This window comes from Sceloporus occidentalis, unplaced genomic scaffold (assembly GCF_023333645.1).
Source record: "Sceloporus occidentalis isolate IW3139 unplaced genomic scaffold, rSceOcc1.0.p SCAF_3, whole genome shotgun sequence".
Taxonomy (NCBI): domain Eukaryota; kingdom Metazoa; phylum Chordata; class Lepidosauria; order Squamata; family Phrynosomatidae; genus Sceloporus; species Sceloporus occidentalis.
Genome location: NW_028316983.1, coordinates 25,894,958 through 26,027,285, shown reverse-complemented (window position 1 = coordinate 26,027,285; position 132,328 = coordinate 25,894,958). Strand labels below are relative to the sequence as shown.

General features: G+C 43.0%; 1 protein-coding gene across 1 annotated transcript; it reads right to left on the bottom strand.

The window, feature by feature from the left end:
• Positions 1–11,114: 11,114 nt before the first annotated feature.
• LOC149315665 (opsin-5-like) lies at positions 11,115–114,324 on the bottom strand. Its single transcript, XM_089518504.1, has 6 exons — positions 114,283–114,324; positions 51,640–51,727; positions 42,951–43,113; positions 40,692–40,819; positions 22,824–23,152; positions 11,115–11,797 (listed from the first exon to the last, which is right to left on the bottom strand). The coding sequence occupies exons 2-6, from the start codon at positions 51,725–51,727 to the stop codon at positions 11,210–11,212; spliced, it is 1,296 nt and encodes a 431-aa protein (XP_089374630.1). The 5' UTR covers positions 114,283–114,324; the 3' UTR covers positions 11,115–11,209.
• Positions 114,325–132,328: the final 18,004 nt, after the last annotated feature.

Below are 132,328 nucleotides of genomic sequence, written 5' to 3'. Positions count from 1 at the left end.
GGAATAGGACTCCAGGAGACCACGGTTCATATTCCTTCTCAGTTGTGGAAACCCATTTGGGTGACCTTAGACAAGTTGCACACTCTGAGCCTCAGAGGAAGGCAATGGCCAACCTCCTCTGATTAAAACTTGCTGAGAAGACCTTATGATAGGTGGGGTCAAGTCAGAATTGGCTTGAAGGCACACAACAGCAACAACGGCTGTGTGTTTAGGCAACTGTTAAAGCCAAAGTGGGCAAACCATGACCCTGAGGTTGCATGTAGTCACCAAAATTATTGTTCTAGTTCACCCACTATCCCATTTTTCAGGGAAAAGAATGTGAATGTTCTCTCCTAGAAGCCTCCAGGAAGAAGTGAGCTTTAAACAGGTTACAGGGCACCATCCTACAGGCACTATACATGCTTTTTTTAAATGTAAAAACTGGCCAACATTATGCATCATGGAACTACAACCTTAAACTTCAGCATAGAGAACTATGCTATGTCTCCTATCATCCCTTTTCCTATCCACCTTTTCGCTGCAGGAAGCCCCTCTCTATGTCCATTCAGCGACCACTGGAAAGCTGGAGATATTGGAAGTTCTGATGGATGGTGTCTTTGTTCTGTTTCTGGCTACCAGGATACAGCCAAGTGCTTCTCCCATATCGCCTACTCTCCACTGGTCACTAAATAGCCATGGAGAAAGGAGTTCTTGCAACTAAAAGATGGGTTTGGAGGAGATTTTGGTACTAAGTGCAGTCAGTAGAATTTTCCAGTTTCTGTCATGACAAAAAAAAATAAAAAAATTGAATTACACAGAATTGGACTTACACAATCATAAGTCACTAACAGGATGCCAGCCATTGCTTTTCAAAATCAGAAGAGGACTTCTGGTTTTGTTTTTGGCATATTTATAATCCATGTGAACCAAGCAGGGTCCTATGGGAAGAAAATTAATGATCAGACTCACTGAAGTTGCCCAGCCCTGTGTTTAAAAAAGAGAGGTGGGGAAACACAGGGCTCTTTCATACTATACAGTTATAGCACTTCGATGCCATTCTAATAGTGCCTGCTAAAACGTAAAATGGAGTCATACATTGTGTAGAATGTAGTGTGAAAGAGAACTCTGAAAAGATGTTTTGGGCTAGACCCAACCAGCATGACACACAATAAAGAATGTTTGAAAGTAGTTGTCCAAAATATCTGGTGAGACAAGTGTCCCTCATCCTTGTGTTAGGAGACACTGGGCCCTCTCACACTACACAATTATAGCACTTCTGATACCACCCAACAACCATAGCTCCATCTACAGAATCTACTATTTATATTTTGGCAACATGGTGTAATAGTTTAAGTATTGGGTTATGATGCGTATGACTCTGGAGATCAGGGTTCAAATCGCTACTTAGTCATGAAAACCCACTGAGTGACTTTGGGCAAGTCACACTCTCTGAGTCTCAGAGGAGGACAAAGGCAATGGAAAACCTCCTCTGAACACATTTTGTCAAGAAAACCCCATGATAAGTTTTCTGTAGGGTCACCATTAAGTTGAAAATAACTTGAACACACACAACTACCACAAGGCGCTAGAGCTCTCTGACTGAGATGTAGAAATACCTCATGGAACTACATATTCCAGGATTTGATAGGATGCAGCCATGGCAGTTAAAATGGTATCCAAGTACTATTTAAAAAAATGGTATCCAAGTACGTACTATAATTGTGTAGTGTAAACAAGACTTGTAGCTACAACGAACAAATACATAGTTCCATGAGCAACTTCTCAACAGCTGTAGACTCAGGAGATTCCACTCGTTGGCCATCAGTATGCAGCTAGCCAGACATGGCTAGAAATTATTCCCAGCTTAGTTGCAATGGGAATTGGGCCCTATTGGAGATGGAGGAAGTAATTTATGAAGATGACAAATTCATCTCCAAGCTTTAAAGTACAGTCCTGGGTACAGCACCACTGACAGATTAGCTGTCCTCCCCTCATCTTGATGTGACTTCATTAACTGTGGAGACTGAAACCTTTCCATATCTCTCTGCCCCTAGTGGATTGACATTAGCAGTTTTATTAGTTTGGCAGAAGGTGGAGCGCAGTGAACAGATTCACACTTAATTGAGATAGTGCTTAATAGGAGTATTGCACGAGCAAATTTATTTGAAAAAATGTACAATTTCTGCACAATTGAGTTCTTAAGCAAAGGAATAGAGGGCTTGGATGTTTCTCTTTTATGTGGCACGGATGGGTGTTACCATGGAATTCACAGCTGTAGTAGCCCTTGGTATTTCAGTGGTGGCCACTGGGTAGTCTGGAGTGAGATATTCAGGTTTTGGGTTAGGATTTCCAGTTTTTCAAGGGTGTAAAACATATGTCTGCAAACAGTTGAAATTTGGTCTTGTTTGCTAGCTACCCTGATGTTAAAGTTTTATCTTTGCATAGCACCAATAAGATATGAAGCCCAGAACCACTTGTCTAACTCAGCTGCTATTTTGTGGAACTGAAGCTGGTTGGTTAGACACCTAAGGTTCCAGTTGTGCAAAGATTTGCGTGTGCGTTTATAGTTGTTCACATGGACCCAGGACTGGGTTAAGGAAGAAAGAGGTCCTGAGTTAAACCATAATCTGGAGTCCCCTACTTTTCCTCTCCTTTGGCCACTGGTTTCCTGTCATGACATTAGAAAAACAACCCATCCTGACTGAATTCTTCAGAAACTTATAAAAAGTACTGGGGGCAAGGGGGGAGATGTTAGATAAACAGGGCTTGGAAATGTAACTTTTGGGGATCACAATACCCAGAATCCCTCATGCTGGCTGAAAAATTCTGGGAGCTGTGTTCTCAAAAAGTAATTTTTCCAAGTTCTGGCCCTGAGAGAAACAACACAGAGAATATCTGTGTAAAAGACATCCCAATCCCTAGGAATGAGGTGGTCCTAGGATGGCAGATCACTCTTGTTCCAACACTGGGAGAGTCTCTACCAACTGCTGGTGATCTGGAGAGTACTGTTCATAGTCCACTACTCCCAAAATGGCTGCCACCACCATCCTCTGTCTCACTTCGAAAGGAAGAGGAAAGCAAGTCTGAGTGTAAGAGAGAGCTCTCTGGACAGCAACAGCAGCTGCAGAAAGCAACCAGCACTGCACTTCTCAGACCCAGCCAGGCCTCAAACTCCTGGCTGTCTGAAGAAGGCCCCCTCAGAGCCAAGCATTCATGGACTAGTCAGATCCATGGAAAATGCACACTGCTGCTCTCTGCAGAGCCTAGGGATTCTCTCTTGCTTAGAAAACAAGAAAAGGGTGAACAGAGTGACAGTCCAGTGAGGTGACAGCTATGGTGGTGATAGGAACTGTGAGTCAGTGGCAACACTTTTCCTTCCACTTAGGTGGCAGAAAATCTTGAACCACTGCTGCCTTTGTTATGGTTAAATCTATCTCTGAATCAGATCATCCCACAGTGAGAGCATCTTACATCCAGCCCCTCCTCCTCCACCCCACTCCTTTTCTTTCCACTAATTTACCCTATTTGCTGTGCCATACATCTGGTGTCCAGATGCAAGAGAGATGGACAGAAAGGTGGGAGAGATGTGCAGGGACGTGGGAAGGAAAATGGCTACAACAGCAAATTTCCAAATCCCCCAGCCAGCTTTGCCAGTGACCACTGCAAGAACTGTAAACCGGTGGGAATTATTTTAACTGCCAGGTCTTCCGAATCAGCCACATGGGAAAAATGGTTTTAACCTGACCAATCCTAACCATCCTACATAGAGCTGCTACCCTCTTTGCTGGCCCTGGCCCAGCCTGATATATTGACATTTAACACTCACAGCTATTCCCTTCTCTTAATTTCAGGTGGAAGCTCTAACACTGAAGTATAACATCATTGGGCTGGATTAATCTTCATGCCAGGAGTCCAGGACTCTGTTCTATAGCGTTCTTAGGCTAATGGCTCATAAAGCCCTGTTTTGCTTATTCTAGGGACCCCAGTAAGACACATTATGGTAGTAAAGTTGGCAATGTGCATTCAACTTTGCAGAATCTGGGCTTGTTTGCTTATTTGCATATGCTCATGCATGCTATGCACATGATGTTGCAGAATCTGGGTGCACCTGTTTGCATTGTAATTCTGGAAATCTGGGACAAGTCAGAAGTCCCATCCCATTCTTGTTCATTGACCCACTCACACCATAGACAGTTACATGAGCAGTTTCACTGAGACCACCAGTGGACCAATGCATCTGCCACATTTTGCATGGCGCATGCTTTGCCATGCTAGCTAGAGCTACGACCAGTATTTTCTTGGCTTAAGGATAATGCTTATACATATAAGAAAGCTCCTTCCATCCGAATGGATCCCAAAGTGCTTTACAAGCCTCTGAGCAACTGGCTGTTAAAAAGAACAGCAAAACAGCAGTCGCTTTCCAAACACTGCAGAAGCGTGACCACTTCTGGAGGAAAGTGCAGCAAGTGCCCAACATCTCAGAGCAACGCTACATGCTAGTTTTAAGGACAGCAAGCAAGGAGGAACACTACCCAATGGGAACTGCACAAGGGAATTTCAGGTACAAAGCATCTAAATGGCAGCTTGGGAGTTGATGAAGACACCAGCACAAGTACATGAAGTGTCTGCATTATTGGTCTTCCTCTTTCAGCCTAAATGAGACTAAAGCACGTGAGAAATACCATGTGAAGGACAGCTCAGAAGGGGGAGATATTAAGCAACCATAGCTAGGTAAAAGGTTTGCGCTTTGATTCACCACTTTCCTGGGTGGCTCAGCCATGATGGGTTTGATGGGCCAGACTGGACCTCATAGCCAGGTCTTAACTTGAACAGGATCACCCACAGTGTTGCCAACTGACCTATAAAACAGCCTGGTTGTCTGCTCCTGTGTCTCTAATAGCAAGCTATTCATGACATATATTAGCAAAAACTCTCATGGATGTTCCACAAGGAGGTATTCAGTACATCCTTGTGCAATGAACTTCCAATGTGTAACCTCATGATGGCACCAAGGTGCACCCTCTCAGCCAATCAGTGCCTGGGTGTGGGATGTTTCCAGACATCATGTAGCTATTGATGCACAGCCAGGAGAAAGGGACAACTAACACCCCCCTGGGCCTCTACTGGGTTCACTGAAGATCTGAGCATATTGTAGTTGTTCCTTTCCCTCAGCCGCACAATTGTAGCTGAATGGTGCCTGGGAGCACCCAAACTCCCTGTCCACTCATTGGCCATGGGAGTGTGCCATGGCACTATCAATCTATGTTGCACAGCTGATGACAGCAGAACCCCAGCAGAAATATGCTAGTGGAAATTTATGCATAGCCAGTGGTACCACTGAACCTTGGCCTGATTCTGCTGAAATCTGTAGATGAAACTGTCCACAGCATGGGAGAGAACCATAATGCTTTTGCCAATTTGTCTGTGGTTCAAGTTGCAGTTAAAGGCATCAAGATCATTTGGTGGCTATTTGAGAAGTTGACAAACCCAGTAGGTTCTAGGTGACCCTTTAGATTGCAACCATACTTGCATGTAGCGCAGCCTCAAAGGGAAAACTCCACAAATGATCTCTAGACTGCAATCAGAAGTCTCAGATCACAATGACACAGAGCAATGACACACAGGTACCAATTGTTTCAAAGTGAGAATTTCACACACTGCTGCAATTTGTGGTTTAAGCGGGCAAAACACAAAGAAAAGATACTCGTCGTCATTCCTGCTGTCAGAGTGTTATTGTGTCAGTCCAGCTGTATCATCTCCCTACTACTGTTATCAACCTCAATATTTCAGTGTGGGTTCTTTTAAGAAGATCAAAGGTGTACCCACACTATAGAATTATAGTACTTTGATCCCATGCAATTCTGGAATTCTTTGCCAGATCTCTCTAGTGCTGCAGTTAAGCGAAGTGCCCTAGGAAAACTCCCTCCCCAAACTGCAAATCCCAGGATTCCTTAAGACTTAGCCAAGGTAGTTAAAGTGGCACCACACTATTATAGCAGTGGGGATGGACCCCAAAACCCTAATGGGGGGGGGGGTTCCTGGCTAGTCAAGCCCATCGTGGCTGATGCCTCACCCATGTTATCTTACATTTTTCTTTCTTTCTGTTGTGCGCTTGCCTGAATACTACTTTTGCAAAGGGAATGCAGTAGCACATTCTCCTAGCTAAGAACAGAAATGGCTAGCAGATGCCCAATAAAATATTGCACAAGTGGCTGGCACTCAGTTAGCCTGGCTTTGAAGCATGGCCACTGTTGAGGTTGAAAGAACCACAGATGCATTGTTGATCTAAGATATGTCTCTTTCCTTTAAAGGGCATGGGATGAGGCCACTGCACCTCATTCCCTTAGTTTTTCACATCTTGCTTTGCCTTGTTGACATGTTCCCAGTCAAAAAAGCCATAGTGGTGTTTTCTGTGTGTGCATATTACATGTGTGTATTTTTCCCCTTCTGTATCCCTTCATTTTGTCTTTCTTGGATGTCGCTGTTCCTCTGACAATATCTCCCCTGTGTAGAGAGATGCTTCAGTGAAGCTGAGGAGATTGCTTGCCAACAGTGACGTGCTTACAGATTTCTTGTTCTGTGCCCCAGTTAAACAAGAGGAAAGCACTTCAGATATTGCCTGGGTTTTGGTTTCTTTTTTCCCCCTGGACTGATTCCCACTGAGAAAGTTTGCTTTGTTTTTCTTTTTCTTTTAAGCAATGTTTCCTCTTCTTAGCCTTACTTGTCACTGTATCAACCCGATGAATGTAATCGAGTGGAAGCAAAGGCAGGTTGTTTTGAAGGGCTGTTGCTTGTGGGAGATCAGCACATGCTTTGCATGCAGAAAGTCCCAGGTCCAATCCCTGGTGTTTCTGGTTATAAAAAGGTCCTTCGATGGCAGGGCTAGAAAAGATCTCAGAGAACCACTGCCAGTCCAAGTGGACAATGCTGAGTTTAACGGCCCAATGGCCTGAGGACGGAGAGGCTGATGTGTATGTTCCCTATGGCATCCCAAGTCAGCAGGTCATTAGGCTTCTCTGTTCTGCCATCCTTCTTGATACAAGACTTTTATTCAAGATGCATCTCTGATGTCCAGTTTTGATTTTTCCCCCCCTCAAGTCATGTATAAGGTCATGTTTGGGAAATATATTTTCTTAGACAACAACTTTTTTTATTACAATTCTCTGGAAGTTCCTGTCTGAAATGGTAACATTTCCAAATACTCAGGTAGCATTTTTCCCCACTGTGCCTGTTACAGAGGGCATTCTTGGAGGGCAAAGCAGTGGGATTCTAACTTAAGTTGCCCTGGCCACCCTGCAAATTTTATTTGAGGATTCTGCAGAAAGGTACAGTACTGACATTTTGTTTCAGCAGGAATTCACACTGAGAATAGCAATGTCCGTATCTAGGGAGAATGAATCCATGAGAAGGAGGTGAGAATCAGATTATAGAATTCAGGAAGACAGGTAATTTATCCTACACTGTGGAGAGAATACAGAGCAAAGTGGTACAGCAGCAACCTCCTTCTTATGGCATGTTGCATAAAAAACTATTTTACCATTACTTTGTTAAAGATTTGAAGGTGGTTGTTGTCCATGTTGCTTTTCACAAAATTTTGGATGTCCTGCAGACATGGAGCAGCACAACTTTTAATGATACTAGCCAACCAAAAAAGTATAATATAGCTATAGTTTTTTGTGGGTTTTTCGGGCTATGTGGCCATGTTCTAGCAGAATTTCTTTCTGACGTTTCGCCAGCATCTGTGGCTGGCATCTTCAGAGGGTGCTTTGCCTGGAAAAATTGGGTGTATATATACTGTGCGAGCCTGGGAATGCAGGAGTGATTTTTATGTGTATTGCAATTAGCAGACATTAATCCTTGTTTGCATTAGCCTCCCAGGCTGAGGCCAGACATCAACACAGAACAACACACCTGCAAATCACTCCTGCATTCCCAGGCTCACACAGTATTTATACACCCAATTTTTCTGAAGATGCCAGCCACAGATGCTGGCGAAACGTCAGAAAGAAATTCTGCTAGAACATGGCCAAATATCCTGAAAAACCCACAAAAAACTATGGATGCCGGCCATGAAAGCCTGCAACTTTATATTATAGCTGTGGGCCAGAGCTTGGAAGCATTACTTTTTGGATGACAACTCCCAAAATCCCAGTGGCCATACTGGCTGGGGGATTCTGGGACATGAAGCCACCAAAGTAATTTTTCCACTCTGTACTGTGAACATGTCATTCACCATCATGAGGTGGTGGTGGGGAGCAAAGACAGGTTGATGGCCACTGCAAGGCTATAGCCGATTTTCCCGATCTCTTTCTCAGACATCTTTGCTGGGAACTACTAAATGTTCTCCTAAGTCTGTTCACTTTGCCTTGCCAAAACAGGCAAGATAATGAGCCCACACACCTTGCAGCAAATATGTCAGAACATGTGATGGATGGCTGACTGCAAAGCCACCCTGAGATGGTTCTGCTGATGAAATGAGATGTGCAAAGCTGCCAAGGAATATGGCTCTGAGAGTGAAGTGGGTTGGAGAAAACAGAAGTAGCTTAAAAACAGCAATAAGGAAAAGCATTGTGGGTTGGAGTTTGCATGGTAACCTGGCTATGTGGACTGGTCTTAAGCTTGTATCACTGTGCTCTTTGCTGTTTTAGAGTTGGCGCTTGCCTTTCCCACTCATGCACCGACAGCATATTGTTTATTATATGGGGAAGGGGATCATAGATGGAGTTGGACTGTCTGACAAAGGTCCTAGGTTCAGTGCCTGGCACCTCTGTTTAGTAGGACTGGATACCAGGTGACAGGAGATATCTTTGCTAGGAATGAGAGAGCCACTGTTAATTAAGAAGACTAACCATCCCCAAACTGTGCCTTCTAGCTCTTTCAGAAGTGGACTGAAGCCCTGATCACCCCTGTGCTGGCTGGGGATGATGTAAATTGCAATGCAGCATTAGCCATATGCTGTTCTGTTCTCTCCCTCACCCTGTGCAGGACATTGAGTTTAACATATTTTGGGGTCTCCCTTCCTACCTTTGTTCTTGTTTGGATTAGACAATGACAATGCTTGATTGAATGACCAAACATATTGCATTTTTATATTTTCCTTTTGATTTGTTGTTAAAAATAAAGCAATTCTGGGGGTCCTCATGTTCTTCCTTCTATCCTCAAAATCTCTGTTCTTCATCTGTTCCAATGAACATAAGGATTCTGAAAGATTCTGAAAGATTACCAAAAAAAAGCGCTCCTCACTCTCTTCAAACATACTTAAAAAAAAAAAAATTGTCCATCTCCTTTTTAAAAAATGGCCTCACAGTATTTCTGTGTTGGTTTTCTTGTACCTTTTTGAGCAAGGGGTGAGCAACTTGAATGATTTTGAATTCCTGGCAGCTACCATGGGCTATATTTCCATTGGAAATTATTTCCCCCCCAAATTGGTAATGATCAGAAGTGCATAGGTTATTAGCCACTACTGGCAAAAAAGAGACAAAGGCATGCTGCTGTCTCAAAAATGGAATGGCCACATAGCTGTATCATGTCGTCGTTGTCGTCATCATAATCATCATCATCATCATCATCATCATCATCATCATCATCATCTTGTTGTAGTTGCTGAAATTACTTGTGTTCATTTTTGCCATACTAAAAGTGACAGGATCCCCACTGACATCAGAGGCACTTCTTCGATTGTAGCCCTGCCATTCTAGGGAACATCTTGCCTTCTTATCGTTAAAAGGATGACAAAAAGTTCATTATCAAACCCAGACTTTGTGACTAGAGTCCAACCAGAACGAATGCTGTGTCCTTGGAGTCCAGTATCTTCTATGCCTTTTCCTGGCATTTAGTAATTTGTTTACCCGGGAATTCTTCCCTATAGAACAGGCCTTTAAATCTTGGCCTGAGTGGTTGTTGCTCTCTCAGATCGTGATGGACATAAAATCAGCTGCAGTAATACTGTTGTATTAAAAGCATTTGTAGATGTTAGGATGCTCCATCTACACAAGCCTCTCTTGTGAGGTAGGTAGGTGTGTCATTATCCCCCACATATCCCCGAGGAAATGATACACTTTCACCAGATGGTCCCATAACTTGTCTTGAGGCTGTAGAAATCAGGGTTGGAGTAGCACCTTAAATTTCATAGCTTTCAACCCTGGAAGCTTTTTGGAAGAACTATGCTCTTCCAGCATTAAATAAAAGAGAAATGAAGACAGTGTGTGTGTGTGTGTGTGTGTAAAACAAATCATTGAAAATTAAATAAATATGATGCAAAGTTTGCAAAAGTTACTTTTTGGATGACAAATCCCTGAATCCTCCAGCCAGAATGGCCCCACTGGCCATACTGGCTGAGGCATTCTGATAGTTGACATCCAAAAAAGTAATGTTTCCAACTTCTGGTTTAGGCTGTGTCTGTTTCTGGGCCCAAGACAGACATTAAAAAAAGACTTACAGAACCGAATCTAATGCAGATGTTGATACTGTGACTGCAGTGGTCTCTCAACCAACCTGCTGGGCTGGCTGAGCATTGGACATGCAGTCAATCTTCATTGCGGTGTATTTCTGCTGCATTATTTTGGGTGAGCAACCACTCCTTTGTATCTGAGTGATTGTCAACACAATTTGATTGAATTAAAATGTTGCCCTTTTGTTATGTGAGAAATTAATTTGTACCTGCCTCTGATGTCAACTGCATGCTGGACATGAGCTGGATAACCTAACCACAGCACAATGCCGGGTGCACAGGTACGACCAATCCTCACATTCGCCATTCAACAATTGTGGCACTGGAGTGTTATAAATGTCCAAAAGGAACTATGAGACAGATTTGTAGTGGTGATGATAGGAAGGAATTGGGCATTATCAATTTGCTTTTCTTCTTTTTTTAACCTTCCAGGTGCAAAATTGTTGACACAAAATTGCAACTGTAAAAATACATAAGTCGTGAAAACGTTTGAGGGGAAAAATGCTGGTGTAGGATTTGCAGTATCTTCTGACCTGCAAAGCACACTTTGGGAACCACTGAACAAAAGATGGATTTTTAGATCTCAGAACTTAGGAAAGTTTGGACTACAATTCCTAGAATCTCCAGCCAGCACACCTAGCATGGGGAACTCTGGGAGATGTAGTACTCCAAAATAAATCTCCTATGGTCTGGTTCAGATTGCTGCCAAATATGCCTGTCTGGTCTAGGCAGAAAGGGGCTAACCCCTGCCTTGCCCCCACCTCATTCCTTTTGCCATGCTTACATTAGGTCTCTTGCAATATTTGAAGGCAGAACATCCCCTGCCACATTCATAGTCCCCATTCCAGTCTTTTTCCTTGTAACAAGCACCATGACCTGCACGGTTCTCTTCAGACTTGGCCGGCAAGTAGATCCATCTGCCAGGATTGCCAGGGGATTGGTCTTGGAGGTTGCATCAGACTTCTGGGGGAGCCTGTAGCACCGAGGATAGTTACGGAAACATTCAAAAGTGTCGGCGCAGTTCCTGCAGGATCCGCGATGGTCAGTGAAAGCAGTGGAAAATCTCATGGAAGCTCTGCCATCTCGTGTGTGGAAGGATTGGAGGGCAATGACTCTGGGCCGGCTGCAGCAGAATACGGTGCAGAGAGCCTGCAATAGTGAGAGATCTTTGGAAAGGTATTTCTGGAAGTTTGGTTTGAAGAGCAGATAAACCAGAGGATTGTAGGTTGCTGATGACTTGGCAAATACAGCACAGAGGGCAAAAGCCAAGACTGGCACCTGGCTGGCATCACCAAAGGCTGACCACATGGCAACGATAGCATAGGGGGTCCAAGCAGCCAGAAACCCAATGCACACGGAAACACTGAGCTGGAAGGGACAGAGAGAGAATAACCAATATGAAAATGCCAGAGAACACAATGAATTTGTAAAAGTATATATGCAAGGTGTTACATTTAGACAGGAAAAACCAATGCACAAATATGGGATGGAGGATGTCTGGCTTGAAGGCCATACATATTAATGGAATCTAAGGGTTTTAGTTGATCACAGGCTAAACTAAGTCAAATGTGTGATGTGGCAGCCAAAACAACAACAAAAAGCCAATGTAATTCTAGGCTGCATCAACAGAACAGTGCCCTGCTCAAGATAATTTATTGTACTACTCTATTTTCTTTTATTAGAACTCATCTGGAATATGAGAGCCATTAGGGCTGAAGGGCAGGATATAAATACCTAAATAAATAAATAAATAAATGATGTCCAGCTTTGGGCATCACAGCTTTAGAAGGATCTGAACAAGCTAGAATATGTATCATGGATAAAAATGGTAACGGGTCTAGAAGTAAAGTCATATGAGGAATGGTTGGGGGAGTTTTATTCATCCTTATCTCTTCCATATTCACTTAGTCACAATTGTGAAACTATTGCCATGATCATAACCACCCCCCCCCTTTACTGAACATTATTCGCATGAGGAGAAGAAGGTCGATTTTGTCAGCAATTAGAGCACAGGTGAATGATATTTCAGGTTTGAAGGAGGTCAGCCAAGGAGGGGTTATCTAAGGCTTGATACAGACGGCATGGAAGTGCCATATTGGACCAAAACTAGGGCTGGGGAGCATGCAGCAACCGCATGCTCCCCAGCCCTAGTTCGTATGGACGGCACCATTTTGGAAGCGTGCTGTCCATTTACAGTGTGGGACAATGGCATCACACACACGCTGCCTCCACATGGACTGGCATATGCATGACGTCACCGCGACGCTTCAGGGTGCTTGGGGGGCCCTTTCAGCATCACGGGAAGGAGCTCCGAATCGGAGCTCCTTTTGCACACATGCATTGCTGGTGCAGCTTCTACATTGCCGCACCAGCAATGCAAAGGAGAAAGGGGCCAGATGGCCCCTTTCTCCTCTTCATCGCGCTTGTCGGGGTGTCCGGGGGCATGAAGCCCCATGGACACCACTTTCCAGGCCACAAACAAGCGGCATTTTGTCGCTTCTCCGTGGCCTGGAAAAGCACTGGATTGGGGCCTCTGGGCTGCCCTGCCCCCAACCTTGCAAGAAAAGAAGCAGCTGCGGACTGCCTCTTTTCCGCGTTCTGTACTGGGCCTAAGTAAACTTATCTAAGTATACTTACCTAAGTACAGCTACTTACCTATAGAATACTGGCTTGAGATCTTTTATATATTTCTTTCATGTGCATCTGGTTTGGTACTACAGTACTGTGTGTGGACAAACTATTTCAGTGGTCTCCTTTCCAGAGCAGTCCTAACCAACAGGGATGACCTAGTTAATGGAGTGCAAGTGGTAGGATCCTTAGGTGGGAGTGATTATGCACTCCTGGAGTTTGTTATACAGTGGAAAGGAGAAGCCAGGCATAGTCAGACACGCATTCTAGACTTTAGGAAAGCCGATTTTAGTAAACTTAAAGAAATACTACGGGTGATCCCATGGTCAACAATACTAAAAGAGAAGGGAGTTCAAGATGGATGGGAGTTTCTCAAAAGGGAGATACTGAAGGCACAATTTCAAACATTTCCAATGAGGAAGAAAAATGGAAGATGTCTCAAGAAACCAGGATAGATAACTAACTGAATTAAGTTTTAAACGGGACATGTAAAAGAAATGGAAAAATGGGGAAATCACCAAAGAGGAATTCAAACAAATAGTGTGCACTTGTAGGGATAAAGTCAGAAAAGCTAAAGCACAGAATGAACTCAGGCTTGCTAGAGAGTTAAGAACAACAAAAGGGGCTTTTTTGGATATGTCCGCAGCAAAAGGAAGAAGAAGGAAACAGTAGGGCCACTGAGTGCAGAAGATGGCAAAATGCAAACAGGGGACAGAGAAAAGGCAAAATTACTCAACACTTTCTTTGCCTCAGTCTTCTCAGAAAAGGCAAAGGGGGCTCAACCTGAGGATAATGGAGCAGAGGACAGAAAGGGGGAATTTCAGCACAGAATAAGTAAATAGATAATACAGGAATACCTGTTTAACCTAAACGAATATAAGTCTCCAGGACCAGATGAACTACATCCAAGCGTATTAAAAGAACTAGCAAATGTAATATTGGAACCATTGCCAATAATCTTTGAGAACTCCTGGAGAACAGGAGACGTGCCAGCAGACTGGAGGAGAGCAAACGTTGTTCCCATCTTCAAAAAGGGGAAAAAAGAGGATCTCAACAATTATCGTCCAGTTAGTCTGACATCAATACCAGGAAAGATTCTGGAGCAGATCATTAAAAAGAGAGTCTGTGAACATCTAGAAAGCAATTCCATAATCACAAAAAGTCAACACGGGTTTCAGAGAAAGAAGTCATGCCAGAAAAACCTGATCTCTTTCTTTGATAAAATTACCAGCTTGTTACATGAAGGGAATTCTGTGGATATAGTATATCTTGATTTCAGTAAGGCCTTTGACAAAGTTCCCCATGATATTCTTGCAAACAAGCTTGTAGAAAGTGGACTAGACAAGGCAACTGTTACATGGATTTGTAATGGGTTGACCGGCCAAACCCAAAGGGTGCTCAACAATGGCTCCTTTTCATCCTGGAGAGAAGTGACCAGTGGGGTCCCACAGGGGTCTGTCTTGGGGCCAGTGCTATTCAACATCTTTATCAATGACTTGGATGAAAGAATTGGGAGCACACTTATCAAATTTGCAGATGACACCAAATTAGGAGGAGTAGCAAATACCCCAGAGGACAGGATCAAGATTCAAAATGACCTGAATAGACTAGAAAACTGGACCAAAGATAACAAAATTAAATTCAACATGGAGAAATGTAAGGTACTGCACTTAGGGCGGAAAAATGAAATGCACAGATATAGGATGGAGGACACCTGGTTGAACGAGACTATGTCTGAAAGGGATCTAGGAGTCCAAGTAGACATAAGATGAACATGAGTCAACAGTGCAATATGGCAGCCAACAAGGCCAATGCGATATTAGGCTGCATCAATAGAAGTATAGTGTGTAGATCAAGGGAAGTAATAGTGCCACTGTATTCTGCTCTGGTCAGGCCCCACCTGGAATACTGTGTCCAGTTCTGGGCACCACAATTCAAAAAGGACATTGAGAAACTGGAGTGTGTCCAAAGGAGGGCAACAAAATGGTGAAGGGTCTGGAAACCATGCCCTATGAGGAATGACTTAGGGAGCTGGGGATGTTTAGCCTGGAGAAGAGAAGGTTAAGAGGTGATATGATAGCCCTGTTTAAATATTTGAAGGGATGTCATGTTGAAGAGGGAGCCAGCTTGTTTTCTGCTGCTCCAGAGACTAGGACCCGGAGCAATGGATGCAAGCTCCAGGAAAAGAGATTCCACCTCAACATTAGGAGGAACTTCCTGACAGTAAGGGCTGTTTGATAGTGGAACAAACTCCCTCAGAGAGTAGTGGAGTCTCCTTCCTTAGAAGTGTTCAAACAGAGGCTGGATGGCCATCTGTCAGGGATGCTTTGATTGAGATTTCCTGCATGGCAGGGAGTTGGACTGGATGGCCCTTGCAGTCTCTTCCAACTCTATGATTCTATGATTCTAATATGGAAAAATTAGCTCTTCCAAAAGAGCATTTGCCTGGATGGTATGTGTGAAAAACTGGTTAACTCTTAATGTTGTTGTTGTGTGCCGTCAAGTCATTTCCAACTCATGGTGACCCTAAGGTGAACTTATCATGGGATTTTCTTGACAAGTTTTGTTCAGAGGAGGTTTGCCATTGCCTTCCCTGAGGCTGAGAGCATGTGACATGCCCAAGCTCACCCAGTGGGTTTCATGGCTAACCGGGGAATCGAACCCTGGTTGAGCACAATCCAGCACTCAAACCACTACACCATGCTGGCTCTTATTCTTAATAGTGTTACCCTTAAAAAACCAGTATAAACTGAAAAGTCCCTGGTATGTTAAATGGCCCCACTCTCACTCAGCATGGCATACAGAGGTGAGGGAGCCTAGCTCTCCAAATAAATAAATTAATTAATTCCTCACTTCTATATATCACAGTTCAGAATTATATTCCATGAGCATCTGCATGAATTGCATTAGTCTGTAATTAATGAGTTGATTAACTGAAGCAGTGAATTGGTGAGTGCACCTAGCTAGATTATGAAAACACCCTGAAATACTACTCCTTTTTTAGATAAGGAGACCCTGACCTCTCAGTGACAAAATGTTGCGAATCCAGAGAGTCAGGCACATGTACAGTTAAATTAAGTTGTCAAGTCATGACAGACAGCCGTGCAACGTGAGTGAGCAAATCATCTTGGTGTAATAGAACTCGCTTACATTTTACCTTTCCCTGCTGCAACACATCTATCATATTTTTACCCTCACTCTCACTCAGCATGGCATACTGGGAATCTGTGTGGGAAAAAACAATTTCTAACAAATCCTCTGTGCTGAAGATTCTTCATACTTGGTTCCCCCGGGGTCCCAATGAAACAAATCATAATTGCCAGGAAGGATCAATGAGAGCATCCATACTTGCCGCTCCATAAATCAGGCACACTATGACAACTAAAACAGCTACTTCCACCTATAGTTTTTTGTGGGTTTTTCAGGCTATGTGGCCATGTTCTGGCAGAGTTTCTTTCTGACGTTTTGCCAGCATCTGTGGCTGGCATCTTTCTCTCTGAAGATACCAGCCATAGATGCTGGCAAAAAGTCAGAAAGAAACTCTGCCAGAACATGGCCACATAGCCTGAAAATCCCACAGAAAACTATGGATGCCGGCCATGAAAGCCTTCAACTTTACTTCCACCTAACAAGCAGATTGTGATCATCATTTATTGCCCATTCACATGAACACATGGAAGTCTATGTTCATATTTATGTTCTAAATGTTGATTATGGATAACTTTCTGCAACTCCTGAAGTTTTCTTGACCAAAATCAAATTCTTTTTTAAAAAACATACTTATGAAAACATTTGTTACTTTTTTGTTATCCTTGATGTTGTCTCATCACTGTTAGAAAAAGAAGAGCATAGAGCATGGGTCAGCCTGGTGTTCCATGGAAGGGAATTCCACAGACTTTGAAAAAAGATTTCTCGTTAAAGATGTGCTGATTTTCAGACTAGGGACCTTCTCAAAGCAAGGTCAATTTGAAATAACGGGACAGCCAAGAGAAACCAGTACTGTGAGATTAATCTGCATTTATGGCTGTGTATGAATCTGAACTTGGATCTCTTTGTTAAACTTTGACATTCTACAACACCTTTGCCCCAGTTTAGAAAAAAAAATCAATCCTGAAATCTCACAGCAAAAATGGCCAACAGATGCATTGGCTTGGAGATTCTGAAAACTGTTGTCCAAAATTTAACATTTCCATCTACTACTTTCTCTTGCACTAAAGGGTATTCAGGTTATGTGTGTGTTTTACAAAAGGAATACCTCAGATTGTTTAGTTATACATATTCTGGAAAATATATCAAGGCTCAGATTAGCAAGAAAACTTTTAAATTTAGTGCCAAAAAAGACAGGCAAAAAAAAAGTTGCTTTGGCTCACTTTGGATGTATGCTGTTTAAATGATGCATGCATCCTAAAAATCCGGAAGCCACGCCAAAGCCATACTCCAGTCCTAAGGATTGGAGCGCTGCTTTGGTGCAGCTTCTGGCCTCTTAACATGCACGTGTCATTTAAACAGCATAGCTCCAAAGTGAGCCAAAGCAGCTTTATTTTTGCCTGTCTGTTTGGGCCCTTAGTCAGTGACAGGATGATTCCTGGCCTTAAAGCTTGGTAGACACTTCTTTTGGGGCATTCAAGGCCTCATTTGTACTTACAAATAAATAGCTTTGTGATCCGCATCAATGGATCAGTTCAGCAGCAGAGAGTGGCTCACAGTAAATTTGCCCTGATGCCATTTTTTTATGTAAAATAAAATTAAATAACCCACTTGTGGTTTACATTAATGAATGAATCAATTCAATTAAACCATTTCCTGTGGGAGTCTCTCAAAATAACCCACTTGTAGTTCACATTAGCAAATAAATTGGTTCAATTTGAAACATTTACAGTGGGATTTTTTTTATTTGTCCATCGATGCAATCACATTTACATACTTCCATATGAGAGTCGAAGGGTGGGTGGACACAGGTTGTTAATTTCCACTTCCCCACCCGACGACCCCTTATCACGTCATAGTATATCAATTCCGATCTACATCTCGTTCACACTGACACTAAATTGATTCGTGAATTCGATTCTTCTAATTGATTCTTGAAATCAATTCCGATCCACATCTGGTTCACACTTGCATAGAATCGATTTATCCCAAAAGACATGGAAAAAATCAGCATCAAAAAGACACGGGTTAAATGGGTCTAGCGCATGGCCCCTCTCTCTGAATCGCTTCAGCAATTTGGTTCAAGTGCGAACCAGGGTCATTTAAACCACTTCAAACTGATTTGCAAACCAGTTTAAAATGTAGTGGGAATGAGGCCCTAGTCATCTAACCATTTCATGATGGTAGCCAGTAAGAAATAGTTTTTGCTAGTAAATTAGGACACTGTTCATGTTTGTAGCAAGGTTTTTTTTAAAAAAACAAATAAACAAACAAAACCAGCAACAACAATTCTTATGTAGGAATGAAAATAATATTTGAAAATTTCAAAAAAGTGGTTGAAGATTGTATCAAAAACAGTGGTTGAAAAACAAGTTTTTTTTAAGTGATCAAAATTTTGTTATTCAAATGTTAAGAAACCCTGATGCTAACAATCCTGGACTGATAAGAATTTTGCATTGGAACTTGTCTGTGTGTATGTGCATGCCTTCAAGTTGCCTGTCAACTTATGGTGACCCAATGAATTTCATAGGGTTTTCTTTGACAAAGGGGTTGTTCCCACTTAAGATTTGAAACGATTTAAAATACAACGTTTTTAATAAAATCGATTCAAAATAACACTGTTCTTATCCCGCTATCCAAATCGCTTTGTTCATCGTTCCCATCTGGTTGTTTAAATCGAAGTTTTTACCTGCAAGCGTTCCTACTTGGCATGAAATCGGTGTTTAAATAAAGCGATTCTTCTCCTCCATACCTTATTTGGAGCTGTCAATCAATAGTACGTCAGAATGACGTAACGTTAATCCGGAATATTTGGAAGCGATTTATCTTTTGGCATCGTTTCCATTTCATTGACAGCCAGGGAGAATCCCTTCAGAGAGCACAGAGATCAATGGGAGAGGCTTCTGGCAAAGCGAAGCTCTTTCCAGAGGAACTATGGGATAGGTTTTGGAGGGCAGCATCCTGTCTCCCAAGACAGCCAGGGAGAATCCCTTCAGAGAGCCCAGAGATCAATGAAGGAGGCTGCTGGAAAAGCAGGGAGGGAGCACTCTTCCCAAAGATTCTCTTTCCAGGGTTGGAGGAGAAGGCAGATTCCATTTGAGAAAGGGAGAGAGAAAGGCTCTATCCCCCCCCATTGATTAGAGCCCTTCCCTGCCTGGGCGAGATCAGATGTCTCCTCGCGAGGAGCCATCCCTTCCCTGCCTCTCCTCCGTTAGAAATGGGCTCTCCCCACACAGAGGGGAGGTTGCAATCCACCGGGGGAAGCCTTGAGCAGCCGGGACTTCAGGTGTTTAAAGCGCTGAAGAGATTAAGCGCCTGTAAACCATTAAAATAAAAAATAAAAATAATCCTTATCTCTTATTGAAAGACCACAGCGGACAAAGGGGTGAGGGAAGCAAAAATGGCGACAGCCAGACGGATGGGGACAGAAAGGGCAACTCCCCTAAGGACAGCCCCATCGCACTCCGCTCCTCCCATTCATCTAACGCAATTTCAAAGGCTGTCGTTCCTATTTAAATGCTCCGGTTCCTAAATCGAATCAATGGAAAAACGTAGGTCGGACCCTAGTGTTTTTTTAACACGCGTTAAATGAGGAAAACTAGATTCAAAATTTTATTCCGCTCTACAATTCGATTTGTAGTGGGGACGATTGCGGGTTGCTCTAGAACCGTTCTAGGTTTAAATCAGATCCTAATAGGAACGCCACTCCTTGGATTCGATTCAGAACGCGGGGTTTCACCTAGTGAGAACAACCCCAAAGAATACTCCCAAGTGGTTTTGCCAGTTTCTTCCTCTGACATATAGCCTACAGCACCTGGTATACATTGGCAGTCTCTCATCCAAGTACTAACCATGGCACCCTGTTTAGCTTCAAGATCAGATGGGATCTAGTGCCTTTAGGATATTATTGTTGTGTACCTTGAAGTCATTTCTGATTTATGGTGACCCGGAGGTGAACCTATCATATGGTTTTCTTGGCAAGATTTGTTCAGAGGGGGTTTTGCCTTTGCCTTTCTCTGAGACTGAGAGAGTATGACTTGCCCAAGGCCACCCAATGGGATTAATTTCTGGCCATGTCTGACTAGCATATTGATGGACAATGAATGGAATCTCCTAGGTCTACAGATGTCAACTCTGCAACTTGCTCTTTGTAGCTACGCAATTATAGCATTTTAATGCCACTTTAACTGCCATGGCTGCACCCAATGTAATCCTGAGATATGTAACTCCATTAGCTGTTTGTACTTCTCAGCCAGAGAGCACTAGTACCTTGTTGCAGTTGTGTGCCTTTAAAAATATTTTTGATTTATGGTGACCTATACTGGGGTTTTCTATGCAAGATTTTTTCAGAGGGGTTTTTGCCTTTGCCTTCCTGTGAGGCTGAGTGTGACATGCTCAAGCCCATCCACTGGGTGTCTATGGCTAAGCAGAAATTCAACCCATTGTCTCCAGAGTCTTAGTCCAATGCTCAAAGCACTATAGCACACTAGCTCCCATTTAGGGTATTACTCTGTACAAAATAGTATTTTCTGTCCAGAAAATGCTGTTTCCTACACAGAAAAATGCTATTTTCTGTGCAAAACCATCACATGTGAATTTTGTACAGAATATGTCCCAAATTGCAAATGGTACTTCAAAAATGGTGCGGTTTCTCTCAATGGGAAGAAAATTGCTAAAATTTCTCATTGTTTCCTTCAAGAAGAAAATTAGTGAAGAATTATATCCCTGCTCTTGATCCTTATTTAGTGGGAAGTTTAAATACTATAGAGAAAAGGTTCAAAAGCAGAAATTGGAAAAAATTACATTTTGTATTACATCTTTGTGGGTGGGGAGTTTATTCCCTGGGACATCCTGGCACCACACGTGAGCTCCCTTGGGTTTTGATTACCAGGGGTTAAGGACACTCCGTAGCTGGTTGAAATGCTTTAAACTTTACTTGAACAGAACTCAATAAACTTTCACAACATACACACCAGTGGTTTCTGGCATGGTTACTTCATCGTGGTCCTCCACCCCACAATCCTTCGCACTCACGCTTCCAGGTTCGTCGTCTCCACGTTTCCGCCTCCCTGGCACTTCTCTGAGGGTTTAGTGTCGGCCTTCTCCTTCAGCTCTGGCCCCGGCCTCTGCTCCCACTGCTCTCCCTTGGGGTCCCACCACTCACCCAACAGGGGTCCTGTTGTCTGTCTTTGCCAGTCTCCCTCCTGGGGGTACCTAAAGTCTCCCTCCACCTTGGGGTCTAGCAGTACTACTTCCGTCTGGGGCCTGACCCTAAGCAGATCGTGTCGCCCTTGCAAGGTCACCAGGCAGCCTACCCATCCTGGGCTCCTCACCAGTCCTCCTCTCCCTTCCGTGACGGCCTCTGCGCATCCCGGTCTTCCGCGTTCCCGGCCCCTCGTCTCATCCACCTGTCCCTCACCTTTTAATCCCTTCCCCCTGGGCAGGGTCTCTCTTTGCCAAATCTCTCCTGGGTCCTCCATTCCCCCTGCTTCCTGCCTTGCCCTATCAACCCTCACCATCTCTTCATCCACCTTGCTACAATCTTATAGAAACAACTAGCCATTTTGCCTAGGGCATTCTAGGAGTTCTGGTCCAAAAACCCCATGACACTGGCTTAGAATTTCAGGGATTTGTAGTTGAAGCAACACACAAGGCTCATATTTCCAAGCTTGCTTACTCTGTCCTTCTCTCAATCCTTCTCTCCTTTTTAAAAAAATGAGTACTGCGCATACTCAAGTATAAGTCTAGAAACCATAGGCAGGATACAGACCGCCCCAAAGGCCTGCACCCACCCCTTTTCCCGACGGATCGAGGCCTCAGCTGCCACAGCGGCTGCTTCCCCGCTGCCTGGAAAGGGGTGTCCTTGGGGCTTCATGCCCCAAGGACACCCCGACAGCAGCGGGGAAAGGGAGAAAAGGGCCGCTCAGCCCCTTTCTCTCTGTATTGCTGGCACGGCTGTTTAAATGCCGTGCCAGTGATACACGCGGTGGAGCTCCTTCTGAAGCTCCTTCTGGCGCCACTGAAAGGGCACCACAAGCGCCTTGCAGTGGCGCCAGGATGTCACATCCGTGCTGTGCTGTTTGGCTGCGGCGCAGCTGTGATGTCATAATGGCGGTGCCCATGTAGACAGGGCACCACCATTACAATGCTGCGGTTACATGCTAGGGTTGCGGAGCGTCTGGAAAGGACCCCCCGAGGCACCCCTAGCTTTGCGCCAGCATGGATACCACCTTAGTTAAAAATGGACTCCAAAAAACCTGAGTTAACTTATCCATGGGTCAATGTAAGTACTGTACTTTAACTCTTACATACGAAAGGAACTATCTCCTGATGAAAGACAAGAATGTAATCTGTCCTGGAAGTCCCCACTTCCCCCCACTATAGTGTCTCATCCATCTATCCAGCCTTTAGTGTAAGCACAAACAGTTATGCCTGCTGGAGTTTTGTAAGTTCTTTGGCATTGTTTTCCTTTGCTCCATCCTTTAGATCCTTTGTTGCATGCCCCTAAGTTTTACCCTTGATTTATCCACAGGCCATATCAAAACCCATAATTATGGCCCCAAAACCTGTCCTCAGCTCATACATGAGGTCGACTTATAGTATCCAATAGGTTTTTTACCTTGACAATCAAACTGTGAACACTGTTGGCTCTGCTTCGTGGAGACATGTGTTGTTTCACTGCTCTTCTGGAGACTTTCACAGTCCAAAGGATCAGGGAGTAAGAGAAGAGGATCAGGAGGCATGGGATGATGTAGCAGAAGATGAAGAGGGCCACAATGTAGTATTTTGCTTCTCTGGTTGATGCTTTCCACTTGATGCAGCAGGCTGTCCCATAAGGTTCTGGTCCATAGCTGCCCCAGTCAGCCAGAGGAGCCACAGCAAAGATGAGAGCATAAATCCAGACACAGGCTAGCAGCACACTGGCATATGTGGGAGAGAACTTATTGCCTAGACAGGGAGGAAAGGAAACAGAAACAGAGATGATTCCTGATTTTAAGAGGTTTTTCTGATAAGGGGATATGGATGGAAAGAATATTCATAATTCTTAATTCCTAGGTCAAAAAATGACAAATGCCACTGGGAAGAATACAGATTCCCAATTGGGTTTCAGTTGGTTGCTATTGTTTTTCTAAGATGATGCATTCAGTGTTTTGTTTTCTGCATGTAGGCAAAAGTAATAGCAACTTCCCTGCCAGTTATGAGCCTCCCCATCTTAAAAAAAGAGTTCAGTGAGAATTTTACACTATTTTCTCCTGATATATGAATGTCCTGAAGAGTTATGGAGGAATTATTTTGCGGTGAAAAACAGATTGGACTGGAAAGGGGTGGGAGACACCCATGGAATGCCATGACACAGAGAAATGTTCCAGCCTTTTCTACCTCTGTCTGGCAGTCCTGATCCAGATCACGTACCCATATGCTTACTTTGGAATAAGAAAAAAAAAAAGGCTTAGCTGCTTGCTATGTTTTTAATATAACATACCATTTAGCATATACTTTAGTCCTATGATGATAGAATTTAAAGAAAAGGGTGGTATAACTGGAATTAATAAACTAAAAGTATGAAAGGGCTTTTGTACACTTAGCAGATGTAAGTCTTAGCAGTCCAGTTTTTCCAGCCTCACTAACACTGATATTGCAAATGATGACATTTTCTCTACTTAATGTATAGGGATCCCATCTTAGAATTATAGGAAAGCAAACCATTGATCCATCTACCTCAGTACTGTCTGCATTGTCTGCAGGATCTCTCCAGAGTCTGAGGAGTTTATCACATGGGAAGGAAGTGCCAAATCCCATGGATAAGTGGGGTTTAAACCTGGGAATATCCTGCAAGAGCGGGATTGTTTTCAGATGACGTCCCATGTGTTGGGCATTAACGCAACATTAACCCATGCAGAAAGCTGCAAAATCCTGCCACTTTTTAACTTTGGGAAAATCCTAAAGTTAAAAAGCAGTGCAATTTTGCAGCTTTCTGCATGGGTTAATTTATCAGGTTAATGTCAAAATCACCTGACATGTCTGAAAACATTCCCGCTCTTGTGGGATATTTAAACCCCATTTATCCATGGGATTTGGGTGCTTTGCCTTCCATGTGATAATCTCATCAGTTAGCCTCACCTAAAGATGCCAAACTAAACTTGTGTCCCTTCGCACGCATCACAGTTGCTCTATGACTGAGATATCATCCCCGTCAACCTCACAAATTGTGAAGATCTGACCATCCTTTATCTTTTTTTAATTTTTAATTTTTATTTCTAAAATTATGAAACAACATACATGAATATAAAAAACATACAAATAAACAACATACAAAAATATAACAAAAAGGACCCATTACTAACATAACAAGTGTCATAAATTTTCTATTAATGCACTTCCTTATCATCTTAACAACATCCTTATACACAAACCTTAGTAATTCCCTAGATTCGTTATTCTATAATTATATAGTAGAATTCAATATAATTATAATCATTTTATTATTGTAATTTTAAATAATAAATTTCAACAATATTACAATAATGGATTTCCCAGACTTAATCTGACAAAGGGAAATCAAATTTGTGTTCCTTACAACTATATTATTATTCATTTTACAAACTGATTTTTCTTTTTATCACTCATTAAACTCACAACCCTCTTTTTCCCCATATTCTTTAACACAATCCCAGTCTTTTATAATCTCTTTTGTAGGTTTATTTTTCAATAAATTTGTAAGTAAATCCATATCCATGTTTTCCCTAATCTTCAATATCCATTCTTCTTTAGTAGGTATTTGAGAATTTTTCCAATATTTTGCATACAAAATTCTAGCTGATGTAACCATATAAATTATAAGTCTAGCTAGTCTTCTATTATTTGTAAAGATCTTGTCATCTATCATATTAAGTAAAAAAAAGTTCAGGATCTAAAGGTAAGTTAATATTTAATATCTGAACCATCATTTCATGTACCATTTTCCGATATTGGCTTTCTGACATTTCCACCAACAGTGGAGGAAATTCCCCTCTTGTATCCTTTATCTTAAAAATAAAAATATAAATCCCACTTTAGAGCTTCAGAGAAAACCAGTACAAGAAGGGCACCCTATAGAAGCTTGCTTTTATTGATTGAATGTTACAAAGGAAGACTTTGCTTTCATTCATAGAAACAAAGGAGAGAAGACTTTTAAGGGACACATAGAACAATACATTAAGGTCCAATGCTTGCATTACTGTTGTCAGAAATGGTGAAATTTTGATGAGAAGATGTATGTATTACACTCAAGAAGTGAGATTTGTTAGCTATTGCAGCTATTTGGAGGTGTGCACATATCATGGGGGAATAAGATCCATGAGGGTTAAACATTACACAACACAAGAGAAGTGGCAAAAGCAGAAAACTGAATCATTCAGAGTTAACTTTCTCCTGTTTATTTATTACTGAAGCATAAAAGAACATTTGTCATTATATCACAAGTGGAATCCTGAATTGATTCATATTGTTCTTGTTCAATTTTTGTTTCATAATTGGTTGTGAATGTACCAAAATTTTAAAAAATCAATCAAATATTACTTTAAAAAACTATTTATTTCCTTTCCCTGCTTCTTTGTGTAGTTGGAACAAGCTCTTAAACCTCATCCTATACACCTATACAGCTTGGTTCAATGCATACCTGCTGGCTTCAAAAAGACAGTAGCCCTATTATTCCATGAATATGCAGTGCTTGGCTCTTGTGACACAGCTCCCAGGATCTCCCTGATACCATAACCATTTTAGTGCAGAAAGTAATATTTCCAAGCTCTGAGACTAATTAAAGCAAAGGGGTCAGTGACATGGAGTTGTGCCAGTATTAATGGGGCAGTTGATTTGCTCCTGGTTTTAGTCTAACAGCACCACCAAAAGTGTGGAGTTTCTGTTGTTACCCAATGACACATCCATTACGGTTTACACATTGGACACGAATGGGAGAAGCATGAAGAATGAGAAGCAAAAAATGGGAAAATGGAAACAGCTCCTGAAAGGATAAGTCTGACAAAAAACCAAACCACACCAAAACAAACCCCAAACCTTCCAATAAACAAACAAACAAAGGCTGCTGTTCTGTTTGTGACATGTGCCAGTGTAAGTTGTGTTATGCACATGGAGCAAAATACTCATCAGAGTTGAAGAAATTTTGTTGACAACAGTGGAAATGGAATTATGCATTTGGCAATTTTGCGCATTGCGCTTGAACATTGCAGTTGTGCATTTTGCATTGCTATTTTGCATTCTGCATGGCACATTGCACAATGTTAATAGCATGATTGGGGTGTATGTGATAATTCCCCCTCCCAATCATGCTATTAGCATGATTTAATCACATTTTAATGATGCTTGCCTCCCATGTGAAAAAAGCCCCATGCCACTGACTACAGAGTCAGCAGCCACATCTGAGAGGCACACAAGTCTTTGTGAAAGGCACTGGCTTACAAGAGGCTCACTATGGGCCACATTTTTGCAGCCAAAATATTGTGTTGGGAAATACTGGATGCCCTTTATATGTAAAGACTGGGTGGAGAAACAGGGACATCACTGAGGGTGCAAGAAGTGCAGATTGCACTAGGTGATACATCAGAGAGGGTGAACACCCGTTGGGGCAGTCACTCATCTTCTGTTCCAAGTCACCTCACAGCTGGCCCCTCAGTCAGCCAGGACACCTCTGTCCCCCACCTGTTGTGACAATTGGTTGGGGTGGAGTGTTACTGCTGCCACCCTACATCCCCTTCAAGGTCTTGCAGGACTACTGGCTGGGGCAAAAAAGAAAGTTGCCACTGGTGGCTGCAGTGGTGACCACAGACTTCTCCCCTTCCTCTGCTGCCATTACCTCCCTTTCCTGTCCTATCCAACTTGCTACCATCTTGGCTGACCTCTCACCCCATAGGTACACAACACAGGCAACACTACACAGTTTGGCTGCAATCCAACATCCCCTCAGTGTAGCTCACAGATCAGCATGTGAAGATACACTACACCAGCACTACAAAAATACCATGTGGAATAGCAACAATGCACAACATGTGTCAATGAGTGTTTGCCATTGTGCAATGTGCCATACAGAATGCAAAAGGCCTTTCCTGAATAAAAGCACTCGGCCATAAAATGACTACTCCCTCGCACCATGTATCATCCTACTATTCTGCCCATTGTTTAATTGATATTAATAGTTATTTTAAAGTTAATTTTAATTGTAACTTGTTTGATTTTTTTAAGGTGGGGGACATTGTAATATTAAGTATTATATATTGGATGTTTTTAACTATGTAAGCCACTTTGATTGTTTTAAAAAGCCGGGTATAAATAAAAGGTTTTTTTATTATTTATTTTATTATTTATTATTTATTAAAATAGCAATGCAGAATGCACAATCACAATGTGCAAAATTTCTGAATTTACAATTCCATTTCCACTGCTGTCTGCAGAATCTCTTCAGTTCTGATGAGCATTTTGCTCCACATGCATAACACAACTTACACTGGCACATGTCACATGTCACAAACAGAACAGCAGGCTTTGTTTGTTTGTTTAGTAGAAGGTATGGTTTTTTTTTTTTTTTTTTTGCCAGACTTATCCTTTTAGGAGCTGTTTCCATTTTCCCATTCTTTGTCATTGACGTGATTTGGAATAATGCATTATTTTCAGCTTTTGTTCTTCAGAGAATTGATCTCAGGAAAGGATAGCTAAAAGTCTACCAAAGGGAATTATTTACATTTTAAGTCTTGAGATTTATACCGTCCCTGAATGACCTTTTTCAAAGAGCTGTGGGATAAGAGGAGTTGGGGGCAACGGTGGGGTGGGAGGAAGCAGCATTTGCAGGCATACTTTCCTTCCTTGCCTATAACAGAAAGCTGTAGCAAACACTCTGACAAATAGCCGTTTGAGCACGAAATCACATATTTACACATACACACTGGGCCTATACTGGCAAATATTTTCAGAAGCCTTTTCAATGCATTACCTTTAATGTCAAGCCTGATAGAAAGCTTCAGAGGTAAGGGGATGTATTTTCTTCTCAGTTTGCAAGAGTAACTTCTATTTGCTTCAAGATGAGTGATCATTTGGATGCCTGAGTGCCCACTTTACAAAGCAACATGGACCATATTGATGGTGCTCCTCTAATGAAGAAAATGTTGTTTTCCTTCCCTCTGATATGCCTTTAATTGAACTATGATAAGCAGTGGTAAATGACTCACTTGGAACTCCACTGGTGTGTGGATTCATCAGCAACCTGATCAACAAATTCACTTATGCTTTCCTGTTGATAGTAAATGGGAACAGCTGCGTTCTGAGAAGCTTTCCCCCAACTGCTATGGGTATATCTATTAATTAATCGCCTTTGCCCTCCAATCCTACCCAAAATATTCATCAAAGGCATAGCCTTGTTAGTCTGGAAAATCAGTATGCAAAGGGTCCTTGACTTGCAGTGTCTTTGAGACTAACAGAAAGAAAGAAGCTGGTAGCATGAGCTTTTGTAGACTCCAGTAATCGAAAGCTCATGCTACAACCTTCTTTCTTTCAGTTAATATCAAAGGGGCTACAAGATCCCTTTGCAAATCAAAATAGTCTTGTAACTGGAGTTTTGAGAGAAATTTTTGTAGGCAGTGCACAGGACAAATGCCCAAGAGAGGGACCATTGGCAAGATGCTATCATTTTAAAGGAAGCTATCCCCTCTGCTGCAAGGCACATAATGTTAACCCAAACCTATACTGTGCTGGGAATCATAGAGTTGGAAGAGACCCAAGTGTTGTCCAGTCCAACTCCATGCCATGCAGGAATACACAACCAAAGCAGCCCCAACAGATGGCCATCCAGCCTCTGTTCAAAGACCTCCAAAGGAGGAGACATCACCACACTCATAATCCAATATCAAACAGGTTACCGGCAGGAAGTTTTTCCTAATGTTTAGGTGGAATCTGTGAAATACTTTCACAGCAGCCTCTAAACCAATGATGTGTATGCTCTGGGGGCTTTTCTGGAGGCTCCAAAGTGCTCCATTTCAGCCTGTCCTGGAGGTCCAGAGTGCTGCAATGACCACTGCAACTGCCATTTTCACCAGCCAGAAGGAAGATTATATCATTCCTAATGACTCCTTGTGACTCTGAGGGTAGTGTGGGGATGTATCTTTGGGTTGTTTTTATTTTACATCTTTGGGTTATCACACACACACCCCAGCATTATTTGATACTGCATTCTTGCCCTACTTTTGTGCTTCTTGGAGTGTGTCTATACTGTATAAATAATTCAGTTTAACACCACTTTAAGTACTATAACCTCAACCTATGGAATCCCGGGGTTTTTTGTTTTTGTTTTTAGTTTTACAAGGTCTTTAGCCTTCTCTGCCAAAGAGTGCTGGTGCCTGACAAAACTAGGAATCCCAGGATTCTGTAGGGCAGAGCCATGGCAGTTAAAGTGGTGTTAAACTGAATTATTTTTACAGCCCAAGAGTCAGTGTGGTGTAGTGGTTTGAGTATTTGACTAGGACATGGGGACATCCCTGCTCAGCCATGGAAACCCACTGGATCACCTTGGATAACAGTAATGGAAAGCAATGGAAATGTAACAAGTAGTATCATGAGTAACATAGCAAGTTATTTGCTTTTATCACTGACATTACTAATGGTAAGTGTTACCTTTTAAAAATTATACTGATCAATGGTACAAATAACTTTTTAAAAGTAGCTTTCTAGTTTTTGAGAGAGGATGCCTTCTTGTCCATTCATCAGACAGTATAGTGACCTGCATTGGCCTTACTGGACTAGACAGGCTTTTATCTCATCAGTCACAGCTCTTCTTATGTTCTAACTAGAGGCAGGTTACTGCCAGGGATTGTGAGCAGTGTATTGTGTATTGGCTAGTCCCAACTACAGTAGATCCATTTCATCAATAGCTGAATAGTGAATCAACAATAATTCAGTGGGTCTGCTCATGTTTGAGGCTAAGATTATGTTTCAGGCTCCAGTAAGCACAGTGTTTTCATATACAGAAGGCACACCCTGGATCCTTTCTTTTTCATCTGTACTTAAAATAACTCAGGGCCCGAACAGACAGGCCAAAATAAAGCTACTTCAGGTCACTTTGGAGGTATGCCGTTTAAATGATGCATGTGTCCTAAGAGGCCAGAAGCCATGCCAAAGCCACGCTCCAGTCCTAAGGACTGGAGGGCAGCTTTGGTGCAGCTTTTGGCCTCTTAAGATGAGTGTGTCATTTAAACATCATTCCTCCAAAGTGACCAGAAGCAGCTTTATTTTGGTATGTCTGGTTGGGCCCTCCATTTCTTTTTCTCCTCCCACTTCCCCTCTTTGTCCTTTACTTGTGCAAACTAAGTTCAAAGTGCAAAAGTAGTTTGCACTCAACTCAGAAGTGGGGGAGAAAAGAGGAGATGTGGAATTTTGCTCTTCCTTGTAGACTCAGACAAAAAGAAACTGCTGCAGCCTCACCTAATTTGTGTATTCTTCCTCATAGATAACTTTTGCCATCATTCATTCATTCATTCATTCATTCATTCATTCATTCTCATACTCTGATGGTGATTGGCTATATGTGTCCCAGTTTTCACATGTGAAATGTTGGAAGGTTTGTGGATTCAGACTTTTCTCCCTCACCCCCAATCTGCTTTAAAATAACATTTAGTCTTTCTTCATGCTCCTATCTTGTTTCAAGGTTACATCAGTAGATTTGGTAAAAACACTTTGTAGGTAAGGAAGGAAGAAGAAGGCTTCTGTACACAGAGATGTAAAACAGCAGAAGAGTGGCACTTTAATGTAAAACCAAATCAAACATTTTTTTATCACAATTTCTGTTATAAAAGTCAGTTTGTACTAGACAAGCTGGAATTTCTTTGCCTTGCTTTCCTCCGTTGCTTAAATCCTAAATTCTCTGATCTTCTAAAGGCTTAATTAAAAAAAATCCAACCTAAGTCTTCAGACATATGTAGGGATAATATTTCTTTGAAACGAAGCAATTAAAGATATGCAGAGATTAGTTGTTGCCTGGTGGGGAAATGCAAAAGTGCATTAGAGAAAAGATAAGCTGGTGAGGCCACGGAAACTGTATTCTACTGTCATCAGAAAACAGTAACTGAATTTGCAGTGGGAAGACAGGTGGCTTGTTGGCTGCTGTTTAATAGCTGGCATTAGCCTTTATCTTTCCTTCCACCTTCTTCAGTAATTTGTGCAGCTATCAAAAGTTGTCCCTTAAGCTTCACATTGGCTGCATAGCCCGGCCCAATGTATGCTTAAAAATCTAAAAATGGCAATTGGCTGTATAAGGCTACATATAGGCCTGCCTGTTTCCTCTGTAAATGAGTTTGTTCCTATAAGTACTTAGCATCTGTTTTTAATCTGAATAGGAAGGGGTCTCTTAAAAACAACAACACTTTGTTTTGTCTGGGACTGCATGGGAACAGGAGAATAAGGAGATGGATTGTCTGCCTATAATAACTGGAAGGCCGTGAGTATTCAGAAGCAGTGTCCAAAGTTTATTAAAACCTTTATCTAGTTTGACTTTACAACAGCAAAGAGTCAAGATCCTACATAACTTCAGTGTAGTATAAATATGCACCAGTGCAGTTAATTTATGCAACCCCTACAACATACTGAATACCAATTCAGCACAAAATATGTGGCTCAGTGGTCAATGGGAATAGCTGACAACCCAGTGTGCCACTATAGCATGCAAAGAAACAGAGGCAATGTGCATTCCCATGCTATTCTGTCTACTTTAATGCACTAATATATGCATAATGGTTCCACATGCGCAACACCATTTATGTGCTGTCAGCTGCATAGGACCATTGCTCATTGTTCAAAAAATAATTTTACATTCCTGGTGTAACTTCAGTGCTAGAGAAGAGATCAAGCTTCATTGCCTTCCTTCAGTACTAGGGAAGTACTAAACTACAAACCCCATGATTCTAAAGAATTTTGCCATGACAGCTAAAGTGAAATCATGGCACTATAAGTGTTTAGTCTCTCCATTTATGCCCCCCTGTCATGGGGGAGAGGCTTGCGTACCCTAATGAAGTTATGAGCTATGCTGGCGGTGGTATAATAGCCACCGGTAGGGCCTCCCATGCCAGACAGGTCACAACCGAAGGGTCTGACCAAGAGCGCCAAAGGGCAGGATGGGCTCTCTAGCCTTATGGAAACCATCCTAGGAGAAGGAAAACTCTAATCCCAAACCCGGGCAGATGGTGCTCGTCTAACCCTGTAAGGTCAACCATCTAAGAGAAGGAAACTCTATTCAAACCTATGACCCGAGGACCTCACTGCTACCGTCCATGCTTGTCAAGGCCTCAGCAGTCGAACCTCTGGTTTAAAGGGTGATGCCAGTTCTGTGCACGCTGCGCCCCACCAGAATAATCCATTGCACAGTCTTGAAGGATACACCCAATCTCTGAAAAAGCCCTGTAGTAATAGGTGAGGGACGAAACGGCAGGTGTAAAGATGCACTGGAAGCCGCAGACCCAACCCTGCATGCAGAGGGTTCAGGACTTTGGTCGCTTGAGACTGACTGGGGATGACAGTCTTGTTCGGCAGCATCCTGAATGACCAAGCAGCCTTTTTTAAGGAGAGCACTGCTTGCTCCATATGGAGAGGGGGCTAGAAAAGGTGACCTAAAGAAAGCTCATCCCCAACAACCCGGTTGGCTAGCCATGGCCAATGGGCATCTTCTGATGCGGTCAAACAAAGACAAAGACAAGGGCACACACCAGCCTCCAAAGGTGCAAATAGACTAATGCTTGCATGCTGGAACATCAGAACCATGCAAGATTCTGCAGACAGTGGACGTCCTGAGCGCTGTTCTGCTCTGATAGCCCATGAACTGTCACGACTTAACATCGACATCGCTGCTCTTAGTGAAGTTTGTCTCCACGAGGAAGGCAGCCTTAAAGAGCACGGTGCCGGCTACACACTCTACTGGTCTGGCAAACCCAAAACTGAAAAACATCTTTCAGGTGTAGGCTTTATGATCAAAAACTCCATTGCCTCCAAACTCGAAACCTTGCCAACAGAACACTCTGATTGCATTATCTCCTTACACCTCCCACATGTTGTTCTCTTCAGTATATATGCCCCAACTATGCAAGCCGACCCTGCGGAGAAAGACAAATTCTACTCAGACCTATGCCACCTTATACAGAAAGTTCCTGCAGAAGACAAAATCATTATCCTTGGTGACTTCAATGCCAGAGTAGGAAATAACATGGAAGCCTGGAAAGGTGTTTTAGGCAAGCATGGTGTTGGAAACTGTAATGATAACGGACACCTCCTGCTAGAGTTTTGTGCAGAACGGCAGCTGACTATTACAAACACCATCTTTCAGCAGAAAGATAGCCTGAAGACAACCTGGATGCATCCCCAATCCAAACACTGGCACCTCATTGACTATATCCTAGTGTGCCAGAGAAATATTTGCGATGTCCGTCATACCCGAGTGATGCCCAGTGCAGAATGTCAAACAGATCATCACCTCGTAAGATGCAAACTAAATCTTCATTTTCAGTTCAAACCTAAGAGGGATGGCATCCTAAAGAGGAGACTCCAAGTCAACAATCTTCAACAAGCTGCCATAAGAGACAACTTCCAGGCAAATTTGCAAACAAAACTTGAAGACCATCCTGTAGACTCTTCTCCTACAGTGCTTTGGCAACATATCAAAAACAGCATCCTGCAATCTGCAGAAGAATCCTTAGGGTTCTCCCTCAAGAAAAACCAAGACTGGTTTGATGAAAACAACCAAGAGATCCAGGAGCTGTTGGCAAAGAAGAGAACTGCTCACCAGGCACACCTCGCCCAGCCATCCTGCCATGTCAGAAAAGCAGCCTTTCGCCTTGCATGTAGTCAACTCCAACAAAAACTTCGAGACATTCAGAACAAGTGGTGGATCAATTTAGCAGAAAAGACACAATGTTGTGCGGATCTGGGTGATTCCAGAGGATTTTATGAAGCTCTTAAAGCAGTGTTTGGACCTACATATCAGATCCAAAGCTCCCTATACAGCACAGATGGTCAAACACTAATCACAGATAAAGCTTCCATTCTGAACCGATGGGCTGAACATTTCCAAAGCCTCTTTAGTGCCAACCGAGTAGTCCAAGACTCAGCTATTCAACATATGACACAACAACCGATGAAGAAGGAATTGGACATAGCTCCCACTTTGGAAGAAACCGTTAAGGCCATACAGCAGATGAAAAATGGCAAGGCTGCCGGGATTGATGGAATTTCACCTGAAGCTTGGAAACATGGAGGTCATGTACTCCATGCTAAACTCCACGAGCTCCTTGTGAGTTGCTGGGGAAAAGGCGAACTGCCATCAGATCTCCAAGATGCAGTCATCATCACCCTGTATAAGAAAAAAGGAGCAAAATCGGATTGCTCAAACTATTGAGGTATAACACTGCTCTCCATTGCTGGAAAAATCCTCGCAAGGATACTGCAGAACAGATTAGTCCCTGCTATTGCAGAAGAACTTCTCCCCGAAAGCCAATGCGGCTTTAGAGCTAATAGGAGCACTACAGACATGGTATTTGCCCTTAGACAACTGCAAGAGAAATGTAGAGAGCAGAACAAAGGACTCTATGTAACATTTGTCGACCTCACCAAAGACTTCAACACTGTGAGTAGAAAAGGTCTGTGGCAGATCCTGGAACGACTAGGATGCCCCCCCCCCCAAAAAAAAAAAAAATTCCTCAAAATGATCATCCTGCTACATGAAGGCCAGCAAGGTCAAGTCAGGTATGGCGATGCTCTCTCAGAGCCCTTGTGTTGTGTTCTCGCTCCAACTCTATTCACAATCTTCTTCAGCATGATGCTCCAAAGGGCTACAGCAGATCTCAAAGAAGAAGACGGCATTTATATACGCTACCGTACTGATGGTAGCCTGTTTAACTTAAGCCGCCTGAGGGCCCGCACTAAGACTCTAAACTATCTAGTCTGTGAGCTGCTTTTTGCTGATGATGCTACCCTCGTTGCCCATACGGAAGCAGCTCTGCAGCGCCTAACATCTTGTTTTGCAACAGCTGCAGAGCTCTTTGAACTGGAAGTCAGTCTGAAGAAAACGGAAGTTCTCTACCAGCCACACCTCAGGAAGAACACTACCATCCCCACATCACCGTAGTAGGCACATCTGTGCTTAAGTCCGTCCAGCAGTTCACCTACCTGGGAAGTATCATCTCCTCAGACACCAAGATTGATAAAGAGATCGATCACAGACTGGCAAAGGCATATAGCACATTCGGAAGGCTTCACAAAAGAGTCTGGAGTAACAAACACTTGAGGCGAAGCACAAAAATCAGTGTGTATAGAGCCATTGTACTGTCTATTCTCCTCTATGGGTCTGAAACATGGATCACCTATCGCCAACACCTACGACTCCTTGAACGCTTTCATCAGCACTGTTTACGCACAATTCTAAATATACACTGGATTGACTATGTGACAAATATTGCTGTCCTTGAGCAAGCAGGGATCACCAGCATTGAGGCCATGCTATTGAGGACACAGCTGCGCTGGGCAGGACACGTTTCTAGGATGAAGGACCATCACCTCCCATAAATAGTATTCTATGGTGAACTTGCCACGGGTCAGCGTAAGAGGGGCACCCCAAAGAAGAGCTACAAGGACTCCCTGAAACAACATCTCAGGCTTGGCCAAACTGATCACCAACAATGGTCCTCCCTGGCCTCGCATTGGGAGGCATGGAGACGCACTATCCAAGATGCTGCAGCCTTTTTCAAAAGCTCATGGCGAACGAGTCTCGAAGAGAAATGACAACGCAGAAAGAACCACAACCCGGAAACATCGCCCAAGGAGACTTTCCGCTGTGCTTTCTGCAACCGGACCTGTTTGTCCCGGATTGGCCTTTTTAGTCACCAACGCGCTTGTACAAAGCGCGGATGAGTCCTTCCTGAATCTTCGTTCGTGAAGCAAAGCCAGAGAGAGAGAGAGAGAGAGAGAGAGAGAGAGAGAGAAGTGTGTAGTTTGAAAGGGCCACTGGAAATGTACAATACTCGTCAGCATGGCTCAGTTGTAGCTGGTGGCTCCCACATTCATGAAGCAGTGAGTCTGCTCTGGGCTTTATTTTGGTTTTTAAGAGGGACTGCCTAAGGTCCTGAACCCATTTTAGGGGGCATAGTTCAATACTTTGTTGACTTTAAAGTATCGGCTAGGAGAGATTCATCACTCAGCTGATATCAGAGCCATATGCTTCTAGTTGCTAGGAGGCAGTAGCATTTACTGGCTAAAATCTTGTTGGTTACAGATGCATAAGTTCCCTTACAGAAGTGATTGGACATTTCGCCTGATAAGCAACAGCTTGTTATTCAGTTCAAAAGTGCAGGTGTAGTGTTGAGCATGCAGTAACATTTTGTATGTTCCTTCTTGGCCAGTGTGTCTGCCTCTGCTGGAATTGGTAGCAGTATGCCTTCACCTAGGCAGTTAATTCACATCTAGTTGTGCATTCAGTCACACATTCTCTTGCACATTCACTTGCAATAGCAATAGCAATAACATTTACATTTCTATAGTGTTTCTTGATGAACTAAGCACTCTCTAAGCCAGTGGTTCCCAACCTGTGGGTCGGGACCCCTTTGGGGGTCGAATGACCCTTTCATGGGGGTCACCTAAGACCATTGGAAAACATCTATTTAATTATAGTTATGAAGTAGCAACAAAAATAATTTCATAGGTTTGGGTCACCACAACATGAGGAACTGTATTAAAGGGTTGCGGCATTAGGAAGGTTGGGAACCACTGCTCTAAGCCAATTGCTTCTAACAAGCTAGATACTCATTTTACTGACCCACAAAAGGATGGAAGGCTACAGTACTGGCATTTAACTACTACGCCACCAGGGCTCCTTAACTAGCACAATGGTGCAGTTCAACACTAGGACTATGTAGCACAATCAATGCACAGCTCTACAGATTCATGCTATGCAAATCCAGATGTAGGATCACTATTTGATTCTACTGAACTGCATGCATCCAGCAAATTTGATGGTACTAAGATTCCCGGGTAAGGACTATCTCAGACCTTGAGATTTTAGGGCCAACCTCTGAGAATAAGAAACATGATGTCACAGAGGGTGGGCCAGTAAGCATGATACACTGTGCTTGTGTCATATGCTGGTGCACTATATGTGGCGTTAACCTTACATGGAAGGTTGAGCTACCAGAAGTATAATGGTGCATGTGCCCATGGTGCTTGTGCCACACTGCATGCAGGAACATTCCCCCATTAAAACGAATGGGATTTGAGCATACAAGTTTTCCCCCATATGTGGGGGGAGGGGAGAACGGATCCCCTGCATATGGGGAGGGCCCACTGTATATGAAGCATCAACCAGAGTTGCTCAGAGTATGCCTTTCAAATAATTAAAAATGAGGTATAACAAATGAGGAAAATAAGCACAAACGCACACACACACACACACACACTTGGCAAGGCAGTTGAAAACTCACCCTCAGTTTTTTTTTTCCCTTGCCTGTGGATTGGCAAAGAGAGTCCATAACCTGGGAGCTGGGAGCTGGCAACCCTAGAAGACACCAATGTTTGTTTGTTTCCATCTAGGAGCAATGCTGGAGCAGTCATTTAACGTTTCCTAAGTTTTGTGATGATTCATATGAAGGCACATCATCTCTTCAATTTAAACAACAGAATGTGCAACCTCTTACAATCTGCCCAGACTTCCCATTTCTGTTACAATGTATCTGAAATACATTGCTAAACATTACTGGAGATACACAAGCTGTGTGTCATACTTAGCACACAAGATAGATGTCAACACACCAAAATCCATATACTTAGGATTGATGCTATTCATTGTAGCTTGATGCTGAAGAAATTTATTAGAGAACTAGTGGAATCTGACTGCAAATCAAGTCAGTCTCCTTTATTTGTATTATATTTCTATTACAATTGATTCATGCCAAAGAAGATGCATGCTACTTAGTTTGCCTGTTTCAGTAAAGGAGGGGGAAGATGAATCCTGCAGAAGGATGGTAGGACTGCAGGTACCTTTGGAGCCTTCTCTTTTCGAGGGTGCTGTTTCTACCTCCAACATGTCTTCCAGAAGGCCAGACTAGTAAATATGTGAAATGTGTAATTGCATTTCATGCACTTCTGTGTATGTGTAAATGAAAAATGATAATGCACATGACCCCTTTATCTGGATTCGACCTGTGAAGCCTACTGTAAAGGCACCAGTATATTATATAATTCTATAATAAAGTATTTCCTTTTGATCTAAGATGGTGATTTCCATTAATGACCAATATCAGCTTTCAGACATATCCAACACAACACCCATATTTTGTTGTTGTTATTAACTGCAGTCAAGTCGACTTTGACCCACAGTGACCTCATGAATGAGTCATCTTATGATCATCCACTCAATGTTTTTCAGCTGTTGTCTATCTTACCAAAGATTGTATTTTTAGTGAGTCAGATCTTCTCATGATATGGCCAAGGTACAACCATCTCAGCCTAAGCATCTTAGAGACAGCTCAGACTTGATTTAAATTGTTTAAATTTGCTCCCAGAAAATAAACAGTAAGCTGAATGTCTAATAACTACAACAGAGGGGATATGATAGACCTGTTTAAATATTTGAAAGGATGTCATATTGAGGAGGCAGCAAGCTTGTTTTCTGCTGCTCCAGAGAACAGGACCCAGAACAATGGATGCAAGCTGCAGGAAAGGAGATTCCACCTCAACATTAGGAAGAACTTCCTGACAGTAAGGGCTGTTCGACAGTGGAACACACTCCCTCGGAGTGTAGTGGAGTCTCCTTCCTTAGAAGTCTTTAAACAGAGGCTGGATGGCCATCTGTTGGGGATGCTTTGATTGGATTTCCTGCATGGCAGGGGGTTGGACTGGATGGCCCGTGCGGTCTCTTCCAACTCTATGGTTCTATGATTCTATGATTCTACCTCCAGCAAAGGTAACAATTGTTTATTGGGATTGCATTTAGCCAGTTTTACCTATACAGCACCTAATAGTTTTTCTAGATGCAAGAGTGCATAGAATTCTTGAGAAGTTCCATGTTCTCTGCATAAGAGAGGGATGGGTAGCCTCACTCAGTACAGAAACAACCTGGATCTCAAAGGAAGTTACTTTTTCTGTTGTTAATGGAGTTGAAATTTGATTGCCTGAATTTTACAATTCTTTGTCTCCCAGAGCCCACAAGGCCAAAGAGAGGAGTGACCTCTGCCTACATTGATAACTCTTCAAACTATCCTAAATGACAACAACAAAAACAACATTTTGACAAGATGTAAGTCTCTAACATCATCATTTTTTCTTCTCTTGTATAATTTTTAACAACTTTACCTGATGAAGAAGCCAGTGGAGCTTTGGGCATTTTCAGTTGGCCCAATAATGGTATCACTGTTTTGTGGATTTGTGATGTTATTGCATTTTGCTGTATGGCCAACAAAGCTATGCCTGGATATCTTGTCTTTTACGGTGATGCTACTGAAAACTAACTAAAATAGTTTTTAATGGAATACTACTGGTCTGTGGCACAAACCAAACTCACTTCTGTCCACTTTGCCATCACCGCAATAGTCACAACAGCACATGAAGCAAAATGAGGCACTTGAACCATGACCAATTTCTATTCCAGCATTTACTGAGGCTACACTCCTGAAATTAGAAAAATAACTAAAATGTTAGAATTATGCTATAAAAGAAGTGCTGTTATTCCTCATTGAATTCCATTTATAATTAACTCTAAAAAAAACTTTGATACTGGGGAAAGTGCCAACATAAATAACCCATTATTTGTAACTTATTGCTTTCAAACTTTGGTTGGTATCACTCAAATGCTACCCTGCACTTAATACTGGCAACTGTGTGGCCAGAGAGGTTCCTTCAAGGACCAGTTTTGGCCCTAATGATTTTGTGTTCTTTATCAACAGCTTCCATTCAAAGAGGATTCAACTAGATGACTTTCAGAGGAAGGTTCCTGAAGGTCCCAGATTCACCAGTTCTGCCATCAAAAAATTCATTTGTGTGAACAATTTGATTTCATATTTTCATTATCTCATTTATGTCCTTTCTGGTGCTGTGATAAAAGCTTCCACATTATTTGAATACTAGAAAGAGATGCACACAAATACAAAAATACATTTTAGGACTTAGAGATTGGATACAAAACACCACACAGGCTGATGATTAATCTACATATGCAAATGAAAAAGGAAAATGGGTAGCTGCAATTTTTTTGGTGCTAATTACTGCAATTTCAGACATTTGATGAATAGGTTCCCTAATGGAAGGACCTCCTAAGAGAGATGTTGCTAAGAGATTCATGACTTTTCTAACCCTGTGAAAGAGTTGCCAGACCCTTGGGGTGACAAGGGTGGAGAAAGAAAGGGACAAAATGAAACAGAATAGAAACATTTAGGATGAGAAAGAGGAAGAGAATGTTTTAAAAGCATTAAGCCACAGGACCTACCATATGTTGGATAACAGACCTTCATGCAGCAAACTGCACTCAGTGCTGTTAGGCTGGTGAGACTGCACAGGCCAAAGAGAACTCCACAGAAGGCATAGAAAGTGCACATGGCATGGTTGAACAGCCACCTGGAAAGGAGAGATAACCAGAGAAAATGAATGATCTTCCCAAGAAGGCATTCTGTCCCAGCATAGCACAGACAGAAATGCTTCAGCATCATCAGTTCTAACTATCATTTCCACAGCCATTGGTACAAAAGCATCTCCATCACGGTCTGTGTGCTCCCTGTAAGAGAGAGAAGGCAAAGCCCAAGCTCTTGCTATTAGTCTTCTACCCCCCGCCCTCCTGGTCCAAATCACCATCCTTTATCCAGATTTTTTCAGTGCTTCTCCTATACATAAGGTCAAAGTAGACTAATAATATGGTAAGCATTGGTTTTTGTTGTTGTTGTTTTAAAAAGAGGTACTCCCTGAAGTATAGAACCAGTGAAATATAAAACCAGTGTAGTGTAGTGGTTTGAGCACTGGTTTTTGACTCTGGAGACCAGGGTTTAAATCCCTGCTCGGCCTTGAAAACCCACTGGATGACTCTGGTCAAGTCATATTCTCTCAGGCTCAGAAGAAGGCAAAGGCAAACCTCTAAATGAACCTGGCCAAGAAAACATCAAACAGTATTAAAGCTGTTTTTCTCCCACCATAGGATTCTCCTCAGAGATGCATGCCTCAACAATCAAGTCACTTCTCAGTCTTCTCTTCTCCAAGGTAAATTTACAGAGGAGCTCCAGGTGTGGAGTTCAAGAGGAACTAGTCAGACCTGGACCTTCTCTTTATGACATATGGTTCAGATGAGCTCCTTCCTACTGGTAATCATTGGATCTAGGCAGAGTTATGAAAAGTTACTTTTGGATTCTAACACCCAAAATTACCAAACCAGCCTGGCTACTGCCTTCAGTTCAAGAAATAGTAGTCCTGAGAAGTGCCCATTCAAAGCCCTGGGGTGAAAAAAAACTCAGTTGTGGGGAGCACATGTTCTTATAAGTCAATACTAAGGCTGAGCCATGCTATATGCAGTCCATGTAGAAATGCACCCACATGTGTTTTTTATCTTTATATTCACATATATAGGAAGGTCTGGAAGGATACAGTTTGAATTTGGGCTATGATGCGGAGAAGACAAGAGTTTAATGTTCATCTGTGCCCTATAACCTCAATGCAAATCTCTTCCCACCACTACCACACACAGCTATTAACTGCAGAGGGGAAGAGCTTAAATCCTTAAATTTTCCCCAGCATAGGTATTAGTATGTTGGAAGGGGAAATTAAGTTGAGAAGAGGAAGATAATCCCTGGTTTTTTTGCCCTACAGCACCAACTCGATCCCTCCCCCCAGCACTGTTGTGTTTAAAGAATTGAAACAAAGTTGGAAATATCAGACTTGGAAGACTCTTACAAAGCCCAGTTTGAACTGATGATGATACAGAGAAGAGGGGTCTGATTGTTGCCTGGATGGGAAATGAAGAGAAGTTCCATCTTAAGTCACAGTATATTAGAGTTTGAAAGGGCTGCAAGGGCAATCTAGTCCAACCTCCTGATCTTTTGAAAACGGGGATCTACAATAAATTAAAATGAGTGCATGAATGAATGAAGATAGTACTACATGAGCCCCATTCTCACCGAAATCATGTTAGAAATGGAAACATATCTGTTTTAGAGCAGCCATTATTGCACCTCTCTGTAATCCCCTACTGAGATCTCTCTTCCAAATTTTTCCTTAGCCCACCTACCTGCCCTATGTTCCACCCATCATGCCTTTCAGATTTTTAAATGTTCATCTAAAGTTTGTTTTTAGTGCAGTTCTAGAACTAAGTTAATACAATTTAAGTTAAAAGGGAAAAAAAGAAAAAAAATAAGAAAACCAGGCTGCTTTGAAATAGTGAGGTGAAGGGGGGCCGGGGGAGAGGAGAAGACATTGACACCACATGTCTGTTAACATTGGAACTGCCATAGCAGCAACATTTCACACCTGAAGACAAATGGAACTGCAGCATGATTAGAAAGTTATTGATAGGTTTCCCCAACCAGTGACAAGGGACATCCTAACCATGCTTTGGAAACACAGCAACTAAGGGTCAAAGGGGACATCATGCAATAAATATCACCAAAGGTACTATTTTCCAACTTTAATGGCAGTTTAAAAGCCAATTTTAGTAATCTCTAAAGTCAATGAGTGAGTGAATGAATTAATGAATGAATCCAGTTACCTGTGTGCAAAGAAGGATGGTGTGGCCAGTGGAAAGAGAATCACAGTCATGCCAACATCGCTGATGGCGAGATTCACAATAAAGAATTCAGCAGGTTTCAGGATGGTTCTCTTCCGGTAGGCTACCAGCAGGAGGAGAGAGTTTCCAAAGAGAGACACTACACCTGGGGATAAAAACAGAATCCACATTGAAAACCACGGTCTGTCAGTGCATGACTCAGAAATATGTGTACAAAGGGTGTCATATTTGCACACTCTTCAAAAACATAAAGGTATGAAGTAGTACAATGCATTGATCTGGTTGCAGTCCATAACATTGTTATTTTTCAGGTTGATGGGAATGACAATGTTTATTTAGACGTTAGTGGGCAATGAGTCACCCTTCTGATGTTGTTGGAGTGGAACTTACATCACCTCTAGCCAGCTTAGTCAATGGCTAAATATGATGGAAGTTGCAGTTCAACAACATGTGAAAGGCCCTGTATCCTGCATTCCTGTGGTAGGGCATGATCCTGCCCAGAGGCATTACTAGGGGGTATGGGGGGTGCAGGCCACATGAGGTGATACCCTAATGGGGGTGATACCACTGCTCCCCAAACAACTACCTTTTGGAAGATATGGGCTGCAATGTTCATCTGCATCCATTTAAAATGCTGAAGAGATGGTGTAAGAGAGACAAGGTTCAGTAAGAAGAGACAGGAGAGGCCCCACGTTTTTTAAAATTGATTTTAAATGTTAAAAATAATTTTTAATTTAAAAAATATTTTAAAAAACATCTTATTAATAATAATAATAATAATAACAATAACAATTTATCTAAATCCCACCTTTTCTTGAAGGAATCAAGGTGGGTTACAAAATAAAGAAAACAATAAAATACAATAGCATAAAATATACAATTAAAAATAATCCCATACTCTAACCCCCATCCCAGTCGTAAAAAACCATAAATATAAAATAGATTGCAGTATACAATAAAAATTATAAAAGAAAATTAGTTAAAATGAAAGGGAAAAAAATTGAGGCAAGGACATCTATCTACACGGGGTAAACGGGTAAAATCTTGGTAAAGATTTTGGTAAAATCTTACCAAATTTTCATTCTAACCACATTAAACAATGTACATGTAAATACATTTAGGCTGTGCATATGATAATTGTAATTTAAAGGTATAATTTTAATTTTGTTAGTTGTTTATATCACAACTATTACCATTATATTCAGTGATATCCGGGAATTACAATTTATGAGTAACATTAGTAACATTAATACAAAAAACATTACTAAGGGAAAAATTATAGAATGGGGAACAACATTCTTATTAGATGAACAATGCCATTATTTTGCCCCCATTCCCAGGTAAAAAACAAAACAGCAAAAAAGATTTCTAAGAGCATAGTCGTAATATACTGTAGTCTTTGAGCATTCACTATGTGTGTATGCGCCTCCATGTCACCTATTGACTAATGATAACCCCACAAATTTCATGCGGTTTTTTTTGGCAAGGAATACTCAAAGATGGTTTGCCCAATCCTTCTTCTGAAATACAGGCTAGAACACCTGGTATTCATTGGTGGTCACCCATCCAAGTGCTAACCAGGGCTAACCAAACATCAGACAGCATCTGGTGTCATTAGGGTATTTTGGTATTTCAAAGGGAATAGTGTTAATTTAGTCTTTGATCATTCACTGACTGTTTTTTCAATTAATGTTAGTGATGGTTCTAATCAGAACAACCCTGACTGTGAATGATTTGGGCCACAAAATCCAATCTTCATGTGAGAGAATAGATTTTTAATGGAGACCCATTTTACCACTTTGAGACCAGTGATGCTCAGTCCCCCCCCCCCCCCCCCCCCCCCCCCCCCCCCCCCCGGCAATCTTCCTCCTATAGATCTGTTTTATACAATAATATATTATGTGTGCTAAACAAACAGGACAAAGAACATTGTGGAGATTATGCAAAATCCAGCAGAAGCTGCAGGGACAAGCTGTTCTTTTGTTTGAACATAGTTGTGACAACAGTGGTAATTAAAATTTAATGCCCAGGATTTTCCTTTTCTATTAAGTCATGCTAATTTCATTTAAAAAGAGTTTCCCTATATAACCACAAAGGAGGTCCTGATTAATCCAAGGTCAGGTTGGGGCGATTGGAATGACTTCCTGATAGATTAGCTTGCAAATTAAATATTATGATAACAGTAACAGGCTAGAGATGTGGAATGGCTGCTTTAGCAATATTATCCTCTGACAAATCTTCAGCAGCACCAGCCCATCATTCTCAAACAACATGCATGTCAGAGCTGAGTATAAATCACTTCAGGTGAAAGAGCTAGATCTATATGCTCTCTCTTACTTTCCTCTCCACAACTTCTAGTGCAAAGCAATATCTTTATATTCCTTTACTTGGAGTTTAATTTGTTATTGTTGTTGTTGTGGGTTCAAGTTGTTTCCAACTCATGGCAACCCTAAGGTGAACCCATCACAAGGTTTTCCATGGCTAAGTGGGGAATTGAACCATGCTCTCCAGAGTCATAGTCCAATGTTCAAACCATGCCATGCTGGCTCTATCCATTAGGCTTATTATTAGGATGCAGAAAGACTCTTTGGGATCTCATGCGATCTACAGGCTTGTTGCATTGTATGAGGGCTTCTGAAGGTAAAATTAGATCTGTGTGCTGTTTAGCTGTTTAGTTAAGTATACCTAACTATGGCCCAGTACATACAGGCCTTTTAGGTGCCCTCGTCATGTGCTAGGGGTTGGCTGAGGGCGGAGCGCCCACATGCCCCGCAACCCTTGCATGTGACGAGGGCATAACAATGGTGACGCCCTGTATACATGGGCGCCACCATTGTTACGTAAGTGCTGCATGACATCCGCATGGCGCCGCACGGCACTTATGTAACGAGTGCACCAGTGGCTTTTTGCTGGTTCTTTTTCTGCCAGTGGGAAGCCTCGCGGTTTGGTGGTTGAGGCTTCTCTCCAGCGGAAAAGTAACCTCTCCTGGCCCAATACCCGCAATCTTGACAGTAATGTAATTCACCCATGCTCAAATTGTGCTTTCTCCTCATGCAGCTGATGCCTGGTAAAGTGGGAAGAGGGTTTACAATCATGGGAATAACATCAAAATTGTGACTAAGTAGCAATGGTGAATACGAAACAATTACCTAGATTTACTCATCCATGACTGTTTCATGATTGCTACTGTCATAGTTTTGACACTATTACCATGATTTTACCTCTCTCCCCAACCTATTTTACTGGGCATCTGCTGCAAAGGGAGAAAGTGGTATATTGTATTGGTGATAGGAGCACAGATGAATGATGTTTCCATCAAGTTGATACTAAGTAGTTAACAGAGAATGCTGGTCAATGATGTTAAGAGGAATACATATTCCCTACAACTAAACCATTTCCCCTTACACAACAGAATTTCCACAGAGATATGTGCGTCAGCAACTAGACTTGCAATTTAAGCCCATGTTTACCTTCCTATGACCAACCTCAAAACAAAACATGCCAAATGCAAGATATGTAGGGAAGGAAAACTATGTGCTATGACAAATTGCTAACTTTTACTACTTGGAGAAGCACCTCTGGGGAAAAAACATACTAACTATATTGCTTATTTGGAACCTGCTTGTATTGGTAAATAAAGTAAACATTACAAAACACCCCCAATCTCCTCTGTTATCCAAAATACAAGCTTCAAAATATAGCTTTCTTAATATGTATCAGTCAAGAGGATTATCATTTTCCGAATGGCTAATGAAATTCAGCATGTGCATTATCAAACTTCTGCCTTTGAGATCTATGACATGAGTGGGCAGAACGAAGTAGGATTTCTGATACTTATCAAAATGCTTGTCACACAATTAATGGGCTGAGGATTAGTTGCCCAGCCCACAAGATGTGAACCGCAGGCAGCATTTAGCATTAAATCCTGTGCCATCGAACTTCTGTACCACTGAGACTTTGCAGGACAAGGTTGGCCTTTCCTTCTTTTCTTTTTAACATGGAGCAGACAGTGTATAATATCCACCTTCTGCTGAAGGTCTCTGGAGGTCTCCTTTTGTTAAGACTGACTTTGGAATAAACTGTCATCAGAAAAGCATGAACTGGCACTGCAAAGATATTACCAAGCTGACTCAAAACATCTAGATGATTGCTAAGGACTGGCTGGATGGTCAAGGACAAAACAATACCTTAGCGCAGTGGTAGCCAAGGGGGTGGCCAGAGTGGAGCAGGAGCTCAAGGGGAAGAATCTAGGTGTTTTCTAGAAACTTTCTGCATTGTAACCACTATTTCATGCTTACAATTTCATATGCACTTGTAGTCCAGTTTGACATCACTCATAGCCAGCAGCATGCTATTCCTGGCCCAGAGGGAGTAACGATTTAGATCACAACTGTTTGCCACTCCTGAAAGGCATTTTGATTCTGCATTTCAGGCAAACCTGGGGTCTTCTGGTAAAAATCTATTTCATTGGTCCTGATATGATAACTGTAAACATATCTGCTAATGTGCTGGTGGATGGTTAAAAGTAAATAATATATTGATACCATAAGTTGTATTACAGTAAACTAAATCCTACTACTGCTTCATATGTCTTTTTATGGTCATTGTGGAGCAAGATTTTCACTATAATGTCATCCTGTGGGATCCAAAAAGCAGGAAGGCATCCTGAATAATGCCTTCATCATTGTCCATTCATTTTTCAGGACATAGACAGACACCCCTTGGACACTGCCTCTCCTTGACCACTAAATGGCCTACCAGATGAGGGCACACAGATGAACAGTGAGTCTTGCACATGTGGAGAAGGGAGACATGGATTCACCTGGTGGAACTTTATGCTCTTCACAATGGCACAGCCATCACCATCTGTTTCCAGTATGTTATGTGTGAATTTACATTAGAAATAATGACAATGCCTATACCCCTGGTCTGCCTATTACACATTTCCTGCCTCCAGTTTGAAAAGCTCCTGCTTAAGGTATATTAGCACTGGGGGTGTGGAATCTGGTCAGCTGTTTCTTGAAGGCCAGAATCTTTGCCAGAGCAGACATACAGGTTGATCCCTTCATTTTGCAAGTTATTTTTGCCAGGGGCCAATAAGTTTCTTGTCCCTCTGACAGCAGTGATCCCTTTTCCAGTGCATCATTAAGCATCTCCAGGAAGAAGACAGGACTGACACTGATTAATTTCCCCTGCTGCTTCTGTAAAGCTGAAACAGGGAAGTCTCTAGAAAAGCAGATGGCAGTGCCTGAATACATTGTGTTTTTTGCTTTCTTACTCAGACGTTGTTAGTCCAGGGATTTTGGGCTGTTATGGATTTACACCCCTTTCCCACTGTGACGAGGAATAGGGGCTGGAAGATAGGATACTGCTTTCTACCAAGTCAGACAAATGATCTCTCTGGCATTGGTGTAGGAGTTACATGACCTCTAGGCTATAAACAGTGGGGGGAGGGGAGATCTGGTGAATCTTTGAATAGAGCTCAACTCCCTCAAGTCCCAAGCATCTCTTCCAAAAAAATTCAGACTCCACCCCACTTTTTTTCTGCAGAAAAAGTCAATCCTACTTTAAAAGGCCATAAAATGCTGATTTGGGAAGACTCCACCCTGAAATAGCATAACCTTCCAACACCAAAAAGTCATAGAGGCAATCAGGAGTGATTCAGCATCACTTCCAGTCAGGCCCATAGCTAGGCTGGGGCAACTGGGGCACTGCCCTGGGGCCCTCAGCCAAAGGGAGAGAAGACTAGAAAATTCAAAATGAACTATAGGGGCCCTGAATGTACTTTCTGCCCCAGGGCCCCTGAAAGCCTAGCTACAGGCCTGCTTCCAGTTACCCCAAATGGTGACCATGGTGGCAACCCAGCTGGAGGCCAATATGAGGCTGTACAATCTGCTGGTTTCCAGAGCATGCCCACCCCAGCTAGGTTTTGTCATTTCTGAATGGCAGCATGCTTCTACAGAGTTGGTGGCTGGATTTCTTCCTAGGCCTGCTTAGAGGTCTGACCTAGGTTTTTTCTTGTGGGTCTTCCAATCAAATACTAACCAAGTCAGACTCTACTTAACTTCCTAAATCAGATATGATCAAGTGTTCAGGGTAGTAAGTCTACATTTGGTGGACAAATTTGGTGGGGCACTGGAGTACTCTGGCCGTAAGAATTCTAAATGTGTTGTTGTTGTTGTTGTTGTTGTTGTTGTGTGACTTCAAGTCATTTTGATTTATAGGCCCTGTACAGACCGGCCTGAAAGGCCAGCCTGGGGGCAGAGTCAGGGTGCCACGTCCACATAACACACTCCTGACTCCGCCCCCCAGGGCACCATGATGCTGCGCACCACTCCACATGGCATGTGGTGTCATGGCACTCCTCCAGCGATCGTCCATATGATGCAATGTGGCTATGGCACCCTTTCCAGGACCACAGTGTGAGGTTGCCACAGCTTCGATCTGTCTGAAACAAGAGCGGCTCCATACCGCCCCTTCGGGGCTGTCTGAACAGCCCCACAGTGACCCTAAGGTGAACCTGGGGCTGAGAGTGGGTTTCCATTACCAAGTAGGGCACTGAACCCTGTTGCCCAGAGTCATAGTCCAATGCTCACACCACTATACCATGCTGGCTCCTCCCTACATTGTAAATCCCATGATTCCATAGGACAGAACTATGGCTGTTAAAATGGCAAAAAGCATTATAATTCTGTAGTGTGAATGGCCCCCAGGTTTTCTATGGGTTGTCTAGGAGGATTAGAACAGTTGACTTGTGGCCTTGGACAGGGAAGGAACTATAGAAACATAAAGCCTGCATTTTAAAAAAATATCTCAGGAGCCTATGGTCTAATTTCTGAAAACTCAGGTATCCAAATGTAATGGTCCCTGACAAAGGAAACTACACAGAGAATATTCTAGAATGCATTTCTAGAAGTCTAGAGAGAATACTTCTCTCAGCACTTGTAGATCCTCCAATGCATTTCTATGGCCAGCTTCTGGCAACTACAGACCATACAGTTGTGCTGGAGGACCTAGAGAGGTGTTCTGTCAGGTAAAACAAGTAGTGCTTTTTTTTTAAATTTGTGGCTTCCCCACTTTCACAGGGGTCCTGTGCCCCTAGCCCCAGCAAATGTGGAGAGTCACTGTAGTTAAAAACATACAAAAAGTCAACCTTAAAACAGAATTAAACTTTTAACAATCTATAGAGAGTAGCATTTGTAGAGCAACAATTTAGTCATTATAGTCAGCCTTTTAAAAAGTAATTCCCTAGTTCTGGATTTTACGTTGATGGAAGCTGGTGACTATGAAAGAGCATTCCCCTTCCGAGCCTCAATCTCATCTTCATTTGGCTCACATTCACCTTTCAGGCATGTCTTTATGTCCTCAAAGCCATGGCTAACTAGCTCACATAGCAGGGATTTAATCATCTTCTCCCTTGTGCAAGAAGACTGGAGCAGACCAGACAGAGGGATATGTCTAAATCCATCAACAAATTCACACAGGGCAGCCACTGAGGACCATTCAGAAATGACAACTGTTGCAAAATGTAGCAGCTGAATTTCCAGCAGCCCAGAATAGCTCTTTCTGTGAGCCACTATTTACATTTTGCATCATGGTCTATGTTCTATCAGGGTTACTGAAAGAAATGTAGTGATGCCACCCATGTTTAGCAGCTTGCTGTTGATAGCAGTATAAGGGGAAATGTTTAAAGTAGAACCTTGAGCATGCATAAGTAATAGACTCAGCAAGTGCCTGTGGTGCATTGTATGGCCAGGGCTTAGAACAAGGTGAGCATGAGCCCAGGGTCAGAATGTTGTTGTATGCATTCAAGTCGTTTTCACTTATGGTGACCCTATCACAGGATTTCCTTGTTTCTTGTTTTGGGCAACTGGAAATCACCTTTGGATGAACTGCACAGCACATTACTTTTTAGAAGTAGCTTTGCAAGCTCCAGCTTCTCAATAGGTCCTTTGCCTTGTGAATGATTAAGAAATGGAGAAGAGATGTGCTGGGTCAAGTCAAAAGTCTGTTGAACCCAGCACTCTGTTCCCATTGTGGGCAACTAGATGCTTATTAGAAACGTATAAATAGGACATGTGCACAACAGCAGGATATGATCAGGACAAAAATATTTAAAAGAAGTAAGAATAAACTGAATGCCAGGAATTTAATTCCCAAGTGGCTTCAAATTCTGGATCCTATGTCAGGTAGTATTTCCCTGACACAAGAACTTGCTAAATCTGAATCTGGTGACTTAACCTTGGAGCCAAAGAGCAAAAGCACTTTCAAGCAAATAAAAATAATGCTTGTTCAAGCAAACACCAAGGTCCCCAGAACAGCTTCATGCTAGAGCTGCTGGTAGGCTACTCTGTGTGTCTGTTTAAATACAGGCTGCTGCCACACTGCAGAATAAATACAGTTTGACATCACTAGTTGTTATGGCTCCTTCCTGTGGATTCTTGTGATTTCTAGTTTGTTGTGGCAATAGAGCTTTCTGACAGAGAAGGCTAAATAACTCACAAAACTACATACCCCATAATTCTATAGCATTGAGCCAAGGCAGTTAAAGTGGTGTCAATCTACATTAATTCTGCAGTGTAGATGCAGCCACAAATTTGTTGTCCCTGCAAAACTGCTTCTTATTGTCCTAAAAAATGCTTCTTATTTACACACACATACACACGCTTACCAAAGAGTGAATAGAGGGTTCCAAAAATCAGGTCTTCTCCTTTAGTTAAGGAGGACAGGAACGCTGAGGAACTGGAGAAATTTTCCATCTGCAAAGAAAACAAATCAGAAAGCAAAGGGAAGTCAGAAAACATTTGGGTAAACCAAAGAGCAGTCAGCATAGCTCTAATGTGCCCACCTCCCAGGAAAGGAGAAATGCCATGCTTTCGGCTTGATTCCTTTTCTCACACCACAGCAAAAGCAAAGTCCACCATCAGATCTGTGAGCACATGCTCTGAAGAAAGGAACTGACACAGTTCCTATAGATGATGGCACATACATTCTGACTGTGCAGTGGATTGATAATAGGATTGGGCTGGTCCACCAAGCCAAGTAATCCCACTTGATTACAGTCTTGTGCATTTAATTACAGATTATGCTGATTAGCTGCAGAATGATTTGTTTTTTGAAGAAAAGTTTTTGACTTAGGTACTTTGCAGTCAGAAAAGACCACTCCTGGAGCCTGGCTGTTTACTTCTGTCAATACTATTTGTATGTTGCCAGCTTCTGATCTCCTCTGCTTTTGGATACTCCAGGGACTGCCTGTTTGAGCTTTCATGTTAATTGCAATGAGCTTTACTAGTTTAATCAGGATAAGAGCAGCCAGAGACCACAGCTTCAGTCAGGTTCCAGGTGTCCTCTGCATCAGGATAAAATTAAATCACATTTTAAAATAACTTGATGAATAGTTATGGTCTGGACTGGGGGAAATATTACAACGTCCAGAATCTCCTAGGTTGGCATGGCCATAACCATATGGGAGGCAGGGCTCTGGGGGACCTGTGTCTATGTGTATGTGCCTTCAAATTATCTGTCAACTTATGGTGATCTCTTGAATGTCATAGGATTTTCTTAGGCAAGGGATACTGAGAGATGGTCTAGCCAGTTCCTGCCTCTGAAATATAGCTAATAGCACTTTCATTGGTGGGCTCCCATATAAGTACTAACCAGGGCTGCTTAGCTTCCAAGATCGGGACTTGGTGTCTTCACACCTGCCTAACAAAAAACCACAATGTTTTCAATTAGTCGTATGAAATAATGTAATTGGAATCTTGCTGGAGAGCAAAGGCCCCCTCATCCAGCAAGACCCGGGATTTTGTTCCCTTAGTGCCTAATCAGATGCCACTGAGAAGCTCTCAAGGAGGATGCAAGTGCAGCACCATAACCTCCAACTGTCACACATGTGGCCAAGCAACATCAGAGTGAGATCTAGATGGCAAACATTATTAATGAGGAAGAGCACACATGTTGGATGGGCTGCAGCAGTTTGCCTTTGCCTCAGCCTATTGGGATGGGTAAAACTCTACCCACTTCTCTCCTCTTCTCCCAGCTGATTTAATGGCATGCAAACTCCTTTTGCACTTTGATTTTGGATTCCAGTAATTGAAGTAAGCTGAGGACAAAGGAGGAAATCTGAAGTAGGAAAGACAAAATGGGATGTTTCAAAGGCAGATGAAATCGTGGGATGACAGAAGATTAATCAGGACTGTTCCTGCCAAATTGGGACAGTTGGGGCGTATGCAACCCGCATCTCTTCTGCATGGGATGGAAAATCAAACACCCTCTATCGTTCCAGCAAGGGGGTGGTGGGGAACCCTGTCAAGTCCTTCTTTGGGCTCAAGTAGCCCTCACTGGGTGTCTCTTCTTTTGCAGCCTCCCAGCATTTCTCTCTGGGACGACTGATTAAAGCATAGCTACTGATGCCATGTGGCTTAGTGGTTAAGATGCCAGTTCTGATGATCGGAAAATCAGAAGGTTGGCAGTTCGAGGCCTGAGTACTACATGATGGGGAGAGCTCCTGTCACTACTCCCAGCTTCTGCCAACCTAGCAATTCTAAAGCATGCAAATGCAAGTAGATAGATAGATACCACTTCTCAGTGGGAAGGTAACAGCATTCGATGCACTCATGCTGGCCACATGACTACCAGAGCAGTCTTTGGGCAACGCTGGCTCTTTGGCTTAGAAATGGAGATGAGCGCAGCCCCTTACAGTTGGTTGCGACTAGACATTCATATCAAGGGACTACATTTACCTTTTATCTTTACTGATGCCACATAGAAATAAGGCAAGAAGCAGGCAACTGCCACTGGGACAGATCCTGGAATGCAAAAGAAAGTGATCCCCAGTAACTGGTTCAGGACTGGGGCAGATGCTGGATTGACTGAACTAGGCAGGAGGCAGAGAAGGATGGCTAACAAGTAGAAAGCAAGGAAGGAAAGAAACAAGAGCATCCAACGGAAGCCTATCCAGATTTGAAGGCTGTAACTATGGATGGGAGCAAAATGAGTCTGTAAGAATTCTTTCCTCCAAAATGGAATTTTCCTACAATCTCCAAATTTCTAGCATTCCAGATAGACACTGAAAATCATTTGCCCTTTGAACTCTTATATTTGCTGTGTTTGCATTCCTTTGGTCACTCTCCCTTTTCCTTCTCTTTGGGTGGCTAATTATTTTTTCTAAATGCTCAGCTGAGGTTTGCAGTTACTGCAATGCTGGAAAATGAAAGAAAATTTAATGTGGAGGAAGGTTTATTATTTTGGAGGGAATGGTCTCATCTCTACCCACCCCAATACACACCTACCAGATATTAAGAATGTATGGATGTGTGTCTAGTGGATTCTGGGAGCTGTATCTCCCCCAAAACCCTCTTTTTTTTAACCACTCAGTTATATGAGAAGTCAATATATTTTGGAAATCTGGATAACATGATGCCAAATGAATACATTCAGTAAATTAGAAAGGAAGAGAAGGAGGAGGCTGTTACCTTCATACCTTAGAACTTCTGGCTTCCTCAAAAGTGACTGGCCACTGTTATAAAAATAATTGGAGGAGACCACAAGGGCCATCCAGTCCAACTCCCTGCCATGCAGCAAAACACAGTCAATTGCATGAATTGGTTCAACTTTTCACCCAGTCCAGCCAAGCTCTTCTTAGCCTTTGTGAGAACAGCCGGATTTGTTTCTAAGTCAAGACATTCAGAATCAGGGCAGGCTTCCCAAAGCTATAATTGAATAGGGAAAAGCAACTTTCCCCTGACATAACTTTACTTTTGCACAACAAAGGACAGTTTTTGGCTCCATAAACTTTCCCATCTGCAAGGGAGAAGTGTATAACTAAAGCTGCCAGAGCAAAGTTTACTGTCAAATGTAATCCAGAGCTCAAGAGAACCACTAGGTGCCCTTTTGCTTCTTCCAAAATTGAGAAAATAGTTTACTTATATTTGTATTGGTTTCTTATCATTAAATTGAAAAAAAAGGGGGAATTAATCTTGGTTGACATACTAGAGTGTGGTCTAGAAAAGCTTCCCCCCCCCCCCCCCGCACTCCCATTAACAAGACAACACTGTTAATCTTTCACATAGTCTTCAACATTCTAAAATAATCTGCTTTTTAAAGAATATGTTAAAGAAGGTACTGCTAATGGAAAGGATGTCATTTAACGTTAGTTTGGAGTCTATGCATACTATGTTGAGACAGAGCATAAGATTTCAACTTCAGTTCCCAGCATTCACTATTTCCAGATAAAAAGATCTTGCAGAATTAGCCCACCTGTGACTGCAGTTATCTATTATCAGTCTGACTACTGGATAGCAATGACTTAGACTGACTAGTGCTGTATTGGGAAGGGGATCATTGGTATTGGTGTTTTCATTAAACACTTGCAAGACAGAAATCTCTTGCTGATCTTGTGTAAATTGACCAGATTGACATCCTGCCCACTTGGGAAGTAAAAGACACCTTCAGACAGAGGACTGTCCTTGCATACTCTCCAGCTTTTCACAGATGAAAACTGGCAGAAATTTGGCCAAGCAACATCAGAGAGTAGTCAAAATGACAAAAAAGAACCGACAAGGTAGGAGAGGATGCAATAGTTTGCTTTTGCCTAAATCTGCTGGAAAGGGCAAGATTTACCCCCTCCTTTCCTTTACACCCTGCCGGGAAAATCAGTGCAAATTGCTTTTGCACTTTGAACTCCTTTTGTAGAAACTGAGGTAAACTGAGGACAAAGGGAGAAAGTTGAAGGAGAAGAGAAAACTGGGACATTTTAAAGGCAGCTGAAAAAGTAGGATGATAGAGGATTAATCAGGCATAGTACTTTTAAGGTATGCTGATGTTTTCCCAAAAACTAAGATGCTTGGCACTTTTAGGCCTGAGGTTTTACTGCCATACATTCCACTGTTTATAAAACCATCAAGCTTGTATTAAAAAACAAAACCAAGGAGTTCATCTGATTCAAAGAGGAAAACAAATACACTGTTGAAAGAAAGTCAATAAAGTAGTTTAGATTTGTCTGAATCAGCACGATCATGGCGCAAATATTCTGTGGTTCTGTGGTTCATGGGCATGATCTGCCCATTAAGTACTTGTTAAGAGCCATCGGACTGAATAAGAAAAACTAAGCATGTTTACACATCTTCCATTGAAATCAATAGGACTTAAAGGCAGGATATATATTCTAAAATAAATAAGAATTATACAGGAGGGGATTTGTATAGGGATATCAATATGCCCAGCAGTACAGGGCAAGGGCAAAATGCCCTAGAAGGCTTATGAAAACATTAACATTTTGGATGGTTTTACTGTGTTTTTCTGGAGAATTCTGCAACAAAGCTGCTCTCAACAGTGCAGACTTTCCCTGTAGGAAAGGTAAAGGAAGGAACAAGGAGATCAGCAATCCTGGATGTGATCCTAACTAATAGGGAGGAGTTGATCACTGGAATCAAAGTAGTTGATACTTTAGTGAACATGTAATGCTAGAATTCACAACTGTGGGGGCAGCAAAGAAGAATAAAGTCAAACACAGACCTTGCATTTGAGGAAAAGTGATTTTAACAAGTTCAGGGAATTACTGGGTGGAATCCCAAGACTAGACATGCTAAAGGAAAAAGACACCCAACAAGGATGGGAGTTGCAAAAAAAAAAAGCATAATCACAAGCAATTCCATGGAAGAAGAAACGTCAGAAGCATCTGAAAAAGCCAATGTAGCTGCATAGCAAACTCAAGGAAGAAAAGAAAAGAAAAAAGGAGAATGTATATATAAAGGGAGGGACGGAGGGAGGGAGGGAGGAAGGGAGGGAGGACAGACAGACAGACAGACAGACAGATCACCAAGGAAGAGTACAGATGTGAAGCCCAAGCTTGCAAGAGAAGTATGAAGAAAGCTTTTTAGTCAGAGGAAAGTTAAAGCTTAAAATGAGCCAAGACTGGCTAGGCAATAAAAGAGCAGCAAAAAAAGTTTTTTCAAATACATCTGAAGCAAGAGGATGACCAAGAAGACAGTGGGGACATTATTCTATAAAGGTGGCAAACTGTCAAACAAATACTGCTAAACTAATCATATATCTTATTTTGATCAGGTGACTAGTTTAGTAGATAGTGGGAATACTGTGGGTGCTGTTTATCTGGATTTCAGCATTTCAAGATCCTCCATAATGTTTGGTTAGAAAACTAATTAAATGCGGAATAAATTGTAACATTGTCAGGTGGATCCATAACCGGTTGGAAAATCACGCTCAAAGAGTCATCATCAATGGCTGCATTTCAGACTGGAAGCAAATCTTGAGTAGATTGCCTCAGGGTTCTGTCGCAAGGCCATTACTCTTCCAAATTTTTATCTGTGACTTAGATGTCAAGGTGGAGTATATCCTTATCAAGCTTGCAGATGACCCAAAAACTGGATGGGGTTCCTAGCACATTGGAAGATAGGAACAGTTTGCAAAAAATCCTAGAAATTAAGAAACTGAAATTTAATAGAAATGTGAAGCTGAAGGCTTTCATGGCCGGCATCCATGGCTTTTTGTGTTGTTTTTTTTTGGGCTATGTGGCCATGTTCTAGAAGATTTTCTTCCTTATGTTTCACCAGCATCTGTGGCTGGCATCTTCAGAAAATGCTTGCCTGGAAAAAGTGGGTCTATATATACTGTGTGAGCCTGGACTGCAGGAGTGATTTGCATGTGTATTGTTCTGTGTTGATGGGAGGCTAATGCAAAAGAGAATTAGTGTCTGCTAACTGGTGATCATTATCTGCTGGGAAAGCCCCTGACTCTGAATGGTTTCCCATTTGCATTTGCTGAGTCCTTATTTTGTTATTCCTCAGGACTGGTAGCAAATTTTGTTTACTTTAAGAGTTTCTTCTTTCCATTTGAGATTATCCAGATGTTTATGGATTTCAATGGCTTCCCTGTGCATCCTGACATGGTAGTAGTTGGCATGGTCCACAATTTCAGTGTTTTCAAACAGTCATTTATGCCCAGGATGGTTTGTGGCACGTTCTGCTACTGCTGATTTTTCTGGCTGACCCAGTCTGCAGTGTCTCTCATGTTCCTTGATTCTTGTTTGCACACTGCGTTTGGTGGTCCCTATATAGACTTGTCTGCAGCTGCATGGTATGCAGTAAACTCCTGTGGCTGTGAGAGGGTCTCTCTGGTCCTTGGTTGAGCGAAGCATTCACTGGACTTTCTTCATCGGTTTGTAAACCATTTGCAGGTTGTGCTTCCTCACCACTTTGCCTATTCTGTCTGTGACTCCTTTGAAGTATGGTAAAAATACCTTCCCTTTGGGTGGCTGCTTGTCTTCACTCCTCTGAGTTTTCCTGGGCCTGACAGCCCTTCTGATGTCTGAGCTGGAATAGCCATTAGCCTGTAGAGCCCGGTCCAGGTGCTTCAGTTCATCTTCCAAAATGCATCTGCGAACCCCACTTCTTGGAATATGAACTGAAGCACCTGGACCAGGTTTGAAGTTACAGGAGGGTAGATTTTGATTGAACATTAGAAGGGACATCTTAACATTAAGAGTGATTCGACAATGGAATCAATTGCCTAGAGAGATGGTAGGGTCTATAGATGTCTTTGAAAAGATGCTGGCCAGCTGCTTGCTGGGGATGCTTTTAGCTGGAGATCCAGCATTGAGCAGGGGATTGGTCCAGATGGCCCAGGAGGCCCCTTCCATAAGACTCTATGGCTATCTAATCTTTTCTATGGTGAAATTCAGGGGTTTTGCAAGGTTAATGAAGGCCATGACAAGGGCATCACTAACAAAGAGTTTGTTTACAACATGTGCCTATACACTGGAGAGTTTTTCAGCTTGGCCCTCCATTGGAAAGCCTGTATTATCATTATTTTTTTAAAGCTGAAGATTCACATCCTGCACGGGTGTGCAGGTATGGAACCCAACTAATGCTTGGCATTAACCATAGCAGATGCAAGTTACTGTAGCTAGCAGGCAAAATCATTAAAAAGTATTGTGATGTCACTCGCTTCCTTTCCTACCCACTCTCTGAACTTTTGCTTCTTTTAAAGCAAGCAAAGTATTTTCCCCTGCTTACTTGTTATCAGCAGGAGAAAGAGTATTTGTGGAAGGGAGGGGAGCATTCCTCCTCACGTTCCACTCTATTACCCCCTATTAACTTTCTAAGCACTCTGGAATCTTTGCATGAAATACCAGGAAAACTAATTAGGGCAATAAAGCATGATGATTTTTTTCAGGAGCTCTTTAGAAAGTGAACATCACTTGCTAACTTCCACTTTATTGTTTTTTATGCACACACATTAGTGAGTTTAGTTTCTTGCCATCCTCCCCACTAGACTCCGTAATGAGAAATTACTTCTCTGCAAAGCCCAAATGCCCCTCAGTGCAGGGCTTGAAGCCAAACTGAAGGCAGAAAGGGTGAATGAAAAGCTTCAGAGAAAGATGAAGATTAAGGATAGGCAAAACATACTTTCTGGGTCACATGTGGCCCTTGGGACCCCAAAGTGCAGTCTTGAAGCCCCCCATGGCACCCCAAACCAGTTTTTAAAAAATAAAAAGCAGGCAACTCTTAACCCAGCCCCCCAATGGCTTAAAATTGCTGTAAAAAACAGCTGTTTTGCACCCACATGTCAAACCGCCCCCATCCACCCCTAAAATTTAAAAAGAGGCATAATTTGGCTGAAATTGGAAGTAGAAGTGACATAGCATCACTTCCTGTTGCTCATCAAGAGGTACAGGGTTCAAAACTAGTCCTAAGCCCTTCCACAGTTGCCACCCCTGAGTTTCTGTTAGATTAAAAAATGGTTGAATGTGTCTCTTACACTTTAACATTTAGACCCATGGTGGTGAACCTATGGCACATGTGCCAGAGATAACACACCATGCCATTTTTTGTGGCACGCGGAGGGTGGGGAAGAGAAGGAACAGCTGCACAGCTGTTCCTCCTTCCCAGCCACCCTGGGCTTTTAGCTGAAGGCAACTGAAAGCCTGGGAGGGCAGGGGGAAGAAGTCCCACACTGGAAGTCCTGCCCTGGAAATCCGCCCCCCCTCCCCCCGGGGAATCCCACTTCTTGCACCAGGTAACACCCGGTGCCAAAAGGCCTTTTAGTTTGGGCACTGGGTCTCCAAAAGGTTTGCCATCACTGATTTAGACCTTTGTTGTTGTTTATACAATTAATTTATACTGTTGCTATTGTGTGCCTTCAAGTCATTTCCAATTTATGGCAACCCTAAGGCTATCATGGGGTGTTACTGGCAGGATTTGTTCAGAGGCAGTTTGCCTTTGCCTTCTTTTGAGGCTCTGTGACTTGCCCAAGGTCACTCAGTGAACTTCCATAGAGATTGGACTCTTTTCTCCAAAGTTGTAGTCCAACGCTGAAATAGTCAATACTTAAATACTAATTGTTTATTATGTTTCTTTCTGCTCTTTCTCCTGTCTTTTGTATTTACAGGGATGATCATAAAAGCAAATCTTGTCAAACAGATTTTTCTAGCTAGAAAAAAAAAGACTCGCTTTTATGGCTGTCACCCACAGAAAAAGAACTGAAAAACTACAGTGTCATGCAGTAAGGCACATAGAAAGATTTTACTATTGGGCTGAAGTTCTGTTTTCTTTCCTTGTGCGAAGTAATTACATAGACCTCCTGGAGAGTCTTAGCAAGTTGCAGCAACAAATCAGTTAAGCCTTGCAGAATGCAACAAGCTGCTGCCTCTACTGGATGAGCTGATCATTTGCTGACAGTCCTTTCCTCTTGGCTGATGGAGACTCAGGACCAGGTTGCCAGAGTGAAAACTGGGGATGCTTCCTGTACTTTTAAATGGTTGTGTAGAAGAGGAAATTTCAGTAGGCAGTGATTGTTATCTATCTGCTTGACAGACAACACCTACTGAAATTCCCTTTTTGACATAGTCAATAAAGATATTGGAGTCTTCTCCAGTTTTCTTTGCAGGGATAGATTGAATGTTTGACAGGCCATGCCGGCGGCAGGATCAAACCAGCCACCTCCTCAGCCAAAATTGTCATTTTGACCATGATTGTGTAGCTTCCAATTAAAAATAGGATTTTTTAAAAAAATAAATAATCTTGAAGGGAAGGCCTGAAGCTCCTTTTTTTTTTTTTTAGGAAGACCATAATAGCCTCCATCAGCATTTCACAGATGAAAACTGGATCACATGTGAGAGGTTTGAAGTTTATAAATATGAAATGGCTATGTTCATGCTATCCGTTTGTATGAAGAAACAGGGACAAAGCTTGCCACAGACAAGCTCTGCTTAAGCAATTGAAGCTACACCTTGTTCTTCCCCGTCCCAACAAGAAAAAGGGGGGAATGAGAGGGACATATGGCATAACCTTTGCCTTCTGCTTTTGTACAATTGCTTCTACTTTTAGGGTAACACCATATATGGTAAGAAGAGGAACAGAGTGTGCACACTGCATGCAGCCAATTACCTGCTGACAGGACTGAGAAACAGGACAGACTAATCAGAAAAGTTACACGTAGACTGTAGGCATTGTGAAACAAAAAGACTATAAAATGCTTGTGCCTATGCCAAAGAGGGCGGCAGTTTGTTTAACACTATTATGGTGTGCTGTCACCTCAGCTGAATAAAGTGCGTTTTTGCTTTGGACTTCTTTGGCCTTCTGTGTCTTCACTTAAGGGTTCCCCTTTCAAATGAACTTTTGAGGGTGCTTCCCTAACACATGTGGCCAAACAACATTAGTGCATGGTCAGATGGCCTAAGTTATCAATGAGGAAGATCACACATGTTAAGCGAGGATGTCACAGTTTGCTTTTGTCTGGACCTACTGGAATTAAGTTGAAGACAAAGGATGAAAGCAGGACAAGGAAAGAGAAATCGGTACATTTTTAAAAGCAATTGAAAAAGAGAGATGACTGAAGATTGACTGGAACTCTCCCTGCCAAACTGTGAAATTTGGAGGGTATGTGACATGTGCCAGTATATCTACTTATAAGCAACGGCCCTTGCACTTGGACTTCCTGAGGAAAAGAGGAACTAGCTTGGAAAAAATTGCAATTCATTTTCTAAAGAAACTAGTTATTTTCTGGACTGTAACGTCCAGAATTCCATAGACGAATCCTGTTAGCTGCAGAATTCTGGCAACTGTAGCACCAAAACATAATTTGGCCATAGACTGTGAAGAACACAGCTGGTGTGTTGTAAGGTCCTTAACATTTGCTTTGATTGAAAGTTCCTGCATGGCAGGGGGTTGGACTGGATGGCCCTTGTGGTCTCTTCCAACTCTATGATTCTATGGACATTTCAAGTAGTTCCTTTCCTCTCCCTTCACTTGACTAATTCTATTTCCTATTTGCAAAGCAGTCCATAGATGTGTATAATTAGCTTTCTAATTCTAAATACAGTGTTGTTGATGATGATTATGTGTTTTGTTTTAAAATAGGTGACTGTTCCTGCATGCAGCCTGTTGGGAAATTAAGGCCTGGCCTGCTTGCATGAACCTTTCTGAACCTCCCCAGGAGGCTGAGACTTTCTACAGCCTGAGCCTATGAACATTTAAGCAAAATCCTTCACAATGTGTTCAATGGCCTTCGTCCCAAATAAGTGTGTACAGGACAGTAGTCTTAGGGTACATATATATTTAGGTGTGAACTTCATTAGATAACAGTGGAATTTACTTCCAATTTTACATAAATAGGATTGTCAGAGCTTGGAAACAGAACTTTGTTGGAAGAGATCTCCCAGAATTCTTCAACCAGTGTGGCCGTATTGGATTTTGGGAAATGTCATCCAAAAGAATAATGTTCCCAAGCTTTGCTGTAACTGAAATATTCCACTGGACAATTCAGCAAGGCTTCTTGGTATTTAACATGCGTTGGTGCCAACTCAGCTGCTCCCAATCCTATCTGGAGCATATATTTTGTCAGTTTACAAACACTTCATTGATTTGCTGTCTCAGTCTGCCATTCTTAATGTTTTCTTGACCATACAAAATGAGAGTCTCCCCCACCCCAGTCCTCTTGGATATGAATAACTCTTTTCTGAAAGCATACTGTGGAATACAGTACCTAGGATTCTCCCTGAATCAGTACAATTTGAGCAGAGATACAGATATGGTGTACCACTGATACAAAACGCAGATTATGCAAAAGAAAGGAAACAGATTTCTTCCTTCTAAAAAAAAAGTTGTTCCTGATGCATAGCAATAACAGTAACAATGAAGACTGCTGCATCCTCCTTTTCCTCCTCTTGTGTGGTGCGAGAGAACATGGGAACAGCACTCCTGCCTCACCTCCAGGGTGACTAGACATCCTCCTTTTCCAGGACATGTCCTATCTTTCAACCTTCTGTCCAGGAGGAATTCCAAAATGTCCTCCATTTTGAGCATGACATTTGCTGTTCTCTTTGGGCAGCCTGTCCTTGCTGCAAATATGGACACAGGATGGATCCTTCTAAAGTTCTTTTTTCTTAGAAGCAGCAGCAGACAAGACTTGCCCCCAAGAGTTCAGGGCACATTTGTTCCTCAGAAGCGAGAAGGACAGCAAACCTTTTGGTCATGGGCTGCTTGAGTATACAATCCCTTAATGAAAGGAATAATATAAATGTTTCGGTCAATCGTTTGTTACTAGTAAAGTACAATTTTAAGCCTTTGTCTTGCTCCGAGTTCTGTAATTATAATGCAAGCCAACAAGGTATTTTAATGGAGAAAAATTCATCAGAAAAAGATGGTTGGGTACATAATAATATACAGTATATGTAATATAGCTGTAAATAAACCTTATACATTGGATTTATCATTTTCCCAGCAAAGTCGCAAGATTGCAGCAAAGATTTTCGGACACATTGCAATTAGAGAGGACTTATATCCTGGGAAGAAACAGGAAAGCTTAAGCAACAAACCATTCAGAGGGAAATCCTGTTTCTTTCCGGGATAAATCCTCTCTAATCGCAACATCATCTGAAAATCTTAGCCACAATCTCGTGATTTTGCCAGGAAAATGCCTTTTTAATACTGCCTCTTCCCAGCTTTTCCCAGGTGTGATAAAGTCCTTATAGTGATGCTATTCCACTTTGACTGCTCTGGCTACCTCCTACTGCATTCTGAGGTTTGTAGTTCAGTGAAGCCTAAGAGCTCTCTGGCTGAGAATTCTAAAGGCCCCTTTCTAGACTGCAAATCCCAGAATGCAACAGGTGGCAGCCAGAGCAATTAAAGCAAAATAGCAGTGCTATAAGAGTGTAGTGCAGTAATCTAGTTCATCTGAAAGCCTTTTGTGCGATCGCCATCATTTGTGCTTTATGGATGGGATAAGTGCAAATCTTGTCTGAAAGTCCTTCCCGTGATCACGCAGGAAGGACGGGAACATGACAGGACAGGGATGGGACGTCCTTCATCTGATAATCCCTTTTGTCTCCCTCCTCTTCATTGCATCTTCTTCCTCTTCATCCACCTAGGGTTGCTGAGCTTTTGCTGGCCATGGAGAGTAGTAGTCCCTCACCTTTGTTTGCCTCAGGAGAAGCTGCCTGAGTTGTTGGTGGTATAGATATTTTGCCCCATAACCAAGCTCCTTGCTTTAACAAGAAGAGGAGGGGGGGGGAGGAAGAGCTTGGAACTGGGTGGGGGAAGCTGGGACATTTTAAAACCAAGTGGAAAAGCATGAAAGCAGATAGGTAAGAGGTCCTCCAGGTAAGAAAAAAGACTCAGAACATCCCAGGCTTTGCTGCTGGGCAAACTGATTTTATTTTGACAATCCATATACCTGTGGGGATTATCATACCGGGGATGGGATGTCCCTGTCCTACCCTTTTCCTGTTCTTATGGCGCAATTGCAAAAAGATTCTCACATGATGTCATGTTTATCCTGTCAGTGTCCCATCATTAACTGCACATGAAAGACTTTCATGTGACGTCGTGCTTATCCTGTCATTGTCCCGTCATTGAAGTGGAATTGTCCCATCCTTGCCCTTCATTTTGTACTAATGGAAGCATGCGTTAATGCAATTCCACTTCACTGACAGTTTAATGACAGGATCAGTGCAAATGTATTAATGTCTTTTGCGCAATCGCTGTCATGGACAAGATAAGGACAGTCTTTGCTCCTGTCCCCCATCTGATAACTTCCATTGTCTTTGCCCCATTTCCTGGGAACTCCCAGCAAAGCCAAGCATTTTTCATTTATATTTCCCAGTATTTTTTGAAATGAAATGTATGTTTATATGTTTGTTTTATCCCCAAACTAACTTAGATGGCCACTACAACAAAACACAACTATTGTTTCCAGGACACAGATCAAACAGAGATTACGGGGGGGGAGGGGGAATCCTTGCACCAAAAGAGAAGGCTCTTAATGTTTAATTAGTGCAGCTAGGAGTTATAGTCAAAGTGTAGCACTTTGACTATAACTCCTGAATAATAATAAAGAAAGTTCAGTGGAAATAGGTGAATATCAATTTCTGAAATATTGTATGAATTGTTGCATGATCACAGGGATAATCATTAGGAGGAGAAGGAGGAGAAGGGGAAAGAACAGAAGGCTGGGGGGGGGATGAGGGGAACCGGGGATATTTCAAGAAAGACTTCGGATACATACCTGGGAATACATAGGTACAAAACAAAGCAAGAATATCTGGAAACTTCCCCTTCTTGATAAGTCCTAGGTGTGCCTGTCCCACTTAAAGCAGACAGTTACACAATGTGCCATGTCTCAAAAGCCATTGTGACACTACTGACACTAAGAGATATTTAGCATTGATGAAGCTGCATAAGAACATTCCTGCTTCATTTACTTGTGGGCCATGAATCACACAGGGGGGGGGGGGGGGAACTGTCCTAATTTTACACAAACAAACTAATCACACTGAGAGAATTTCTTTCAAGGGAACTGAAGATCAGGTTGGGATTCAAAATTACTTATTCCCATAGCTCCTCTTCATCAAAGTTGTTCAAAATCATACAGGAGAAAAATGGTGATGATGTTAAGAGTCACAGGCCTGACGACATCTCAGACAGAATGTGAGCCTGTAACTCTAGTATCATCACCATTTTTCTGCCAATGGACTGTAAGTTTCCTGTGTAGCTGGAACCACAGATCACTGACAAGCAGGTTGGCGGTACATTCAGTGATGTTGCAATAGCTCTATCTTCCAAAGCAATGAGCATTTATAGGCTGTGTGTCTTTGTTGTCCTGAAAAGCAGCATAGGAGCCAATTGGGAGCATCTTGGGAGGCGTTGTAGGTAGAGAAGGACTACGGATATTGCTGAAAATTACTTCTATATTGAAACTCTGAAACTGGAAAACAAACTGCCACTTTTGAATACAAACTCCTATTTACAAGTTTGCCTTTTCATGGTACAATCCAGCTACCAATCAATCTTTATTTTGATCACCCCTTGCTTTCAATGGGAGAGATGTGCAAAGGTGCATGGAAGTAAATAAAGACAACTAAAATGTGGATACTAAATTGTCTTATCTATTTATTTTGAACATTTATACTCCATCTTTTGAACTAGTTACATTCTCCATGGGAGCTGGTAACACCAAACAATTAAAAACATTTGATGAAATAGCTGTACACCTCCTCCACAACATTTCCTTTGACCACCTTGGGTAGGCAATTGAGCTCTTGAATTTAATATTGTATTAAGTTACAGCCTTCTGTTGTTCACCTCGCAGAGTTAGAAAGCCTTTTAAAAACCTGCCATCCTCAATTTCTTTCCTTCCTTTTCTTCTCATCCTTTTCTGAAAGTGGATGAGATCCCTACATCCCACCTAAAAGTCTACCAGAAAAAAGATGACAAGCAGAATTAACAGGCTGGCTTGTGTAGGCACATGAATGGAGTGGGGTGGAGTGTATGGAGAGAGACAACAACTCTGTAATCATTGCATCACAGAATATTTGTCCATGCAAAGAATGAGATCATTCTCATTTATTTTCTATTTCCCTATTTTTCTTTTTTCAAAAATAATTATCAGTATCACCATCTCCCCCTCCCAGAATTATTTGATTATTATAAGTATCATTTTTACAATGGTTATTTGGGAGACAAGGTCAGATTCCACAACCTGATTGTAAAAAAAACCTTATGACCAGAGAGTTACATTAGTTAATTGGAGCAACCCATTAAAGCAAAAGAGTGGGAATTATTTTCAAAAAGCCTGGACACATTTCTTTGGTTGGACTATAACTCCCATGTGCTAAAATTAGTGGCCAGAGTACTGCTGGGCAGTTACAAATGCATTACATACATGTGACTATTTCATATACATGCTCCCTATGGAGCCCCTCTGTAGCTGGAGCACAAATTCAGATTATGGGTATATTGATAGGTTTTCCCAGGTGTCATATTGTTTTATTTGGCCCCTCTTTGCATTATATATGACTGCTTTTGCTACACCTCTCCTCACTATTGATGCCACCCTATTTCTTCTTTGATTTTCACTTCCTGAGTAAAATCAGCCCCCAGTATCCATGGGAGATCTATTCTGGATCTACCTGCAGATACCAAAGTCCACAGATGTTCAAGTCCCATCGCTGTACTACCATTGGGGACAACGGAACTTTGGCACCCCGGCCACCCAAAACCCACCGTGCTGCTCTTGCCACAGCAGGTGGCAGAGGGCTGTCTCCTCTTCTTCTGCCTCCTCTTCCCTCTACCCCTCCTTTTCCTCCTCTGCTGCCTCCCCCATGGGCTTGCCATCCACAGATGCTGGGATCTGTGGATGGCAAGTCCGCAGATACCGAGGGCCTATTGTAAAACACTGTGCAATTAACTGACTCAAAATGTGCCATTCCTGCCCACTTTAGCTTGCCCAGCCCAAGTGTTGCAATGTTTACACACTGCATTTCTTGTTTTACTATACCCAGCTTCCCCTGAATCTTATTTTACTATAGCTAGCTTACCCTGGATCATGCTTCTAACATTTCACGTTCCTATGTGTTGTGCAGATTTGGTCCCTCCTTTCACCTCTCAGCATGTCTGCAAGTAAACACTCTTTTGGCTTGAGTCCAGTAGCATCATTAGTCACAGTGCTAATTGTAGTTGTCCTATGGTGTACCCCAGTAGCTCACTGAGTGCCATGTAACCTGGGAATGGCATCTTCTGGTACCATGTCCTGTTTCATTTTGAATTGCCTCGTCCTAGGGTTTTTATGGTAAAAGACATTCAAAAGAGCTTTACAATGCCATCTTCTGAGTACTACTAACAAGTGTTAGCTATGATGCCACTGCCATTGTCTCTGAAAAATCATCTGCCAATGTCTCCCACCACCCACATTACTGCTGTTGCCCAGTAGCTCTTTGGCACATTTAGTCTGGCTCATCAGCAAATGCCTGTCTAACATGCAATATACCACCAGCAGCACTGCTAGTGTGCACAGTCTCTTGCTTCACAGGAGCACTCAATCCCACCACCATGGCAAGGTAATGCCATGGAAAGAGGAGGAGGAAGAGGAGGAGAAGATTATCATAATCATGATGATAATTGAAAGATTCTGTGCTGGAGTCCAAGAGGAAACTGACCACACACCAAAACAGGACTTCTTGTTAATCATAGGCAGTTGGAATGCAAAAGTAAGAAACATAGCAGAATCAAATTTGTAGGAAAATTTGGCCTAGGATCAAGAAATGGAACAGGACAGCAACTGATTGGGTTTTGCAAGGCCAACAGTTTGTTCATCACAAACACATTCTTCTAGCAACCAAAGAAGCAACTTTATGAATGGACATCAACTAATCACCAATAAAGAAGTAAAATGCACTACATAAGTGGAAGCAGAAGATAGAGGAAGCACCATTCTCTCTGCAAAAACAAGATTGGAGCCTGTAATGCAATGGAAAATAACCATATCGTAAGGGAGTTTACCCTTCATATCAGCATCCTTCCTTTCCTAACTGTGTGGGATTTTAAAATATCATTATGCCTTTATTATACAGAAGACCATATATCCTCCACCCCTCAATGACCTTTGGCAGTTGAAGGGAAGATTTCCTGCCTTTATTTCCAGCTCTTGAAATGTAGACGATGAAAAAGCATCATGCACTTTGCTCATCTGACAGAAATTGTTTGTGTACAAGGAAGATGATCAAACTTCCTCTGAAATGCAAAGAATTTGCATATCAGTCTCTGGCATTTGCTAAGTAATCAACGAAAACTGTTTGCTTCACACCTACAACAGACAAACATGATTTGCAGAATCTTCTGAGTCACTCAGATTATACCTTTCTTTTACTCTGTTTTTTTTTCTTCTTCTTAGAAATGACTCTTTGGTGCACAGTCCACCAAAAATTAAGATAAGTATAACATTAACTTGATGAGCTTTCAAGCAATAATTCCTCTCTTGATCTTGGCTGTGTTCAACTGGGCTGTCAGCAAAGTTGGTAGACCCAGAGGTTGGAAAACTGATATTTTCCAAACCCTCAGAAAATCCAAGTAGTTGAGGCAGTCCCACCCCATCTGCATGGCACAGGACCAAATCCCCGATTCGAGTGGAGACGGTTTTCACAATAGAAGGCCAGTTATGCACTGAACACACCCTTTCCCTCCCTTAAACCTGTGTAAAATAAAATTGGTTCCTCTTAGGGATGGATTCAACCATCCATGACTTGAAAATATTCCCGTACCCACTCAAAAAAAAAAAAAAAAAGTGGGGGGGGGGGAGAAAAAATCCAAAAAACAAACCTTGATTTGCCATTTTACTATGTCATTGTATATAATGGCACTTGAGCATCCATGAATTTTGGTATCCATGAGGGCAGTCCTGGAGGCAAACCCCAGCAGATATCAAGGGCCCACTGTAATGCACATTTTGCTCTGGATTTTGCAGGAAAATCTGGAGCACTTTGCAGCCATACCAGGTGGCTATTTACACACACATCCCCACTTTGTTGCCCAGTGCTGCTTCCACTGGCACTAGTTGCTCCCTTTGAGGTCACAACAAGGTGCCCAACCATGTGATCAATGCTGGGCACCATGTTTCTGATCTCAAAAGGAGTGACTCACACTAGCAGCAATGTCAGGTAACACTGTGGGGACACATGCGTAGTCCACCACCTGGCATCACCATGGAGTATGGAGGTAATCGGCAGCTCCAGGATCAGAATGCTCTGGGAGCAGCCAGTAGGAGGAAGACAGAGAAACTAGGACACATTTTTTAAAAAGTTGGAAAAGTGGGGTAAGAGAGGACGAATCGGGACTGTCCCTGCCAAACTGGAACAGTTAGAGGGCATGAAAACATTAGATTAAATTTGTACACTGATGGTACAGAGGAGAAAGCATGTCTCCTTTTGTAAATGAAAACAGAAAGATCCCTTTTTTGGATGACAACACCCAGAGCCTCCCACGCTGGCTGGGAGGTTAAAGAGTTATCATCTAAAAGAGGGACTTCTCCAAGTTCTAAATAATTCTGAAAGTACATATCCCATCCCATCTATTTTAAGGCTAACATTATTGCCATCAAGTGCCCAAATACCAAGGCAGGATACTGCTTGTGTACGGATACTAACACATGTGGAGCTAACACATACTCCCAAAAATCATCAGAGGAGCTTGTTGTCATTTGGAAATTCCTTTAAAAAGTTTTCAATCCAGAACAGATCACTTCTGCAATGCAAGCAAGCAAGTCAGTGGAGAGAAATCTAGTATCTGTTTTAATTGATGTCACTTTATTATGGAAACAGCAAAAAAAATAAAATGAATGTAGGTAGAAATTATCCACAGAAACCTACCAGCAACTGCACTGAAGGGAGTGCCGCTCTCTTTTTAACTGCTGTGCTGCAGACTGGGTACCAGCAATTATTGCTGCTCCTCATTAGTATGATGCAGCTATTAAAAGCTTTGACGCACCCTCCTAGACCCAACACTGGCAAGCCAGTTCCACATGACTTACATTCACCTGGAAGATTCAGTGTCCTTTGCTGGAACACTGGGTATTTGACTGAGACTACTACATCAGCCCAGTAATGTTAAAACTGGTGGTGGTAAGAGTGAAATGGCCACAGGTGCAGTGGCCGTGAAGGAAATAATGCACTGCAGAAATAGGATGCTTAGCGCTGGCGAGTTTTTGTCTGCCTTCTCTCACCAGTGTTGCATGAGTCTGGAAAAGGTGCAGTTGCTAAGTTTCCTGGGTCTCAAAGCCTGGCCCCTCTCCTCTAGGACTGAAAGTAAGAGAAGGAATCTCAGGGCAAGAGTGCTATCTTAAAAAGAAAGGTTGTGTTTTCTCTTTTAAGCTTTGTGATGCTGTTCTAACTTGCTGGAGGTTGCTTGGAGCAACTGCTGCAGATTCTCATAGTAATCCACCTGATCACCTTCTCCCTTTCCACCTCTAAGTTAAACCAACACTTAGAAGGGAGCAGTTATTGTGATGAAATACTGAGCTACCTCAGTTTTCATTGCATTACAAGCAATTTTTGCTTTGTGGTTTTTCCTAACTTATTGTTAGCTTTCTCACTATGGTTTGCTAAATAGCTGAAGCTGCAGTACAATTTCCTTTCTTGGTTTGAAATGCAGGTGTATTGTACCATTGTAAGTAAGAAGGGTGGTATCATAGTTTTTCTTCTTCTTCAGCACTGCTTAGATGTTTGCTTCTTTTTCCTTTTAATTTTTAAATTCACTTTTCTGTCTAATCTTCCTTTGTTCCGTCTTCCTTCCCACAGTTCCTGGCTAAAGAGCTTCACCCCCCCCCCCCCATTTCTTTCCCCCACCCACAGTTCCTGTCTAAATGTCTTTGCCCTACCTCTCTCTCTCCTTTCCTCCTCCTATTCTCTTTCTCCCACTCCCTACATTTTTACTTGCACTCATCTTCTTGCTTCTTCCTCCCTCCCCCCCTATCCTTTTTCTCTGTCTAGCAGCACTTCTGCTAGCTATGCTGACCATCTTCCCTCTTCTGCCTTCTCTCTTTGTCTCTGCAGGTCTTTTTCCTATCCTCCACACCCTGAAAACTTTAGAACCATGTCTGGGATAAGTTAGATTCTCTGCATTCTAAAGGTGTACATCATATTATTATTATTATTAACCTTTATTTATAAAGCACTGTAAATTTACACAGTGCTGTACATAAAGTTTTTGGTCAGACGGTTCCCTGCCCTCAGGCTTACAATCTAAAAGACATGACACAAAAGGAGAAGGGAGTGGTGGTGGGGAATAGGATCAGGTCCAGCAGATCTTCTCCACCTCCGAGGCCTGGACCAAGGCAGATGGACTGGAGGAAGGGCTTGGCTTCTTGATGGATGGTTAAAAGGAGGCTTCCTGGGTCAGAGAGGGGCTCACCTCTGGGAATGCTTCTCTAAACAATATAGTCTTTAATTCAGTTTTGAAACTGGGTAGAGAATTGATGAAGTGTGCATGTGGGGGAAGAAGGTTCCAGGAGTAAGGGGCAGCAAGCGAGAAGGGACGAATTTGGGAGGGGGCAGTGGTAGTCCTACACTGTGACAGGAGACCTTGACTACAAGAGCGGAGGGTGCGAGTAGGAATGTAAGGAGAAAGAAGGTCAGATAAGTAAGGAGGGGCCAATCCATGGAGGGCTTTGAAAGTCAATAACAAAAGCTTGTACCGGATGCGGAAGGGGAAGGGGAGCCAATGAAGGGAGGATAAAAGAGGAGAAACATGGTCAAAGCGGCGAGCGGATGTGACAATACGGGCAGCTGAATACTGGACAGAGATTAAAGGATGGAGGTGTGAAAGTGGAAGCCCTGTTAGAAGGAGGTTACAATAATCTAGTCGCGAAACCACTAGGGCATGGACCAGAGTCTTGGCAGTAGAGATTGAGAGGAATGGACGGATCTTGGCAATGTTGTAGAGAAAGAATCTACAGGCCTTGGTGGTGGCCTGGATCTGGGGAATAAATGACAGAGAAGAGTAAAAAATGAAGCCAAGACTGCGGGCTTGATGAACCGGTTGAATAGAAGTGTCGTCGACAGAAACAGAAAAGGAATAATGAAGGGTGGGTTTAGGTGGAAAGACGAGAAGCTCAGTCTTAGACAGTCTTGAGCTTCAAGCGCCGAAGCCGCATCCACTGAGAGATGGCAGTCAGACAAGAAGAAACTTGCTGTTCAAGCCCCGTCGAAAGGTCAGGGGTGGAGAGATACAGCTGAGTGTCGTCGGCGTACAGATGGTAGGAGAAACCAAAAGAACTGATGAGTTTACCTAGAGACAATGTGCATAGAGAGAACAGAAGGGGACCCAAGACAGAGCCCTGGGGAACTCCAACAGATAGCGGAACAGAGGATGAAGTCTGACCACCCGTGACCACTGCAAAAGATCTTTCTGACAAGTAAGATTTAAACCAGTCGAGAGCAGAGTCGGAGAACCCAAGGTCAGAAAGTAAATCAACCAGGAGACAGTGATCAACAGTGTCAAAGGCTGCAGACAAATCAAGAAGAATGAGAATAGAGTAGAGGCCGCTTGCCTTGGCCCACAAGAGATCATTTGAGATCTTGGTGAGGGCTGTCTCTGTAGAGTGCCGTGGGCAGAAGCCAGACTGGAAAGGGTCCAGGATGGAGTTGGCTTCAAGAAACCTAATACAGTGAGAATAAACGACCCGTTCTAGGACCTTAGAAAGAAAAGGAAGAAGAGAAATTGGACGATAGCTAGACAAAGAAGAGGGGTCGAGAGAGGGTTTCTTCAGAATTGGGGAAACGAGAGCATGTTTGAAATCAGAAGGGAAGGAACCCATAGAGAGAGAGAGATTAAAGATATAGAGGAGCAAGGGCAGAAGAGAAGGGGCTGTAGAGATTAGGAGACGGGAGGGAATAGGATCAAGAGAACAGGTAGTAGGTTTGGAAGAATTTAGCAGCTTAGAGAGTTCATCCAGAGAAACAGGGGGAAACCCAGAGAGTTTATTAGTAGAAGGTACCAGGAGGTTAGTGGTAGGGGGCAAGTCGGGAGGAACTATTTCAGATCGAATAGTAGTGACTTTTGTGATGAAGTAGTTGGCGAAGTCAGTGGGGGAAAATGATGAGAAGACAGGGGGAGAGGAAGAGGAATATAAAATTCAACAGCATTTGCTTCTGATTGTGAGAAGACCTATATAGATAGTATTGCCTTGTTGCGATCCTGATTATTATTATTTTGGGGAATGAGGAATAATTGGAACTGGGAGTTGTCCATACAGTTTTGATATGCAAAACAGATCTGCAGGATTCAAATCCCGTAATTCAATGTGCATTCTCTCAACCCTCCAAGCCTGAAATCTGTCCATATCTGTGTATAAGGATGGTTGAGGAAAGAGGTGATGTAGTTCCAACAGCTTCTGCAATCTGCCAACTTTGGGAAAAGGCACACCATTTTTGGGCTGCAACCACAATGAAGCATCCTTTTGGTCCTGTTAATTCTCCTAACTGTTTGTAGAAGCTTAGAAAAGTTATAATTTTGGACCCAGAACCAAGTGGCTGCTTGCTGGGGAAATTCTAGAAGCTATATTCCTCAAGAGTAATGTTTTAAGCTCTGGTTTTCAGCAACACTTAAACCTATCATCAGTGCCAAATACGTAGTGACAGCAGTCATGTTTGCTTCATGTGTGAATGAGCACATCTCATTCCACCTACCCACTCCCAGCTTTGCTGCACCAAAAGCAAACAGTTTAATGGCTGCAGCTTGTTGAACAACAAACGGGCAATTTTTCTTCTTCGTTGCCCCCATTTGTCTCCCAGAGAAGTGAATGAAATTGTTCCTGGGCAACAGGTGGGAATGTTTCCATTGTACTTAACCCAGACTTCTGTTTCTGTTGTTTTTAAAAATGAAATTTCATTTTGACACAGACAAGCTATTGACTTTGAAACGTGAGCTGGCTGCAAATGTAGTGGCTGCTTCTGCAACAAGTTTTCTCCATGAAGCAATTTGACTCTCTTCCCTTTGCCCAGTGTCCCACTTTGAGTAAAAGTTGGCTCCCACTTTTCTGCTTTCCTCCACAATCACCATTGCAAAATCAGCTAGTATTTCTAAAAAAGAAACTGAATATTACATCTGTTTAACTGAAGAACGTGAAGACACCAAATCTTTTAATCTATTGTAGAGCAACAGCATTACTTTAAGGCTGCATCTGCACTGAGTAATTAATACAGCTTGTCACCATTTTAACTGCCATGGCTCAATGAGATGGAATCTGAAGTTTTGTGATATATTTAGCTTTCTCTGACAGAGCTCTAGTGCCACAACAAACTACAAATCCCAGGATTCCATAGGATGGAGCCATGACAGTTAAAGTGGCCTCAAACTGAATTGCCTAGCAAGGAAGCCACCGCTGAATAAGGACAAAACACTCAATTGGAAGAAAAAGGCCACAACTTTATTATTAAACCATAACAAACACCAAAATAGAGTTGGCCGAACAGCATAAGGTCTGGATCCGTCATCCGCCAACCCTTGGTTAATGGATGAACCCAAGTGCTTGGTCATGACCAAGCTTCGGGATGACAGAGGGACAGAGCTATTAAACGCCCAGCTGGTAACCACCTGTGCAGTTAATTGCATGTCCACACACGCGATCGCTCACTTCTCTGTCCCTTGTCAACAGGGGACACTGTTGCGATGTTGCCCCTGCAATGGCTGCACCGCCTCGGCCTCAGCAACCCTGTGTCCCCATTTGGACTCCCAATCCAGGGCTACGCAGAAACCATGACCTATGCGACTGAGAAGTTGTGACAGCAACCTACTAGCATAAAGAGAGGGTGGGTGGGGCGAGCCAGGCTGCAAATGGCGCCGACTATGGCACTGCATGGCTAATATAGGCCTGGCAGGCAATGGGAGGCTGAGGAAGGGGGGAAGGTCCTGCCTCCCAGCCAATCCTGGGTGGCACCAGTTGATGATGCCGTTCAATCGGGAAGTGCTTCCGCACCCCAGTGCAACCTGAGACATGTAGTCTGCAGCGTCGGACCAGAAGTGCCTCCTTTTCCGTGCACCCCAGCCAATCCTGGCCCAGGCAGCCCACCACGTGGGTTTCTGGGGGCTGGCCTGGGGCACGCAGCCTGGCCAGCACCAAGGCTCTTGCCCCGCAGCAATTGGACCGGCCCGCTTTGTCGGGCAGCCCCATTTAATTCTGCAGTGCTGCAGCAGCCTAAATTCCTTCCTTCTGGCCACTTAAATTGAGTTCTAAATTCTCTTGCCCCCGTGTTGTAGTAGAGCCGGGGCTCATGGGATTGAAGCATCATGACATTTTTATTGCAGAAACTATCAATAGCTACCACAACTCATTCAGGTTTCTCTTGTCTCTCTGGGATTAGCAATGCTTATGTGGCCCCAAATCTGTTTTGGCAGGTCCCAGGATTGTCTAGAGCAAAATAAAGTTTTTCAACCAAAAATACTGCATAGGCTGATGTGGCCACTATATGTTCTGGGACCAGAAAAATGATCTTCACATCTGCAGTGATTTCGCATCCTGGTTTATAGCCTGCAGAACATATAGGCTAACAGGCAAGATAGGTGGAATAGGAGCTACTTGAAGAACACTAGGTTACCAATGAAGTGCCTTGTTATTCAGGAAATATTTATGTTTATTATTGCATTTTATACTAGCCATGATGGGCTCTCACATTACATTTTTAAAATACAGAAATAGAGGCAGGATGCACCAAGGTATCATTACTAATCCCCACTTCTAGGAGTGGTGAAACACAGCTTCCCTCCGTTTAGCATCCTTCAAAGGAAGATCACGGGGGCTTAGGTTGTTTTCTAACATTTATATTTATTTGCAAATGGAAATGCTGAGTATTAGCAACTACATATAGATCAAGCATTGCATCAGCGAGTCTAAAACAGAACAAATCCACATAGCACCACAACATGATGTTGTTCTCTGATACTCTCCTGTATCTGTTTCACTCAAACCTAAGTGTATTTTAGAGCCAGCATGGCATAGTGGTTTGAGCACTGGACTATAACTTTGGATATCAGGGTTTGATTACCATTTGGCCATGAAACCTTGGCAAGTCACACACTCTCAGCCTCAGGGGAGGCAATAGCAAACCTCCTCTGAACAAATCTTACCAGGTAAACCCCATCTGAATCAAGAAAACCCAAAAAAGCAGGGCGTGTATGTGTGTGTGTGAGAGAGAGAGAGAGAGAGAGAGAGACTGTGTCTGTGCCTTTAAGTCTCCAGTGGGAGAGCTTGGCTGCAGTGAGGTTGTGGGGGGCCTGGGCCCTCTCTTGCCTGTTGGGAGTCTCATCAAAGGCAACAGCGCTGCCTCCTGGCCATGAGTCAGAGGAGGAGGAAAGGGGAGGGGAAGCTGGATAGGAACCAGAGCTGGCGACTAAGGCTACATCCACACTGGAGAAATAACCCAGTGTGGCACTGCTTTAACTCTTTGTGGCTCAAGGCTATGGAATTCTGGGAGTTGGAGTTGGTTGTGAGCCCAGAGCGATGCCCCTGAGGGGAGGAAAACAGACCCCCATTCCCCAGGCTGCCCCACTCCATCCTCCCCCAAAGGAGAAGGAATGGAGAAAGAAGAAGAACTCTTTGGGGCTAATAAAAAGGGGGATTTTTCTTTCTTTTTGAAGTCCCCTGGCCCTGGAAGAAGGAATGGAGGGATGGAGGCAAAAAGGTCCATGAAGGGCACAAGGGGCCAGGAGCAGGGCAAGCCCACCGTTTTGGGCAGAGAGAGCTTGCAGGATGCCTCATGGAGAGCCACTCTTTCCTGTCAAAAACAGCTGCTTTTCCTCCCAGCTGCCAGGGAAGACCTAGGAGTCCCGGAAGCCAAAACTAAACAGAGGATCATGGGAATTGTTGCGGGGGGGGGGGGGGAATACCAGGGGCACAGCAGACAGAATGCAAAGTAGCCTGGAAATAGGATTTGTGAATTCCCTAGTTCACTAAATTTACTTAAGTGTGGATTGATGTGTGATTGCATTTGGAGTGCGTTCGGAATGCTAGTGAATGTGTCTGATAACCTTTCGCGCAATAACATGAATACCCATGATTGCGTTCAGGATGACACTGGATTATAGTTCCAATTTCAGTCGTGTGATAATGACCTTAGTCAGTGTCACCATAAGTCGGACACAACTTGAAGTCACACAACAACAAGAAGTCAGAAACAAGTTGAAGTCACACAACACAAGTGTATTATACCTCCTCCCTCAGACATCTTGCATATATCATCTTTCCTAAGGAATGGGGGGACAGGCAAGAAGTATTCACCTTTTAGGAAATGGCAAACTATTCAGAAGGCCAGCTATTGAAAGCCATCAGCCAGCTTTTTTGCTTCCATGGCAAAACATTGCCTCTGATTTAACTGACAAAGGCAATACAACCCATTCCAACCAATTAAAATAACCTCCAGCAGTCCTTTCCTATTTAAACTTTAGCCTTAGACCAAACCATGGAGGTCACTCACTACAATTTCCTTTGAGAAGTTACAACTACTCTGCATTGTCTTCACATGCCCTCCTTTTATAAAAACAGGAACTACCTTGTCTCTAGCCTAATGGGAACCTGTATGTCAGAAATAATGAGCCAATCTGGTGCAGTCCTTTGAGTGCTGGACTAGAATTCCAGGAGATCAAGGTTCAAAGCCCTGCTCAGCCATGGAAACCAGAGGAAGGCAATGACAAAATAACCCTTTCTGATGAAATACAGTGGGCCCTTGGTATACGTGGGCGATCCGTTCCGGACCCCCCCACGTATGCCAAAATCCGCGTATGCTCAAGTCTCATTTGTCCCTGCGCGCCGCCACTGGGGGCAAAAGTCCCTCTCCTCCCCTCCTCTTTCCCTCCTTCCCTCCCTCCCTCCCACCTACCTACTTATCTACCTACCCTCCCTCCCTCCCCCTCCCCCTTCCCACTTACCTGTTCCGTCGCCGCGCTGCCACCTCCCGCAAACTCGCTGCCGCTGCGGTTTAAGGTCTGGGGCAGCTGGGAGGCCCAGAGGCCTCCAGGCTGCCCCCGGCCCTTCTTCTGCAGCAGCAGTGAGGAGGACGGGGCCAAGGCTCATCTTCCTCGCCGCCACCACGGAAGAAGGGCCGGCTGCAGCTTGGAGGCCCAGAGGCCTCCAGGCTGCAGCTGGCCCTTTTTCCACAGCGGCGGCGAGGAGGATGAGGCCTAGCTTCATCCTCCTCGCCGCCGCCGCGGTTCAGGGGCTGGGGGCAGCTTGGAGGCCAAGAGGCCTCCAGGCTGCAGACGGCCCTTGTACGGCGATGGCGGTGAGGAGGACAAGGCCAAGCTTTGTCCTCCTCGCCGCCACCACCGCGAAAGAGCCGGGTGGAGCCTGGAGGCCTCTGCGCCTCCACGAGCAACACCCGGCCCTTGAACCGCGGCGGCAGCGGAGGAGGCAGTGGTGCGACGACGGAGCAGGTAAGCAGGGACGGGAAGGGGGAGTGAGGGAGGGTAGGTAGATAGGTAGGAGGGAGGGAGGGAGGGAGGGAGGGGAGGGACTTTTGTCCCCAATGGCAGTGCGCGTGCATGAGTGCTGCCATTGGGGACAATTTCCCCGGATTTGCCATGCGCATATGCTCAAATCCGTGCATGGCAAATCCACGTATAAGGAGGGCCGATCATATTGCCAAGAAATCCCTCTGGGGTCACCATATGATGAAGAGTCAACAGCAACATAAGGAATACTTGTAGTGTTTGCTCCAGATTTTGTGAAGGAGACACCAGGACAAAGTACGCTTGGTGATGCTCACTCCCTAAGTAGGTCTGTTTCTTTTTCCCTGCTACAACTGTCCATTCCTTTGCCTCTTCTACCCTGGCTCTTTTTGTACAACTGCCCAGAAAGAAAGTAGAAACCATTGCTGCTGTTTCTCCTTGCTCTTGTCATTGGCTGTACGTTGGGCCTTGATATATGCTGGGCTTTGGTTCCAGCCCCCCCCCCCCCCGATACCAAAATCCATGGAAGTTCAAGTCTCATTAACAATAATGACATAGCAAAATAGTGTCCCTTATATAAAATGGCAAAATCAAGGGAATTCGGGATTTTTTTTAAAAAAAAGTATTTTCAAGTCATGGATAGTTGAATCCATGGATTAAAAATCTGTGGATATGGAAGGCTGACTGTATGCTCGAAGATGGTTGTGGAACAGGCAGCAACACCCCCTCCCCTCAAAAAATACAAGAGGGAACAGGGCTTGGAAAAGTTACTTATTTGTACTACACCTCCCAACATCCTTCAGCCAGAATGGCCACATCTCCCATTTCAAAGTATGGACTTTTCCGACGGACTCAGTGGTAGAGAAGTACCGAGAATATCAGCTCATAGCATCACAGTATATACTGTTTTATATCTGTGCACATTATATAATCCAAAACTAAGAAAAGCTGATGACTTTCAGCTCTTTATGCTGGAAACTTGCAGAGATAACGTTTCAGGGACCTCTGCTGTCTTAACGGAAGAAAAGCAAGCACTAAACCATTCAGCAGAGGCTTCTTTTCCTCTGAATGGTAATTAATCTTTGGATGTAAGTAGTGTTTGGAAATGAAAAGAACATAAGCTAGAGCTTTAAATAGGCTTTCCATATCCATTTAAAATAGACCTGAAACAAATAGTGTGTCCCAAACCCTCCCCCTTTCTCCCCACTACTGTGGATCATATTTACATTTTCTTGATTAATTTCTAGGCACCTACTTTGATCCTTTATGAATATCACCCCGATTCATTTTTTGTGCTTGATCAGTTTGCTTCTCTTTTCCCGACAAAAGTGTGATATAGCAGTGCATGACCTGATTACAGGATGGAATCAAGTCATTATCGTTTATACTTGTCATTTTTCATTCCCTTACTCTGCTAGGTTATTCGTTTTTGTTGTTTCACATGCTTGAGTAATCTAGCTCCAGTTCTGTGCAGCTGAGAACCACTGTGATGTACTGGTGACAATGCTCCCTTATCACCCTGGGAAAAGCCTAGTTTCAAATACCTACTCAGAATTTCACTTAGTGACCCTTGATTAATGTGCAGATAACATAGGAGGGAGGTGATGCCTGCTTCCCTAAGTTCCTTGGAGGAAGGGTGAAATAAAGGAGAAAGGTGGCATATAAATGAAATACTTACATATTTGACTGTAAATTGACCTCATGTATAAGTTGAGGGCAGGTTTGGGGGCCAAAATTATGTATTTTGAAATGACTTGTGGATAAGTCAAAGGTAAAACTTAGGGGCATATTACAAAGGATCTAAAGGATAAAGAAAAGGAAAACAATGCCAAAGAACAAAATTCCAGCAGGCATACCATATATACTCGACTATATGTCAACCTCATGTATGAGTCGAGGGCAGGTTTTGGGTCCAAAATGATGGATTTTGCCATGACCCGTGGATAGGTTGAGGGTAAAACTTGGAGGCTCCTTCAATGTGTGTATGTGTGCATGCAGCAAGAGGGACTCTCACTGAGGCTTTTTGCTTCAGCGTTGAGCTTTCGTTTCAGCAAGGCACGTGGGCAGGAGAGGGACTCTTAAAGAAACAGCAATATCAATCAATCAGCCAGTACTCTTTCTCCTTGGCTCATGAGAGAAAGAAACTGCATAGAGAAATCTGAAAGAAATGCTATCACATTACCATAGTGACCTATAAATAAGTCGTCCTGGGATTTTGGGATCAATTTTTGGGCATACATTTTTAGATTTATAGACGAGTATATAACTGTTTGTGCTCACCCTAAAGGCTGGATGGAGGAGAGAGTACCAGCCAGGGCTGATCCTGCTTAGCTTCCAAGTGCTTGCAGGACAGTTTATACTCTTGCCTTTCACCAGGGGATGGCTCCTTTTTTATAAAAATTAAAGTATAGCGTGCCCGTGCCATACGCGGGCGCGCCATACGCGGCTTGAGCATATGCGCTCAAGCCGCGGGGTGTGCGGGGGGCTGGAGCGTCCCATTCAATTGAATGGGCGCGCGTGCCCGTTGCGCCCCGCACGTCGCCGCAGCTGCCGTGCACGAGCCTCATGGGAAACAATGGGGCTCGAGCATAGGCGGAATTTGCCTTACGCGGCGGGATCCGGAACTGATCCCCGCGTAAGGCGAGGACGCACTGTACAGTACTTACATTTACCTGTGCTTCAATTTTTTGATTAAAATTTCAAGACATACATGAGTATATACAGTAAATAAATAATATAACTGAGGCTTGAATACTGTACTTCACCTAAGGAACTGAATTTTAAACCATGAAAACTAATGCTAAAAATAATGTGTTGTTTTTAAAGGTACCAGCAGATTCCTTTCTTTGTTTTTATACTGAAATGGGTTAATATGGCTCTTTAACAACTGCCTTCAGACATAGCACATCTCCAGTATTTGCAGTGCAGTTTTTATTTCAAATACAATACATAAAACACATTCAAAACACCCCCTTGATCTCTGCCACCCCTCCTTGCCCCTTCCCAGACTAATGTCTGCCACTTGCTTTAGGTCCCCATACTACAAAACTGCCATACTAATCCCAATTTTTTGGAATTTAAAGCAACAATGCTGTTACAAATAACCCACAACCACTTGTGGACAACAGACAAAGAGACAATCAAGACTCAGTTTGTACCAGTGTCTTGTTCCTGGGCTAACCCAGAAAATTCTCAAACTAGTTCTGTTACCCATGCTGCTTCATATAAATTTTGGAATCAATGATATCCCTTGGATGACCCCTGGCCAGACTCCAAGCCTGTCCGCCATTACTGGCAAAGCGAGAGGACATGTGCACCTCCCGAGGGGAGAAGCCCCATTTACATCTCAGTAGGTCTGGGAAGTCGCATGAAGGGATTATCTTGAGTCAGGAAGAGTAAATGTTTGCCTTTCCTGAAGCTATCACCCCCTCCTCAAGTCTGTTGTCCGAACAACTTAAGTCAGTGATATTATCAGATCCAGACACCCAGGTGAAAGAAAGCAATTAAACGCCTTTGTTTCAATCACCAAAACTCTCTGCCCTCAGGCGAGATTTCGCCCTTAAAAGGTCCCAACTTTGGTTGCTCAGCGCGCCATTTGCAAGGTCTACTCACTCCACGTCAGTCAGACCTTTGATCTGGTAGCCGGCATCTCTGCTCAAACCCAGGTTGCGGAGCAGACTGTCTCACTGTCCACCACCACTCCATTCGCTCCCCGGAGGGAATCTACATTCTGGTAAGCATCACCCTTAGTAACGCCTGAAATCTGTTCCTATTTTCCAACCCTGATTTTCCTGAGTCCTGAGTGTTTGTGTGAGTGTATGCGCAACGCATGTGTTTTTCCCCTATTTCAATAAATTAGACATCTAGTTATTAATATCCGTCTCAGCTTTATTTATTGGGATCCCCTGGTCTTCTCCGTATACACATCGGGAGACGATCTTGGTGGGCTCTTGTAGCCAGCCCCCTCTTGCATTATTTGGACTAATAACAACATAATAAAATTCCCCTAACGGACCCTTGGCTACAATTTGGTGGAGAATGCGGGCATAGAACTCTCCCCCGAAATCTAGACTTTCCAAACTGATCACTTGGGCTGTCTAGATCTCGGAACGTAGAGAGAACAGGGATTCCAAAAAGGCCGCTGCAGACAGGAATAAATAGGGAGGTGTGTGTGTGTGTTCTTGTGCGCTTGGCCATAAGGGCAAAGGGCTATCTTGGGTTGGCTAATCCCGTTTCATCTCTTTGGTTAGGTGTCCTGCTCATTGGCTCCGGTACGCCGTCCAGTGGTGGGCCCTAATCACCCTTGGGCGTGTTTGTCGGAGTAGGCAGCCCGACGCCCTATTTTTATTTTCACTATCGTGGGTGGGAAAGCAGAGGAAGAGGTCCTCCCCATTCCCCGATCTTCAAACCCCCATATACTTTAGGTTCACCCCAGCAATTTTTAAGCGCCCTTGAACGGGTCAGGTAGGCAAAGGCAGGAAGACGTCCCTGACCGGAAGCCAAAGCCCGGGCACAAGGGTGGGAGAAGGCAGCTCTAGAGTAGGAGTGCCATCGGTGGACGCCAAGTGGGCGATTTCACTGGGAAATAAAGCTCAGGCAGAAGTCTAGCTGGGGGGGCGAGGTTTGAGTGCTGTTAGCCGGGCCACACTGAGTGGGACTGCAGCACCCAAACCCCCCAGTGAAAGGGAGGCAGGGCCAAACTGACTTCTGGCCGGGTCTAAGCGAAGGAGTACCCCTAAGCCGCTACCTGCAGGAGCGCCGGGCCCTTGCGCGAACTGGGGAAGTGAGTGTCCAACCCTGACCCCGAGTAGGTTATCGGAAAAGCCGAGTGGCAATTCCGGGAGCTAAGGGATTCCCTGGAGGCCTTGAGTAAGGTTCAGTCCACAATCCACCTTAGCAAAATGCAGGTAGGCGTTGAGGAATTTGTGAAGGCGGCAGAGCCTCAAGACCGCCTGAAGAAATGGATCTTAGGAAAGGGACCTAATCCCTGGAAGGCTAGAAGCCTCCTCACCGACGATCCATTTGAGACGCTGCTCATGGTGTACAATGCCCAGACAGCGAGGAAAGGTTCAAAAGAGTGTCCAAGGCAGAAAAGGACAGGTGGGCATCATGGGGAATCTGGACCCTAGCCCACGAAGCCACTAGGGAATACAAAAAATTGGCAGCAAGGGAGGAGACCAGACAAAAATTGCTAGATGAAGCGGTTGCCCAAATACAGGAAAAGGTGGCCGAAAATGCCTTGCACATCAGGGCTAGGGAGGAAGCAGCTCGACAGTTGGACACTGCCCTAATGGAAAATGAGCTGCTTAAACAACACAACAGAGACCTGGAAGAGAAACTCAAGCAGGCAAAATTGGCGGCCGATTACGTATTGGCCCGCTACTCAAAGGGAGACCCAAAAGCTGACCACACAAAGTGTGAGAAGCGCATTCAGGAGCTTGAGGCTGCCCTAGATCTCAGGCACTCGGTGGTGGCCACAGTGAGCCCCCAGTATTTAAGGACCATAGACTGGGATGAGGAGACCCCACTCCCCACCAAAGCCAAAACACTGCCACACTATAATTCCCAGTGGGAAGGAAGTGAGCAGGAACACATAATAACTTCAAGTTCTCCAAAAAAAGTCACCTCAGACACACCAGCACCAATAAACCCTGTAAAAACCAGAAGGATGGTAGAAACCAGAGAGACAGAGGAAAACAGGGTGGTAACTAAAACAGTGGTCGAAACTGTCTCATGGTCCCTAACAGAAGTAAAAACTATAGCGGACCACCTAGGAAGGCTTGATGCCCACACTGGGGTTCAATGGATGACTAGTGTGTACATATCCTATCCCAAAGCCAAAGGACAGGACCTGACCCAGGTTGCCAGCATGTGTTTAGATCCAGCATACATGGGAGCTTTCGAAGCTGCTGCCATAAATGTTGATCTAAGCAGCGTAGAGATAAGTGAATGGATGTCCAAGGTTGCAGGCATCCTATGGCCAGGAACAATTCTGCGCACCAAATACCAACTAGAAAGACAAGCCCCAGATGAAGCCCCTGACACCTATGTAGCGAGGAAGAAGATGTTAGGAATTCTCTCAGGGGAAATTGGCCTCAATGCAGAGGGCTAGCCCATCCTTGATAACCGCGATTTTATTGCTGAAGTGTATGAGGGTTTACATGTGTCTGCCAAAACCTATCTGGGACCGGCGGCACTAAAATTACACACTTCCACGTGGGCCCAATTCATGGAAAATATCTGTGCAGTCTCAAAGGTGTTCTGGAGCACAAAGGCAGACAGGGATTTGAATTCAGGACCTGGCAGACCCCCCAGGGCAGGAAGGACAAGGGGAGGAAGAGATGGAGAACCAGTTCATACAGTCACCTATCACAACACGGGTCCCCACTTCCAGCCAGTGCAGAAAGAAACCAGGAGGTTTGGGATAAACAACCCCAGGAACCAGCCCAAAAGAACAGAACCCCTCAGACAATCACTTCGGGAAATGCGAAACAACATCTGGAGACAGCTCAGAGAGTTGGGGTTTAGCAAACAAGAGTTAGATCATAGGCCCAATGCAGAATTGATGGATCTCTTAGACAAATCCATAAGCAGGCAGTACAAAGGAAAAGCCTTTCCAAGTTTCCAAAATCCCAAAGACTCCCCCAGTGTTATGGAGAGAAAAATTACAGAATTGACAGCCCAAGTCAACCTCCTCAAAGAGGAAAGTTCCACTTTGGCAGCCAGGTTCCAAGAACAGAAAGGTCCCCCTTTCTCCTGGGAAAAATGCCCCAAGACTTGGAAACCTTTCCAGCCAAGCATGCCAGGAAAAGGAAACCCTAGAGGTCATTCATCCCATCCCCGCGGTCCAAATTGGAATGGCACTGGGAGATGTGTCCCCCCAAGAAGACTCAGCCCAGTTTCTTGACCGAGAGGTGAGCCACACTGTCTCAGCCTCGGTTCCCCTGTCCCCCACCACATGGCAAGGAAGAAAGGCCCCAGAAAATAGCTTTCGAAAGGGAATCTTAGAGACTGCCCTTTGAGAAGTATAGCACTCTGCAGGCCCTCCAGGCATGTGCAGAGAACTTTTGTAAAGGTTGAGATTTTAGAAAACAGGCAGTTTTCTTCTCTTCTATAGTTTGCCTAATGCCACAGCCTCATGGAAAATTTGGCTGCTAGAAGCCAAGAAAACCAAATCATGGGCAAAGGAAGTTGCAAAGCCCATCATCCTGGTTAGCTTAGGACTCAAATTCAGTTAATGGTAAATTGCCTTTGTTTCCCATTTTGTGATTTACACCACTCAGGGTGTGAGTGGAAGGCTTGTCAACAAGGGAAAGATGGTTTATCTGTGTAAAATTTGCAACACCATGTATGAGAAGGCTTGGAGGGAAAAGACTCCCCCCCCCTCTTCTTTTCCTGCTCTGCAAATTAGAGACTGAGAAATGTCTCATTGTTTTCTGTTTGCTGACACTCTGCATGTGCTCAGATGCAATGCAGAACAAAAAGGTCAGAGCTGCAGGCTCAGGTTGTTTACAAGGACCCCCTGTTCCATGGAACTAGTTTGGATTTTTTTTTTTTAAATCCATTGCAAATATGGTTTCAAGCCCATTCCCCATTGTGTTTGTTCTTTAGAGATCTCTTTTTGAGTTTCTTGGTATAGCTTGGTATAGTTAGGATTGTCATTTTGTGTGTTTTAAGGTTTTGAGATATTGTTGTTGTGTTGGTGTTCTTTTGGCAAGAACACACAATCTGTCTTTTCTTTAGTATAGGTTTATGCTGTTAGGATTTTGTCTTTTGGGCAAAGACATGGAGTTTATGTTATTGTGCCCCTCCAGTTCTTAGGAACACATGGGTGGGACCCAGAGTATATCTCTGCTGCCATGTGCTCGGGGCTGCATAGGTTTTAAGCTGTAGTTTCCTGTTTCAGTTTTTTCTGCTCTCTTTACATGCTCAGAGGCCTCCTGCCGCCCAACACTCCCATCTTCTCTTTTGTTATTCTTGCATTGCTCAAGAGATCTACTCCTTTGTCTTGTCTTCAGTAAGTTTTTGTAGACCTTCTGCTCATCCAAAAGTTTTTCTTTTGCTCTTGCAAGCCCAATCTGGTCATCTTCCATGAGTCTTGTCCTACATCCTCCTTCCCGAGAGTAGGACTCAACAGAGTTACACTGTCTCAGCCCCAAACCAAAGTTTTGGTCTTTTCCTCAGGTGTTTTTAGCTGATTTGTGTGCCTTTCTTCAGCTCCCCCTCTTCTAGTGAGTACAACAGGCTTTCAGACTGTAATTTGGATGTTACTTGGGTAGACTATAGATCTCTTCTGTAATTATGTAAAGGGACAGGGCTTTCTAGTTTTTTTCTCTTGACCCAAATTTGGGCTACTTTTGTTGTTTTGGTTGTGATAAGAAAACATAGCATCTTGTGAAATAAATCTGGTACTTAGGTATTTGAAAAACTAGACTTTCCATCGTCAGGCTGCTCGATCAGGAAAAGGGAGCCCCATTTGTCTCCCTTGCCTAGGGTTGCCATAATTGTCCACTTTTACCAGGGACAAAATGTGGAACAAATTCAAGACCAAACTGTAGGACAACTGCAGGACAAAACTCAGCCCAAAATGTAGGACATTGAAGAAAAATGGTGGACCTTAAATGTCCTACATTTTGAGCTGAGTTTTGTCCTGCAGTTGCCCTACAGTTTGGTCTTGAATTTGTCCTACATTTTGTCCCTGGTAAAAGTGGACAATTATGGCAGCCCTACCCTTGCCTTAATTTGCATAGATTTGGCTGGCCAGCAGGGTCAGGCATTGTAAAGTTGTTCTTGTTTGTTTGCTTGACTGCCTGGGATTCAGGAGTCTGAAGGCAACTTCCTCTTTGTCTAAAGTCTGTAGGGATTAATTCATGATTCTAAATGTCTTTGTTTTTCTGTTAAGTAGTTATAAAGAGCCTCAGGTCAGCATAGTCTATCTGTGAAAAATATCTTAACTGCTGACTCTCAACCAAGGTATTTCCATACATGAATTGCTATTTGTGTTTGTTTAAAGGTTTGAGATTTAGGAGTGTGAAGAAACTCCCTCCACTCTGTCTATTTTCAGAGCCTTGGAATTCATAGATGAGCCTCACTGGCAAAGCAGTCTACCTTTTTTGTCCTCCACAATTTATGTAGGACAGCACATCCACTGTTTAATTTGAAGTGTGTTCATACCAGTTTGTCTCACAAGTGCCCCGTCAGTCACAAGCTGTTGCTTCTGCTTTTCTCTTTACATGCTCAGAGACTATGCACTCTAAGCATGCTCAGGAATCCTCTTCTTTTCTCCTAGGAATTGGGAAGGTTAGATTTCCTCATAGTTACTCTGTTCTTTGTTCTTTGCTGTGAGTGTTGCCAATGATGCCACACAGCACCTCCTAAAGGTTTTGCTTTGCTTTCTGCACATGATCAGAGGCTAGGATCATGCTGCAAATATACCCAGTTTTGTTCTGCCTATGCTCAGAGAACTGAGTGATTTCTTCCACAAGGCAGTGGCGTATTTTTATGTGTGTCGTTTTGTTTTCATTTTGTTTTGCGACTTTGAGACTGAGTGGAAGTCACACTCTCTCAGCCCAAACATTAGCTGTGCCTCCTCATTTTTGTTATTGTTTTTGTTTTATGTTTGCTGTTAGCCCTATGCATTTACAGCAACACATTTGTTTTGGATTCCACCCATTTTGGCTAGCAGAGTTTTGGTCTTTTGATTGGTCTTTTAATGCTGCTTCTCATACAGTGTTTTGGTTACCAGCAGGCCTAGTGGTCAAATCACCTGGCTGTCTGACTTTGTTTTCATTTTGAGTTATTTTCCAGTCAAAGTACTTTCCAATGATACAGTTGTTGTTTTTGCTTTTTCTTTTGCCTTTTCCATTTTTGCCGGTCAGCAAGCCCAATGGTTAGAATTTTTGCCAAAGCTAAAACTTCCTCCACGACTGCTCCAGTTTATTTTCATTTTTTAAGAATGTTTCTAAAATGCACCCATAGCTGGACTACTCTGTTCAAATGGTGCAAGTATACCCAGGCACTGGGATCCAAAAAGGAATAATTTGGCTATTTTGGAGGTGGTTTTGCTAAAAGTTAGTCTAAATTTACACATCTTCACGGCAGCCTTGGTCAAGCCTGGAAACTGACCACAACCAAACAATGCAGTGCCCTCAGTGAATTGCCTTACAAATTCCTTGGTTTTCTTTTATTAATGTTGTGTGTTTCTATACTCTGCATGTGTATGCCAGTCCTATCCTTGGCCTCTATGTACTATCTGTCTACTGGACAGTGGCCTCACTGAACTTCTCTGCCACTGCTTTAAATGTTGACCTCTTCCGCACTCTTCACCTATCAGGATTGGCTCCAGCAGGGAGCCAGGGAAAAATTCTTATAGGTCCTATCCTTTTCTTACAAAACTCCTATAGCAAAGCCAGCCTGGTCTCTGCGGGAGGCCGGGGGGGGGGGGGGGGGGGGAGAGAAGAAACTGTCCTCTTCATCCTCCAAGGCAAGTAAAAACCATATCTCTTTTCCACTCCTATTTTAAAGCTGACCCACTCTGTTGGGAGCAAGGGGGGGAGGAGTCTGTCTTCCTTCATCCCCCACTGCATGTAAAATTCTATCCTGTCCTTGCTCTGTTCTCCTATATCCTCATGGGGAAGGTAAGCCCCAATATTCTTCCCAAAAGCCAGGCCAGACCCCACAGATGTCATCCCATCGATGCCATGATACAGGACTCTCCAAGCTGTTTCCCAGTCTTCCTGATGTTCTCCGCTCCAGGGTTGAGACTCTTTTGCCTGCATCCTTCCTGTGATGTCCTCCATCCGCTGCTGCCATGGACATCCTCCAAAGGCTCATTCGAGACACAACCGGTGTTCTCACACCTCTGCTCCTGTTCCAGATGGTCCTCCATGGCCCTACCTACATCCAAATGCCTTTCTTATTGCTGTCTGTCCCGATGACAAGCTCCACAGACCTATCGCTTTTAGCTTTCATCACTGTTTTCCAAAAGCTCATTGCCTGCATTCAAGTGTTCCACATGTGGAACTACTCACCACAGGACTTAAACTGCCATCTCATGGACATTAGCCCACTTCACCATGACAAATGCCCGCATACAAGACCTATGGCGCATCCTTCTGCCATATGGACATTGGCCACAAAGAAACTGCTTCTTACAGGACAGCTATGCTTTATGCCCGCATTCTCATACCCGTACTGAGCCATCTGGCTCCCGCTGGACAAAACCTAACATGGACTCTGTCATTCCATATACAAACCACCAACTGTTTGGACTCATGTCACATTCATTTGCTCTTTTCAGTCATTGGACTCATTTCTATTGGTTGTTGCTTTTTCATACTGCATATTGACTGCTCATTGCTTTTCTCTTGGCCTATTGAAGGCTTTTTCTGTTGCTTATGTTTCCCATAATTCCTTTTTTTACCCCCACTTTTGACTTTGTATAATCTTTGGTATGTATGGTGTATGATTGGGTTTCAGACAATCAAAGGCTTCCCCTGTGCATCACCAGTGTGATACTTCCCTTAATAGGATGCCCTCTCCAATATTCTCACACCAAAATTTATATGGCAAAGAGTAATTCGGAAAATACCCATCCACTCGCCTGAGTGTCTGTGAAATTTCCGAGGGGGGGGAATGTTACCCATGCTGCTTCATATAAATTTTGGAATCAATGATATCCCTTGGATGACCCCTGGCCAGACTCCAAGCCTGTCCGCCATTACTGGCAAAGCGAGAGGACATGTGCACCTCCCCTGAGGGGAGAAGCCCCATTTACATCTCAGTAGGTCTGGGAAGTCGCATGAAGGGATTATCTTGAGTCAGGAAGAGTAAATGTTTGCCTTTCCTGAAGCTATCACCCCCTCCTCAAGTCTGTTGTCCGAACAACTTAAGTCAGTGATATTATCAGATCCAGACACCCAGGTGAAAGAAAGCAATTAAACGCCTTTGTTTCAATCACCAAAACTCTCTGCCCTCAGGCGAGATTTCGCCCTTAAAAGGTCCCAACTTTGGTTGCTCAGCGCGCCATTTGCAAGGTCTACTTACTCCACGTCAGTCAGACCTTTGATCTGGTAGCCGGCATCTCTGCTCAAACCCAGGTTGCGGAGCAGACTGTCTCACTGTCCACCACCACTCCATTCGCTCCCCGGAGGGAATCTACATTCTGGTAAGTATCACCCTTAGTAACGCCTGAAATCTGTTCCTATTTTCCAACCCTGATTTTCCTGAGTCCTGAGTGTTTGTGTGAGTGTATGCGCAACGCATGTGTTTTTCCCCTATTTCAATAAATTAGACATCTAGTTATTAATATCCGTCTCAGCTTTATTTATTGGGATCCCCTGGTCTTCTCCGTATACACATCGGGAGACGATCTTGGTGGGCTCTTGTAGCCAGCCCCCTCTTGCATTATTTGGACTAATAACAACATAATAAAATTCCCCTAACGGACCCTTGGCTACAGTTCTGCATTGTTTACAAGCCCATGGCCTGACTTGTCAGGAAAGACCCTGGAACTATGGAGGTGAATCTACTTTAATGGAGGGAGTCCATCATGCACACTTAGGGCCCTAACAGACAGGCCAAAATAAAGCTGCTTCAGGTCAGTTTGGCGGTATGCTGTTTAAATGACACATGCATCTTAAGAGGCCAGAAGCTGCACCAAAGCTGCCCTCCAGTCCTTAGCACTTGACTAGAGCGTAGCTTTGGTGTGGCTTTTGGACTCTTAGGATGCATGCAGCATTTAAACAGCATACCTCCAAAATGACCCAAAACAGCTTTATTTTGGCCTGTCTGTTCAGGCCCTTAGTTTACATTAATTTGGGATATGCCTAGTCACCTAGAATGTGAGCAGCAACAGAAATCTAAACTAGGCAATGGTATATGTATAGGCATATTTTTTAAAAAGATTAGATTATATGTGACTTGGTTTTAGTTCTTGTTATAACCTTCACTGTGCAACCAAACAAATAAACAAAACAAAAAATCCTGAGCTGCTCAGGGAACACGCAAACACTGTGTGTTGTTGTTTTTGTATGCCTTCAAGCAATTTATAACTTACAGCAATAATATCATGAGGTTTTCTTGGCAAGATTTGTTCAGAGGAGGGTTGCTTTTGCCTTTCTCCAAGAGACAGACCCAAGGACGGTGGCTCAGTGGGTTTCCATGGCTGAAAGGAAATTCAAACCCTGGTCTCCAGATTCATAGCCCAGTGCTCAACCCACTAGACCACACTTGCTCAAATGTCATGCACCTCAGAAGATTTTACTAAGCTTCATTCTCTGTCCCATGCAAATTCAGACCAGGTGGTCTTGAGTTTCCTGTCCCCTCTTGAACTCCCAAGGGATTTGATTTGCTATTCTATTTTGTCCTTTCTTTTGGGAGTGAGTCTTCAGTTTCCCTTTTGTGAGCCAGCTACATCTCGTTTGCAACCTAATCTCTTTCTTACATGGTCTAAATCCCCATTCCATACTCCTGGTGCTTTGAAGAGATGTTGGGAGTTAGGTGGGCTGTGTACCATTTGCCTTAATAGTAGGACACCCCAACACATTGGATTTAATTTCTTTTTCTTATTTCTTTGTAGCTTCCATGGGTCCCATTTGAGGAGAATACAGATTAAATAAACAAGTGAGTTGTCTATCACCATACCTACATGTATAAAAGCCAACTTTAGGAGCTTCTGTTACCAAGTCTAGGGTATTTTTCCTGGACTAGCCTTGAATGGATTTGCTGAAACATTAAATGTTAAGATTTCCCCCCTTTTTCCGTACCATGAACACCAAGAGCAGTCACTCCTGTTTTATAGCCATAAACTCACAGGATTAGCATGCTATGCTTTGCCAGTATTCTTACATTGGACACACTTCTGAACAAGGCATTGTGCAATAGCTATCATCCTTTTATATTTTGTAATCTTGCTTCTGGGACCTAGAATCATTCTTGCAAAGAAAGAGGGCCAGTGCTTTGCAGTGTAGCATGCCAGCCTCCCAGCTATTTCCATTTCTTTAAAAACAAACAAACAAACAAACAAAAGCAGAGACCTGGACAGGCCATGGGGGGGTGCTTGTGACCACTGGCACCACAGTAGTGACTCCAGATGGCTAATCGAGCATATTGACCAGTTAAATTTGAATTAAATGTGACGTTTGCTTTGCTTGTGAAGGTCACAAAGAGGAAGAACAGAAAGAAAACCTGTTATGCAGCCTGGCATTTACATACCCTCCAACATTTTAAATTGCATGGATTCAAATTACAAGAAAAGTGATTCCACCTAAACATTAGGAAGAGCATTACATTAAGAGCTATTCAACAGTAAAATAAATTGCCTCAAAGACTGGTGGACTTTGGAGTTCATCTTTAGAATTTTTTAAACAGGATTTGGATGGGCATCTTTCAGGAGTGCTTTAGTTGTGTATTCCTACATTAGCAATAGCAAGTACATTTCTATACTGCTTATCAGTGCACTTAAGCACTCACTAAGCAGTTTACAATGTGTAAGCTAATAGCCCCCAACAAGCGGGGTACTTGGCAGGATGCTAAGCTGAGTCGATCCTAGAGCCCCTGGCATCCTGCTGGGATTCAACTCACAACTTTGAAGGGCATTGAACTAAATAGCCTTTGTGGTCTCTTCCAACTCTAAGATTCTACAAGTCTGTGATTCTATTTCACAGATAAAAAGCAGGACAGGTGTGGCCAAGCAACATCAGAGTGTAGTCAAGAGTGCAAATGTTATTAACAAAGAAAAACACATAAGTGAGGTGGCAGGTTGCTTTTGCCTGAGCCTGCTAGGAAAGGTAGGATTATTCCCCCTCCTCTCCTTTTCCCTCTGTTGAGTAAATTTAGTGCAAACTACTTTTAAACTTTAAATTCAACATGCAGCAACTGATGTAAGCTAAGGACAAAGGAGGAAAATGGGAGGAGGAGAGAGAAACGGGGGCATTTTGAAAGCAGCTGAAAAAGTGGGATGACAGAGGATTTATCAGGACTGTCCATGCCAAATTATGTCATTTGGAGGGTATGCATTTATGAGTTGAAACCCACCAATTTTGATGGCTGCAAGTCTGACTAATAATGTTTAATTATATTTTTTCCATATTTCCCATGTCCATTGGCATTGTTTGGTCACCAAGTATGAAATATTAATTTATAAGAACTTGAACCCCCCCCCCCCTCCCCAAGCAAGTTTCACAGAGTTTAAGCCAGCCTTCTCCCATCCAGGAATTTGCTTGCTTTGAGCTGGGAACAAATATTTGCTTTTTGGAAGCACTGTGCCTCAAGCCAGGAGAAAGGATGGTTTGCTTGTAAACATGCGTACCTTATATTTACAGCTAATTGAGGGTGCTGTTTTGAATGCAGGATCTATCTTCTACTTGTAATATGACCCCTGGCTTCAGTATTTGCACAACCGTTTGGCTTCGATTGAACTTTAGCTAGTGGGATTACTGAAAACAAAGAAAAACAAACGTGATAAGGAGGACTCAAGTTTTCCTTCCTCCTCACACACTGAGGTCATGTTCAAGGAGGTTCTGAAATTCAGGTTCTTTGTGACTGCCTTTTATTAACTAGCTGGAATCTGAAAACCAGGTTTTGGGGGGTTGGGAAGGAGTCAGTGAGTATCACTCTCTTTTGATGTTTCCATGATTGTCATAATGAAGAAGCTGCTTTGCAGTGTTTAATTTTACAGCTAATGAAAATCCAATCTCAGTGTGCTCTATATGATGAATGTTTAGGGGAGTTCACCTCTTGCTTCCTTTTGTGTTGGACTGATTTAAATTGCTGCTAAGTTTAAACTTATTAAACCCAGACTGGATCATTAGATGTACCACATGGCAGTCTTGATGCTAGAAACACAATGGTTTAAAATAGTGGTCAGCTCAAGCTATAGTTTCCAGTGGTGGTTATTATATCCATTGCCAGTGGAATGGTGACTCCACTGAGGGTTTGAGTTGAAATTTCAAATAACCTATCTAAGGTGTGCAAGGTGATCAGATGTCATAAACACAAAGGAGGACAAGGCATCACTAAAATGTATGATATTCAAGAAAAATGTAGGATATTACAAAATAAAAGCTAAAAACACTAATACAGTTGCCCTTCTGTTTTCATGGACTTCAGATCTGCGACCCTCGCTTACTTGTGAAGAGCAACCAGAGGGAGTTAAAATGGGGCACGTGCCCAAGATGTGCGCTCCTTGGCCGCTCATGGGCTATAGGGCTTGAATATCTGTGAGTTTCCATTTTTGTGGGGGAGGGTGGAGGGTGAAATGGATCACCTGCAGAAATGGAGGGCTGACTGCATGAATATAAATTCATGCTCAAAATGAAAGACATTTTGGAATTCTTCCTGGACCAAACGTTGAAATGTAGTATATGTCCTGGAAAAGGAGGGCATCTGGTCACCCTAAAGCTGTCAGGGATGTAGCCGGGGGGGGGCCTTGGGGTCCGGACCCCCCTTCTGTTAGATAAAATGAATGGTGTGTGCTGCCGCACCGCCGCACCCAAGCCCCATTATAATGGTGGCACTTAGTCTGGACCCCCCCTTCCCAAAATCCTGGCTATGTTCCTGAAGCTGTGCAACTCTTAAGTGTATGCAGAGTACATTTCCTTCTCAGACCTGGGTCTCAGGCACGGCACTTGAGATATCCCAGGGTTGTTTTTGCCTGGCATCTCCTTCAGATTTTTTGTCCTTTATGGATTAACAATGACAGCAACGAACTCTGCCTCCATAAAAGAAGCCTCAAAAGACAGGGCTTCTAAACTGTTTAAATAAAAATGGGGGGGGGGGGGGGAATTCAGTGAAGAAGAAGTTTAAAAGGAAAATGTCATATTGAGGATGGCACAAGCTTGTTTTCTGCTGCTTCAGAGACTAGCGCATGGAGTGATGGATTCAAATTACTGGAAAAGAGATTCCACTTAAACACTAGGAAAAACTTCCTGACAGTAGTAAGAGCTGTTAAACAGTGGAGTATGCTGCCTCAGAGGTTTTTAAACAGAGGCTGGATGGCCATCTGTCAGGGGTGCTTTGATTCTGTGTTCCTGCATCACAGAGGGTTGGACTGGATGGCCCTCCTGGACTCTTCCAACTCTATGATTCTGTGAGAAGTTTCTGAGTGGCATCCTCTCAAAACAACCTCTTGAGATTTTCTCCATATCTATAGAAAATTTGGAGGAATTATCTTCCACACTGGTATCCTTGAGAATGCAGTTGGGAATCTGCTTGTTTGTTTTTTATCTGTAAAATGCCTTGAGTCCCTTTCTGGGAAAAAGGCAGCAAACAAATGAAATTAATTAAATAAATAAATAAATAAAGGGGCAGGGAAATTGCTTACATTTATAACCTTCCTTTCCTCCAATGATATTTAGGCAGCTTATCCGAGAATATCCGTGGGCGGAGGTAAATGATATCTCCCCCTTGTCATGGACGGATCACTTTCTGCTCAAGGTTGGACTAAATGCCACTATCCAAAATCCCCTCGGGGGTGGAGGACCTATTACAATGGTCCGCCCTCAAAGGCTGATGGAACCCAAAAGGTTCCAAGAAGCCTTAGAGGGAATTATGTTTGGGAACAATGGCGACTCTGTCAAAACCCTGGTTAATAATTGGAATAAGAACCTTACTGGGGTAATAGACAGTATTGCTCCTGAGTGTCCTTACCAGCCCGCTCCTAATAGAAGATCTTGGTATACATTAGAGCTACGCCAGATGAAGCGGGCTGTACAACGACTAGAGCGTCACTGGCAGAAATACCAGCGCTTATCTGACAAGACACTCCATGAGAACATGTTACGTTCCTATGGAGTGGCAATCGATGCAGCAAAGAATTCGTTCTCTGCTGCATGGATTTCATCAGCGGAGTCTCGCCCAGCAGAGCTGTTCAGGGTGGTTAGGGAATTAACCCAACTCCCGGCTGCCCAGAACCCTTTACTAGAACCAACTAGAGCCTGCTGTGACGCTTTCCATGACTTTTTTGCTGATAAAATCTCTCAGATAAGAGCTGATCTTGATGCCGTTTTTTTGACAGAATCATGTGAAGAGGCGTCCAGTGTCTCTGGAAGCAAGGTTATTCTGGATCACTTTGAGTTTGTGAATACCAAGGACGTGGACAAGCTCCTTGGTTGTGTGAAAAGGACGACTTGTCCTCTCGACCCTTGCCCTTCATGGTTGACCGTTCAGGGAGGAGAAGTAATAAAATCTTCATTACTCGCCAGAATCAATACTTCTCTCCGAGAAGGGACATTTCCATCCGCCTTAAAATAGGCCATAGTAAAAGCTATTTTGAAAAACCTTCTCTGGACCCCTTGCAGATGAGTAATTTGGGCAAGGTGATTGAGAGGGCAGTCGCCTTTCAACTCCAAGCAGTCTTGGATGAAACCGATTATCTGGATCCATTTCAAACTGGCTTCAGAGCGGGACATGGAGTTGAAACTGCCATGGTCACCTTAGTCGATGATCTCCGTCTGAGTATCGACAGGGGTAGCGTGACCCTGCTGGTGCTCTTGGACATCTCGGCAGCTTTCGATACCATCGACCATGGTATCCTTCTGGAATGTCTGAGAGAGTTGGGTATCGGGGGCACTGCACTCCAGTGGCTCCGTTCCTACCTCTCGGGAAGATTCAAGATGGTGAGGCTGGGGAACAGTGGCTCTCGTAAAAGAGAGCTAACATCGGGCGTCCCTCAAGGCGCCATTCTGTCCCCCATGCTATTTAACATTTACATGAAACCGCTGGGAGAGATCATCCGGAAGCATGGAGCTCTGTGTTATCAGTACGCTGATGACACCCAGATCTATCTCTCCATGTCTCTGACTGACATAGTGACTAAGGATAGCACCTCTCCTCTGGATGCCTGCCTGGGGTCAGTAATGGGCTGGATGAGGAAAAACAATCTCAAGCTGAATCCAGAGAAAACTGAGGTACTCGTGATAGGCTCCTCAAGTCCTGACAGGGAAATTTGTCATACAGTCCTGGACGGGGTCACACTTCCCCTAAAGGACAAAGTTCGCAGTTTGGGAGTACTCTTGGACTCATCTCTACAGTTATCATCTCAAGTAGATGCGATGGCCAAGAGTGCTTGGTACCAGCTTCGGCTGATACGCCAACTGTGACCCTGCCTCAACCGAAAGGACCTTGAAACGGTAGTACACGCACTGGTAACCTCTCGATTAGATTTCTATAATGCGCTCTACATGGGATTACTTTGTACCAGGTTCGGAAGCTTCAGTTAGTTCAAAATGCTGCAGCCAGATTGGTCGCCAGAACTTCTAGATCAGATCATATAACTTCGGTATTGAGATCTCTCCACTGGCTGCCCATTAGCTTCCGAGCTCAATACAAAGTGTTGGTTATCACCTATAAAGCCCTACATGGCTTGGGCCCGTGTTACTTGAGGGAACGCCTCTCCCCATACAATCCGCCCCACACTCTCAGAACTACCAGGAAAAGTTTACTTGAATATCCTAAGACGAGATTGGCATCAACTCACCATAAATCATTTTCATCTGTAGCTCCCATATACTGGAACAACCTTCCGGATGAGATAAGGCTTAGTTCCTCTCTAGATGCCTTTAAGAAAGCCTAAAAGACTCATCTTTTTCAGTCAGCATATCCTCCTGACCCCCATTAGAAATTACTGCCTGTTGAAAGATGCTTTTTTATGACTGACAGATGTTATTAATGTTCTTACATGTGATTTTAAGGCTGTTTCTTAATTATATGTATTTATGGGTTTTCATGTACTTTGCATTTGATGTATTATATATTTGTATTGTATAATTTGTATCTGATGGTGTTGTGAACCGCTTTGATCATTGCGGAAAGGCGGTATACAAATAAAGTTTTTATTATTATTATTATTATTATTATTGGTACATGCCTGTTTTCCTTCTTTCCCACTTTATTGCTAGGACAGCACTGGCCCATTTATCATTTTTTCTACACTGTTAAAGCACTTCAATACCACTATAACTGCCATGGCTGCATCCTATGGAATCTGGACCTTTGTAATTTGATGAAGCATGAGAGCTTTCTGGCTGAGAATTCTAAATATCTTGTGATTTCATAGGACATAAACATAGCAATTAAAATGGTATCAAAGTGCTATAACTATGTGGTGTGATACAGACTGTAGAGGAAACAAGAGTTCAAACTTAGAATTGAGCAGGGGTGGTGAAGCAAATTAAGGTGTAGGCTCTTCTCTTTGAAGAGCTAATGTAGAGTTTGGGTATGCTTTCTGGAATGCTGGGTTGTGGCCACAGACTTTGGTGGATTTATATATTGATAAAATCATTTATTCACTACGGAGTGTTGGGAAGTCTCCAAGAACCTAAGTCCAAAAGACATAAAGCCCAGGTAAGCTCCTAATATTTCTCACCTCTCAGATAACTAGAGTACATTTTACCAATGAAAGGCTGGCCTAGTGATATATGGCCCTGTGCATGCAGTGTCAATATTGTGACATAGCATAAGGATATATTCTGCTGACAGTAGTGGAAGCAGAGTAGGATAAACAGGAACTTGGTACATGTGGATGCACAAAGGTACATTGTACATTAAGCAATGGGGCCCATCTGTTGGCATGTGTGCACTGTTGCTATTCAATAGTGGGGTTGTGTAACACTGGCGAAGAATATCTCCTTAAACAAAGATTTTTGCAAGGCTGTGGAGATGCTGGATTGCAGCCAGAACCTAGAAAATGCATTGGGGAAGGTTAAATCCAATTGGCATTTCCACTTAGATCAGACCCTTTGAATCAATGGGACATGCATAGGTATTGATTTACCATTCATGAATTGATTCATACTTGGACTATCCATTAGATTTAGGCCAAGAGTAGGTAAAGTGCAGCCCGAGGGCTACATACAACTCACAGGACCATTTTTCTATTCTCCCTATGCCCCCCAAATGTTCTCTGGAGGTATGGAGGGCATTTCCAACATGTTTTAAAGCTCCTTGAACCCCAAGGGGAAGTCTTTTTTTTTTCTTTTTCTTTTTTTTGCAAAATTTTGCAAAGAACCTTTTGGGCCCCAAAATGTCCTGCAGGGGGTGTGAGGGCACTTCTATCACATTTGGGACAAACATGGGGCAACCTGGACCCAAGAGAAGCCTTTTGAAAACAGAAAGTAAAGAAGTGACTTCCTCTTATTTTAAAAGACCTTCCCTGGACCTAAAATGGCCCAGGAAGTGTAAAAAAATGACAAGAATGCTACCTTGTCTTCTGGAGATCATTTGGGGGCAAAAAAACATTTTTGTTTTCTGGAGCAAGGGTGGCAGGGATGTGGCCCTCCAAAGTCTCCTGGAGAGCTCATGCAGTTCCCTACAACTTCCACAATTTCCCTCCCTGCTTTAGGCTATAGATGACAGACCCCTGAATCAGTGGCTATACATACTGGTTGGAAGACCTTTAGTTTTCATGCCACCTTTCTCTCAAAAAGGGACCCAAGGTGGCTCACAAGATTGTTGTGATCCTTTCCCTCCCCAAAAGAAAAAAAAACTTTTCCAAGTGCTGGTGACAATACCTTCATTTCCCTCCAGATGACATAGCTGAATGCAAATGAAAGAATATCAAATCTTCTTCAAGAACTGAGAACTGTTAGAAGGAGCTCAAATAAAAATTTTCTTGGAATTAAATAAAGGCACGAGGGGGAAAATGAAGAGAAACTATTCAAAGGTGGGCAAATAGCAGCCCTCCAGATGTTGGTGGACTGTCTGCAATTGATGTTAGGCACAGTCAATAGTGAGGGGCCGGGGGAGTTGCAGTGCAATATCTGGTTCCCATAAGTTGCCCACCCCCGTATTAGATCGACACAAGCCCTCTAGAGACTGTAGAGCTTCCTTTTTCAACCTTTATGATACTTATCTCAGAAGGAGAATGAAGTAGCTTTTATGCCCCTCTTCGGCGATGTACAGAAACCTGGCCAATCAAATCATACTGATTTTATTATGTTTACACCTTGCTTTCATTGAGACAGCATGCACAGGGCTCGCAGCAACCATCTAGAAATAAAACAAACCCCAACCTTCTTAGTTTCAGTGGGGTTCCTGCATCGTGTAACTTCAGACTATTCTGTGCCCTAAGAAAAGAATAAAATTATATCCTAAGGTTCTGTTCTCTTTGCTGAATATGTCAATGTAGTATCTTTTTTTAAAAAAAAAATGTAGCCTCGTTACCCTAATTGGAAATAATCTTTATTTAGTTCTACTCTAGTAATTTCCAAAGCTCCCCATTATTGAGAGCTGTGTTTTACAGTATTCCTTCTTGAAAACACTACACAGGAGGCAAACTGTACTTATGCACAAATTAAGAGAACACCAGTAAACAATAGGTAAACAGATGTTTAAAAGGTCTTTTCAGTGGAGAAGAGAAAAAGCAGGGAACCCCTGAGACAAAACAGAAATTGCACCTTACCCCAGCAGGTGGTATGTAAATGATAGTGTACATTTAGTCTATTGCAGGGGTGGGAATGATGCACCACCCCCCAGGTATCATTGTACTGCTGCTCCCAGCATTCCTTTGCTATGCTGGTCAGGGCTGCTGAGAGTTTAATCCAACAGCATCTGGAGAGCCTTATAATTCTCATTCCTAATCTACCGCATTAAAGAAAGGAAAAGAAAAAAAAAGGTGGGAGGGAGACAGCCAATAAAGGTAGCTATGTTGGTCTATGAGTAAAAATAGTGTTGGGCAATACCTTCATTGGGATCAACCAAAATGCCACAGCAGAGCACATGATTTTGAGTCAGTAGCAGCCCGTGGCTGCCATGTTATCAGGACAGTAAATACACTCCAGGTGTATTTAAAACAGCAGTTCAAGGTGCTAGACCTATTTAGGAATAGCGTTCATCACCTTGGGCTAGACAATGCCAACTGTTCGGTGGACTTCTAATTGGCTGACTGGCCAAACCCAAAGGGTGCTCACCAATGGCTCCTCCTCATCTTGGATAGAAGCGACTAGCAGGATGCCTTAGATTCTATCCTGGGCCCAGTGCTATTCAACATCTTTATCAGTGACTTGGATGATGGATAATGGGCATGCTTATGAAATTTGCAGATGACACCAAATTAGGAGGGGTAACTAATAGCCCAGAGGACAGGATCAGAATTTAAAATGACCTTAACAAATTAGAAAGCTGGGCCAATACTAACAAAATGAATTTCAACAGGGAAAGTGGTATGCTACAACATTTGGGCAGTAAAAATGAAATCTACAGATATAGGATGGATGACCCCTGGCTTGACCACAATTGACAGCAAAAGGGATTTTGGAGTCACTCCAGCCTGGAGAAGAGATGGTTAAAAGGTGATACGATAACCATGTTTAAATATTTGAAAGGATAAATATACTGAGGATGGGGCAAGCCTGTTTTCTACTGCTCCAGGACACAGAGCAATGGATTCAAACTACAAGAAAATAAATTCCACCTAAACATTAGGAAGAAAAAGAAAACCTATGGAAAACCTGGCATGGATTCACTGTTCCCCTGACATGGGAACCACCAGCTGCCACCATTTTCCATTTTCCAATCCTCTTCATTGGTAGTACAAGAAAAGAGAAGTAAGGGGGAAGGTTCACTACTTTCACTGTTCCCTCCTCTCTCATTCAGGCCAATCCTGATAAAGGATTCTGGAGAGTTCAAAGCCTGCATATTTTGGTGACATTTAGATGGGCCTTGCTATGCTAGCCAAACAGAAGAACAGGAATGACTAAACATTTGCCAAATTTTAAATTAGCCTTCAGATTATATCATTTACATTTGTTAATATAATAAGGAATTGGTACTCCTAGATCAGATCTATCTTTTGTCTACTCTGTTGATCCCCCAAATCAGAATATACTGCTGGGTGGCCTCTTTGCTTTTTTTTAGTGGAGAAAGGGTTTGTCAAGATGACCTAGAAGAAAGCTTTTCAGACTTTAGGATTTCTTGCACATATATTTTCCCTGCTGCCATTTCACTCTTTAATCCAAAGCATCACATCTGGTGGTGGCAGCAGGAGCAGTATTGCTCTAAAAAGAAGATAGCTGAAAAATAATAAATAAATAAATGTTTAAAAATACATCCAGGGGATGAAGTTTTATTTCTGATAGATTATGTCAGATGTGTCCATTTTTATGGTTATGCCAAAGCCATTTGTAAGGTGTTCATCTATCACTTTAGCCATTACAATGAAAGGCATGTCTGGATGGGAATGATTGATGGGCTGCTATCATTAACAGTAAGGTGCGCTTACTGCAAAGTAGTTGTGGCGAAACAAGGAGATTTGTCAATTTTGCCATTGAAAAGAGACAATAAACTAGGTCCTTTAAACTCACCTTGTGCCCAACATAGATACATCACAGAAAGTTTTATTAGTATTGCTGCAGAAAATGTTAAATAAAAGCATTGAAGTATATAATGTACCAGTTCTGCTACATGCTTTTGTGTTGTGTGCCTATTTAATAAGCAGCCATCACAACCGCCTTTCTGGGTTTTTTTTTTTTTTGGGGGGGGGGGGTTAAGTGCTCATCTCCTACCCCCCATCAGCCAGCCCTGCCATCTGATTACCCTGTATATTCAACACCCTGGAAAATCTGCCAGGAGAGATGAAAAAGGGAGCATGGACCTTTGGAGAAACCTGACCTTGATGCTGGGGCAGAGATGGAAATGGAGAGTATGGTCATGAGGTCTTACAGCAATATGCCACTTGATGCCACCTTTTCTTCACTGAAGCAGATAGATCCAAATGTCATTGCTTATGTCTTCCATAAATAGAATCACATAGCATTTTTGCAACTTGTTACTGTCTATTACATAGCACGGATTAAACGTCAGGCAGGGGACTTAAGGGAAAGGCTCCTTCTGGATCCCAGATACATTTGCTGATGGAACAACAGTCCACATGGATTAGTCAGTCAATATACAATACTAGCAAAGTGTTGCACTAGAACTGCAGAAACCAGAGTTTAAATTCTGCACTCAGCCATAAAGCTCACTAGTGCAGTGCCTGTCTTTTAAACTTAATCTACCTTGCAGGGCTCTTATGAGGATAAGATGGAGATGGTAGAGGACAAATGTGATGTTGCAGAGTGAAGTAAAAATGTTGTTGTGTTTATGAGAGAAATTAAGGTAAGGTACAGCCATGTATGTAGCGTGCGTGTGTGTGTGTGTGTGTGTGTGTGTGTGTGTGTGTGTTGTGTGCCTTCAAATCGTTTTCGATTTATGGTACTCTTAAAGCAACCTATCATGGGGTTTTCTTAGCATGATTTGTTCAGAGGATGTTTGCCATTTCCTTTTCCTGAGGTTGAGAGCATGTTACCCAGGGGGTTTCATGACCAAGCTGGGAATCGAACTCTGGTCTCCAGAGTTGTAGTGCAGCAGTCAAACCACCATGCCACACTGGCTCTCATGTAACATATAGTAAAGGAAATGAAAAGTGATCTGTCACGAGGGGACAGGTTACTCCCAAGTCATGTTGGGAGTGAGTGTTGATTTGTGGAGTGGCTGAGCGGTGTTAAAAAGGCTAGATGGAGGTCAGAGAGGGACTGGGATGTGTGTTAGAAAGAGAGTGAGAAATAGGCTGAAGTTAAGGATTTGAGTCAAAGATATGTTACACTGCATATGCACTGCAGAAATAATGTAGTTTGACATCACTTTAACTGTCATGGCTCCATTCTATGGAATCCTGGGATTTGTAGTTTGTTGTGACACCAGAGCTCTCTGACAGAGAAGGCTAAATACCTCACAAAACTATAAGTCCTAGAATTTCATAGCAATGAGCCATGGAATTTAAAGTGGTGTCAAAACTGCATTATTTCTGCAGTGCAGATCCCACCTGAGTTGGGGTCAGTTAGGTTTTGGATGTTTTAAATAAGTAACTGTTAGTTTTATGTTAAAATTCAGTTAATAAAATATTTTTATATGATATCCGTGTGCCTCTGTGTTTATTGGGATGTTTGAGTTTAGACGCATGGTGTCTGTGATGGTGGCACGTATTCAAGGGTGGTGGGATCCAGCAGTGAGATTAGAGGAATAAAGTTGGAGGCATGAACCACAAGGGCATGGCAGACGTAGAAGGTCTCACAAGAGCCATGTAAACTGCTTTGATCCCCTTAATGGAAAAGGATGAGATAAAGAATGTAAATAATCCATAGAAATCTAACAATGTGTACCAGAAATATAGAAGCCATTTCCCTCCAATAGTCTACTTTGTAGTCCACCACCCAGAGCACTATATGTGTTGGACTGCAACACCTGTCACCCCCAGATTTTGAAAGGTAGGTCTCTTTGAAATTATGCTGACTGAAATGATATTAAAATGATATATTTGGAGTTAGATCTCCACAAGCTGAGCCCCAAATTTGTTTTTCAACTATGGGCCCTTTCTCATTGCACAATTATGGCACTATATTTACTTTTTTACTGTCATGGCAACTTCCTGTGGAATCCTGGGATTTGCAGTATGGAGGTGGGCTTTAAATTCTTGATCAGAGAGCTCTAGAGACCAAGCTACCACCCCCAAGATTCCATAGGATGCACCCATGTCAGTAAAAATGGAAAAACAGTGGTATAAATGTATACAGTAAAAAGGCTCTAGCAAGATATGAATCTGAAAAACTCAGGTCTGTAATTTGGCAGATTTCATCTCCGCCTCAGCTGCTCAGAATGTCAAGTATTTCAAAAATAGGGGCAAGGGGCAGTCACTAATAAATCTGATGTTCTATATTTAATGTAGAGTGATATAATACCCCTAAGCAGGGGAAGAGGCTATAGTTTAGTAGGAGATGGTTTTGCATGCAAAAGACCTTACGTCCAGTTCTCAGCATCTGCAGCTAAAGGATAGTAGAGGTAAGAAATGCAGTTGCATAGAACCTACCCAGAAAGTAGCTCCTGCTTGTTGGAATAGACAACACTGCTCCAAATGGACAAATGGTCTGATTCAGTCAAAAGCAGCCTCCTGTACATTTACATGAAGAGGCAATTTATGACATGTCAACATAAAGACAAGCGACAACCATGGACCCTTTGTCTTTTCTTGGGAAATACACCTGTTCAGCTAATGTAGCTATTCTTTGGAGTGCTCCCCCTCCACCCAAATCCGATGGTAAAATCTGACTACAATAAACCCACAGCACTGCACAGCACAAAAGCAAGGAGCATACATGTATAATCCACACACCTAACCAACAACAAATGCAACAAATTATGAATGAAGGAGTAGATGTTATTGTAAGGAGGCCACCATAACACTAGAAAGGTAGGATAATGCTAGAAGAAACGGTTGGGTCTAAAAAATTTAACTTTGGGATTACAACCTCCATCATTCCACTCACAGGCTGCATGTGGGTAGGTGGGAGTTGTAGTCAACCGAATATCATTAGCATCACATTTGCATCTTGTTCTTTCTCCAAGGAATATAGGCTTCATGGGCGTTAACTGCACTTTATTATGAAAACAACCATGTGTGATAGACAAGATTAAGGCTACATCCGCATTGAAAATATAATCCAGTTTTACTCCACTTTAACTGTCATGGCTCCATGCTACAGGATTTTGCAACTTGTGGCATCAGAGCTCTCTGACAGAGTACGCTAAATGCCTCACAAAACTACAGTTCCCAGAATTCCATAGCATGGAGCCATGGTAGTTCAAGTGGGACCAAACTGGATTATTTTTGCAGTGCAGCTGCAGCCTGAGAGTGTGTGATGAGACCAAGGCCAGCTACTGAGTTTCATGCTTAAAGGGAAAATCTGCTCTCAGCTCTTCATGTTCAATGCACAACACTCTGAACAATAAACTACATTATGTTAAACTGGTTAACTGATATGTGAAAAAATTCTGTCAGTGAGGGGGAAACACTAATCAGAGGGTCTTATTAAAGGTGTCATCCGCACATTCCTTTTCAGAGGTGATACTGGAGCTGAGGTAATGAAAACAGAATGAGAGGGCATGAAAAAGACTGTATTAAAGATAGCTTCCCTTCTGGCAAAGACAGGTAACATTTGCTCATTAAAATTTCCAGTGATCTCACATTCTTTTTAAGAGCTCAAAAAGAGACTCCTATATTTAGGGTTTAGTGATATGCAAATTTGATTAAATTTAGCCAATGCATGAATTGATTAATGAGTTAAAAGGCAGAGATTAGCCAAGATAAGTGTATTTGTGTATGTGTGTGTGTATTTGATCAACTGGCACCACTAGAAAATATGCACACAACCCAAATGTAGGAAGTTGTAAAATGAACACAACATACTGGAGGCAGCCAAGTGCCAGAGTTCTTAATTTGGATAACTTTCTGTGTCTATAGCTGCATCCACACTGCAGAAATAACCCAGTTTGACTCCAATTTAACTGCCCTGGCTCCATGCGATAGAGGTCTGGGAACTGTCATTTTGTGAGACTTTTAGCCTTCTTCGTGAGGGAGCACTAGTGCCACAGTAAGCTACAATTCCCAGGATTCCCTAGCACTCAGCGTGAGCAGATGGAGCAGTGTCAAAATGGATTATTTCTACAGTGTAGATTGGATTTAAGAAAAAGGGAAAAAAGGAGGGATGCCATATCCCGCCTGCAGGCGGGACTGTCCCGGTTTTAGCGGCACCAGCCCGGTCCTGGCCTGGTTACTGTGGATTCACGGTTTTGGGGCTGGCCCCTGGGCCGGGTGCACTCATGTGGCCGCTGTGAGTATGCAGCCGCTCATGCAGCCGGCAGCCTGGCCGGCTGGCCAGCCAACCACTCCTCCTCCTCCGTCTCCGCCTCCGCATGCTCCCATGGAGGCCACCCGCAGCAGCCACCTCTTTCTTTTCTGCGTGGCCATGTGGCCGCGCTGCCCACCCATGTGGCCGCGCTGCCCGCCCTCTTCCTCTTCCTCCTCCTACTCCTCCGCGCTGCCCGCCTACCTCCACCTCCGCCTCCATCTCTGCCTCCGCGTGCTCCCACGGAGGCCACCCGCCACCTTTACTTTTCCACGCAGCCATGTAGCCGTGCTGCCCGCAGCACTTGCTTCGGCTGCGGCCGGCACCAGCTCGTGCTTGTCCCGCTTGCACACCCACATGTGGGGCTGTAAATGGAGCACTCGTCCCCTGGCTTGAGGCTCGCTGGCCAATGGCAGAAGAGCGAGGGCAGGCCTGTTTCCAGCCCAGCCCGCCATTGGCCAGCCTCAAGGAGGAGGCGGAGACGAGGAGGAGGAGGAGGAGTGAGCCTATGGGCCAGGGGGAGGGAAAAGTGCCCTTTCTTGGCGCATGGTGAGGAGGAGGAGGAGGGGGAAACAGGAGGAGGAGGAGGAAGAAGAGGAGGAGGGTGCCCATTTTCAAAGGTTTTTTCCCCTCCATGTCCTCCATTTTGAGCATGCCTAAGAAACATGCATTTATATTAACATTTTTTAAAAAATTATCAATTTTTTTCGCATGTCCTCCATTTTTATAAAAGTGTCCTACATTTGAAAATGTTGTCCTACATTTGTCCCGGTTTGGAGGTCCTGACTTATGGCAACCCTAGATGCAATGGATTCTTTTTGGTCTACTTTTACAGAAACATTTACAAAAATCATCAGTGATTAAGGCCTAATAAGAATGTACTGGATTATTTTTAAACTCTCACTAGTCTCTCTCTCACACACACAAATACACACAAACACAGGTCTGGTAGGCAAATTACAGCATCCCCCTTGTGACTGATCATCATGTGTTGGGGGGGGGGGGGAATGAAATAGCAAATGAAAAAATCTACACAGTTTTTTGCAGGAATGGGAAGCGAGCATATTCCTGCAGGCCCCTATGTAGATTTCTTAGCCTGCCATGACGTTTCCAGAATATATCCCTCCAAAACATTGCGTCAGAATTGGCCCTGAAGTAAGCCTCTGTCGCAGGAGAGATACATTGAAGGAAACACTGGAGTTCTCTCAGATGAACAACTCCTTGCTATTTCAGGAAGGCAAGACCGCCTGAGGAATATGTGTATGCCCACAAGCACTGCAAGCGTGTACCCTGAAAATCACACACAAATACAGTCACACAGACATGCCACCCACTCAGTCTTTGCTCAGACGTTTCTCCCCCACCGCCTCACACGCACGTCTCCTTTCTCTGAGGGGGAGTATTGCACATAATAACAATGTTATGAAGGGTGTTTCTGACTCATGGTCACAGCTTCCTAATGGGATCTTTTTTTCATCTTTATGTGCTGGCTCCAGGGGGAGATTTCCTAGCCTGAGGCTGTGTCCACACTGCAGAAATAATCTGGTTTGATACAGCTTTAACTGCCCCAGCTCTGTACTATGGAATTCTAGGAATTGTAGTTTGTTCTGGCACCAGAACTCTTTCACAAAGAAGGCTAAATGTCTCACAAAACTACAATTCCCAAAATTCCACAGCATGGAGCCAGGGCAGTTAATGTGGTGCCAAACTGGATTATTTTTGCAATGCGGCTGCAGCCTGAGAGTGTGTGAGTATGTGTGAAAGAGGGTGAGATTTCCTAGCTTGAGGCTGCATCCACACTGCAGAAATAATCTGGTTTGACACCGCTTCAACTCTGGTGCTGCAACAAACTACCATTCCCAGAAGTCCATAGCATGGAACTGTGGCAGTTAAAGCAGTGTCAAACCAGATTATTTCTGCAGTGCAGATGCAGCCCCAGAGAAGCTACTCCTCCTTCCCACAAAACGCCAGTTGTGAGAAGGGAAGTTGATCTCTCACAAATGTCTCACAATTCCTGTCCTACTAAGGAAGAGGAGCTGGAAAAAGGCTCACACAGAACTTTTCCTTGTCTCTGATGCATACTTTGGAGATATACTCTCAAAAGTTGTTTCTCCATGGGATTCTGTTCTAGGCACACACACTCTCACACAAACATACACACTGAGAATACAATTGTTTTGAAACTGAGGGCTAGGAAAAGAGTCGGATATTATCACTATCATCATTATCAACAACAACAACAACAACAAATACAGTATTGAACTGGGATTGCTGGTTGAAGTCCCCACTTAGTCAAGAAAATCCCCAGGAGGCCTCAGCCCAGCCATGCTCTCTCAGTTTAACCTACTCCACAGGGTTGTGCTGAGGATAAAATGGAGTGGGTGGCATAATAACCATGTATACGACTGAAAAAATGGTAGCACACAGTGGTTTGAGTGTTGGGCTATGATTTTGGAGACCAGAGTTCGATTCCCCACTTGACCATGGAACCCACAGAGTGGCCTTGGACCAGTCACATGCCCTCAGCCTCAGGGGAAAGCAATGGCAAACCTCCTCTGAACAAACCCTGCCTAGAAAACACCATGATAGGTTCGCCTTAGGGTCCCTATAAGTTGGAAACGACTTGAAGGCACAGAAAAACAACAAATTAAGTATATTTTCTGAGGGAGACTATTTGTGTTACCCCACACACTAGACCTGGCATATCTTTCCTTAATAGAATGTAAGGTGCCAGAACGTAATCCAGGGCTGGTCTTAGGATCCATCCTTTGTAGCCTTTAAAATGGGCATCATCTACTCACAGCTATGTTGTCAATAGTACACTCCCTCTAAACTGGTTCTCAGATGCTACAAGGTAACATGTACCTTGATACAACCTCTAACAATAAGATTGTTATTTTTGTGTGCCTTCAAGTTGTTGTTATTATTGTTGTTGTTGTTACAGTTTATTTATAAAGTGCCTTAAATTTACATAATCAGTTAAGTTAAAATAAAGACCTGCCTGAGGTGTACAATAGCAAGTAAACAATAATAAAAGCACATGTTAAAATACAACAGTAAAATTTATGGGAAAACAGGTTAAAACAAAGGTAGTCTAGCCAAGGCATTCTCTGTATTAAGAGGTTTTCTGGAAGATTTTTTTCAGAGGGTATTTGCCTTTGCTTCTTCTGAGGCTGAGAGAGAGTGACCTGCCTAAGGTCACCCAGTGGGTTTCCATGGTCGAGTTGGGATTCAAACTATGGTCTCCAGAGCTCTTGCCCAACATTCAAACCACTACATCTTGCTGCCTTTTTCCCTCCCATACATATGTAGACAAGGAACCTGCCTGAAGGAACATAATTGTTGCACTTGAAACTAATGACAAGGACACACATATATCCTCATTCAGCTGAGATTCCCCCTTCAGGCACATGCACACAAATGTATACTCACATGCATATGCATGGGTTTGAAGAGGGAACTTCAGCTAAATAGAGATGCCCACACACATACAGACACTCCTATGGCCTGCCACCTGGGAGGAACATCCCTAACCCCAATTGCTGTTGTGTGCCTTCAGGTCATTTCCAATTTATAGCAACTCTATGGGGTTTTCTGGGGCTGAGAGTATGTGTCTCACCCAGTGGGTTCCCATGGTCAAGTAGGGAATCAAACCTTGATATCCAGAATTGTAATCCAGCGCTCAAATCACTATACCACACTGCCTCTCAGCCTAGACCCTACTTTAAAGGGATCTCATACATTTTTCACCAACATGTGTTGTTACATTGTACAAAGTCTGTGGGGGTGTGAGCAGGAATGAGAACCATCATGGTGCAATGGTATTGGATTAGGACTCTGGGAGGCCAGGGTTCAAATCCTCACTCAGCTACATAACCCACTGGATGACCTTGGGCAAGTCACACTCTCTCAGCCTCAGAGGAGAGCAATAGTAAACCCCCTCTGAACAAATCTTACTAAGAAGCCCCCATTAGGGCCTTAGGGTCATCATACATACAAAATGACTTGACAACAACAATGAGCAGAGAATAACGTAACACTTATTCTGTACAGGCTCCTATGACTGTAGTTCTCTGGTAAACTTCTTTGTGGGATAATTCTAGAGTTTTCTATTTTACCCATCTGTGGTAGTGTTCATACGCTGAATATAAAATCTGATAAAATGGGCAGAGTCCATGAAAGCTTAAGCTAGAAATGTTTTCTTTCAGTTAGTCTCAAAGGTGCTACTGGACTTCTTTATATATATTTTTTGTATTTCACACAATTCTTTTGGGCCAGAAATGACCACTCTTCCACTGCTTTAGGAGCCCATTTTGCTACCAACTTAACACTTAAAGAAATTATATGGGGGGGGGGGAGTAGGGAAGAGAAAAATGCAAAGTCTTAGATGGAAGAAAAATAATATTATGTAAAACAAACAATATATCCCTTACCCCTTCCTTTCTGGAACACCAGTAAATGAGTGCACACAGGCCTCTAAATCTTCATTTTGCTTCTCACATTAACTCTGTGAGGTGGCAAAGGGGTCATGTAGCACCTTTGAGACTAACTGAAAAGTTGGTTGCATCTACTTTGCATAGAGTTTGCGTAGATATTGCATACTGATTTTCCAGATTAACTCACCTATGTCTCTAAATTCTGTGAGACAGGTTAGGTTTAAAGACAGATCCAAGGTCACTTGTAAACTCAAGGGTCTCGTGACAATCACACTTCTTGATCTGTGAGGGGACATTGCACCCACCTCCTGATCTCTGGTTTTCTTTGATTCTAAACCTCATCATCCCTGACCACTGGGATGGGAATTATTGCCCGAAGATCTGGAAGGCAATGTTCATACAACTCAACCAGTTTGGGGGACTGAAGACTTGCCGTGGTTTGACCATGGGAACCCACTTGGGCCAGTCACACTCTCTCAACCTCAGAGGATGGCAATGACAAACCCCATCTTAAGAAAACTGCTAAGAAATCCCTGTGATGGGGTTGCCTTAGGGTCATCATAAGTCAGAAACCACTTGAAGTCCCACAACAACAGCAACAACAAGGACTTACTTAGCCCCAGGACCCCTTACCATCTTCTTCTTCTCCCCCCTCCCATCTATTTGGTCTCTCTGTTTCTCTCTCTCTCTCTCTCTCTCGCACACACACACACACACACACACACACACACATTATTTTAATGTGCAAAAGATGTCAGTTCCTTGATCCGCACACCCAGTTTGTTCTAGGCACACACAACTTGAGAAAAGACAACTTTGGAGCTTGAGGACTAGTGACCACACCTACTCTGGATGGAGATAGAAACTCCCTTCTCTGGAGGGTTTTCAGGGCTGGGAGCAAGGAGGGGAAGAGATCCAGTCTGGGATCTTTCTGCCAGGACTTGCCAGGATCAAGGATCCCACTATTTTATGGATACACTGGCTGCATCCACATGACAGAAATAACTTGGTTTGACACCACTTTAAGTGCCAAGGCTAAATGCTATGGCATTCTGGGAACTGCAGTTTGTTGTGACACCAGAGGAGAGCCCAGAATGCCATAACATTGAGCCATGGCACTTAAAGTGGTGTCAAATCAAATTATTTCTGCCCTGTGGATGCAGCCATTGTCTCTACCTGGGGATCCGGTCCAAACCATTCCTAGCAGGCCCGGGTGAATGAGCAGAAGAGAAATTCCTGGGCGAACAGGGTTCGAATCCCGCTCAGCCAGGGAAACCCACTGGATGACCCTGGGCAAGTCACACTCTCTCAGCCTCAGTGGATGGCCATGGCAAACCCCCTCTGAAGAAACTCTCCAAGAAAACTCCATGATAGGTTTGCCTTACGACTGCTATAAATTGGAAACGACAAGAAAGCACACAATAACCACCACCATCCTGGGGACTGGAGACTCCATCATCCCTTTTCCTTGCAATATGAAGGGGGATGTGGCCCTCTTTTCTTCAGACTGACGAGGGCACTGGCCTCAACCCTTGTTCTTGGGTGCCTTCCAGTCCTTAGGGAGTTTCCTTATCATGGAGTTTCCCTGGCAAGTCTCTTCCCAAGGGCTTTGCCATTGCCCTTGCCAACCTCAGAGGCTGAAAGAGTGTGACTGGCCCAAAGTCACCCAGTGGGTTTCTATGGCCGAGCCGTAGCAAGTCTTCGATTCCCCCAGATGAGTCAGATGAGCTCTGCCTTCCAGATCTTTGGGGCAATCATTCCCACCCCAGTGACTTGCCCATGGCCACCAAGTGGCTTTGCATTGCCATTGCCCTTGCCATCCTCAGAGGCTGAGAGAGTGTGACTTGCCCTAAGCCAACCAGAGGGTTCCCACTGCCATTTCCCCTTGCCATAGTCAGAGGCTGAGAGAGTGTGGCTTGCCGGGATTCGAACCCAGAGTCCCAACCCAACGCAGCTCAAAAAGCACCAGCCCTCCCTTCCCCATCGCCCTCCTTACCTTCGGGGAGACCTTGTGGGGTGGGGTGGGGGTCCTCTTCCCTCTTTCAGCTGGGCTCCCTCCTGTGCAAAGGGAAACTTTGCGAGGCACCCATGACAGTCCCGATCTTTCTTCTCGGAGGAACCCCGGAGTAAGAGAGGAGGAAGGAAGGAAGGAAGGAAGGAAGGAAGGAAGGAAGGAAGGAAGGAAGGGCAGCGCTGCCCAATCCGGATCAGCACCAAGGGGGACCGGACAGAGCTTTGCCTTGGCAGCCGAGTTGCTCCTGCAGCCTCGTCGCCACTGCAGCGTTGGACTCGCGTGGATCGCGTGGGGGAAGACACGCGTGGGCCAGGAGGGGAGAGCCCTACCCCTGCTCTCCTCTCTTCTGCTCTGCCTGCCACCCACGGAGCAAGAGTGAGTGAGGGACTGAGTGAGTGGCAGGTCCAGGAGTGGGAGGGACAAGGCACGGGGGGGGGGGGAGAAGAGGGGAAGGAGGGGTGGCCAAGGGGGCAAGCAGGGAGGGAGATAGGGGAAAGGACCAGTCCAGATGCCCTGGGGCTTTCCCTTGGCTGCTTTGAGCCAAAAGTCCATGCAACGCCTGACTTTTAAGATGCAGGGATGGGAATAAAGTCTTGGCTGGGAGCGAAGGACCATCCCATCCCAAAGCCTTCCCCAACAGGGCTTTGGAGCAAAGGACAGGGCTCTGGGGCAAACAGGGCTCTGGAGCAAACAAGGATTTGGAGCAAAGGGGATATCCCACCCCAAAGCTTGCTTGCAAAATGGATTTCCTACATCAGGGTCGGCCTTATCAAGGGATCCCTGTTGGGGTGATTTGGGATGGGATGGTCCTTTGCGCCAAGCAAAAATGGCTTGCTTGTTGCTTGCAACATGGCTTTCCTGCCATTGGGGTCTGTCCCATCGAGGGATCCCTGTTGGGAGGATTTGGGATGGGATTGGACTTCACTGATGGAGAAGGGGGAGGATCTGCATGGATTTCCAGCCCCGAGGCTGACTTTCGTAGTTATTGCCATCCTGCTTGGGCAAAAGAGCAAACCCTACTCCCCCCTTGAAAGAGCTTGAAAGGGCACAAGAATGGAAAGTCAGTCTTCCAATGGATCTTGCAGCCCCTCAGGGCCATTCAGACTAAGGGAAAGGGAGAGGTTGGGAGCAATTCAAGTTGAGAGGGGGAGGTCTGGTTTACCTTAATCCTTTTGAATGTTTGTTATCCTGGCTGTTTGCCGTAATAAATTAATGAAAAGAAATGAATGAACGTTTGCAACACACTGTCGGCTCTGTAGGCAAAGGGATCTAGTAGCATCTTTGAGACTCATTGAAAGAAAGACAGCTGGAAGCATGCGCTTTCCTAGGTTTAAGCCTACTACGTGTTGTTGTTGTTGCTGCCGCTGTGTGCCTTCACATCGTTCCCTGTCGACTCTTTCATGGGGTTTCTCTGACAAGTTTCTTCAGGGAGGGGTGCCATGGCCATCCTCTGAGGCTGAGAGAGTGTGACTTTCCCAAGATTAGCCAGTAGGTTTTCATGGCCAAACAGGCATTCAGACCCTGGTCTTCAGAGTCGTGTAGTCCAATACTCCAACCACTACACTACGCTGAAGTAGGCTCATGCTACCAGCTCTTCCAGTTGGTGCTACAAGATTCATTTGCAGACTGATTTTCCAGACTAACACAGCTATGTCTTTGACTACTCCTTGTTGCAATGCAGATGAACTCCGGGGATGCAGTCAAATTCCTTTCCTTTAACTTGGCCCTGGATTAGTCTGAGAGTGAGGACTAACTGTTGTGGGTGAAGAGCTGGTGCCAACTTTGCTGGACTGGGCTGTGTTTGTTCATTTGTTGGTTTCAATCAGAGGTGGAGGGACCTTTCCTTCCTTGCATAGATGATGACCATATTGACAATTGAATCTTCTCTCAGCTGGATTTTAGAAAAGTTCCATTTTTTACTACCATTTCCAGTAGCCCTCAGATGCCTGCTGGGGAATTCTAGTTGTTGTTGTGTGCCGTCAAATAGCTGTCGACTTATGGAGACCCTAAGGCCATACTAATGGGATATTTCATGGCAATATTTGTTCAGATGAGGTTTACCATTACCTTCCCCTGAGGCTGAGAGCATGTGACCTGCCCAAGGTCACCCAGTGGGTTAACACGGCCAAACTGGGTACTGAACCCTTGTCTCCAGACTTGTAGTCCAGTGCTCAAAGTCTTAATCCAACATAGTTAAATAATGCTCAAACCACTATGCCACGCTGGCTCTAGGAATTATGGTCCCAAAAGTATATTTTTCCAAGCTCTGATCTCAATTTGGATGAAAGGATCCTGCTGAGGGCAACTGGGCAGCTTAGAGAGTGCCAGGCAGGCCAGGTGGCACATCCGGCTGTATTCCCCATCACCTCACCTCACCAACATAATATAACCTCCTTCTCATCTGCTGAGATGGCTGAGGTGCCAAAAGGTAGGACGAACCCAAGCCAAGTCCATAACTCTAAACTCTAAAGCATCCTTCCACAATCTGGGCCCTTTAGATTACAATTTACATTTGCTCCAGCCAACATTGCCAATGATGGTAGAACATCTGAAAGGCACATCTGCCCGTCTTCTGGGCTGGGCAAGCCTGAACCAGTCCAAACAACCCCACTGTCTTCCCCACTGTTGGCTCATGCTGATATGGTCCAGAAAGATCTGTCATGTTTATTAGGTTTGTTTCAAATCATTCTGTCCTTCCTTTCAGCTTTCCTGGGAAATTTTTAAAGGAAGATCACAAGTGATCCAAAACACTTCTCAATGCCCATCCACCCAAGAATAATAATAAAAAAATACACACTTAGGCTTAAAAAAAATCAATATAAAACTAGACATAATGCAAAGCAAGTAATTACCAGGGAGATGGCAAAAATGTCAGGAGTAACCACTCAAATATCTGACAGGTCTGCAAATTAACAACGAAAAAGAAAACAAATGGGGACAGGAACAAGCAAGTGCAGAGTAATGATGTGAAACATTTCCCCCATATGTATTACGAAGGTCAGGCCATAGCATACGATTATGAAACTTCCATACAAATCTACAAGCTTCATTGCCTGAAAGAGGGAGCCTTTGAGCCTAAAAGGAGTTATTTTTCCCCTTACCAATTAACAATTACAACCATCTCACTTTACTCCCCCCCCACATCTGGACTTGGGGGTGAGGGGTGCAGAACAAGAATTCTAAGTAGTAGTAGTAGTACTTTGCTCCAGGCTTGCTCATTTTTAATTCCTTCCCAACCCTTCATTTCACTTTTTGACCTGGAAGGCGAGAGCAATATGTCTCCTAGTAATTCTTACCATTCCAGAGAAATCATTTTGGAATATCTGCCACAGAACTCTACATCCTTAGCCTCAAACATCCTCAAATAGTTTTTTTAAAAAACCTCTAACAAAAAAATGTGCACATCTTGAAAATTATGTTATTCTACAGTAGTAGAAGGCTTGCTCCAGAGCTGTTTTTTGTTCCTTCCTGTAGCTACGTTCCAATTCCTTTTTTTTTTTTTTTTTGGAACTGCTCCTAATTCATCCCCCACTGTAACTTCAGTGCAACTACTCTGTTTTGCTTTGCTTTGCCACAGTGGACATGCTGTTCTGAGAAGTCTATATTAAAGTTTAAAATGTCTGTCATGCTATACAAATCCACATGCTCTTTGAAGTCAGTTTTGCATGGAATTTGCTATGAAATAAGTTTGGTGGCTTGAAGATTCACTTCAGGTTTCGTTTCATTCAAATCATAAGGAAAAAAATCAACAGCAGCACAGGCAATGCCAGTTAAATTTTTAAAGCCTGCCACACCACAATTAATAACTAATAAATTTATTTGGCACACACTTTCATGGATTGTATGCCACTTTTTCAGATGCATGAAATGGACTGGAGACCATGGAAGATTATACCAGAGAAAATTCATTATTTTTGAGGTGTCACAAGAGCTTCGGCGTTGGCTTTGCTGCAATGCACTAAAATGAGTTGCGGTTGTGTGACTTCAAATTGCTTCCAACTTATGGTTACCCTAAGAGGAACTTATCATGAGATGTTTTTTTACTTGTTTTGTTCAAAGAGGGATTGTCTTTGCCTTCTTCTGATGTTCACAGAATGTGACTCCCCAAAGTCATCTCATGACTTTCTATGGCCAAGTGGGGATTCACACCTTGGTCTCCAGAATCAACACCCAAACCACTGCACTGCACTGCCCCATTTTGTATGGATAGCCCTGCAGTTTTAGTAGCTGCTTCAGCCTCCCTAAGGTGGCTTCATGCTACTGTGAAGCAGTGCTAGATGTGGCCACTGACTTGATTCCACAGAGCAGGGTTTAGCAAAGTATTGCAAAGTTTTGCTTTTGCTGAACAAAAGGAAGAGGAAGATGATCCTCTTGATGCCAACTTCCAAGAACCTGGAAAAGTTAATTTTGTTTAACTTTTCCCAAGTTCTGCTTCTCTTTCCTGCAGCCCTCAATGCAGTGTGACTCTAGGATTTGAGTGTCCTTAGACAGCCAGCATGATGTAGTGGTTTGAGCTGAGACTATGACGCTGGAGACCAGGGTTGAATTTCTGGTTCGGTAACCCACTGGGTGACCCTGGGCAAGTCACATACTCTCAGCCTCAGGAGAAGGCAATGGCAAACCTCCTCTGAACAAATCTTGCCAAGAAATCCCTGTGACGGGGCACCTTAGAGTTGCCATAAGTCAGAAACGACTTGAGGGCAAACAACAGTAAGACAAGACATCCTCAATGGGCTCCTTCCCTCAGTAAATCAATATGCTCCTCACCTTTGGCATGAGTTGCTTTTCCTCCTCCTCCTCTCATCACTGGTGCCACATAACTGAGAAGAAGTAAAGCCAGCAAGCAGAGGTATCTATTGTTCCTCCTCACCACCACCACCACCACCACCATTCGATCACCTGAGCAAGCATGAATGAACAAGCAGGCTGCAATAGTAAAGAGAAGGAGCATGTCCAAGGGGTTCTTCTGAGTGGGTTTCTCAGTTTTAGCAGCTAGTAAAACTGAAGAGTTGGGAGCCCTTGGTAAGTGTTTGACCCTACCTACATTTGACATTGTACTTGTCCCTGTGCCTCCTGAAAAGATAGTGTGCCAGCTGTACCCATTCCTTGAGATGTCCGACCTGGCCACAGTGGCACAGGACTTAGTTACATCCCGATTGGATTACTGTAATGCAATCTAGATGGAGCTGCTTTTGAATAGTATTCAACTGTTCCAAAGAGGTGCAGCCAGATTGCTAACAGGTACTGGTTACAGCAGGGAACACACAACTTCTTTCTTGCAACAGCTCCACTGCCTGCCAGCCTGTTTCCAGCCAGAATTCAAAGTGCTGGTTGTGATCTAGAAAGTCCCATACAGTTTAGATCCAGGCTGTTTGAGGGACCCTATCCCATATGAGCCTGCCCAAGCTCTTCAGGGGACACACTTCTCTCTATCCCTTGGCAATCACAGGCACATTTGTTGGGGATGTGAGAAAAGGCCTTCTTTTGTTTCTGCTTTCACACTTTGAAACTCCTTCCCCAGGTAAGATAGGATGGCTCCTTACTTGTTGTATTTTTGGAGGCAGGTTAAGACCTTTTCATTCCAGCAAGTCCTAAATATCCTAAAGACACTAAGCAGGAAACTAAGCAGGGTCTGCCTGGTTAGTACCTGAATGAGAGGCTGTCTATGAATGCCAGGTGCTGTAGCCTATATTTCAGAGAAAGTAACTGACAAGACCACCTCTGAGTATTCCTTGCCTAGGAAACCCATATGAAATTCATGGCGTCACCATAAGTCAACAGATGACACGAAGACACATATCCACTCACAAGCCTTTGAGAATTGTGTGTGTGACAAGAGAAGGGTTTTAAGGGAGCTATATTGTATGTTGTTGTTGTTATGTGCCTTCAAGTCGTTTCCAAATTATGATGACCCTATCATGGGGGTTTCTTAGCAAGATCCGTTCGGAGGAGTTTTGCCATTGCCTTCCCCTGAGCCTGAGAGCATGTGACTTGTCCCAAGGTCCCCAGTGGGTTTCATGACCAAGCAGAGAATTGAACCCTAATTTCCAGAGTGTCTAATTTTTGCTTTAAGGTAATATTTTCAGTTATTTTAATTCTACTGCTAGTTTAATACTGTATGGCCTGTTACAGACAGCCAAAATAAAGCTTCTTCGAGTCACAGTGGAGGCATGGTATTTCAATGATGCATGCGTCCTAAGAGTCCAGAAGCCACACCAAAGCCACGCTCCAGTCTGGAGTGTGGCTTTGGTGTGGCTTCTGGACTCTTAGGACGCATGCATCATTGAAACACCATACCTCCACTGTGACTCGAAGCAGCTTTATTTTGGCTGTCTGTAACAGGCCTATATGTTTTTACTGTAATTTTCTGCCTTTTGTAAGCCACCTTGAGTCACAGTCTGGGAGGAAGGTGGGATATAAATAAAGAGATGGATGGATGGAAATGCTATTCTTGGTGGGGAATCCTGCAGCGCAGCCTGAGAGGCAGGGTGGGGGCTGTAGGGTGGAGGGTGTTGCAAGAGGGAAAGGGAGAGTCTGCAAAGATTTCCTTCACATTCCATTTCTTCAGCAGGGAGCCTCCTCTGGATCCCAGATACTTCTGTGAACAGAAGGGATCCTTCCATTCAAAAACTCACCAGCCTGAATTGGCCTACTGTTTTGTTTTCTGCTGTTGTTTCTTTAAAACAGATAATGCTTTTATAGATGGTTCTATTCGTATTCTGTTGTTTCATGCTGCTTAGGTCTGTTAATTGAATTTTCTTTAAAAACAATGTCTCATTGTTTAACAGTGATGTTATTGGACAGCAATCCTATACCCACTTGCCTGAGAGGAAGCCTCACTGAACTGAATAATACTGTCCTTGGAGCAGGCATGTATAGAACTGCAGTGTTGGATTACCTTTAGGTAAGGTAGGCTATCCATCAGTCAGTTGATCAATCCATCAAATAGCTATCCCATACTTCTTTGCAATGAGTAAAAAGGCAGGGAAGAGGCTTTGTCTCAGAACACACTACACACATAACAGCAAAGAAACTAACAGCAACTTGCTACATGCTTTTCAGAGATTACAAAAAGCACATGCCGTATCTGCAGGGTTATATTCCAAAAGTGAAGCTAAATATAGTACGAAGGAAAAGGGAGGAGAACCCATTGTGAATTTTTTTTAAAAAAATCTTCTCGAAGAGGCAAATGTTTAACCAGAATCTCGGCACCAGTTCTGCTTTTGAATACCAGTTTCACCTGACAGTATGCATATACATATATGAATCTGTCTTATACTAAGCCAAGATACTGGTTCATAAAGCTCATTGTATGAACAGCTAGTCTTTCTCAAACTTGACCTGTCTGTCTATCTAGCTATCTAGCTATTATCTGTCTGCTTATCTATGGCTGACCATAAACATAGATTATCTGGACATCTTACAACACAGATTTCTGAAACCATTTAACTAGAGATGCCAGGCTCATACATCATTTTACATGAAAGTGCAGCTGTGGGGGATGGCTAGAAAGAAAAAAACAGCTAGAGCAAAGAGGTTTAGGCACCTTTTCCATTCCTCTAAATATAGTAGCAGACTCCCATAAATGCTTTTCATTACACACACACACACACACACACACACACACACACACACATACTGTAAGGCACCTGTCCACACATGTCTGTAGTACAATCACTGGGAGAGGGTGAATTTAGCTGGGATCTTAGCTAGGTATGTCATGTGCTTTACCATCTAGATGTGCCCCTCTCTTTATAGCAAATATTAATCTTGTGAACTACACTATGATCTACACATGGGTAAGAGTCTGTGCAGTGATGAGTTCCTGTACCAAAAAAGCAGCAACACAAGTTATGATGCTCCTTTGTGGAGTTATCTCATCCAGATACTTTCTGCCAGGTTCATAATGCTTGGGCACGCTATGCAGCTCCATTTTGAGTTCAGCATTTCTCTCTCTCCTGTCACCTAACATCACCCTTTCTTTTCTGTCAATGGTTTAGGTGAAGAATAAAAAAGGAGCCATTCTCATAAAAACACTACTGCATTGCCACATCTCCAGTTTGATAACAACCAATCACACACCTGAATGTTTTTGGTGGGCTCTCAGAACTAGGTTAAACATAATCATATAAATATAGAATTTATTTTTTAGACTTATATCCAATCATTCTCCCAAAATGGGATCCAGACATTTTGCCACTTTGGTCCTCCTCTGGACACATTCTGTCTTGTTAAGAAACATAGAGTTGTAAAAGGCCACAAGATCCAGCTAATCCAAACCTCTTCTAGGAAATCTCACCTAAAGTATTCCTGACAGGTAGTCATCTCACCTTTGCTTAAACACCTCCAATAAAGAAGAGCCCACTACTTCTATTGCACAAAGATTTCTTCCCACCTCCTTTATCCATTGTCAAACAGCTTTCACTGTCAGGAAGTTCTTCCTGATTTTTTGTTGGAATCTCCTTTCTTATAATTTGAACCGATTGGTTCAGGTCCTATCCTTTGGAGCAATGGAAATCAAAATCACTCCATTTTATACACAATAATCCATCAGATATTTAAGGATGGCTGCCACATCACTACCCAGTCTTCTCCTTTCTAGGTGAAACACAAGCAACTCCTTTAACTATTCCTGGCAAGGATGATTTCCAGACCTTTTGCCATCTTGGTTGCCCCCTTCTGGATCCATTCTATCTTATCAATTTCTTCTTCAAATGTGGTGCCCAGAATTGGATACAATATTCCAAGTGAAGTCTGATGAAGGCAAAATTATTATATAATTTTAATTGGCAATGGGGTCGGCTAGCAAATAGCAGCTGCACAAAGTATGTGTGTTCTGGATCAGGGTCAAAGGATTAGGTCTCCACATCATCCCAATCATTGTGTCTTACTAGGGCCACAATCCTACAACCCCATATCCCATTTAGGTTAATGCTATTTACTTCTGAGTAGACATATATAGGATTGCATTGTGACCAAAGAGACAACAGCATACAATGGCCAGTTCTGTAACTGTCTTGTAGCTATGTCTGCTTTAACCATTACAATATCAAAACAAGCCTGCTCAATATATCTTGGCCCAATAATTGAGATCTGTTGGAATAGCCCTTCTTTGTGTCCCACCAGTGTGGCAAATACATTGTGGAAGGACATGGCCTTCTCTGCTATGGCACCCCCCAGAGACCTGATTGGTGCCAATGGTGGTGTCATTCCAGAGCCACGCTCTGCATGTTTTGCCTTTGCAACTTAACAGATTTTATCCAATTTCCACATGTGCTACATTATTTTAAATGGTTTTAACTGATTTTAAGTGATAAATGATTTAATATATTTAGGGTCTATATATATATATATATATATATATATATGCACTGCAGAAATAACAGAATGACACCCTTTAAACTGCCATGGCTCAATGGTGTAGAGTTCTTGGATTTGTAGTTTGGTAACATGATGTTGCTGTTTATTGTTTATTTCATTTATACCCCACCTTTCTCCCGATATAGAAACTCAAGGTGGCTAACAGCAAATTGAAAAAAATACAAATTAAAAACAATACAAAAACATTTTTAAAAGTATAAATATAGCATTTTAAAAACAAATGTGGGATATTTAGTCTTCCCTGTCAGAGAGTTCTGGTGTCAGCAAACTGCCAATCCCAGGATTCCATAGGATGGAGCCATGACAGTTAAAGCAGTGTGAAATTGAATTATTTCTGCAGTGCAGATGCATACTCTTGAAGCTATATAAATTATCTGTGGTCATGATTTTTGTTTTCTTAATGTTCAGTTGTAAATCTGCCTTAGCACTTTCTTTCTTCAGTAATGCATGCTATGCAATTAATTAATTAATTAATTAATTAGTATGCCCACAAAAAAGCTATTTGCATGCTGCATCCTTAGTACACTGTTGTAATTGAATGAATTTTAAATAGGAGAAGGAAAGACAAAAAAAAAAAAAATCAAGATCAGAATGCAGTTAGTTACCTCTTTGCTGGCCACTTTGCTCAGTTCCTTTGGGGAGATGGACTTTATGTGCGGCGCTTGTGCATTAGGCTCTTTGCAGACAGTGCAGAAGGCTATTGCTAGTCTGCACTGAGGCTTGGCCCACTTTGTATTTATTAAATGAAATCAGTTGTTGGCTCTGCCTGTCTTGGCTGGTCTCTAGTCACGACCATCACTTATGCATGTATGGTTCAACCCGTCTACGTGAAAATGTTTTCTTTGGCTCCCAGTTAAATATAGGAAGAGTATTTATAAAACAAAAAGGAAAGAGGAGAACCCTTCTGATGTTCTTGCTCTTCTTTTTAGAGTAACATGTAAATTAAATAGGAATGAAAAGGTAGAGTGCCTGGTGAAGCTGCAGGAACTAAGCCAAGACTGAAGTGCAATTTCATACCCTCAGATGTAAGCACCACTGAATTAAATGGTGTGGCATCCCAGCTAAGTGGCGATTACAACCTATAAAGCCCTATACACCATTAACCTACACTGTCTGAAAGCATGTAAAACTACAAGTCCCAGGATTCCATAGGATGGTACTACAGCACTGGAAGTGGTGTCAAACTGCATGATTTCTAAGTGTAGATGCATCTTCTGTTTCCCCAGACCTTTGACTATTACCTGCCTGTTGCAGATGGTCTTTTAATCAGAGTGTCTTGTCCTTCTATCATTATTATTTTTAACTGCCTTTTCAAAACTTTTATATCCATGTTTTAATGTGATCATTTTAAATGTTTTTTTAAAAGCTTTTGTATTAGACATTGTTTTAGCCATATTTTGTTTTAACTCAGACTGTGAGCCACCTTGGGCCCCATGTTGCAGAAAAGACAGGATACACATGAAATGAAATAAGTGGTGATAGCAACCTTTCCCAGTCTGGAAGTCTCCTGATGTTTTGGACTTTGAAATATTACTAGGATAACAAAGTACATCAAAAGACAACTTCTGTATAGATAGCATAATTCCCAAGGACAAGACCAAGACATTTGGCTAACTAAGGGCATGCCTTCTTCCTTAACCACCGTATATATCCAAGGCCAACCAAGTTATTTGGGCATCTGAACCAGAGAATTCTGCAAACACTTCTTCCCCAACTTGACAAAAAGCATACAATTGGTTCCCATCTAACTGCTGTGGCCTACAAAGCTCTACACAACCTGGGGCCTTCCCATATGAGCCTTCCTGAAATTTGAGGTCTTCAGAAGAGGACCTGTTGTGTGTCTCAGCACCTTGTGAAGTTGGTTTGGTGGGTACACATAACAGGCCTTTATCTGTAGCAGCACCCTGTAGTTTTCTTTTTAGCAGCACCCTGATCATTGAACTTCCTACCCAAAGAAGTTGGGCTGGCTTCATCTCTTTTTATGTTCCTTAGGCAGCCAAAGCAATACTGTTTGACATGGCCTTCGATTATTGAAATTGCTCTGTTTTAACTGTTTTAAAGCTGCCTTTTAGGACTGTTTTCAGATTGTTTAAAAACATTTTAAAGTGTATTTTACTGTGTTTTAAAAATGTTCTTATCTCTGTACTGTTTTAATCATTTTTATTTATTCATAGCCTTGGGAGCCCTTATGGAATGGGAGATGATATGAAAATATCTTAAATAAACAAGGGTAGCATTACCTAGCGTTGGAGGGCATGTACATTTCTCAACTTTTTTTTTTAAAAAACCAACATTAATGTATTGCATAAAAACAAATTCAATTTTTATTGCAGACATGTGGAAACTTGCACATTTTCCTGGGAGTAACTCACATTAAACACAATTTAGCATATCTCTTAGTAAGAAATCTATTGATGGCATTGCATATATACAAAAGAAATGAGAAATGCTTGAGCTTTCACATTTAATGCTTGTTTAAGGTTTCTGTGTCTACCAAATTTTAGAAACTGATTCACTGCTGTTTGTATTCATGTATAAACAGAGAGGAAGGAACAATCCTTATTAGCTTATATGCTTAAGGGCTCTTTTAGATTCTTAAGAAAACAGAAGCATTGGCATAGCAAGTCAGTTATAAATCCCACAATGAATAATACTTCTTTCACCAAAAACAATTACAGCCTGTTGGAAATCTTTACAAAGACAACAGTGGAAGGACCCACACATCCAATTAAGTTGCTACTCCATGTCATACTCCTATAATGTAAACAGTCCAGCTGTTGCCAACTGGGACAACCTAAACCAGAAGACTCACCAAGCAGGTTCTAGATAGCTTTACTTAGGGATGCAGAACACTTGGAGCTCCACACCCCATCAGTATTAACAAACATTGCACCCTTCCTTTAAATTACACATGCTATAGGGTAGGGCATTGTTAACTTTATCCTTGTGGTTGTGTATGATGTAGTTCTGTCTGCGTATGCCTAGCTGTGAATGTCTCCAGCTACTGAAATCAAAGTTTTACCATTTGATTACAGAAGACTGGTTTACGGAGCTGTGGGGAGTGGGCAGTTTCTAACATCTTCACACCATGAAATCACTTCTTATATCTTGATTTTGTTGTTGATGATGTTGTTATCCCACCTTTTCCCCAGTTCAGGACTCAAGCTTGCAACAGACTAAGTTTAAAATTCACAAAATAGAAAAGTTTAAAAGTAATTAAAGTATCAAAACAGTGTTCCCTTTACTTGCTTTCCCCCCCCTAGGTTTATATAAAGCAGATCACAGTGGGTTTCTTTTGCCATTGCCTTCCTCTGAATATAGCCTATAGCATCTGGTACTCCCTGGCAGTCTTACTTCCAAGGACTAACTAGGGCTGACTCTGCTTAGCTACCAAGATTAAAGAAGATCTGGGCCCTTCAGATATTTTGGTTCGCTTCAGTGTGTCCAATTCTACACTTTGGGCAAGTATAATGTGACAGAGAGGAGATCTGTGAAAAGTCTCCCAGCATGCATTTTCTTTCTTTCTTTCTTTCTTTCTTTCTTTCTTTCTTTCTTTCTTTCTCTTTCTCTAATGAACACAAAAAAGGACAGGTTCTTACAAACTTTCTTAGTAGATCAGCAGCAGGAGAGAGTATCTCTATTCAAAAATTGTCCTTCCATTGCTGCCTCTGTTCCCATAGCTAAGAAGATGCAGCTTTTATAATTTTTGCCTCCAAGGTGGGACAAGAGAAAGCACCTTGATGAGAGAGATGTTTATCATAAAAGGGCCATTTTAATCTAGAAAGGGTTAAACACTTCTCCTTCTCTCTCCTTCCCATGTCCTGATCCAATCTGCAGCCTCCTGTTGCTGCATATTAGGAGAACAAACAAGTAACTTCAGACAGAAAACTGATTATGTTTTCCGCTATTTGGGCATTTGAAGGAAGATCAAATATTAGAATGTTACTGTTTTGGACCACAACTACCAGAATCTGCCTGGCAGCATGGCCAAATAGCTCATCCTATCCCACATCACTGGAGCAACAAATTTGCTCTTAATCTGAATTTCAAAGGCACTGTTCAAGGTGCTGAATCCTATTGCTCAAAATCAGTCCAGAACCCTGGATAGCTCTTTTAAAATCCAGATTAAAACCTGGAGTGGGTTTAGCACTTTATTGATATGGAAGACACAACTTGCACTGATCACATACTGGGTTTTTTCCTGCATCATAGATGTGACTGGTTTCCACTTGCTCAAATTGGCAGGGTTTGGGGCCATTTTCAAGATAGATTCATTTCAGGGACTTTGCAAACTGGTACAGATTTTGAGTCAGAAGTAGACCAATTCAATCATCATGATGGCAGCAGCCTTTCAGTATTGTAAAAAAGAAACCCTAAGCATATTTGGTACTGTACAGTCATTGCTCTTCCACTCGAAGCTACATACTGAATTCTATATCACTTTCCATGCTATGGAAGCTATGGTAGTTTAACACGAATGTACATTTTGCTGATATTCCCTCTATGCTAGTGGGCATGGAATAGCTGAGTGGGCAGAGAAGTAAAGCTACACCTAAATGTGACATTTTCCAGTTAGTTTTTAAATCAATATTTTAAATTGGATAAAGCACATTTCTAGTTAAATATTCCTGAGCAAATATTGCAATCATTTTTAAAACTTATCTTATTTCATTTATTTTTATTAGCATGGAAGGAACAGTAGAAATATGCCAGCAGGAGCATGATGACATAAATGCATCATTTAAATTTTGAGTAATGCATAATACAAACATTTCAAAGAAACACAAGAATATGCTGGTGAAATACGTGTTGACTACTATATCTATGGTCCAAAATACACTTCAGAAATAATCTGGTTTGAGACCAATTTAACTGCTCTGTTTCTGTGCAAGGGGATCCTGGGAATGGTAGTTTGTTGTTGCACCAGAGCTCTCTGACAGAGAAGGCTAAATGTTCCACAAAACTACAATTCCCAGAATTCCTTAGCACTGAGCCAGAGCAGTTTAAGGCAGTCTCACTGGATGATTTCTGCAGTATGTTTCACACTTATATCACCTTTCTACTAAACACAGGGCTCAAGGCAGAGTTTGGAAATAACTAGGTAAATTTAACATGTTTAAATATAACTACATGCTACTAATTACCCATTACCCCCAAACAGACATAACAAGTTAATTTGGTCATTATCAGCCCTCACTATCTGAGTGTGGAAATAACTAGTTAAGTTTAAATAATGATGTAGTAAGCTGCTCCCCTACCTCTCCCAGTGAGGCTTAGCAACTGAAGTAGTATATGATTAACGTGTGATTAACAGAGCTTGTTGTTCCTGTAGTGCAATGAATGAAATGTTATGCCCCAGTATTCCTTGCAAATGCCTAAACAATCTAAAGGCAGCAGATCCCATCTGATCTTGGAAATTAAGCATGGTCAGCCCTAGTTAGTACTTGGATGAGAGACCACCCATGAATACCAGGTGCTGTAGAGAAGGGAGCTGGTAAAACCACCTCCTAGTAATCTGTGCCTTAGAAAACCCTATGAAATTCATGGGATTACCATAAAGAACTGGCTTTTGTAACCAGTGATTGCTATATTCCATTTTATAGTGGATGTTTATCCTCTTCCTGGAATGAACACACCAGTACTTATTTTTTCCGATCCTGATAAACAATCCACAGTGTTTAAAGAGTGAAGAGCCAGTATACACAGTGATGAAAGTAGGTGCAGTAGAAAAAAGACAGCTGCAGATCAGTAACAAAACCTAACTGAATAGGTTTAGCACCCATGCTAGCCTTCCACAACCTCATAGTTTCCAGATGCATTGCATTATAAATAACACCATCTCCAACATAGTCTCCACATAGCTTGTGGGATCTGTAGTCCAATGCATCTGGAAAGTGCTAGACTGCACAAGGTAAATTAAAATTACTAAAGGAGTACTTCTGACAGAGCCAACAACAAAATGTACCAGCAGGGGGCAATAGTGACAACCAAACCTACCATTCTCTATCGCGCCTGTGGTCCTTTTCAAAAAATGATTCAATGAACAAGTTATTGATAAAACAATGCATGGAATTCAAGCCCTCCATTAACAACAACACTTTAATTTTTATATTTCTAACTCAGCATTAATTATTAATTTTGGATTCCTGCATGCCAAATTCTGGTTTAAAATGAAATGTTCAAAAAATGAATGCCAACAATCTGTTGTAAGAAATCACAAGACATAGGTGTGTAACAGATAGCAGGTTTGAGGTTGGCTTCAGGGACCAGAAAGATACAGGGATATTACATCATTTCCTCTAGCAGCTTTCCTTAATCTGGTGCTCTTTATAATAGATGGATTACAACTGTGCTGCCTTGATGATAGGAACTGTAGTCCATCACATACAGAAGCCACCAGACTGGTGAAGGCTGCTTTATAGGATGCAAAGACAATGACGTCCTTGCTTTTGTCTGAGTTAATTGATATCTTGGAGATTCAAAGACACATTCTGTGACAGAATTTTTTGAATCCCAAGGAACCACAATGGAAACGTTCATCATTCTTTAGGTTCAAATGTATATTGTTTAATAACAGAGAAGCTGGTTCTGAAAATCACCTTCCACAAAGAAATGACAATCCAGTTGACTCCCAGCAAATGTCACTGAATTCCCAAACAGGGCTAGCTCTATTGCTAGGTGGCCTTTGGTGACAGATACTGGAGTGTAGATTGGGTGAGAAGTTATAGCAGATATTTTGTTCTAACAGTGGCTTCCCTCAGCCATTTCCCCAGAGAGGAGGTGGGAAACCATAGGGCCATGGGTCAAATGTGGCCTTCCTGTGGTCTCAGTCCTATCCTCTGAGATAAAAATGCATGGCCACACTCTCTTCCCCATGACTCCATCATTTGCTGGTTTCCCAGCTTGTGTATGAGTTACAGGCTTTTTTGTCATTCTGAAAAGTTGAAATACCTCCTCTAAAAAATACCTCACACTATGCACAATGGCATCACCACTGGAGCACTTCAGCATTTTTATTTGTGTTGTTTTGAGCAGGCAATGAGTAGTAAGCAGCAGCTGGAAAGAAGCCTGTTGGAAAGCCTAGAGAACAATTACTGCCAGTCAAATTTGATAACACTGGCCTAGATGGAGCAATGGTCTGTGTGAGCCTTGCAGCATTCCCTCTATTCCCTCAGTTACCCTGTTATCCTCAGATGCAGTGGACAATGTTGTCCCATCGCCAGTCTTTATAGTAAGATTCAGTTGTAGATTTGATCAGCATATGTATCTAGAATGGGAAAGAGGGCATTTTCATATCAGGCAGCAAAATATCTTGTTCTGGTCCTGTCCTGTTAGTTGTTCTGAGGTTTGTGTGGTTAGGTTTGCAATCATTGCCTTCGTGATTTTGCTTAGTGTCCTTGTATAGTAGATTATCTATGGGATCTAGAGAAGCAAATGGAAATCCATTCCTTTCACTGTTGTCTCTTACACAGGTGTCTAAGCAGCTATAATTTTGCAATGCAAAAGGTATGTAGGCTGCATGAGAAAAGGGATTTGAGTATGGACCAAAATAACACAGAGGTTCTCCTTTGTAGCAAACTAATATATTTTTCTTCTAACAGAACTAAATGGTACGCCCATTAGCTTAGAAAAATGCGTGCATTGCAAACTGGGGGATGTGGTTTAAATAAATTATGGAAATCAGACTCTTTTCATGGTGATTTAAATCTTAATTAGAGTCAGCAATTCTACACAAAACTATGTAGAGTAATAGCCATTAAAAGCAATGGAACACAGTACAATCCTATGCATGATTACTCAGAGGTTATTTCTACTCTAGTCAATGGAGCATACACCATAATAAGTGTGTTTAGGAGCATAGCCATAAATTGCTTTGATTTTAAATCAATCCATTTTGTTTCAGAGGGGTCTGGCTGACCACTAGGCACCAACAGAAAATAAATGTTTAACTAGATGAAACTTTGGTTTGGTTTTGCTAGTCTCTCCTTATAGTCTTATGTATTCATAACATTAGTAAATCTGATATAGTGTCAATAAGTGCTATCACATTCTGACAGCTTGGGCATCTTGTTTGTCAAATACTGTTTACTGTTGCAAATAAGCTATACTGAGAGCTATTTCATGTCACCATCCATGTCTGTTCAGAATGTATGTAATGTTCTTTTGTTATTGGAGAAACTGCTTACTTGTGGAAACTACAAATATTTCTAACTAGTTATTTTCATTCTCTGAAGAGAGTCATCCACAGCATTCTGCATCCCCTAGATGACCTCCCAAGGAGTGTAAAGTTGCTTTTTTAGTATTATGTGAAACCATTTTTAAAAATGCAAATGGAATATCTGGAGCTAGGATTATTGTAGAACCAAAATGATAGGATGTGATTCCATTTGTACATGTGTAATTGGGTACTCTATAGGAAAAAGTGCTTTCTTCAAATATAATGTGTCATTCTAGTATATTTTAGAGGCTGGCCATTAATCACAAGATGTAGCTTTTTCCTTACTGTACAATAGAGATATCTGTGAATGTTTAATGCAAATAATCTCTTTGGTTATTTCCCTACCACCCATTTGCATGTGTAATAATTCTGCGCCATCAGCATATTTTTCCTCAAGCCTATTTTTTTGTTTCAGGAATATCACATTTT

Coding starts and splice junctions, on each gene's coding strand:
- LOC149315665 (XM_089518504.1), bottom strand. CDS start 51,727: ATGGAAAATTTCTCCAGTTCCTCAGCGTTCCTGTCCTCCTTAACTAAA. Junction 23,153..40,691: donor GGTCTGTTATCCAACATATG/GTAGGTCCTGTG, acceptor CTCCCTGTCTAG/GCAATAAGTTCTCTCCCACA. Junction 11,798..22,823: donor TTCACAGTTTGATTGTCAAG/GTAAAAAACCTA, acceptor TGTCCCTTCCAG/CTCAGTGTTTCCGTGTGCAT.